This window comes from Lepidochelys olivacea (assembly GCF_965140295.1).
Source record: "Lepidochelys olivacea isolate rLepOli2 genome assembly, chromosome: 7".
Taxonomy (NCBI): Eukaryota; Metazoa; Chordata; order Testudines; family Cheloniidae; genus Lepidochelys; species Lepidochelys olivacea.
The window spans coordinates 24,043,360-24,162,509 of record NC_140417.1 but is presented as its reverse complement, the minus strand read 5'-3'; the positions used below and the strand labels follow the sequence as shown (position 1 = coordinate 24,162,509).

Here is a 119,150-nt window from a genome sequence, read left to right as displayed (position 1 = left end):
GCAGGAGTCTCTTGCTCCGTGTCCTGTCAGAGCACTTTGCACTTGTTTACCAGTAAAGGGAGACTCCACAGGACCCAAGGCTCAGATCCTGCTGCTTTAGCACCCACTGTACCGAAGGACCTGCCTGTCCTATGCAACCTCAACTCATTCTAGCAGCACTGGGCTCATTCTAGCAGCCACCATCTCCCTACTCCACTCCCGTGCTGGGCACAGCCCCCACTCAACAAAACCCAAACTAAACCGAAAATGTCTAAAAATAACCCATCTCTGCCCAGTGTGGCCTAGGGCGTGACTCTGGCTGCTGGATATCTGAGCCTGGCACACTTCCAGCCTGGCCTGGGCGAGAGCTGGCTCAGCAAGGGGTATCCCAATGCATGCGTCATTGCAATCCCATCAACTCAACTTCCAGTCAGCCTCTGAGTGGGGAGCCCTGGGCGCTGTTCAGTGGTCCCTAACACAGCCCGAAGCCTGCCAGGCCTAAGCCGCAGAACACGGTTATTAATAGCATCAAACAAAGACCCCCGTGTGCGTGTGGCAGGAGTAACTGGCCAGGCAAAGCAGATCCATTCATTCACAACTGGCTTTGTCCCATTGTGCATGAGTGTGACTGTGACTGATTGCTGTCAGCAGCCTCATCCCATAATTAGGGCCCTACCAAATTCATGGCCGTGAAAAATGCATCCTGGACAGTGAAATCTGGTCTCCCCATGAGATCTGGTCTTGTGTGTGTTTTTACGCTCTACGATACTGATTTCAGGAGGGAGGCCAGCATTTTTCAAACTAGGGTCCCAACCCAAAAAAACGATTGGTGGGGTGGCACGGTTATTGTGGGGGGGTCACGGTATTGCCACCCTTCCTACTGCGCTGCCTTCAGAGCTGGGTGGCCGGAGAGCAGTGGCTGCTGGCCAGGTGCTCAGCTCTGAAGGCGGCGCCCCACCAGTAGCCAGTCAGCAATACCATACCATGCCACCCTTATGCGCTGCTGCCTTCAGAGTTGGGTCAGGACCCCTCCCAGTTACAACAGCGTGAACGTTCAGATTTAAATATCTGAAATCATGAAATTTATGATTTTTAAAGTCCTATGACCCTGAATTTGGCCAAAATGGACTGTGAATTTGGTAGGGCCCTACCCATAATTGATGCCCTGGAGCTGGCTTCACCCTCTGCTGGGCTCCTGATGTGCTCAGTGTTCACTGGCTGACCTCAGCGGAGGCAGGGCTGCAGGCTGAAATAGGTTGGGGCCGGGGGGGATATGAATTTCTGCTGGTGGAGTGGATGGTGCTGGCTTGATGGCGATAGAGACTCATTCCCACGTATCAAAAGAATAGCTTACTTGCTTGGGCAGCAAAAAGGCAAACTTCCCCCATCTATCCCCACCACTGTGTGTGTGTCTCAGCTTGAACCTCAACAGGGCCCCCTCTAGTGGTGAGAGGGGAGTTCAGTCACACGGGCTCTTTGGGGGTCAGATGGCGGCTGAGCCTGCTAACAGAGGTGCCGGTTAATGCCAACTTGGTGGTGGTGGTGGTGATTCTGCAACACCAATTGACACTAGGCTGAAGACACACCAACTCATTTCACATAAGAAGCCAGGGGCTGGCATCCAGCCGCTTTCTATCCTTGCCAGACTGTGGTGGTATTGTTTGTAAAGTGCCCTCCTAAAGCTCATACAGTAACTGGCAGGGAGGATCCCAGTTGTCCGTTCCCCCATCCATAGTTCAGCAGTGAAAGAGGCTGATCTGAGCCTTCCTCCTCACTAAAGCTGATAAACAGAGCATTGCTTAGGGGGCTAACGAACTCACCTTGAACTTGGGCTGACCCAGAAGGCTGCCTAGGAATGCCAGGGCTTCAGCACGCAGACTCCTCCCCACTAGGCATAAGGACTAGATGAGGGCACATCATACCCAAGCTCTGTGATGGCTTCCAAGTCAATTTTGTGTCTGCTCCTAGCCCTTCTCTCTGAAGTCTTTCTGGGCTGTATCTTGACTCACAGACACCTCTCCCTACATATCCAACCGTGATTGCATTGGTCTCTGGGGATGATGTGTGGCTGACCAAGTGCAAGTCTCAATTCATGAGAGCTTGGCGTTTTTGGTAGAGGCCCTTGTCTGTGAAACTCTGCATCACCAATAATCAAGCTAAGCATGAGTCTTGCAACCTTCACAGACTCCTCTCTTTCAGAAGACTTCAGCCCAACAAATAAGCTGTGGAAGGGCCCCAGCAACACTGCTGCTGCAATTAACTATGCCAGCTGAATGGCTCAGGAGCCAGTAAGTGCAATCTGTGGAGAGGGGATAGGAATTTGAAGGCCCTGTTGTTCTAAACGTAGATAATGGTGCCTACATATTACAGTGATAGGTGTCTTAGAAATGTGCAAATAACCAGAGAAGAGCTAGAAAAGTCCTGTTGGGTTATCCAGTCCATCTCCTGCCCAGTGCAGTAATAATTTGACTTAATAATTATTAGACCAGGGAACTGGGGACTATGACTCCTGAGTCCTCATGCCCCACTCAGCAAGCCCTGTCACCTCTCTGGGCCTCAGTTTCCCCATCAACAAATGAAGATGAGACCCATGTAAGGGGGGTGGGGCATGTTGTGTGGGTAAATGGATTGTTTGTAAAGTGCTTTGAGATGCTATAGCCATGCAAAGTACTGTTACTTACAAGGGATAAGCACCCAGAGATGTGATATGCACCACTTGCCAGCATATCACAGTAACATCACTGCAGCCAGGAGGCTCCAGCCTGCTGGCTCCAAAGCAGCACATTTAAAAATCAGAAAACCTTTTACAGCATGATATATTTGATGTCTGAGAATGTCACTTATCCAGAAGCGTCACTGATACTTCCCTGAGGCTTTGGCATGTGTGTTTTTCCCCCGCCTCACATGATTAAACAAGGATGATAGGAGCAGGAGTGCTCAATTAAATGGAAAAATCATCTTGATAGTCAAACATGAAATAATTAATACTCCGCTGCATCACATTCCCAGAATACCCTGAAACACTCTCATTGTGCTGCTGGGGAGCCGGGGAAGGGGGCAAGCATGCCCCCCTTGCCCTTCTGAGATGATCTCATCTGTACTGAGGCAAAATTCTCATTAACACCGTCTTCACCCCATGTCATACCCAGCCTCAGGGCAGGAGGAGGAGGAGGAGGAGGAGACAGCACTGGGGTGACAATAAGAGCCCAGGAGTCTGGAGCTGAATGAAGAGAGTGTGCTGCCCTTACGCAGAGGCAGCACTTGCAAGAGGCTCCTAACTCAGCCATTCTCTCTGCTAACTTCAGTGGAGAGTGACTAGTTTGTTGACGTTGTACAAAGTTGTATTTGAACGGGAGACGGCTGGCAGGAGAAGGTTCTACTGGGAAAGGTGAGATTTCAAACTTTACAATAAATTAAGGGTCTAATTTAAGTGATAGAGTATAATCCTCTGGGAGAGAATATATGCTTTTAATTTGTGTCTCTGGCACCTGGCTCCTGCCATGTATTTAAAATGCTTAAGATTGAATTGAGAGAGAGATTATGAGAAATTGGTTTTACACAATCAGCAAATGTGATTTTTAGCTCCTTCTCCTGTTTCTTGGGCAAATGTACCCGTGAGACCATACAGAAAATGGAAATCTGACATCTAACCACTTGTTCGAACCTGTCCTGGGGATCTAGGAATTCTTAACAGTCGAGCAAGTCATCTAGCTTCAGTAAAACAGTGCTGGGATTTGAGTGTCTGACTGAACAGGATACATTGAGGGAACTCAATCTGCAAAACCAATTATGCAAAATGTGACAGAATTAAAGATACAAAAATGCCTGCAGGATTACAATCTAGCACAAGGGAGATTTAACCCCACTGACCCCCTGGTGCTAAAATGAAGAATAAAGAACTAGAGTTAAAAGAAGAACAAATGCAACCTGGATATTAGGGAAAGGTCTTGATGGGAAGGTCAGTCTGATAGGTGATCTTTCCCCAATGTGGTGCTTATAAGGCAATCACCTTTTTGGAATATTTCCTGATCCCATCACTTATACAATGATATGTGTGGCCATGGCTGCATCCATAGCACAAGGTCTCTTCAATTCTTTTTCAAACTTGGGGGACTGATACATGAGTTTGGGGATGTGTGGCAACTGCCATGGGTAGTTCTGGGCCAATGACTAGAGAAATTCAAGGTGAGGGTAGCTATGTTTGTGGAGGATCAATTTAAGCTCTTTCTTGTGAGATACAAGTGACTAACTTGTATGGAGTGGGGTCTGGTGTTTAGAACAGAAGGGACTGGACATCAAGAGACAGGTTCTATACTTGGCTATACAAAACACTGTGATCAGTGGTTATAGCAGGTGCCTAGAAGACAGGACTTGAGTTCTATTCCCGCCACTGACTCGTATGATTTTACGTAAATTACTTAATCTCTTGTTGCCTTAGTTAACCAGTCTGTTAGGTTGTGCCCCAGAAAACATAGATGATTGCATCATAGGGAAATGGGTATCAAGAATAGATTGCATGAGGGTAAGGGAGCCTAAAAAAATCTTTAGATTTGCATTTTTAATTTCCAATTTAATGTTCAAAGGAAAGATCATAAGTTTTTAGTCATGGGAAATATCTAATAGCCCCTTCCGCTTGTTATTTTGCCACCCTGAGATAAATTCCCTAAACTGACATGATCCAATCTGAAAAGGTTTTTCAAGCTTATTTCCTTGGCTAATGGAATAGATAAAGGGCATGAAACCAAGAGGAAATTAACATTTTAATCAGGAAAAAAAAATGCAAAAATACCATGAAGATCAGCTAACAACATCACAAGGAAAAGGGATGGTAACTGGAATGTCCCAATCCATTGAAATGTTACCTTACTGTCCATTACCTCCCCAACCCGTTCATCCCAGAAGTCCTGCCCAGCCTAACTACATTCCTCAGCATTTAGGGCCCAAAGGTAAAGTTGTGGCATACACCTCACCAGCGAACCTTCCAATTCTCCCCTCTCTAATGCTGCCAAAAAATCAAGCTTCGAACCCTCTTTGGCTAGAAATTCCCAGGAGGGTCTCTGTGAAATTGCTGATGGGAGGAGGCCACAAAGGGCTGGAGGCAGACTGGGCTAAATAGCACCTTGCACGCTAACTACAAATTAAAATGTCAACTGTGGGGGAAGGGGAGAGGGTGTTCCGTGGCTGGGGGAAAGTGTGGGCGGGTACAGAGCATTTACAATGAGGTGGCAGTTTGGAAGTGAGGAGGGATTTCTCTGCCTTTCCCCCTAGAAATAAATCATTGCAGATAACTTTGGCAAATTCTCGGAGGCTGCCTAGGAAAAAGACTTTCCAAAGGTCTGTTTGGGGGTGGGGGGAGGGATGTTCTCTGCATTCTGGGGTTTGTCAGAAGAGGAAGCATCAGTAATGGGCAAAGGAACTAACTGCCTAAACAACATACGTAAAAACAATAGGGAACTGTCTCCTCCATTAACAAGCCAATAACCTTTAAAAAGATTGTGGTGAAAATAAAAGTTGTAAAATAAGTGTTAAATGGGCAAAATGTTTGCCCTTTGGAGCTGGGGGAGGTGATGGACTAGTCCCCCATAAGATTTGTGTTTAAGGGGATAGTCCCAGATTATGTCACTTTTGGCCTAGGCCATGAACAGACTAAATCCCAGATGTGAGCATACCTGGTATGTTTGCCAGCATAGTAGAAGTGTTTTACTTGGATGTTCCTGGTACACTGGGCAGGACAGTATGTGTGTTCTATCTGGGATGCACCTATCATGTCTGGAAGCAAAGCAGGGGCATTTTGCCTGGATGTACCTAGAACAGTGGTGAGCAACTCCCATGCAGACAGACCTAGGCATTGCTAGCATTCCCACCTGGAAAGGAAGATCAGTGCATTCCCAGTGACCATACATTAAACAGACAGGCTAATTCCTGCCTCCTAGACGGCAGCAAACTGAAAGGGATTTGCCTCCACCCTATCAGTGTCCCTCAAACTCCCTTGAAATGCTAGGCAAGCTTTCGGCAGAGATGAACTCAATCAAACATCTTGGTACAAAAACGGCAAATCTTTATTTTGAAGAAAGACTTGAAATAATATATTTTTAAAACCCCAGCCACTTACCCAAAGGTATCCCTCAAACTCTGAGGATTTGCAACCCATTGACGCAGGGTGCCCGGCACTTCTCACTAGCTCTAAGGACTCATTTGCAGCCCTAAATATGTTGGGCTTTGTCATTCTCAAAACATGATTTTTTGGCCCTCCATTTGTCTAAGGTGCTTTTCGCCCCTTTCTCCATACTATACGAGAAGCAATGTAAGTTGTAGGTAATGGGCCAGATCCTTGGCTCCAGCTGCTTTGCACTGGTGAAGCAACACAAAATAGCCACAGAGCTGCTTTGAAGAGCACCTTCCCCCAAGATTTCCCCCATAACAGACAGGAATCCGCACATGTAGAGATGGAGCAGGGGCCTTGTCTCAACCACATCCTTGGCTTTCTATATCTTTCTTACCTGCATGGTATTTTACATTGCTCTAGTGCCTTTATTCCTGAGGTCCCAATGCACTTTACAAAGCGATATACAAAACACACACAAATCACTTCACTCACCACTAACAAGTAGGCATCTGTTGAGGCACAACCAGACAGTATGCACCTGCCAGCTGCATGCAGATAGAATGTGACTGCTCTGCTGCTAAACATTTTGGGTGCAGCTGGCAGCAAAACAAGTTAATGTCAGTTAAAAGAAAATCCCCCTTTTGCAGAATGTTACATGGCTGATACGGGACAAGGATTTGCAGCTATAACATGTGTAAAGACACTTTCTTTCTGTACACAGCCTGTTGATTTTCCATGGAATGGCCCCTGCTCATTACTGAAAGTGCACTGCATGTTCATTTGCAGATTTCCTAGATGATGCCCTGCCACAGAATCTTAGTGTTACTGAGCTTCCTGATTCTGTCCTGGGCTCCAGCAAGAGCCTCTAAGAAAATGGGGCGTGAGATGCTTCAGAATATCTATGATGCTGAAACAAACTTTCACCAAACTGGCCCTGAGAAGAGAGACAACCCGGTGAGCAGAGAAACCATGGAAAACAGCAAGATCCTGAACCTGCTTGGTGCTAAGGGCCTCTCAGTAGCAAATGGAAGTCGCCATAGTAGTGGTGACGAGGCTGGGTCTAGCCACAAGGAAACACGTTGGGCATTACTGGAGGAGTCAGCCAAGAGGACGCTTTCCTTGCTGCCTTCACTCAGCCACAAGAAAGCCATGATCGTCAAAAAGAGCAGCCCTGGGACCAAGTTCTCCCTATCACTTGATGTCCCCACCCATATCCTGAAAATCCTGATAGACCTAGCCAAAGCTAAGCAGATGCGGGCCAAAGCAGCAGCCAACGCAGAGCTCATGGCACAAATTGGACGCAGAAAATAAATCTCGTTCCAATTCAGAAAAGCTACAGCAGTCAGATTCAGCTGAATTTGGAAATCTCTGTAGCACAGATGTGGTCTAGCACAAGGATTCTCCCATTGTGATCTGTGGTTCACAGAAAGCTGGCTATTCACATGGAGCCAGCACCACCTCTTTTTGTTCAGCCGCTTCTACAGATGCCCAGGCTCTTTGTTGCACAGCTTAGTTACGTCTACTAGCAGCCACTACTATGGAGGAGGAGGAACATGCAAGGAAATGGGAGTCACTTTCAAGAACTGAAGCCACAAGCAGGACTCTTAAACATACATAAATACTTTCCTAATTTTACTTGTCCATGCAAGCAATTGCCATTAACTCACTGTGTGACATTGGTCAAGTCATGTCCCTTCTCTGCCTCAGTTCCACATCTGTAATACGGGGATAAAGATGCTGACCCACTTTTATAAATGCTGCGCTGATATACGGATGAAACCCAGTTTGTAATTGTGTATTATTAATGTGCAAAATACTGAGGCTTTTATTCTGTCCTTGTTCAGGAAAACCCAGTAAAAACTGTGTAAGGGTCTCAGAATTTGACTTGTTATTAATTTAGTGATGGCATTTTGTTGAACTGAGCGAGTTGGCATCTAAGTTAGGTGTATCCAGAGGAAGAATGGTCTTGTTATTGAGGCTCTGCACTGGAATTCAGGAGACCTCCTGTCTATTCCCAGCTGTTCTACAGACTCCCTCCATAGCAACCTTGGAAAAGACCCTTAGTCCCTTTCTTTGTGTGTCAATTTCAATAATAATATTTCCCTACCTCACAGGGTGTTGTGAGGATAACATTATTAATATCTGATATGTTCAGATGCTACAATGATGGAGCCCCAAGAAAAAGCTAGAAATAAAAAAGTGAGGAACTGGGTCTCTGGAGTAGTTAGTGTTTTACAGAGCATTTTTCAAATCCAACGGCTCCTGCAGGTATTTCTTCTGTGTGATTATCTTGGCTTCTGTCAGAACATGACACATGTGGGATGCATCAGTGTTACTAGACAATGCAGAACAGGCAAAGAGGTAACATTAAATAAATAGTACCCCTCTGTTCCTTATAGTCAACATAACCATAGTTTCATGTGTAAAAAGATCACTAGCAGGTAGTTTGGTCCCCCTACCAAAAAAATTATGAATTTCACACAACTTAGTATACAGAGAAATTTCCTGATCTCTTCATTTCAATGAGAACAAGTTATTTTTATATTTAAACATTCTCCCCTGTAGTTTTGGAAACACAAACTCAAGCCATCCACACTAGTGCAGGAGTGTGAAGAATCAGAAAGTGAAACTGCCTGGGAGAGTTTTACTGTGCCAATCTGAGTGAAAGGCTAAAAGTTAGTAAACAGAAACAATGGAATTATTTGTTTTAATAATCTTTGGTGTTGTTAGGACCATGGAGGGAAAAGTGTTTGTTTTTAAATAGAGGAGGTCTGATTTTTCTCTTGTTATTATATCGGGGTATCGCCATTAACTTCAGAGGAGTCACTCCTGATTTACATCAGTGTTCTATCAGAAATAGGCCCATTGCTTTTTTCTCTTTACAGTGAACCCTTAAGCTGCAGGTGTAGCGTAGTTTCATGTGACTCAACTACAGCTGAGCTTTTTCTAGACAATACAGCAAACTGCTGATAAGTTTTAAAGATAACATCTTCAAGAAATTTGAAATGAAACTTCTTGAATATATTTCCCTCTCCATTTGTGTCTGTGTTAAAGACCATTTTTTTCTTTAAATAAAGCTTTATTTACCACCCTGAACAATTCTGCAGAGAATGTACAGACAGACGTGTGATATGTACAGTAAAAAGTGGCATTTTCAAATCCGATCTGATTTCTTTACAACACTTTGGACTATCCTGTCACTCCACATCTTGCTACATCTTTAATAGGCCGGAAGACCCTTACACCCTAAGGGGTCATGCATTTCTATAGTCACTTAGTACAAGCACGTCAAATCTTACAAACACAGAACACCTTACCATGTATAGAACCCTAAGAAAATGAAGTTGTCCCAAGGTCACCCCTGAAGTCAACCATCTGGAGAGGGAAATGGGCCTTGGTGTTTTACTGATGGACCGGGGTGAGATGAGAGAGGAAGAGGGGTAGGAGTTCCTAAGGTTACTGCAGTACCCCATGGAGTTTGTTTTAGTTCCACATGGATAAAATGTGCTAAGCCCTTGAACCACTGCTCCCTGGCTGACCCAGGTACAGCACTGATGAGCTTTAGAAGCAGCTGTGCCCAGCCTTCCTTGACCAAATTCAGGGGTCAGTGTACAGAAATAAAAATGAAAGGCAGGGTAATTCACAGAGAGGGATCATCTCAAAAAATGAGACAACACTGGTCCATTGAAAGAAATGAAGTTACACCAGTTTACATCAGCAATGGATCGGACTCCCTGCCTCTGATGTCTTGTCTGGGTCCCCACACCAGCAAGAGATCTAGCAGAATTGCTGGCTTTTACAAGTGATGAATGCAACTGTGTGTAACTGTGAAGTGTCCGGTTTCCCTGTTGGACCCTGACTCCAACTTCTTCAGTGAGGTTTTGAGATAACAGCACAGAGCTGGGGCTGACACACTGGTACAAAGTACACAGGCCATTTACACAGAACAAGTAAAGGACAGACCAGAAAGAGAAACTGTACTCAAACTAGCTGGAGTTTATCCCAGACATTGCCATGTTCTCTGAGGACTACTTACTCTACAGTAAGTACATTTCTTATTACATATTTTCTCAGCAGGCATTAAAGCAGAGCTACGGTGTCAGGCTACATGCCCTTGAACAGACTTCCTATGCACTTCTTGATTTAGGGGATCAGGGAGGTGAACAAAACAGTATGCCATTGGGAGGCAACTTCAGGTAAAACACCGCTAACTTTGACAATAAGATCTGTAGGTAGATTCATAACATACCAGGCTTCTTTTTGAAAGCACTTTGAATCCAAGTTGGGATAACTGCAGAAGATGATGAAGCAATCCACAGCTCAGGGTGGCTGACCACCCCATTTGTTTAAAGGACTAAATGATCCCACCCAGCACTGTCTGACTTATAGCCATATCAGCTGGTGCTGTGACCCAGTCAAATCTTGAATCTCACAAGTTAAGAAGGGCTGGGCTGGATCAGAACTAGTCCTTGATGACTCACCTGCAAAGGTAGTGTAAAGTTTCAGTGGTTCGGTAAGTAATGCCCTTCTCTCTGAGTCAGCACTGAACAAATGTGCCAACATGATAGGAGGTGCTGTGCTGTATGGCTGGTGCCATCTGTTAGAATGAGATGTACAAATTAAGTCATGATTTCGTTTGGTCATTAACAATCCCATGGTGTTTTTTTACAAGAGCCAGTCTGCTAACCGCAGTGTCTTGGCCAAATTCGACTTAATTCCATTCTGCTTTCCTTAATTTCCCCTGTAGTTTACATAGGATATAGTATGTTTTTTCATATTCCTACATTGTTTAGTATTACTGTGCTCTCTTCAACAGCTGTCATGTTGCACCTTAGTGGTGGATGAGATAATCCCAGTACATAACCTAGTAAACTGCTTTGGGGGAAAGGAGCAATATAAACAAACTGTGAGGTATTACTAGTTAGTCCTTGCTTGCCTGCAACAATCCTGACACAATCCAGAAGACTGTTAGAGCTATTCAAGAGGTCGATAAGAGGAGCAAAGTCATCTGTGGGATGCATTACTGCTATTTTGGGGGTGTGCCGTAGATGGGTTCATGATGCCAGGAAACAGTAGTGGTATTTCTTGGGCAAGGCAGGAATGGAAAAGCTCTTGGGGTTGAACTAGAGCCTGGTTTTTAGAAAGACATCCAGTTCTGATTAAAAGATTTCAAATGATGGAGAATCCACCACATCCCCTGATACATTCTTCCAATAGTTAATAACTCATCACTTTTAAAAATTTGCGTTTTATTTCCAGTTTGGAGTGTCTAGCTAAAATATTCCAACTATGAGCACCACCACCTGTCTTAGTTGAGTATTCTATTTTTCTATATTATACTCAGACAGTTATGGTGAGCTCTGTGAGACAGGAACGCTTTACTGCTTTGGTGTGGCTCATGCACTGGACTACAACTTTCAACATGAGGGAAGGGATTCATTTTAAAAAAAATACATCAACAGTGTGAAACATTCATATTTCCTCCTTTAAGCTTTGAATGGGAATGCAAGCTTTACTCAGAGGGGAACTGCACCCCCTGAAATGAAGCCTTTAAAAATAACCATGTGAAATCAGCAGCTGGCTTTTAAGCCTAGAATAACAGAACCGTGTATGATTGTAAAGAAAACTCAGGCTGTCCCAATGGCCTATACAGAAAGAAAATAGGAAATGGCCACAATGGGACTGCAGAAATGACTCCAGCAGCCACTCTGTCCTCAGTGATAGCTCATATGTGGCAGCAGGTGTATTACTGCAGAAGGGAACGTGAGCCAAGACCCCTTCAATAACCCCATCAGATTCTCAAAGAACATCCTGTGATCTTTAATACTCTCCTCCAACAGACCCCTCTAGATATGGGCAGAAAGGATTTGGTTTAACATTTCACAAAAGTCTTAGGTTCAATATACACCTTAAAGGTCTCTCACATCCTTCACTATAGGCTGGAAATGCCACCCACTTTTGAGCCCGGTTGCCAGTGAAAGGCCCCAGGAAACTGGTGGGGCAGGACCACTATGCAGTAGATAAAGGAGATGACTTGGCACAACCCTATCAATTATATGTTGTCAGGTCCCACAGTTGGCAGGAGTTATTCTCCCTCTAATAGCACTGAGCTTCCCCAGGAAATAGTATTCCTGTGTCCCAAACCCGCTGCACAGAGGGGCAGGAGATTAACAAATACAGCATGTGAAATAACCTAGGTCCAGAGAAACTTTTAACTACCCAGGTCATTGCCCCATAGGCTCTGTGATCCCCTCAGTTTACTCCCCACAGGCTCTGGGCCCCCCTCAGCTGCCGCCCCGCCCCCCCGTCACCACCCCCAGGCTCTGGGCCCCCCTCAGCCACTGCCCCGCCCCCCCGTCACTGCCCCCAGGCTCTGGGCCCCCCTCAACCACTGCCCCGCTCCGAGGCTCTGGGCCCCCCTCAGCCACCGCCCCAGGCTCTGGGCCCCCCTCAGCCACCGCCCCGCCGTCATTGCCCCCAGGCTCTGGGCCTCCCTCAGCCGCCGCCCCGCCCCCTGTCAGCGCCCCCAGGCTCTGGGCCCCCCTCAGCCACCGCCCCGCCCCCCCCATCACTGCCCCCAGGCTCTGGGCCCCCCTCAGCCACCGCCCCGCTGTCAGCGCCCCCAGGCTCTGGGCCCCCCTCAGCTGCCGCCCCGCCCCCCGTCACCACCCCCAGGCTCTGGGCCCCCCTCAGCCACTGCCCCGCCCCCCCGTCACTGCCCCCAGGCTCTGGGCCCTCCTCAACCACTGCCCCGCTCCGACGCTCTGGGCCCCCCTCAGCCACCGCCCCGCCGTCATTGCCCCCAGGCTCTGGGCCTCCCTCAGCCGCCGCCCTGCCCCCCCCATCACTGCCCCCAGGCTCTGGGCCCCCCTCAGCCACCGCCCTGTCATTGCCCCCAGGCTCTGGACCCCCCTCAGCCACCGCCCCGCCGCCCCCGTCAGCGCCCCCAGGCTCTGGGTCCCCCTCAGCCACCGCCCCGCCGTCAGCGCCCCCAGGCTCTGGGTCCCCCTCAGCCGCCGCCCCCGTCACCGCCCCCAGGCTCTGGGCCCCCCTCAGCCACCGCCCCGCCGTCAGCGCCCCCAGGCTCTGGGTCCCCCTCAGCCGCCGCCCCGCCGCCCCCGTCACCGCCCCCAGGCTCTGGGCCCCCCTCAGCCACCGCCCCGCCGTCAGCGCCCCCAGGCTCTGGGCCCCCCTCAGCCGCCGCCCCGCCCTCCCGTCAGCGCCCCCAGGCTCTGGGTCCCCCTCAGCCGCCGCCCCGCCCCCCCATCACTGCCCCCAGGCTCTGGGCCCCCCTCAGCCGCCGCCCCGCCCCCCGTCAGCGCCCCCAGGCTCTGGGTCCCCCTCAGCCGCCGCCCCGCCCCCCTGTCACCGCCCCCAGGCTCTGGGCCCCCCTCAGCCACCGCCCCGCCGTCATTGCCCCCAGGCTCTGGGCCCCCCTCAGCCGCCGCCCCGCCCCCCGTCAGCGCCCCCAGGCTCTGGGTCCCCCTCAGCCGCCGCCCCGCCCCCCGTCAGCGCCCCCAGGCTCTGGGTCCCCCTCAGCCGCCGCCCCGCCCCCCCGTCAGCGCCCCCAGGCTCTGGGCTCCCCCTCAGCCACCGCCCCGACCCCCGTCAGCGCCCCCAGGCTCTGGGCCCCCCTTGCCACCGCCCCGACCCCCGTCAGCGCCCCCAGGCTCTGGGCTCCCCCTCAGCCGCCGCCCCGCCCCCCGTCAGCGCCCCCAGGCTCTGGGCTCCCCCTCAGCCGCCGCCCCGCCCCGCCCCGCCCCGCAGGCTCATTGGATCCCGCAGTCACTGCCCCGCCCCCCCGCGCCCAGCGCGATCGCCCAGCACCACCAGCCACGTCACCCCGAGCAGCCTCCAGCCCGGCATGCGCATGCGCGGCGCTGCCCGGCGGAGCTGTCCCAGTGACAGGCTGGCAGGAAGCGGCGCCGCGGCCGGAAGTGGAGGTGCTGGGCTGGAGACCCCCGCGCGCCCCCAGCCCCGGGCAGGATGCTGAAGAAGTTTGACAAGAAGGATGAGGAGGCCGGTGAGCGTGTGACGGGCCCGTCCCGGGGGGCTGTGCCGACGTGGGACCCTCTGTCTGCCCCCTGACCCGACCGCGCTGCCCGGGGCCAGCTCCCCGCCGGCTGGCGTCCCGAGCTGGCCTCCGTGCCCGGCCTCGCGGCCCCACGGGTGGGCGCTGCTTTTCAGCGTCCGCCCAGCCCTTTGCTCCGGGTCTCGGCTTGTGAGGTGTCCCCGGCTAGTGACCTTTCCAGGCGTTCTCCTTAACTCTGCCCGCAACGCCCCCCCGGGGCTCTGGCTGCCCGTGCGAACTTTGCCCACCCAGTTAAGGACGCCAGATGAAGTTGTGGGGGCCTTTATTTTCTGGCCTGCTCACCTCACCTTGCGCCCCACGGATTTATAGGAGTCCTGATTTACCCATTGCTCTGCGGTGATGTCCCAAAGCCAGCTGCACAGTGAGGGGCAGGTGATTAAGGAGGATGCCCCTGAAATGACATCTAGAGAAACCCTAACTACCCCGTCCCCTCATGCTCTGCCTCCTCTTCTCTCCTTTGCCTGTCTCCTGGCTCTCTGTCGCCCAAAGCAGTCACTGGCCCGCCTGGCTTCTGTGTTGGTAGCTTTTAAAAATGTATGGTTGATATTCTGATGTACCAATTGCAAGTTTATAAAGCAACCTCTGTGTCCTTTTAGTGGCAGCATCTTTGCCTAGAGCCACATTTGCTTTATTTGTGTGTAGATTGCTGTTCAAGATGTTTTATGTAAATGTAAAGCTGGTGATTTTTTTTCAGGAGACCGTGTTTGCCATAGTGTAAAATATTGATCTCCTGATAATTGCCGTAGAGTAAAATATTGATGAACTGATACAAAAGTTGGGGTTGGAACTCAGATGGCATGGAGATGAGCACAATATAAACAGAAAGGTGGGGTTGGGTAAGCATTGTGGAAATGATTATTGGGCAAACTTGATCTATATCATTTACATAGTATTTGAGTGTCACACAGCATAGGAGACTGGACCATAGCATCTGGAAATGGAAAATCTTTATTAGGTTCTCATTGGTCCATGCCAGCGCAGGATGATGAAGTAGTCCAGGGAGCTGCACCACCTTCACTTGACACAGCAACCTGAGCTGTTCTGCACATTAATACATGACTCACAGTCAGAAACATGTATATGAGAAAAATTCTCCTGATTGTCAAACCAAGCGTTAAAGCAGCCTAGAAACTGGCTTATAGTCTCTCCAGTAGTGTTTGTGTCACGCATGTTGTCTCTTTTTAGCAAGATGACTGCTGCAGCAGTGACTCTGAAATGCTCAAAGTGACTTTAAAATATTGTCTTCAAAATTGTGTTGCAGGACCTTTCATAACATTGTACTGAGTAGCACAGGTGCAGCTTCTAGGTATTTTGGAGCAGCTCTGCCAAATCATTCATTGCTTGCTTCTCCATCTGCTGCTCTTTAACAGAGGAGCAGTGTCTGGATAAAAGGAGAAGGCTGTATCATATTTGCTGCATGATCCACATAGAATCAGTGCTGGATATGACAGTGCTGGACAGAAGGCCTGTCCAGATAGGTGTTTGAGTTTTCGCTTGTACCTCATGGTGTCTTCTTCAAGTTCACGTGAAACTCTCTTTCTTCTAGGCCATTCATGTAATATAACTTGCTCCTTTTGTAATTTTAGTAATTTAATTCTAAAATAATCTGAGTGATTGGTCTCAGGGATGTATCTCTGCATATGTGTGGCTTCCAGGAATGTCTTTACTTTTTTATTTTAATGTATGTTTAAACCCTTTGCTCAGGTTTCGGCTTTATCCCAGGCTTCCTTTGCATCTTTTCTTCATCTCAGTACTTGATAAGGTATGATCATTTAGGAGGGAATCTGTTTTTGGCCACCTTTTCAGGGACGTCTCCTTAACTGCATCCTCAACATTTGTAAGTGCATCTGGTTGCCCATGCAAACTTTGCAAACGCAGCTGAGGTCAGTCGAAGATGTGGTCCTTTATTTCCTCGCCTTGGCTCTACCACCTCATTTTGCTTCCCACTGATTAATAGAAGCCCTTGTTTACCCAACCATCTTTACTACTTGGACAATTTCAAAGGCCTTCTAAATTATTTTGTTGTTCTTCTTTGTGGTCATTTCCCCTTCCCTTTTTCTGTGTTAAATGAAGATTTCTAGCATCCCTGCACACTTCTTCCTCCATCCAGGTTACCTACACGTGCACAAGGTGACAGTCCAAAAGCTAATCGTTGTGATGCTCCACTGAGCACATTGAAAATGGCAAGAGTACAGGATAGAACAATCTTAAGTGCAGTAGCTCATCCCTTGATTTACTGACCCGGTAGATTAATATTTTATGTGGAATCCTGAAATCCCAAAAAAGATGTTCTTGTGATTCACGCCTGGGGCTGGGAGTCAGGGTGTTTGGGTTCTATCCCAATGTGTTCTACAGACTTCTTATGTAGTCTTGGTCAAGTGACTTAAGGACATATTTTCAAAAGTGGACTCTAATTTTGGGTGCCCAACTTTAGACCTGTAATATTTCTGAGCATATCAAGTTGGTCACGCAAAAACAGAGGCCATGTTTGGAAGTGTAGCCCTTAACTTCTCTGTGCCTCAGTTTTCACCATCTCTAAAATAGGGATAATTGTTTAGATCAAAATATGTAAAGTGCTTTGAGATGCTTAGATGAAAGGTGCTAGAGAAGGGTGAAGTAATCTATGGTGATGTTGTTAATGGCAGATTTTAGAATCACAAATAGAGGAGGTCAGAGTGGCTGTCAGGATGCAGAATTAGTTGTATGTAGTTGCCAGTAAAATTACCAGGAGTGCTTTTTCAAATCTCTCTTTGGAACATGTGCACATGTACACACTGGAATTTTTTGCTAACCTTCTCACTCCTCATTCTTCTTTTCCCACTCCAACATGTAAGTGTCCAAGCTTTGGTACAGGGTACTGTCTTTGTAACTTATTCTGAGCCTAATTGCTGCATCTTATTTACATAAGAATTAGCAGAATGCAATGCTCTATTATGATCTGAACTTGAAACTCACAAACTCGGACCAGTAGTCTTTGTAAGAATCATCCCTATAATAATGCATTTTATGTTACTTTGAGCATTTTGGAGCCATTGCTGCACGCAAACACCGCAGGAACCTTGTCTTTAGGGATGATTCTTACAAAGACTACTGAGCCCAGCATGTGATGTTTCAAGTCCAGATCATTGCATGCCAGGACCTCTACTCTTTCCAGGCAGCATCTCTGTATTAAACATGACCTGGCCATAGGCTGCAGTGTGGAGTTTCATGGGCTGTATATAGCCTGTGGGCCACACTGAGGTTAGGCACTAATGAAATTTGCTTATCAATAGCTATCAGCTTATGAAAGGCTGCAGTTCACTAACAAACACTTAATGAGGACTAGATACTAATCATAATTGTAGTTCTTGCCTTCTGATCATTCCAGACCCATTTTTTGCTGTTTTTCGTTAGAAAGTAGCATGCAGTCTACTAAACAGAATGATTAAATACACTTTTTCCAAGCTCTCCAGTTCACTGCCTTGGGGTTTTTTTAATTAGCTGTATAGCCAAAAATATAGTTTACTGATGAATTCTCTGATTGTTTTATAATGCAAAGTATAAAGTATTCCAGATTCGCACAGTCTGGTGTTTTGGTGTTTTCTATGGCAGTTGCTACACTGGGTTTAATTTCTGGGCCTGATCATTTGCTCCCATAGGTGGCAGTCCTCTGAGACCTGGGGACTGAAAGTGGGAGCTCTTTATATTCAACAACCTCCTCTGGCCCATTTAGGAGTAACATTGATTAGCTCTGAAGAAAGTCTCATACAGTTTTTCTTAACTGATGGATAATTGCTGCAAGGTGGGGAGAACTTATAGGAAGTCCCAATTGAGGAGGGGATAAGGTTGACCAGTTTGTAATGCCAAGAAGAACAACAACAATCACTTCATGTTTTAGGAAAATTCTCTGAAAAGTGAGTTCATGTTTAAGCTATTTTAAGTTGTAGGCGTAAAAGAAAGGTATGATCAGAAGGGAGGCTTTCTAGTGTCTTTTCACATAGCACAATTCCTGGGATCACTCTTGTTAATTATCTTATTTTACAGGTGGAGGTTCCAACCCATTCCAGCACCTGGAGAAAAGTGCAGTGTTGCAAGAGGTAAATTCTAAAAATCCTATGTCTTCTATGAACATCCTCAGTGGTATAGTCTCCTCTCTGGGGTAGGAAGTTAGAGCTCTTTAGAAATTAACTGCACTTTTGTCCCAATCCTGCTGGCATTGAAATAAATAGTAAAGCAGAAGTTCCCATTGATTTTTTTTTTTTTGGAGGGGACACAATTGGATCCTGTTTGTATAACAATTAAAAGAGTTAGTAAACTGTAAATGGATGTATTTTTGTCCGTAGGAAGAACAGATTTTCCCAGTTTTTCCCAATCCTTCTTACTAAGGGGGAATCTGCCTTGGGTGCCCTAAAATTCTAATAGGATAGGGAAATTAAAAAACAGGATGTGGTTGGTTATTGGACAATCTTTGCCTTTAAAGGGTGGTTCTGCTCTGACAAATGACCTTTTTTTTTTTTTGGTTAAAGGCCTCTTTTTTCGTCCGCAGACCTGCTCCTTGCAATTCAGAGTTATATCTATTCACTTCAGTGATAGAAATAACATTTTTAGTACTGTTTGCTCTTGTTAGCCCTGCAGAAACAGCTCCGCTCTGAGAGAGGGAGCTGGATTCTATTCTGGTTTGTGCATCGGCACCAGAATTGTTCCTCTTAAAATGGGGTTGCATGAGTGTAGCTGAGATTGAAATTTGGCCTATAGAACCTTTATCATCACAGTGTGGCTTTCAGATCCCATGGTGAGTCAGTAGGGATGGTTGTTAGGAAGGTGGGGGCATCTCTTTTGTCCCAAACTGAGAAAGTCTGATCGGAAGTCATTGAAAGAATAATAAAATATCCAGTCTGTAACTTGCATCAGTGGCTCAGTTCACACACTGTGTTAGATAAACCACAGAGACTGTCTTCTGGGCTCTTATTCATGCTTTTGTTTGTTTCTAGGCTCGGGTGTTTAATGAGACGCCCATAAACCCTCGGAAATGTGCTCACATCCTCACCAAGATTCTGTACCTCATAAACCAGGTAATGGAGAGAACGTGAGCTAGGAGTTCTTTAGATTTTAAACATTTTTCTTTTATAAACTAGTCTTGCCTGCTAATTTTAACTAGTGCCTTATGAAATGTTATTTAAACAGCTGTTCCAGTAAGTTATCACTTTCTCAAGGCCCAAAGAGTTCTGGAGTGATCGAATGGGCAATTTGAAAAACCAAATGCACAGATTGGTAGCAACTGGAAGTTATTGTCTTATAGCTGTTTGATGACCAACTTGGTTCTAAATCCAATTCCTAGTGGTCAGGTATCCACATAGCAGTGGTTGGTATTTAGGCACCTAAAGAAGCAGGTAGGCGCCTAGTGGGATTTTGTAAATCACATTCAATGTCTAATCTGCATCTTTAGGTACCTGACTACTTTAAAAAATCTGGACCTAACTGGCCCCTTATTAGCCATCTCAGCTGAGATGGAGTATTGAATGGGCTATGTAGTCTGAACTCCCCTCTCATCCTTCGGGACATTGGCTTGTTGCTGACAGTTGTTGTCATGCTTCTGTCACAGTGCTGAGTAAGGTTTTCTTCCACCTACACCAGCAATTAAACCACTTTCAGCGCCACATCAGGGGGCCACGCAGGCCAATTTCTAGTGTCGATGGGTAGGGCCCTACCAAATTCATGGTCCATTTTGGCTAATTTCAGGGTCATAGGATTTTTTAAATCATAAATTTCATAATTTCAGATATTTAAATCTGACATTTCACGCTGTTGTAACTGGGGGGGGTCCTAACCCAACTCTGAAGGCAGCAGCGCATAAGGGTGGCATGGTATGGTATTGCTGTCTGGCTACTGGTGGGGCGCCGCCTTCAGAGCTGAGCACCTGGCCAGCAGCCACCGTTCTCTGGCCACCCAGCTCTGAAGGCAGTGCAGTAGGAAGGGTGGCAACACTCCGACCCCCCCACAATAACCGTGCAACGACCTCCCCCCCAATCCTTTTTTCGGCCTGGACCCCAGTTTGAGAAATGCTGGTCTCCCCCATGAAATCTGGTCTTTTGTATGCTTTTACCCTATACGATACAGATTTCATGGAGGAGACTAGATTTCGTGGTCCATGACGCATTTTTCACAGCCGTGAATTTGATAGGGCCCTATTGATGGGCATTGAAGGTGGTTCCTCCCTGCCTGTGTTGAGGCACACTGGGGGGGAACTCACCTTGTCATGACCCAAGCTGTACCTGTTCTGTGGATAAATAGTCTGTTGTCCTGGAACCTTTAACCTGTACAAAAACTGCTTTTTTGTAAATAAGAATTTCTGTCCCTATTTTGCCCATTCTAGGGGGAACACCTGGGTGTGATGGAAGCTACGGAATCCTTCTTTGCCATGACCAAGCTGTTCCAGTCCAATGATGTAAGTCCTATACTTACACATTTTGTGTGTACATTTGTCTAGCAGGATATGATGCTGGTGAGAGCGTCACATTCATCCCTGAGCTATCTCTTTTTGTGACATGCTGCTCTCCCCTGGGTAGATCCACTTGATCCATGCCCCCCACATGCACATGATTATTATGAAGTGCATCTGTTTCTAGTTACTGACATCTTAGTAGTGCCTCATTTTTCCCTGTTGCTCGTTGGTGACTTAGTGCTTGTCTACATGAAGACTTTGTGCGCGGCAAGATGGGGTGTGAATCTAGAGCACCTTAGCTTGCCACGTACTGCCCTGTGGATCCTGCTGCTGCACATTAAAAGTTCCATAGTGTGCTTTGACTTCCGTAAAGTCTGTGTGTAGAGAATTGCTTCTTTGGGAGATTCCTACAGGGGGCGAGAACCTGAACAAAGGTTCTGAAGCTGAATATCAAGGTAGATAGCACTTCAGCTAATGCTAATACAACCTACAGACAAATATATTGAAGGGAAAAGGTGACTCCATTTCCTGGCTGGGAACCTTCCCATTCAAAAATAAAAGGCAAATGAACTTTTTAATGGCTAGTGCTATCACATAAAGTATTCAGAGAGTCACCAAGTGCAAATGGCTTTCTTGACCATCCCTTCATTCCCAGCTCTTCCAAATGTGTGCTTTCTGCGTAACCAAACCATCTGAATGAGAGACTCTCATCAGGCTTCACCATCCATCTGGGCTCTTCCATTTTAACTGCCTTTATTATTTAACATTTATACTGTGGGAGTCCCTGAAAGTTATGTCCAGTTTGGGCCCCCTTGTGCTAAGCACTGTACTAATATGTAATAGATGATGGTCTGCCTTGCTGTGTGCCCCATGATAAAGTGACCTTCCTCCCTGTTGAGGTAGCTCAGCCCATAGCAGTACCTGAAGGAGGCAAAGAACTAGCACCACACCAGTAGCTTACTAGAAAGGGTGCTGCAGTTCTGAACAGTCCTGCAGCAAACACGCTGTTGGTGACTCCCTACAGGGTATAATGAGCAGCAGAGTACCCAGTATTTCCAGTCACGTGTTCAAAAATCATGAGTTGGGCCTCAAAATCCTGAAATTGGCTTAAAAATCTGATGATTTTTTTAAAAAAAAAGTCTGGTTCTTGTTATTGGCCTTCCTGTTTCTGAGCCTTGAGAGTTCCCTCAGGTCACACTTTCAAGCTTTTCTCTGTAACCACGAGCACCACAAAGAACAAAATTTCCATTGATGTCAACGGGGGCAGGATTTCACCCTTCGTTTTATTTTTATTTTTTAAATGAAAGCTGAGATTCTCACAATCGCTTGGCTCCAGGAGCTGGGATTTAAAGGGAAATGACAAATATCATCAGATTTTCAATAAAATCATGAGAGTTGGCAACTCTCTCTGCCCTGCCAGGGTTGGCGTGCTGCCAGTTAATGCTCATGTTGCCTGTTTTACCTGCCAGCCGACTCTTCGCAGGATGTGTTACCTGACCATCAAAGAGATGTCCTCCATCTCTGAGGATGTCATCATTGTGACCAGTAGGTGAGTCCTCGCTGAGGTGCCCCCTTCCTTTCACCGCTATTTGCATGTTCCTTCCAACAAGTCTTCTCTAGCCATCTAGAGATAGCTATGATCCCTGAAGGGAGGTATGAAGCTGAGGAAATGCTCTTGTTTAAAGGGGGCCATTGAAATATAGGCACTGAAATCCTAACAATATATGTGAACTGACAGTGCAGCAAATGCCATATGCCAGGCCCTTGTGTATTTGGTTTGTCTCTCTGGGTTCCCATGCTGTGCCCACACCGTGGTATCTGACCACCTTCTTTTGTAAAGGGCTATTTTTTAACTCTTGCTTTTCTGTCTGAGCCCTTCGACGTTTCTCAGGGTCTTGAAGTGTTCTCTGGGGGATACGTTGCCAAATAGGTAGGTAGGGATTTGGCCATATGACTTCTATTGTTCTAACCTCATTGGGCGCTGCTTAACGTACCCCATGACTTGGGCCCAAGCCTTGTCTGACACATCATCTCTGGACCACTGATTTCCCAATGGGAAGTCCTGACCTAAAAGGAAGCTGCTGCAGTGGGAGACAGTAATGACAGAGTTGATGGGAATTGCAAAGGTACATCCCCCATGCAGCATTTAGAAATCAGCCCGCACGTATAGGGACTGTCAGTCCCCTCCCCCACATGTAGTTTTGCACCAAACACAGCCTGTTGCCTTGGGCAAGGGCAGGATGTTCAGGAAAGGAGTCCAGATGCTTCGTTACTCTAGCCTTTAACTCTAAGTAGCTGCATTGGTGTTTTGGTCTCTTGAGGTGATCTGAATGGCATAAGGGCTCCTGTCATTCCTCTTGTGACCAAACTTTCCCTACCAGAGCAGGACTAGGCTGAAGGCAGCATTGTCGTATCCTCTTACCCTCCTATTGTGGATTTTGGCTGTGAAATCCAGTGCCCATGTGTTGGTATGTGCAACGCTGCATGTGTGCTTTTTATAGCACTAGTGGGTAAATTACGCAATACTAAAAAACTTCCTTCACGTTTATACAGTTTAACCAAAGATATGACTGGGAAGGACGACAATTACCGAGGCCCTGCTGTGAGAGCACTCTGCCAAATCACTGATGTAAGTGCCAGCTGCCACTCAGGCGACTGCGTGTTGCTGGGCCCTTATCTTCTTGGTCCTGAATGCCTGGCCCTCCTAACTCTGCCCTTGCATCCTATATCTGGCCTTGCTTTTCCTTTTTCTTCCCCTCTCTCTGTCCCCCTTGCAGTCTTGTCAGCTTTCCTTGTAACTCCTCAAAGGAGTTGGTTCTTATTTTCCCTCTCTGCAGAGTACCATGCTGCAGGCCATTGAGCGCTACATGAAGCAGGCGATTGTGGACAAGGTGCCCAGTGTGTCCAGCTCTGCCCTGGTGTCGTCATTGGTACGTATGCACCTACAGGGATTTGTGTGAGGGCCATTTAAACCAGGAAACAAATTTCTGTGTTGGGAGCTGAGCAGCACGTTCTCCAGTGTCTAGTATTTTCACATGTTAAAATATGAGCCATCTTTTCAGTATAGAAATTTTTTCTTTAAATATGAAGTACGATTGATTAGGACACACTTGACAACACTGAGTCATAGCCCCTGTGGGCCTGCATTGGTCCATTTGGGAAATAGGCATAACAGGAGGAGGAAGCTTACAGGGCCTACTCATGCTGCACTAGCTTTTTGACCCATGTTCCTTTGTAATGCTCACATCTCCCATGGATAGCATTTACCCTGAATGTCAGTCTGCAGAATTTGGTCTCAGATTTAAAACTGGACTTGGATCAGAACCCGATGAGACATAGCATTTGTGCAGGAACAGCCTGGCAGCCAGGAAATCTCCCATTTGTGGTCACTCTGGCAGGAAGCTTACATGGTGCTTTGTGGAGGTGTCATGACATCAGACACAGCACCTCTCCTCCATTGTGGTGTGTATATTTCTTCCTCTCATTAATGAGAGCTGTGAGACTGGAGCCAGGGGAAAGCAGAAATCCCTGGTGATTTGTGTTTCTGTAAAGTAGATTTGAAATTGCTTAACTGAGACAATATTGGAATTAGGTGGCAAACTCTTCTGAGCAGGGACTGAGGCTTTATGTGCGGGGGTGAGGGGCATGTTGGTCACCCAGCACAGTGGGGCTTCAATCCTGATTGGGGCCTCAGGGAATTACTGGAATATAAATACATCATTATCAAGATTCTCCCTTTGTCCTCCGTGTGCTAATGTCGATGAATAGTGCTCACAACACCCCTTCAAGGTAGGACTGTATCATTGTCTCTCCAGAACCCAAGCTGGCGAAGATGGGGGTTGTTGCTGTTTTTGTGATTTGCTGATTCAAATTAGTTTATCCTGGACCTTGATGGACTCTTTTCTTGTGCGTTATTCTGTGCCCACAGCATCTGCTGAAGACCAGCTTCGACGTGGTAAAACGTTGGGTGAATGAAGCTCAGGAAGCAGCTTCCAGTGACAATATCATGGTGCAGGTAAGAAACCCTAGGGTGCATGCAGCAGATCAGGGGTTTTGGTATTCTCCAAGCTCAGTTGTACATCTCTGGGCCATAGATGAGTAAATGCATAAATAACATAGCATGTGGTTTGTGAATCCCTTTCTTTTCTCCTTTGCTAATATGCGCAGTATCATGCCCTCGGCTTACTCTACCACGTGCGTAAGAATGACCGTCTGGCAGTCAACAAGATGCTCAGCAAGTTCATGCGTCATGGCCTGAAGTCGCCCTTTGCCTACTGTATGATGATCCGAGTGGCCAGCAAATTGCTGGAGGAAGAGGCGGGAAGGTGAGGAAGTTGTGTTGCCATATTGGAAGACTTAAAAAATGGGATCTGAGGAATCTCCTCTTACAGGCTTGTCCTGTTATCTGGTTTTGTTTAAACCTTTAAGAAATAACATATAACATGATGCAACCCCTTTCCTTTTATTAATAGTTAAAACATAGTACAGAAAAGGGAGTGGGAGGTGATTCCCTGTCACTTTTATTTTGTAACTGGACAATCTGTGTCTAATCCAGGTGTTTGGTGATCTGACACTTTGCTTCCATGTTTATGCTATCCCCTTGTGTATGGTTCTCACACTTCATTGAAATCTTTCATTTGATTTTCCATATCATATTGTAATTAAGTGGCTAGTGTGTATGTATCATTGCCCTCTGCTGGATAGCACCAGAACTGCACTATTGATTGTCATGAGCCCTATATGTCTAACCGCTAATGGAAATTCCCCTTTAGTTCATCAGGGAGGGGTCTATGCTTTTGGAGTAGGAGGGTCTCAGTTCTATCCTTGCAATGCAAATTAGTGCAGCACAGTGACAACTACAGAGCCTTAGCTGAACACAGACTGATTACAGTCATATTTCTTTTTCATAAAATGCAACTTCTAGTAGCTCCGAGAGCCATTCCTTCTCTGCCAGCCCATTCTGTCCTCCCAGTGCTTAAGGCTCTTTTTAATTTCTTGACTTTGTCTCCTAGCCATGACAGCCCCTTGTTTGATTTCATTGAGAACTGCTTAAGAAACAAACACGAGATGGTGGTCTATGAAGCTGCTTCTGCCATTGTTAACTTGCCTAGCTGCAATGCCAAGGAGCTGGCACCTGCCGTGTCTGGTAATTCTAGTGCTATTTAAGGGTGTAACTGGGGGATTGTGGGCCTATGACAATTGCATTTGCTGGCTACTCTGTGATGTAAGGCCTTTATCAGTACTCAAGCTTGTTGAGATGTCATTATTGCCTATATATATCTTTGCTGATGTTAGAAAGTGTTTGCCTGCTGCATTCAGTGTGGATTGTTCTAGGGTCTGTGTCTCTACAATGCAGGCTCATTGTAATTAGCAACAACAACAAAAATCCTTTTACCTTGTGACATGCCAGCAGCTCTGTGAGAGACCTGGATTCTGAAGCAACCTGGGAGCTCTAGCTTCCCAGCCCCATGGAGTTCAGATGCTCACTGAGATGGTGCATTTGGGCTCTGGGGAAGGTGTGTGTAGGAGATCTGCATCTGCAATAACCGTGTTCTTTGTTGGCCAACAACACATGGAATAGAATGGGATTTAAATTGTAACAAGAAAAAATGGGTTTAAGTAGCAGTTGAAATAAAGGTTCAATGGGAAGATCGACTAGGGAATGGAGATAGAAATTTCTGAATCATGGCTTGATGAACACCTTTTAGTGATGTTAAGGAATGGAGGGAGACGGACTAGCTCAGTGATTTTCAATTTCAAATGGAAACATGATCCCCTTTGGAAATCTTAGACATAGTCAGTGGATCACATGTAGAAAACCACTGTTCTATGGTAATGACAACCTTTCGCAGACCCCTTAGGTGTTGCCTGTGGGCCCCCAAGTGTCTGCGGCCCATACGTTGAAAACCACTGGACTAGCTAACCTTCCATGGGTCCCTATGTTTCTGAGAGAGTAAATCCAGGGAGCTTCCAATTATTTCCTGCTCACTGTTGCTCTAACAGTGAATCAGAATCTTTTTGTGCGGGGTGTGGGGCACTCCTGGTTCATCGATTTCTCAATGTCTACATTTGATGCTGTTTCAGTGTTACAGTTGTTCTGCAGCTCCCCGAAAGCAGCTCTTAGATATGCAGCTGTCCGCACCCTCAACAAGGTAAGATTCAGTGTTCTAGGAGTTTGAATATCTTTCACCTCCCCTGGATGGTGAGGTCCAGACCCCTCCCCCCGCCCAGGTCCAGGGTCCAAAGAAGAAAAAGGGGGCCAGGCTATGTAAAGATTGGATTTCTATCATTCTTACTCTCCACCCTTCCTGTCCCACACACAGTTCCCAAGTATTTAGAAATCAGGAAACCAGAGTTTCTATTTCGTTGCTTTCTGTGCAAAATAAAAACATCCAGGAACACATCAGACAAGAAAAACAAATCACACTGACTAGTGGTCTCTAGTGACAGCGAATCTCAGGTGTTGTGCAGTACTGCATTTCCCTCAACGCCTCCAAGTCTCTCCTTAGGATGAAGCAGCTCCTTGTTAAGCGACTGGGACCAAATCCTTACACTCCTCCTCACCCTGTCCTCATAGCAACTTTTGTTCTAGTGCAAGGGCTGGAGCAGCCTTTCATAGCCTTTACTTTGCTCCCTTCAATTCCAAAGGGAAGAGCTACAGAGTCTGTGTAGTGGCTGGTCTGAGCCTGGCTCCAAAGACTGTACAGAGCTGAGGTCCCTGGAGAACTGAAGTTCAGAGCCCCTGCAGGGACTTCTGGCTTCCTGTGTGGCAATGGATAGAGCCTGAGCCTTAATAAATGGAGAGCAGGAAAATGGACACACAGCATTTAAAGGCCATGCTACCAGTGTCTGTCTTTCAGCAGGGTGGCATATTTCTTTGGGAGAACAGAGCTGATAACTTTGCCCTCAGGTGAGTTACTGATCTGGGATGGCTTCTTAGAACCTGTTATATTTGGTTTGGTAGACAGGCTTGAGTGCTGTATAGGGTCTGTATAGCATTTGGTTCTGTCAGCTGGGCCCTTTCCATGTAGTCAGTTAATTCCATTGTTTCTCCTCACTAGGTTGCCATGAAGCACCCATCTGCTGTGACTGCCTGTAACCTGGACCTGGAGAACCTCGTGACCGATTCCAACCGCAGCATCGCTACGCTGGCTATCACCACGCTGCTGAAAACAGGCAGTGAGAGCAGCATTGACCGGCTCATGAAGCAGATCTCCTCCTTCATGTCAGAAATCTCAGATGAGTTCAAGGTATGGAAGGTGTCCCACAGTGAGAATTGTACTGGGCCTTTGTCTTTCTCTGTGTACGCTTGCCTTCTGAAATCTGGGTCAGGTTATACCACTCTTTCACTTCCAGAGACTGGACTTCAGATCTGCTGGAGACTTGAGTGCAAGGGGATGATGGTATTGACCTATCCCCAAAGTATCCCACAGTCTCTGTAACTTGCTGCCATTAGTAGGCTCTGTTCTGGAGACTACCCATAGTAATTAAATCCCTATTCCAATGGGCCCTATTACCAGCCTTCTCCAGGGACTAACTAGTGCATGGAGAGAGGAGTCCCCTCTCATCCCTGTGGCTTCATCTTGTAGATGAAGAGAGAGCTATGGTCTCCTGGGCTTCACAGTCCAGCTTAAAATTCATATGGAGGGGAGAAAAAAACAAATTGAAATAAGACAGAATTCTCCTTGTTAAATGCACTGTTTCTAAACCTGGTCAGGTTGTGGTGGTGCAGGCTATCAGTGCCTTGTGTCAGAAGTACCCACGTAAGCATGCAGTCCTCATGAATTTCCTCTTCACTATGCTCCGGGAAGAGGTAAGGCTACTGGCCAGCTACTTTGTGTTATTATTTATTTGTATTGCAGTAGCACCTAGAGGCCCCCTTCAGAATGAGGCCCTGTCGTATTCAGTGCCATATGGCAAGTGCTATGTAGCAGGTGAAAAGCTTGCAATCCCAATGTAAGCATGGTTAGTAGAAATGGCCAGCTTGATATGTGACAATTGTCTGCAAAGTGACATCAAAAACTATTTATCAATGTTTCCATGATCTGATTTGAAGCATGAGTGGGATTCTGCTGCTGGGCTTTATTAACTTTCAGAGCAAATGCATGTAACAGGAGATCCACTGGCATTACATGTCTGCATAACATTGAACCAGCTTCTGTTGTTGCCCATTTTATTTTGACATTACATTCTAAGAAGCCTTGTCTTGTGTCAAAAATCCATTATCAGATGACCTAAAACTATTTTAGTTCTGCTCCCCCTGCTGTTGCAATGAGGGATCATACCTGAAGCCATTCAGATACAGAATTTCATAAAGGCACTGTTAGAGATTTTCTGAAACCCTTTCTAAATAATCTCCTATAGCACTCAGGACTCCACATATGCCTGCTACCCAGCTGGCATTAACACTGTCAGTTATGATGATCATGTTCTGCCTATTAAAACTTCCCATTTTGGATCATACCAAGACCTCTTATCTTGTACTTTGAAAATAGAATATTCCATTTGTGCAGATTGTGCCTGGGTGGCTGGTATAATTTTGAAATATGGTTTCAAAGTTCAGACCACTCAATTTTATGGCTCTTTTATCCAATGTAGCTCCTAATATATTCAGAGCACCCACAATTATGCATGTAAATTATAAGAGGACATCACTCTGTTTAATCCCCTGTTGTTCAGAATGAACATGAGTAAGTAACATCTAAAGGTAATCTTATGTGTATTTAGTAGCTAGTTGCAGGGTATGCCAGGGGAGATACTGATCTTTCATCCCCCCCCCCCCAATGTATTGTATTTGATTGGCCCTGCAGTGGTTGATTTGATACCTAATGTATTGCCTTTGTGATTCATACTTGGTTGTCTGGTGTGGGAAGAGGGATTATTTTCCCCCCCATATGGTTGTTTTATGTAATGTTTCTAGCAGCAGAGTGGCTCAAAATGGGACTTTTCTTAAAAGGGATGTAAACCCTTCAGCTGCAGCCCCTTCTTTAAGGCTTGCTTTTTTAATTGGAGTGTTTGTAATTGTTTTCTAATTGGAGTGAGCTGCACAGAGACCTTGAATATTAGCAGCTCCTAAGTAAGCACAGAAGTAACTCCAAAGTCCCATTGAAAAACTAAGGGCTGTGATGTGCTTCCAATTCTCATCATGTTTATAAGAGCTGGACCCAGTATGGTTCTGGCAGTGCAATTTTTTTGAGGTGCAGTACACACGTGGAAGTAGCTGGAAGTGGCCCAGTGCACTGAGCAGACCTAACAGAGTGGGGCAGTGTTGCTACCCAGTTCCTTTCAAACACAGCAGTCGCGGATGTCTCTGTCTAACTAAATCCTTCCCTGGCTGGTTAACATTCCCAGTTAGAACTTCTGGCCTCCTTTGAATTTTCTCACTGGCCTTTGCTGCATAGGGCGGTTTTGAGTACAAGCGAGCCATTGTGGACTGCATCATCAGCATCATTGAGGAAAACTCTGAGAGCAAAGAGACTGGCCTGTCTCACCTGTGCGAGTTCATTGAGGACTGCGAGTTCACTGTCCTGGCCACCCGTATCCTCCACCTGCTGGGGCAGGAAGGGCCCAAGACCAATAACCCTTCAAAATACATTCGCTTCATCTACAACAGGGTCGTCTTGGAGCATGAGGAGGTCCGTGCAGGTAAGGTGCAGGCGTAGAAAGATACATGTCCTTCAAGGTTGAGTAAATTTCTGTGACTGAACTTCAAGTAAATTTCTGTGACTGAACTTCAAGTCTCAGTGGGCTAATCCACTTGCTTTTTACCTTCTGTGGAATGAGTTCAAATACAGTTTGGCACTTGGCTTAGTCCCTAACAACCCTTTGTCCATAGTAAGAAAACTCCAACATCCCTTAGCAGGAGTGCTGGTCTCCATGTAGAAGAATACACAGTGGGCAGGTTTTGATGTTTTGGTTGAGATGGGTGGAGGAAGATTTGCCAGCACTTTGCTGCACTATGCCTGGCTCTGTGTTCTACATAAGAATGGCCACAGTGGGTCAGAGCAATGGTCTATCTAGCCCAGTATCCTGTGTTACAACAGTGGCTGGTGCCAGATGCTTCAGCGGGAGTGAATAGAACAGGGCAGTTTATCGAGTGATCCGTCCCAGTCCCAGCTTCTAGTAGTTAGGGGCTTAGGGACACCCAAAGCATGGGGTTGCATCCCTGAACATCTTGGTTAGTAACCATTGATAGACCTATCCTCCATGAACTTATCTAATTCTTTTTTTAACCCTGTTATACTTTTGGCTTATACAACATTCCCTGGCAACAGGTTGTTTGTGCACTGTGTGAAAAACTACTTCCTTATGTTTGTTAAAACTGCTGCCTATTACTTTCATTGGGTGACTACCAGTTATTGTTACATGAAGGGGTAAATAACACTTCCCCATTCACTTTCTCCACATCATTCATGATTTTATAGACCTCTATCATGTCCCTCCTCAGTCAACTCTTTTGCAAGCTGAACAGTCTTAGTCTTTTTAATCTCTCCTCACAGAGTCATTTTTGTTGCCCTTCTCTATACTTTTTCTAATTCTAATGCATCTTTTTTGAGATGGATAGACCAGAACTGCATGCAGTATTCAAGGTGTGGGTATAGCATGGATTTATATAGTGGCATTATGGTATTTTCTCTCTTATGAGCCATTAGGAAAGGGATAGATAATAACATTAGCTTTTTTTATTGCTGCTGCACACTGAGCAGATGTTTTCAGAGAACTATCCATGATGACTCCGAGATCTTTCCTGAGTGATAACAGCTAATTTAGATCCCATAATTTTGTATGTATAGTTGGTATTATGATTTCCAATGTGCATTACTTTGCATTTATCACCATTGCATTTCATCTGCCATTTTGTTGCCCTCACCCAGTTTTGTGAGATCCCTTTGTAACTCTTCACAGTCTGCTTTGGACTTAACTATCTTGAGTAATTTGTATCGTCTGATTGTTTTGGAAGGCTTCCTGCTTCTGATTAACTTAAAAAAAAAATTTGCTGTTCGTTTTGTCTTTTGTCTGTAAAACTGTTGCATTAAAGTGAGATCACAAAACAGAGGGAACTTCCAGTTGCTAACTTTGCCAGCTGATCCTGTTTTCCTTGCTGTTGCTACAGGTGCAGTAAGTGCGCTGGCTAAATTTGGAGCCCAGAATGAGGATGTGTTACCCAGCATCTTAGTGTTATTGAAAAGGTGAGCTACATAGTCTGCGCTCTGTCCCAGCAGACATTTCAGAGATTCTGCCAAAGAATTTAAATGTTTGGACAAACCTGGGATTTTCTTGACATATTGGAGCTCCTGACCCACTTGAGAGAACGTAATCAGACTTGTGGACTGGCACAGTATTTTGGGTGCAGAGTCCTAGAGCCACTATCGGGTATATAGAACACTGCCTCCCATGGCAGGTTCTAATATTGCTGTTGCATTCAGTGCCACAAAATTAATCTGAGAAGCCCAGAATGGCTGTCGGAAGGAGGTGAACTATTTATTTATTTATTGCCGTATTAGTATGATCACCAGTGCCACAACTAACTCTATTCTACAGTGCATATTTTCAGTTTCTTTAGGCCACCACCAAGGTAGATCAGTCCTCTGCATACATTCACAGTGCTCACAGCTGGGTGTTGGCTTGCCTTCAGGTGCGTGATGGATGATGATAATGAAGTGAGAGACAGAGCCACGTTCTACCTAAATGTCCTGGAGCAGAAGCAGAAAGCTCTCAATGCTGGCTACATCCTGAATGGTAATGTGGAGGCTTTTCAGAATAAAGCTGCATGTTTTTTACCCAAGGTCCCTAGGGAACAGACTGGTTCCAGGGAGCTTGAACATCCTTCAGACTGTCATAAATCTGTCAATTGTCCAGTAATTGCATGAATGGTAAGGGCAGGTAAAGACATTTGGTAGGTTACCTCTTGATGTGAAGGACACATGCATTTCAGCTATCCTTTCCAAATCTGCTCGTATGAATGCCGTAGGGTGGCTGACTTCTCAGGCTGTAGTGCAGTGATGGCTGTGCATCAGAGACCCAGATTCAGGCCCTGAGGAATGTGGTTACAATAGAATTGCCAAAAGCATTCCAGATGTTTGTAGTGTACAGGTTTGCTCTGGGGATGATAATCATTTGCATAAATGTCCTCATAGTATTTTCAGAAATACTGGATTCAGTGTGTCCAGTGCATGAACACTGGGTATGTATGCTTTCTACAGCACTAGCCAATTAAGAAGAGCAGAGATAGAGATTTTAGTTGGACTCTGACTCAATGGCTCACAGAGTTGGTGTTTGCTTTAACTTCAGTGATTTCCCTTCTTTCCTCAGGCTTGACAGTATCTATTCCTGGCCTGGAGAGGGCACTGCAGCAGTATACCCTGGAACCCTCTGAGAAACCCTTTGACCTGAAATCTGTTCCTTTGGCAACTGCTCTCATCACAGAACAAAGAACAGGTACCCACGGAATAACAGGGGGCGGTCCTCTCCAGTATTAAAGCTGATTGCTTCCAACATCCCCTCAGGAGATGGACTGGATGGGACCTCATGGGCGTCTTTCTCTCCAGCTTGTGTGATGCTATGAATTGTTAAGATCCATCTTGTTTGAATTTTGGGGTGTTTATTTTCTGTAAAGTCCATGCTGTAAATTCAGTTGCTCCCAGATTAGGATTCTGTTGTAATCCTCCTGCTAATAATAGTAACTGCTCATAATCCTCACTGAAGCTACTGTTGTTCCAAAGCTATTTTGGAAGTGAAGGTTAGGACTTTGAGTACCATAGGATGCATTACTTGGGGGTGAGACTAACGGAGTCTGTAGCAAGACAAAAAATGGGCTTCCTTCATATTCTATAGGAGTCCCAATCAAGATGTTTTCTGCATGTGAGCTTGTGATCTTCTCAATTCATTTCTCTATCCTGTTTTGCTTCTGTCCCTGCAGAAAGTATTCCTATCACTGTGGTCAAACAGCCAGAGAAAGTGGCAGCAACAAGGCAAGAAATATTCCAAGGTAAGCAGAATGTGGGACATCTCTCATTAACCTTGTGTAGGGGGAAGAGATGCGGACGTAGCGGTCATGTGATTTGTTGAGCCTGCCTAAATCCTGTAGTCTTTCACCATCTGAGTTGACCCTCATGAAAGGGAAATAGACCGTTGTGCTTCAAGCAACTTCTAACGAGTGGTGTTATGGTTAGGGGATCTTCTCCTGAGGGCAGGTTATCTCACATGTGCCCACAGCAGTTTTTCTTGCATATCTGCTGACGTTTCTGATACTAGCCACTGATAGGATATGGGACTAGATGCGCCACTACGCTTAACCAATATGGCAATTCCTATGCCCCTCATCTGGAGGGGATTCCAAACTTGAAGGGCCAAGAATACTTCTGATTTTGCAGGTTATAAATGCAGCAGGAATGGTGAATGTGTGCACTCAAAAACCGATCAATACCAGGCCTGGGAGATTGGCTGATCTAAGCCCCTAATTCCTGTATGTGTGTGGTGTTTTGCTTTCTTTCATGTTCCCCCTGCTCATGCACACCTTGGGACCAGGTTTGGGGCCCTTCACTGCTCCTGTCAGAGTGGTCACATTCACCCTGAATCTATACCTTTGCACAGTATTGGATCAGTGATTTTATTACAGAGATGAGCAGGAGTTAATTGAGCTTTGAAATCTCTCTAAGTTCTGGGCACTTTCACTCGTATGATATTTGGGATCCAGCTCTACCTTCAGGGCATGCTCGTGTCTGGCTTCTACTTAGGTGAATGGGTGGCATGTCCAAAGAAATAATTTGGTGCTAGATTTTAATGCCCTAATTAATATATTTAGTTGCTGGTAGCTCTTTGCTAAAACACTTTCAGGTGACTTAATAGGTGCTTCTTAGAGCCTCTGAATGAGACCTGCTATCTGACACCTGGGAGTTCGGAAAAAGAAAAGTTTCTTTCTGTTAACTCTGTTTTAGAGCAACTGGCAGCTATCCCAGAGTTCAAAGGGCTGGGCCCGCTCTTCAAGTCCTCTCCAGAGCCTGTGGCTCTTACAGAATCTGAGACTGAGTACGTGATCCGTTGCACCAAGCATACATTTGTCAACCACATGGTGTTCCAGGTGTGTAGGATGCTGCTACAGGGTTGTGAAAATAATCTCCTAATTGTTAATTACCCACTGGGCTGTTTCTTCCCAGTGGTGTGTCTTGTTTAGTTCATAATATGTAGCAGAGGTAAATGGTATTGAGACCGCTTCTTCCATACTCTGGGCCCAAGTAATCTGAATTTAACCTAAGCATGTATGCATATTGTATATCTAAACCAGGGGTGGGCAAACTTTTTGGCCCAAGGGCCACATTGGGATACAAAACTGTATGGAGGGCAGGGTAGGGAAGGCTGTGCCTCCCCAAACAGCCTGGCCCCTGCCCCCTATCCAGCCCCCCGCCTCCCCCCCCCGCTCCTTGTCCCCTGACCGCCCCCTTCCGGGACTACCGCCTGGGACCCCCTTCATGTAACCTCCCCCCATTCCCTGTCCTCTGCCCCATCCAACCGCTCCCTGTCCCCTGACTGCTCCCCGGGATCCCCTGCCCCTTACCCACCCCTTTACCATGCTGCTCAGAGCAGCATGTCTGGCAGCTGCGCCGCCCAGCTGGAGCTAGAAATGCTGCCGCTCTGCGCTGCAGGAGCACACAGCCCTGCTGCCCACGCGGCGGCGTGGCTGCAGGGGAGGGGTGAGGGGTAAGCCTCCCCGGCAGGGAGTTCAGGAGTTGGGCAGGACGGTCCCGCGGGTCAGATGTGGCCCGCGGGCCATAGTTTGCCCACCTCTGATCTAAAGTGTGTACGCAGTCACTAGGTGGTGCTGTTCTCATTCATAGTGTGTATGTGGACTGTGGAGGGCTACTTTGTTTATGGGGTGGGAGGGAAATGTTCCTCAACCAGAGGCCTCAGAGTCAGGGTCAAGAAAGGGTGGAGCTTCCTTAATTTGACAGTGTGAAAAGGTTACAACAGAAAGACAGGTCAAGAGGAGAGAGGACTTATACTCATTTAAGCCATGAATAATATATATACTCGGTCTGTATTGCTTGGCTATGCCCTAGGCATGTTCCTGCTATGTCTGAGGCATTCTTTATGATGCATGTGCAACTTTTCACCTGGGCATCTGAGACTCCAAGTGGCCCAGGGCATGTGGAGTTTTGCAGCTAGTTAGTTTATGAAGAGTATGAATATTTTATGCTTACCTAACTCCTTTTACAGAGGCTCTCGAAATTCTTTACAGAGACACATGCATTATCTACATCCATTTTACACCCACGTAAACACACAGAGAGGTGAAGTGACTTGCCTGAGGTCACATAATGAGTCAGTGGCAGAGCCTAAATAGAAGCCAGGTGTCCTGATTTCCCCCTCCTCTGCTCTAGCCATTAGAAGGGCTACCTCCAGCTCAGCTCTGAAATACTGCACTTGTAATAAATTTTGAGGAAGGAAAATGTAGGCTATATATATGTCAATCTAACCTTCCTTATGGTGAAGAGCTTAGAATACTTTCCCTGGGGAAGTGATGGAAAGCTGTCTTTCTGGAGACATTTAAAATTGCCCTGCACAAAGCACTAAGATACAATACTGTACTGAAAGAGACGAACTACCCTCTGATTCCTCTCAGGCAGAAGGCTAAGATCGAGCCACTAGGCCAGTGTGTTTTTATTTTAAATTTCTTTTCCTATTAAATGTTTACAGAGGTTTCTGCATCCATTGGGGGTTTTTAACTTTTCAGCTGAATAAGTAGAAATGCCAGCTTCTCTACGTGGTACATGTCTAAATAAACCTTCACAGGAAGGTCCTTTGACTTCACAAGTCAACATCCAGTAGAACAGAGTTTGTATTTAGGTAGCAGATATTGCAAAAGGCGGTCAGTGTTAAAATTCATACTGAGCAAGTCCTCTGCCTGAATCACTATCTCCTATTATGTCCATCATTAATGGCTTCAAGCTGTTGCTTCCCTTTCTTTCCCTGTGTAGTTTGATTGTACAAATACACTGAATGATCAGATCCTGGAGAACGTCACGGTACAGATGGAGCCGACAGAGGGGTATGAGGTCATTGGCTACATACCTGCCAAAAGCCTATTGTATAACCAGCCTGGTATCTGCTACACGCTTGTGGTGCTGCCTGAAGAGGACCCCACAGCAGGTAAGCAGCTTGTCCTCATAGATTGCCATTCCCCTTAAATAACCCATACTGTGTTCCCCACACCCTCTGCCCCATGTACAAGCCATTTACTATAGCTGGTAAGTGAGCACACCATCCAACAGCACTGAGTACTGTTTCTTTTCACCACTCTGTGCGATACAGCCTTTCAAGGCTCCCCTCCTGGAAGAATTCTTCCCACTTCTTCTCCTAGGTTAACTTGCTTCAGAGCATTTCAGAGTGAGGCTGTGCACAGCCCTTTGTCTCCCTTCTTCTCAGACACTAGGAAGACTGCTTGGCGTGAACGTAACAATTAATGTGATGCTGGCTACTGACGAGGTCTGTGGGAGCTACATTTGGAGGGTCCCACACTAACAGAGCCTAAATTCCTTCCTTGCCTAATCTAATTTCTTAAAAGTAGTTGTCTTTCCCCTGCAGCATAGGCCTGGGACACCCGTTGCACTGGAAATGCCCTTACCACTACCCTTAATGGATATTATGACTGAAAGATGAGATTGCTCAGGCAACTTCTAAAGAAAGGAAGGATGGTCTGGTGGTGAGGGCACTAGCCTGGGACTCAGAAGACTGGGATTTAGTTCCCTGCTCTGCCACAGATATCACTTAGTGTCTCTGTGCTTTAGTTCTCCATGTGTGAAACTGGGATAATAATACTGCTCTATCTCCCTGGGATGTTATAAGATGTTTGTAGTGCACTCAGACACTATGGGAACGGGGGCCACATAGGTACCTACAGTAGGTAGATAGAAGTTGGAATGCCTTCTAGAATGGGTACGGCTGAGTCTCCAGCTCACTTATGCCCTCACCAATCAGAAAGTGAAATGGCCTCTCTCCACGCTTCAGTCTCATTTGGTTTTCTTTGTAGTAACACAACTGATGACTGCTATACCTCTTTTTTTGTTCACTGGGTAGTTTGTTTCATCTGGGATGGTTCATCACTACCTGTCTTAATTTGTAAAGAAGTATTAATCAGCTGTTGTGTTGCAATGCAGAGGTGACAGCATTTCAGTGGTAGTTGAAGTGACTCCTAGATAAAATATCTTGAGTATCTCACAGGGGCAGTGAGGCTTATTTAATGAGCATTCCTAAAGTTATTTGAGATCCTCCCATGAAGAATAATACAACTTAATCTAAGGATCTCAGTGTTTTACAAACAATTCTCTCAGCCCACTGTATCTATAATCATTTACTAAATCTAAATAGATAGAATGTATACATTTCACATTTGGGAAACTGAAGCACAAAGAGGGGAAGTTCTTCACAGCAACTCAGGTTCACACAGCAACCAAGTTCACACAGCAACTCAGTGGCAGAACTGAGGATAGAACCCAGGACTCTTCCGGTCCCCTATTTTGAACACTGCACCACGCTCCCGCCCATGAAGAGAAATGCATGTCAGATGGTAACGTGAGCCTTTCCTTTGCCACCCCGCTCCCCAGTGGCCTGTACATTCAGCTGCATGATGAAATTCACCGTCAAGGATTGTGACCTAAACACTGGCGAAGCTGACGATGAAGGCTATGAGGATGAGTACGTGGTAAGGATCTGACACCTGGAGCTTCAGTAGGTCCAGGGGCTTTTGTTTCCCTTGAATTTTCTGTGCACCAATAGCCTGTTCCTCTGAAATGTAATCTGGCCACAGAAGCTTTGGGCACTTCCTGTAAAGAGGGGTGTGGGGTTCCTCCCATGGAGAGATGGAAGTTCCTTGTCATGAGTTTCCCCAGTCTCTGCAGCTGCTCTTCTGATTGTTGGGACCAAGACACAAATTTAATGAAGCTCTGAGTTTCATAAGCTGTAAAATCTTAGCATGGACAGGTGGTTTACTCTACCTAACCTGGAGTACCTTCCTATGAGTACTCTTCATGCACATACATGGATACACTGGACATCTGTCTTCATAGAGGCTGTGGTGTCTCCCTCAGGTTGGGTTGCCCTAGGTTAGCATGCTGTGTCACGTGTCAGGAATGAAGGGTGTTGTCAAAGCTGTGTGGAATAGCTGGCATGGTTCCTACTCATGCCTTGGGCAGCATGGGCAGCCCTCCTGTGAACTAGAACTCTCTGTTGGAGGGTAAATAAAGCTCCTTCTGTTCTTGAACAAGTGCTTTTGACTTTAAAAATAACCTGTCAATGCTCAGAACAGGACAGTGGGCTCCACCAACACAGTAGCTGCTTTAATGAATGGAGGCTGTTTGGCCAGCTCTTGCACTGAATGCGTTGCACTTCATAGGCCAGAGTCTGACTCTGGTACCAGGAAAATTCCATTGCTGGCTCTTGAGCCTGGAAGGGAACCTTGGTTCCTTCCTTTTGGCAGTGAGACAAAGGCTGTATTAGGGTTCTGTGTAAGGGCTTCTGTCTGAGCCACTGCTATATCCAGACAGCTTTTGAGCACAAAACCAATCTTTGTGCCGAGGTCTCTGTTGCTCATTGGGAGCTAAAAGTTTTCTTGAGCTTAGCCAACAGATTTGGTCGCTTCACACAGGGTGACTTTGTTTGCCTTTTGGAGTAGAAGATGTGATGTGTCTGAACCTTAACCTGTTCTGTTGGCTCCTGTATTTCCCTGCCCCTTCCTCACCAGACACTGTTGAGTATCTGATTGTAGCAACTACTGGGCAGTAAGTCAGCATGAGCTGTAGTGAGAGCTGGTGGAGCTTTGTCCAAGCAGAGGGAACAGAGAGGATTTTCCAAAGGACGCTGCGCAGCTAGACCCTACTCTGTGCCAGGTTATACGAGACACTCATCCCTCTCTGCTACGGCACTTGAGCAATTTTAAATAGCAACCAGAGTCCATCCATTAATTAAACTAGAATTATGAGGGGATCTTGATCATACCCCTGCAGAGGAGTGTTTCCAGGTGTATATGCACTGGAGAGATGGGCTTATCTGATGAGGCAAGTTCCACCTCCCATAAATGTGGCCACACCAACAGCTCAGCTCACCTAATGTTCAGTGGTGGATTGTATCAGATATGATACTTCCTGAGAAGGTCTCAAATGCAGGCATGTACCCTTCTCCATTATGGACTCTGCGGTCAGTTCTTCTTGGACATGAGGTTCTCACTGTGCGTTACTGATCTCAGAAATGATGAGCTGGGATGCAAAATATAGAGAAGTTTCTCAGTATTCCAGAAATGTAAACCTTGCATTAGTCCAAGCACCTGCCTCTATTTGGTTAAATTTTATTTGTGTGTGGTCCCTTCTTTTGGATCTTTCTCAAACATTTTGATCTTTGGCAGGTTGAGAGCTGTGCTTGGAATGGGAAGTCCCATCATAAAACCATGGGCATGGAAGAGCTGAAAGCTCTTCCAACTCCAATACCCAATCAAAACAGATTGTACCAAAATATCATTGCTCAAATAAATCAGAAGGGAGACAGGAAGCTAATTTCTGAGAAAATCCGTGATCAAAAGTAAATGTCACAGTCTTTACTTGATTGCAGTGAGCCAAGTCTATAGCTTTCCCCCAACAAGAACTATCTTATTTCTGTCAAACTTTCTTTCTCTATCAGCTTGAAGACATTGAGGTAACGGTAGCTGATCACATCCAGAGGGTTCTGAAGCCAAACTTTGGAGCAGCCTGGGACGAGGTGGGTGATGACTTTGAAAAGGAAGAGACCTTCACTTTATCCACCATTAAAACATTGGAAGGTAAGGAAGTCTCTGAGCCCCACAGAACTCCTAGCATTTCCCTGCTTGCAAGAGGCAGTCTGAACTCTGGCCTTTTAGAGTATGTCTGCACTGCAGCAGGGAGATGTGATTCCCAGCACAGGTAGACAGACTCCGCACTAGCTCAGCTCAAGTTAGCATGCTAAAACTAGCAGCGTGGATGTTGCAGCACTGGTGGTGGCTTGGGCTAGCTGCCCAAGTCCAGGCCCCCCTACCCCCCTGGGTCTGAGCTTGAGAGGCTAGCCTAAGCCATGGCCACTGCTGCAACATCCATACTGCTATTTTTTGCGCACTAGCTTGAGCTGAGCTAGCCAAAGTCAGGCTGCCTATGCAGAAATCACACCTCCCAGCTGCAATATAGATATACCCTTAGAGCTGTGGCTCCCTTTGGTCTGCTGGAGGCTCCTTTGGGCGTCTAGTTCTACACCCTGAAATTGGAGTCGTAGTTCAGGTCTAAGGTCCAATACAGACCTCTTTCTGAGTAAGATTGTGATGGGCCAAATTCATCTCTGGTGTAGGTTCATAGAATTGGATGTGTCCTGTTGTGCACAGTATTGGCCTTTCATGACAAAAAGCTGCTTTTAATTTCAAAAGAAACCATGTTGGTTTGGTCATTGTTGTGATGGAAACACATCCTACATTCTGAGTATCCTGAGCCTTTGGGGACTGGGAATGGCGTATGAGGAAGGAAGGGAGCACCTCACACTGGTCTTGAGCAACACCCTTTTCAAGAAGCTGGAACATGGTTCAGCCTTAACTCTAGCCGTCCTTGCACAGGAGGAGTTAGGCTGCACCTTAGGGCCCAGAAGTAGGAAGGAGGAGTAAACCATAGATGTAATATGAAGCTGAGGAGGAGGGATCCTGAAATGACCTCTCTTGTTCTCATCCTCACACTCAGTTTATTAATTTTAAAGACTCTATCTGGGCCTCTTCCAAAGCCCATTGAAGTCTGTTGGGGTGACAGCTTCTGGGGGTACTTTTATATTGGGCCTTCATCATGCAGTTTTGTGTTGCTCCCTTTAATCGTCACTGCCTGATGGGGATTAATCCTTAATTTGCTGTCCATTGTCTCTTTGGCTATTTCTGTGCTGTCTTCCCTGTCACCTCATGCACGGAATACCCTCCCTGAACTGGTACTCAAAGCTACAACGCTCTCTTATTTTAAATCCCTCCTGAAGACCCATGTCTCCTGCAAGGCCTGAAAGAAGCTCATTGTCTCCTCCTTCATTTTATCCACTTTTATCTCCTCAAATAATTTCTACCACTGCTGTGCACTGTCCTTGCTGAGTTACTGTGCAGTCATCTTGATGCTGTCATTATCCTCCTTCCTGCTCACCTTTGTTACCCATGCACCCTTGCTGTGTCATGTACAAAATTATTATTTATGATTTGTATTGCATTAGTATCCAAAGATCTCTCTCAAGATCAGGGCCCCACTGAGCTGGGCCCTGTACTAACACATATGGAGGCTCTCTCTGCTGTGAAGAGCTACTTTCTAAGCCCCTTCGGGCAGAGACCACATCTCTTCTCTGTATTGGGAGTAGGGCCTTGCTATACCTTTGGACACGTTAAAATAGTGATGTTAAATAAACCCATGAAACTGACGCTCTGTTGTTTCTTTTAACAGAGGCAGTCAGTAATATTGTGAAGTTCCTGGGGATGCAGCCGTGTGAGCGATCGGATAAAGTGCCAGACAACAAGAACTCTCACACATTGTACCTGGCAGGTAAGCTGTTGGGATTCTCCTTTGGGATCTCTGCCCCACCTTATGTGGCACTCTTGGCGACCCCGGGGATACACAGGGATTTGTCTGTTTTGAGACTGAACAGTAGTGTTCAGGATGTTAGCCCAGCTAGTACACAGCCTATCGCCCAGTTGCTACAGCCTCATATAACACTCATTGACCTGTTCTGTTGTGCTCCTCATCCCTTCAAATTCAGGCAGCTGATAATGTTGGGATCAGAAGAATTACTTGGGGATAGGGATTGGGGACAAGCCCAATCCCTTGGGATGGTTTGAATTGAGTTCAGAACTGCCCTGCATGATCTTCAGGAAGCTGTTACCCCCATCTTTGTGGGAGTCCCTGGATTTCCAGAATGAGGTGAACTGAGGTATCCTATGGGAGATGCAAGGAGGACTTGAGCAATAAATTGAATGTAATTCTAGATGTTAAACTAAAATGCATACTGGGTGAGAAACTGATGGTGCTATCAGAAATGTCTTGATCTTCTCCCCATTTGAGTCTAAAATATAAATGTAATTTGTGTTTCTGTCGGGTTTTGAAAGATTTATACTAGTGACTAACTCATCCGGGTACTGTAATGTGCTACTGTGGGGTTTTTAACTATCCAGCTGCATTGGGGATTTTTTGGACTATGTTCTGCTGATGCTCTTTGGAGAGTGGACCTTGCTCCAGCCACATGAGTATCCTTAGAATTTGATGGATGAGCGAGTGGCATTCAAGCACTTTATTCTCTTCCCTCTTCTCTTCTCTGTTTCCAGGTGTGTTTCGGGGTGGCCATGACCTCTTGGTGCGTTCTCGTCTTGTCCTAACAGACATTGTAACAATGCAGGTCACAGCCCGCAGTGGAGAAGAGCTTCCTGTGGACGTAATCATGGCCTCGGTTGGCTAAACTGTCTTTCTGAGACTGCACTCTGACATAAAGGGAGAATGCTCTTGGTTTTCTTGGTTCCCCTCTGTTCTGGACACTGAATTGGAATCACATTCACTACAGCAGCTTTTTATCATTAGTAAAACTAGGATAGTTATTTGGGTTTTTCTAAATAAAATTGTGGTGTTTTTATGCCCTGATAGGAGGTTTTAGGAAGCATTCAGTTTCACTTAAATCTATAAACCCCTCTGAAGAATCAGCCCATTTAGTACCAAGTTGCTGGACTCTGCAGTCTGGAGGTCCTGTGTTTCCAATGAAGCCTTTTTTAACCATTCCTATCATGGTAATGCTGTATCAAACCCATTAAGTCACTTGGAATCTGAAATTAGTGAGCTTTTAATTATCACTAATTTTGCTAGTATATTTGTCTTTAAAAGACCCTTAAAAACAGGACACCGTAAATAAATAAAATAATACTATTCCCTCTCCCGCAGGCTATAGAACTTGGCTGCCTTCCGCTATCATCTTCATGGAAAATGACAGGTTGATCTTCTCCCAGGGTACTTACCCCTCAACACAGTGGGTTGGGATTGGCTGGCTTGCAATTATATTCAGTCAAAGAATGGGAAATAAGTGCCTAGCTCTAGTTTTGCATAACCCTGTCAGAAGGAAATAGTCTCTATAAAGTGTAAATCAATTGAACATGCTGTCTGTGTATAACTGGTTTGGCTGTTCACATTCCCGTAGTTATCAGTAACTGGTTTTTCAGTTGTTCTTAGATCTAACACTGAAAGCCTACTGTATCAGTGGTAGAGGATTGTGTGATTTTTGGTGTGCTGTAAGTATCCTGAGGAAATGTGACCAGTTAGATTTTTGAATATGAAAGAAGCAATATGGTGATGTGTAACATCAAACAGCGTGTAATATATCAACCAGAGCTGTTGTCATTCCTCTCTGGAGTCATCATTTTGGTTAACTTGTGAGTTAAGGGGAAAACAGGAGAGATGTCTGCTTCTAGCATGTGTAATTGATCTTTGTTCTACTCTGCCTGTGTTTTTTTATGCAAAGTGTCACCATATAATGTAACATTAAACAAAGTATTAAAAGATCCTGATGGAATTTACATAATTTATTATTGGCCTAAAGGTGTAGCCAAAGGCATTGCACCAACTCATTCCTGCAAGACTGACAAGGCATGTGCGACTGGTAGGGAGATTGTCATAGACAATGCCGGTCTTGCATGCTTTAACAGAGTGATTATCTAGGGTAGCACCTATTTTTGTCATTGCCTCTTCTGTTCACTTCTCCCACCGCCCTATTGGAGGGGCTCACCATATCCTGTGCTAATACTCAAGGAGTTCTCCTTACTCATCACCTTCTGCATGAGCCTCCCACTTTTGTGTTTTTGTTTTAAGCAAACCTTTGTCTCTCCTGGTCCTGAGGCTTTGGCCACTATAGGGCAACACATGCACCTGTGCAACCCACAGTGCTAGCCCTGAGGCTTCTGCAGTAGTCTGTCAGCTAGGAGAATGAACTCTGTGTCTCCTCTTACTAGAGTGGTCCTATTTCCCGTCTTGCAGCACTAGGGGAATTGCAGCAAAACACAAGGCTGAGTGGGCAGCTGACGACGCGTCCTGCGGACACAGACCCTGGCCATGAGCGGAGGCCATGGTTTGGTTGGGAAGGGTCTTTGCCAGAGATGTGCAGCTGACAGAAGGGCAGGGAGCCAGGAACACTCATTCCGCCAGCTCGGGCGGTTGATGATATGGCCTCACCAGCTCGGCCTGACTGAGGGGGTTACATGGTCCTTTGCACAGGGTGCCTGTGCAGAGCACTACTGGGGGCAGGTGTGTGACTGTCAAGTGCATCCGGGCTGTGCCCAGAGCCCCGCAGCAGAGCAGAGCTGGGGGCCTAGAGCTGGAGAGAGAGAAGGCAGGTAGAGGTGCCTGTGCCCGTTTTCCCTCCCCGCCCTGGACAGCCCCCAAACGCGGCCCTTCCTCCAGCCGTAGGGTGACCAGATGTCCCGATTTTATAGGGACAGTCCCAATATTTGGGTATTTTTCTTATATAGGCTCCTATTAGCCCCCCTCCTCCCGATTTTTCACCTTTTGCCGTCTAGTTCCCCCCTACCCGGCCCGGCAAAGCCCCAGCCCTCTCTGCGGCGGGTCCCGGCCCCGGGGAGCTGGAGCTGGGGCTGGGCCCGGGCCCGGGGCCCGGGCCCGGGGGCAGGGAGAAGCCTGGCTGCGGCGGGGCTGCGCCCGCGCTCACCCCCTGGCGAGCGGAGCCAGCCGGGACCAGAGGCGCGCGCGCGCCCCGCTCCCTCGCCAGTCCGTGGAGCAGGCCGCGTGCCCGGGGCAGAGCCTGGCGGGGGCCGGCAGCACCCCCGTCACGTGCCCATCGCCGCCCACTCACAGACGGTGGCTGGGACCCGCCCCCGCCCGGGCTGTTGGCGGCTGCAGCGGGCGGGCTGAGGTGTCGGTAACGGCCGGGTGAGTGGGAGCGGGAGCGGGACCCACCCTGGGCTGGGCGACGGAGCGGGCCCAATAGAAACCCACCATGGGGCTAGCATACCCCTGAGCAGCCCCCCTCCCCGCAGTCAGTCTCCCTCAGTCCCTGGGCGGGAAACCCCTCCTCCCGACAGCCCCTCACCAGAGACCCCCTCAGTCCCTGGGCGGGAACCGCCCCCCCTCCCGACAGCCCCTCACCGGAGACCCCCCTCAGTCCCTGGGCGGGAACCCCCTCCTCCCGACAGCCCCTCACCAGAGACCCCCTCAGTCCCTGGGCGGGAACCCCCCCCACAGCCCCTCACCGGAGACCCCCTCAGTCCCTGAGCGGGAACCCCCTCCTCCCGACAACCCCTCACCGGAGATCCCCTCAGTCCCTGAGCGGGAACCCCCCCCACCCCCAACAACCCCTCACCGGAGACCCCTGCAGCCTCCCTCCCCCGGAAGGGAGCTCTTCCAGCCCCTTTTCCCCCCACCAGGAAGCCCCACAGCTCCCAGGCAAGGAGCGCTGCAGCCCCCTTCCCAGCCAGGACCCCCCTTACAATTCCCCCTCCCCACACCAGCAACCCCTCTCAGTCCCCTGACCACCTCCCTCTGGGCAGCGGTCCCCAAATCCCTCTCTCTCTGGGCAGGGGACCCCCTTTTCCATGTTCCACCAGGCAGGCCCTCAAATCACTCTTACAGTGAGAGACCCCAGTCCAACAACCAGTGACCCAGAGTAGAGATTCCCACTCCCCCTTTCCCAGAGCTGTGCTGCCTGGGGCCTCCCCTGACTTACTGGTTCCTGTAGATTTAGATGTATGGTTAAAGTAAATACAGGGGAACAAAGGGCTTCCCCCAGCCTGTGTCCAGGGGTCTGTTTCAGTGGATATAGTGGGCAGCAACACCAATCTGTCTTGTTTTTTTTTCCAGGGCACCTATTTCTTCTATCTAAGCACCATGTAACAATTAAAGATAACTTTGAGCATGCGTCTTCCCAGCCTCCCTTGCTCCACTGAATATTACTCAACTGCAATCCTTAGTCATCCCACTGAAAGAAGTGTTAACATCATAGATGGGGGGAAAGGTATGGGGGAATGCCCATTGAACTACGTGGTGTGCATTAAATATGATACTTCAATCACTCGCTTCTTGTTCTCTCATCTGTTCATTGTATGCTTACTTAGATTATTTAAGTCTTAGTGGCTTTTTTTACAATATCCAGCACACTTTTGGGCTCTGTAAATAATAAAGCCCTGACACTTTGCCATAGAGTGGACAAGGGGTTGAGTGGTAGGGGAAGACGTGCATGTAGTAAATAGCTCCTTTTGTGTCCAGTGTGAAGGTGAAATGTGTTCATGCTTTGTCACCTGAAATCAGATTTGAGGCCATTGTTCCACAGCATATAATGTCCTCTTCTTTTAGGAAACTTGTGAAGAATGTGTGGGCGCACGGCCTGTGCTCTGGGAGCAGATCGCATCCGCCGGGCCTGTGTGTACCGTGATAACCATGGTAGAACAAGACAACCTGAATGGAGAGATGCTGATAAATACAGCCCCTCCTACAACAAGAATCCCCAGTCCAACAGCCCTGTTCTGGTTTCCCGACGACACTTCGAGAAGGTAACCTTCAAGCAAAACAAAATACTTAGCACACATTATGGTGCATCCTATACAATGACTTGTAGTTTGAAGGGGGGTAACTGTATATTTCACAACTGTACTTGACCAGTTTGATATAAATATCTTTATATTTTGGAGCATTACAGTTTTCGGTCTCTCCAAGCCTTAGTAGTTTAATTCTAGTTCTGTATTTCCAGACTCCTACTGCTAGTATGTGCTTTGCAGGAATTCATACTGACACTTCAGGCTTTTCAGTACACATGATTGCTGTATTAGTAGTGCTGTATGTGTTCCTACTTCTACAGTAAAAAGGTATTTTAAGTTCTGCTGAAATGTCAGGAATTAGATATTTGTTACAACTACTTAGATTTGTAGAACCAGAAATGTTTAAAGGTGAAAATTAAAAATATTAACACTGTATCATTCTAACCCAATACACCTGCACAGCATTTGAAAACTACTTCCTCATTTACTTTTCTGCTTAAATACTATACTTAAAATTCCACAATTCTCCTGCAATAGCTGATGAGATCACAAAGCAGAAAAAGATGGTGCTTGAAACATATCTATTTATTATTTGTATTACTGTAGTGCTTAGGAGCCCCATTTATGGACCAGGACCCCATTATGCTAGGTGCTATACAAACATAGAACAAGAAAAGATGGTCCCTGTCCCAAGGAACTTACAATCAGTGTGTAAGACCAGAGACAACAGATGGGCGTAGGCAGACTGATGGAGGAGTACAAGGAAACAATGAGATGGTATTGGCCAGTATGATAGGTAGTGGTCTCAAGCGTACCAGAGGCCTAACTATGAGCACAAGCAAACATCTGATCATACAGTTGTCTTTATTAAACTACTTTCCATGCTTATTCACTATTTGGGAACAGTGTGACACACTTTATTTACAATGTTGAAGCGGAAACAATTGGATTTGTGCTTTTCTTTGCTGCTTTCTATTCTGCTTGTAGGCCTGAAAGGTTTTACAAAACTCAAGGCCAATAGAAATGTTTCTGTGTAGTTTTGTTCATTGGGAACTTTTTTTTAACAAACCATTTTCCTGTGGTATTAGCCACCCAAACATTGCAGCTTTTGGCTGGCACCTGAGAATCAGAAAGTGAATTTGACTAGAAGCAGAAGTGAAACCCACAGTCTGTTTCCATTGTCCAAACTGAGAAAAAATGCAAAAATGTGAACAGTGAAAGTAAGTTAGACTTTAAAAATGATCAGATTATTAAAACAAAGTTATTGTTTGTAACATTTGTAAGAATTTTTTTTTTAAATAAAAAAGATTAAGGAACCTAACAATGTCCTTTTATAATTATTCATTACATTGGGGAAGGCCCTAAGATGATGATGTTGCTGGGACTTTTTTTGGTAGGACAGAATGTATAATATGCTTAGAGTGGAAGATCTCTGATTAGTATTAGTGAAGTAAAAATTGCAAATTTACTATTATACGCAAATATTGTATTATATAGTGAATATTCCTTATAACCAGTGGTGTTTATATTTATTTTTGAAAAATAGCCATATTGCATATTGCTGGGTCTGAAAATTAATCCCTTGCATATTTTCAATGACTTTCTCATAGGAGTAATAATTACTGATTACTTTTGAATCATTTTTTGGTTGCAGTCACGTATCAGCACTGAGTATATTCTCACACCCATACAAAACAGAAGTGATAGAATTGCCAAGAAAAGTAACTAGCAGAACAGCAACTAAAAGTTTCTTTCTTGTCAGAAAGTAACCTTTCTTCTTAAAATGTAAGATATTACTTTAATAAGTTATCTGTAAGCTTCTCTTTTCTTGTTAGGCTCTCTGCCACTAGTTGTAGTGAGTGAGTTTGCTGTGATCTGTTGTAGTCTCCACTATATAATGGAGAAGGCAGAGAGCTACAATATGCTCTGATTACTTTGTAATTTGCTGTCTGCTCCTGTCTTGTGTACTGGCATGAGGTGCTTTTCTATTTTATGTGAAAGGATGCTGATTCTTCTGAGCGTGTCCTTGCGGCTATGCGCTGGGGACTGGTCCCAGCCTGGTTTAGAGAAGCTGACCCTTCCAAAATGCAGTATAAAACCTCCAACTGTTGCAGCGAAACCATGATGGAGAAACCCTCCTACAAGGTAAGTTTACAATATTATTGCATTTAATGAGTCTTGAGAGAGGGAAGATTTTATAATCATCAGCTCCTAGCAGTGCTATTAATGACTTGTAAACCAGAGATCTAAGCCTCTTCCTAACAAGAATTGACCACCACCACCCTGTTGCACAGAAAATAAATCCTTCTGAGTGACACAATGTAAAACCTAGCATCTCAGTTTCATTGAAACAGAAGAACCCAACAAACGATAGCTTTTCGCATGCTGTATTTGACCAGGTGGCCTTAAGATAACGTGCTATTTGGTTCAAGTACAGTTCAGGCTGGAGAAAACAAAGACATTGGTTCTATAGAAAGAAAGCTTTGGGAATAAAATACTATTTAAAATTAATAGAAAGCTTGTCTGTTAAGCCAATTGAGCAGCAGCACAAGGAGCTCCATAGGTAGACTTATCCTGCCCCCCTCAGCCGGTAGGTGGGTGTACTGTTTGGTGGGAGTCTATAAGAGGGGGTTCTGTCACGCTCTAAATTATGGAAGGTGAGAACATGAAGGATTATTTTGTCTTACTGCTCATAACCTTCAGTGAATTAGAGACTCTCAGAATTACCCTGAGTATTACTTGCAGAACACCTCCAACTTAATTTTGGTGTGTGGTGGGTAGTTAGGTGCCTATCTCCCATTGATATTAATGAAAGGGAGTAGACAGAGTGCCAATTACTACAGTGACATATTTAAAACTAAATCAGACTTCCTGAATGGAGTGGAATAGAATGACTAGATTTCCATCTTGTGCTAGTGTGGAGTTCTCATGCTGCCACTACCATGTATTAATGTATTTTAATTCTTAGGTGGTTATGGGACACTATCAGATTACTATGTATAAAACACATATACAGGAATTATCTACATAATAAGGCTCTAACTTCATCAAGAGCTTTTAATGGTGGCATAAACCCTGATAGCAGAGCATAGGTTTATGTGAACAGAACCCCAGTGTGGACCTACAGCTTTAATGTCTATGCATTTGAGGATCAGTTATAGAATACAAAAAGTGTTATAAAGAAATGTGTTCCCTATACTTCAACCATGGCCTTATCCTCCCCTCCTTCTCCCACCCCAACAACCCTTTTATTTTAATACCTTCCAAGCTGCCATCTGCTTTGATTTGTGACGTGGTCAAATCTTCTCTTCCCAAAGGGACCTCTGGTAAAGGGCAGGCGCTGTGTAGTGCTGGCAGATGGATTCTATGAATGGCAGCAGCACAATGGAAAGAAGCAGCCCTATTTCATTTACTTCCCACAGCCCAAGCAAGAAATGGTACTGGATTCCCAGCAACAATGTTGTTTTAATACTCAGCAATGAGATATAGCACTTTCTGATTTGAAAAGGCTTTAGAAATATTAATTAGTTGTCACTTATCCTGAAGAAAAACATGTTTATTTTATAAATTCCTGCTCACTCCAGCTGTGTTCGTGATTGAGGTTCAGGCATAGGATATTGGAAGCAGTGCAGCTTAAATGTGTGGTGAGGCCTAACTTCCAGGCAGGTGGAAAGAGGGCTTTGGCAGTGATGGAAGATGTCCCGCTGTCACGTAGTCATCCCCTGTATATTAAAGCCCTGAAATGCAGAAAGATTAGCTTCTCTTATGTTTGGAACTGTTGCTGTAATATGTGATGGTACACCCAAAGCTGCAGTCTGTGCATGGCCTTTTGATCTACAGTGTGCTTCCCATCACTCTTCTGACGGAAGGCTTGATCCTTAGAAGTGCTGAGCACAAAGAGCTCCCATTGAAGTCAATGGCCCTTGGTAAAATTTCACAGAACAGAGTTCTGAATAATCTCAGAAACTCTTTTCGGCCTGTTGTGCTTTCGTTATTTATTTTTTCATGGAAATGTAATCTGTTACATCGAAGATCTTATCTGCTACTGTTGCTTATCCTTTCTCATCTCCTGTGACCTCACGATCATTTCCAAAGTAACAGTGTACAATGCACAGGTGGAGAATATGACTTTGAGAGGGGGGAAAAGTATCAATGCAAGATGAAGTTCCTAATAAAGTTTTTGTGTAAACAGCCCTAGAAATAGGGAAGAGTAATTAAAATAGCAGATGAGGCATGGGTAGCTGAACTACACTGGTTTTGTGTGTTTTCTGTGAGGCATCAGATAGCCTTTAAATATCTTTGTATTGAAATTACATAATATAGGAAGGAGATTAGGAAAGACTGTGATCATTCTGTATCTTTATTTTCCAGGCAGATGGGAAGGATGATGATGAAGAGTGGAAAGGCTGGAGGTTACTCACCATGGCTGGGATTTTCGATTGCTGGGAGCCCCCTGATGGAGGGGATGCATTATACACCTACACCATCATCACAGTAGATGCGTCTAAAGGCTTAAGTGATATCCATAACAGGCAAGTGAGAATGACTGGCTGTGGATTGTAGAGTTTAGGGGGGCAGAGATTAGTGGCGAGTGTGTGGCAGAAAACCTTCCTTTTACTTCTGTGCTGTGTGGAGCAGGTAGTGTGACTGTATTCCCCTACATACATAGCCTTGGTGGCCAAGAACATACAGGCCAGAAATTCTTCCATGCTCTTTCTACCTGATCCCCCTAGAGAAGTACATTAGAACATTACTGACTTGTTTCAGGTCACTGAATCTTGCCCTTGCCATAAATCACTGTATTTGGCTCCTTGCTGGTAGCAATAAGAATTAAATTGCTCATAGGCCTGCCTAGTGATTGACAGACCCTTTGCCTCCTCTGGGGAAGCAGGCTGCTTTGGTGAAGTTAGTACACTGTTTGCCTCAAAGAAAAACATTGTATTGCTTAGTCCTTTCCTCACGTCTTCAGAAATTAGGTCTGTGTGCCTTCAAGCCAGTTGTTAATGTACTAATAGTTATTGCCAACACAGTGTATCCCCAGATAGCTGGAATCTGGATTATGTTAATTCTGGATCTTAGTTTGGCTTTCACCCAAATCACTCAGTCCTGCCACGTGGCGGATAAGTTGTGTGTCTCTATGTGGACTTAAGATTTCTGCATCTCCTCCCATGTTTAGGATGCCAGCTATCCTGGATGGGGATGAGGCCGTCAGGAAATGGTTGGACTTTACAGAGGTATCAACACAGGAAGCCCTTAGGCTCATCCACTCCACAGAGAACATTGCTTTCCACCCGGTTTCCACTATAGTAAACAACTCCAGAAACAATACACCAGAATGCCTCGCTCCCATTGGGTTGGGACCAAAGACGGTGAGATCTGGTGGTTGACACAAATCACACTTCCCTCCATAATACTATTTAATAATAATAAAAAATAGAATAGTACTTTGTCCTCTGTCTAACTTTGTAGCTGAGGGTTTTGCTGCTCTTTACAAACATTAATGAATTAATCCTGCCCGCGAGGTAGATAATTTATACCCATTTTCATAGATGCATAGATTGTTCAGCCTGGAAGGGCCTTTTACAGAGGAGAAAATGGAGGCTGTAGACTCAGGGCCAGATTTAGGGGCAGGTGACTCAGGCGACCCCCTGGGGTGCCAGGCTTAGAGGGCACCAGGCTCGGGGGTGCTGTTTTTGTTGTTAGTGACAAAAGGGAAAATAGAATGTTTGAAGTAAAATGTAAATACAGATTGCAGATCCTAGCATGCAAATTTATTATCTTATATGACAGGATGAATCATGCATGCGAATCATGCATGCAAATCATGCATCAAAGTTGTGAAATGGGCTACAAATGCAATAAAAAATAAGGTAGTCAAAAGTTTAACAAATGGGGTGGGTCATGCCACAGAATATAAGAGAATAAATCACATGTTTTGTTTAGCTGTTTATTAGGGGCTGGCAGCTCACTCAGTGCCTGAGGATGAGAGGTAGATTATGCCATGTAAGATTCTTGATCTACCCCTTCTAACTGATTCAGGATGGCTCTGAGAGACTCCCAAATAAGGGAGTGTTATGTACTCCTGATAACACAAGAACTAGGGGTCACCAAATGAAATTAATAGGCAGCAGGTTTAGAACAAATAAAAGGAAGTATTTTTTCACACAACACACAGTCAACCTGTGGAACTCCTTGCCAGAGAATGTTGTGAATGCCAAGTCTATAACACGGTTCAAAAAAAACCTAGATAAGTTCATGGAGGATAGGTCCATCAATGGCTATTAGCCAGGATGGACAGGGATGATGTTCCTAGCCTCTGTTTGTTAGAAGTTGGGAATGGGTGACAGGGGACGGATCACCCGTTCTGTTCATTCCCTCTGTGGCACCTGGCATTGGCCACTGTCAGAAGACAGGATACTGGGCTAGATGGATCTATGATCTGACCCGGTATGGCTGTTCTTATGTTCCCAAAGGCAGCCATCCATCCTCAGTTGGAGAGAGGGTCACTGCAGTGAAGGCCCCTCAAGGATTCCCATTCCTTTTCCTGCTCTTCCAGAAATAAACCATGATGTATAGTGTCGGGATCACTCTGCTTAATATGGTATATTCTTTCCTGAATGGCATTTAGGATTAATCCGACTGGGACTTCCACGGGAACTTTCTGCAAGGCTGTGTAACTGTAGGGAGTGATGCTGCTGCTGCATCTTCCCCATTCTGAAACTGGACCCAGCTCATTGACTTGGTACCCATGTGGGCATTTTCTGATGTGCCTTGCATATATGACCAGCTATTTCTGTGGTTCTTATTTTTCTTATTGTAATTTGTCCTCACAGGAAACCAAAGTCAGCACTAGCAGCAAAATGATGTTGGATTGGGTGAAAAACAAGTCTCCCAAGAAAGAGGAAGGTGATTTGCCCAGATGGTCCAGCCAGTTCATTCAAATTGCTGCACCCAAGAGAACCAGTGCAGGCTTAATGCACCAGTGGCTGAAGAAGGAAGAGGGGGATCCTTGTGCAAAGAAGCCCAAAACTCAGTGAACTGACTTTCAGTTCTGAGTTCCTAAGCAGATGCAGCGTGTTAGCTTGTTAGATTCTGCAGACTGGTACTGAGACTCCTGTGACCTGTTGCATTGAGCATTTTAACGTGATCTCTTTAGCACTGATGTGATTTTGTAGCTTGTTGCCCTTCTTGTGCTGATGGTTTACTGATTCAGGAGAGCAGTGTTTGGTTTTTAAAACTTTCTTTCTTGTCTTCCACTAGCAGGGACATAGATTTAATGTGCAATGCTCACCTCCCACCAACTTTTTCACTGCAACCCAGTGGTTGGCACTGACCTGCCTTGGGAATGTCTATGGATCAAATACATGTGAGAGAGGCACTTAAATGCAATCCATGCTCTTCCCATTGGGTGAGGAACAGAAAAACTGCATGGAATTCTTTCCTGTCATTGTATTCAGCTGGTTCTCCTGTGTGTTAATTCTCCTAGATAGTCTGTTCTATACAGATTATTTTGGACACTTTTGATGCTTGAGAACTTCTGCAGCTGAAAAATGAAAAAAAGAACCTATGTTAAACTAGAATTTAAATCAGAGACAGAGACCCATTCCCAAGGCCAGGAAATTCTGGGCTAACACTGCCTTGCTTTGTGTCGGCACAGCAACATGTATGGGCCTCTGCATAAGGGTTCCAGAACAGTGGGATCCTGATGTCATATGCGGAAAGGAGGATGTTCAGGATCCTGGAAGCAAGTGCCATGGGTACAGGTGCCTTTTAAAACTGAGGAAGCATTCTATTGTGGAAATGGGGAGGGGTGTGAGTAAGAGAGAAATGCCTTGTTAAGTCAGTTTTGCTGGTGAAAGCTAAAAGTGGCCTTACCTTTAAATTCTTTTCCATGCTCATTGTCTGTCCCATTTCTGACAGGCTGACCTGCCTTTAAGGAGTCTGTGTGCTATTGTCAAGGGCTGCTTTGAAAACCATTCCCCAGTGGTATTATAATATTATGGAAGCCACTAGAAATATCCCCTCAAATTTCCCACTGTTACAATGTAGTTATAATGTAGGCATGAATCAGTATTTTAACCAGTGTTGTCTAACCCTGCTCAGAGCAGGGTTAGATGACACAATGGTAAAAATGGCAGCATATTGTCTACACCAGACCTCACACTGGCAGTAGCAACACTGGTAAATTTAAAGAGAAAGTCCTGATATTCAGAAGTGCTGAGTGCCCACAGCTCCAAATGAAGTCAATAGAAGCTGCAGGTACTCAGTACTACTGAAAAACAAGCTTTAATGTGTTGGCATGACCTTAGAGAGCAGGTTCCTGGGAATTACTGGGTTTAATCTGTCTTCTGTGGCAGCCATAACTCTTAGCTTTATTATTTTTTGTGGGGAGTGGTGTGGGAAAACTTGTCTTGGCCATAGTGTTTGTGCAATCTTTTTGTTAATAGGATTTTAAGATTTAGAGAGTATTTTCTGAATCCTTGATCCAGAGAGGGAACAATCACTCTTTTGAGTAGGTAGATCACTGGACTGTCACTAAAGTACAAAAGTATTTTTTTGTCTTTGGTCTGGGACTTGAACAAACAGTGAGAGTCAAATGTTAGAGCAAAGACCTTAGCATGTGGGTGCTCTCTGGAGAGCATCACTTATTTGTGTTTGAAATAGTAGTTTGTAGAAAATAAAAAGCGATCAGTTGGCTTGTTGTGATGTGTCCTTGTGTGTATCTGTCTCTCTATACTTGTTATCAATCCATAATCATCCACTCCACAAGCAATGTGAATAATGTGTCTTCCTCACCCTTGCAAAAAGAGACTTCATAGAGTACAGTGAGCTGTAAGACTTTTGGCTGGCTAAAGTTCCTGAAGAGGTAAGAGTTTATTTACAAATTAAAATATTCTCAGAAGGCAGATTGATGGCTCCACTCAGAAATGATTTGTTCTAAGGGAGCTCCATAGATGCTTCTTAGCTGCTGTGGAGAGTTTTGAGGGATGGGCGGTTGAGCAGCAGCCTTTGGCGTGTCAAACAGGAGTATGGTAAGATACCATTAAATGGGGGAGAACCAAATCCATACGGCAAGGAAATGAGTTCTTTTAAAGATATCAAACTGTATCCCAAGATATATCAGAACCTTACGGTAACCCGTTACATTACATTCATTGGGAAATGCTCCATTGAGCCCCATTTCTGACACCTTGGAGGAGCTAGGGAATGTCTCCTGCTAGCTGATCGGTAGTTTGGGTGGATTTAGGGTTTCCCCTTGTCTATGCTTAATGTAAACTAGCCAGAAACAGTTTTGCAGTCTATTTCTCTATCACTGCCATCATTAACCTTTCAAGACAAAATAATGTATTATCTAATTTCAGTCCCATTCCAGACTCTGGAAGAATCAGAGGGCTGGATTTGTGGTCCCTGAAACTCTTGTCTCAGCACCATCTATGTGCTTCAGCAAGCAACATGCAGAAAGTGAGAAATAGATTTCTTCCTCTGCCAAGTCATTTCTTCTCTCGGCAGAATGATTTTGCTGCCCCTCTTCAGTGTATTGCCTGTAGACAGCAACCATTACAGAACAGACTCTACAAAAAGTCACAAGCATGCATTTAATTGTTGTAAAACTCACTGTTGCTACTATGGAGGGAGGCATGAGGTGAATATAGACCTGGCAATCAGGAATACCTGAATTCTAATCCTCTTCCTAATACTCACTCTTTTATTGCCTTGGGCCACTCATAATCCCTCTCTGCCTCAATTTTCCCATCTGTAAAATGCGGAATAATCCTTCCCCCTAACACTCATAAGGGCTGATTATGTGTAGAGCATTTTGCAGGTAGAAAGCGCTGGAAGTGTTATCACTAAATAACTATCTTTATATTTATATACTGTTCTCTCTAAATAACACCTTTAAACTTATATCTATTTCCAAATCAAATGTGTCTCCATTCAGAAACTGTTAAAAAAAATTTTTTAATGAACATACTTGGTACCATAATCTCATCCTGAAGCTCATCAAATGCACCAAATGAAGCCCTTCTGTTGAAAGCCAAATGCCAGTTCTGCAGGCCCTAATCCCCCCCCTCCCAGTTATGCCAACAGCTGTGTCAGTAACCTCAGAAAACAAGTGTATCGTTTTTCTTAGTGTTGGTCTCTCAGGAATGAGGAATTTTTCTTTTTACATGCGAGTATAAAACCTAGCACTAAAACCAGGGGCTTGCAAACCCATTGCCAATAGCCAGGGAAATTTATTAGTTTTGGGAAAGGAAAAGGCCCATCCTGTTACGGTAGCAGGAGACTGAAATGAAATGAGATTTTCCTTAGGTGTTTGCACGGTGAGACAATAGGCCTTTTTCTAGAAGGGCAGCTAGTGGCATTATCGGTTTGATCAAAGACGGACAATGTGGCCATGTCTCCACTAGCCCTTTCTCTGAAAAGTTTCACATTCCCTCACAGGTGGTAGCAAAATGGGAGCCCTAATATAGAAAAAGTTGGTAGAAGCAGTGGCAACTAGGGTTTTAACCACCGTGTCATGTAGATTTATATGATGATGCAGCTGCTGTACACTAGGGCTCCCAGTGATGGAATTACACCAGTATTAGAAATGGTGGGATTTATTTGCAGGAAAAAGGGCTAATGTAAACACAGCTTAAGGATTATTGGATAGCAGATCTGCCCTACCAATATTGGGATCTCCAACAAGAGAACTGGGATCCCCTGTATTTTGCTGATTGTCCTTGATTTTATTGAGAATATTTGAGAAGGTAAGAGACTGCTTGCTCCTCTGTGGCACTCCCCTAGGGGAAATACAGCTTGCTCAAGTAGGAAGACAGTGATCTACTGGCTGCCCTTCTATTTGTGGTCTACAGTGTCACTATATTGGCACACCTTTAAAAAAACACTCAATTTCAGAGTCCTGCTGCTTTGTAGGCAGAAGCTCTTCATCCCTGAGCAGGAGCAGGACAGGTACCAGTGGTGGTACTTACAGCTGTTAAAACTGGTAATCTACACATTCCTCTTTTTACCGTAATATAGGCACCTGGTGGCGGGTTGCTTCCCCTTCCATTGGGTGTGCTTCAACCCACGTTAGCACTTGTATTGATCATGAGCATAAGCCTGGAGTTTGGAGCAACCCAAAATTGATGGTGGGTCGGAATAGCACAGTTGAACGGGGGCCAGAGTCTGGATCATACAGCCAGGTTTGTGTCTGATGTTTATTCCTAGTAGAGCATTTAACACTGATACAGCCCTTCCAAATGTTTTATAAACATTTAATTCACAGTTAAGTGGTCCACAAGTATATGTGGGCCTTATGTCCATAAATACCCTTCATAGCAGCCCTGGGGAAAGTCTTAAAGCTGTGGAAGCTGATGCTCAGAGAGGTAAAGTGGTGCCAAAGGCTAGAGTGAGGCAGTATTAGATTTGCAATTAGAATTTGAGGCTTCCTCTTTCTTAGTTCCATGCTTACACAGCTAGGGTGCCCTGTTCTGGGAGACAGGAGCAGTAGTCATTTGCCCTGGCACAAAAGCTACCTGCCCACATTTGTCATAACAATGAGGGGGGGGAGATATTTTTCTTGCCTGTGACACCCCTGCTGCCCGAATCCAATACCCAAGTGACACGGGCAAGACGAGAGGGGAATATTGTACAGAGAGAGAGAGGGGCTCAGCCGTGAGCCCCAGAGCTATTGGGGCGCAGTGCAGTGCAAGGTACTGGTGTTTACAGCGGGACTGGAAGGTGAATTCAAGCGTGGAGCCTGCTATGGAGCCGATCAGGGGCCAAAGAGGACGAGCGACACGTGACTGCTTAAAGCGCTACAGCCGAAGCAGGGGAAGAAATATCCTTCCCCTGGTGCGTCGCTTTGTGAGGCAGTCAAAGATCCCGTCTCCTTGTAGCTGCTGTTGCTGCACATTAATATGCTTCACCACCAGCTGCCTTTGCGGACGGCCCAGCCAGCGTCTCGACTGCCACTCCACCCTCGTCCGAATCCGAGCATAGGGCGTTGCGAGCCCTATGCAAATCAGGGATCGGAATATCCGCCAATGGGAGCCTGGTCGACTCCCACGGCCGCCAATGGGAAGCGGCCGGCCGCCTGGGCTTGGATTTATATCCGCTCGCGGCTACGAGCGTTATTGTCATTGCAGCTGCGGGCGTCTGGCAGGGCGGATCGGGCTCAGTGTGGCGGTGAGGGCCAGGGCTCTGCCTTGGGGCTCAGTGTGGCGGTGAGGGCCAGGGCTCTGCCTTGGGTTTCAGCCTCCGTAGGGTTTATTTTCATAGCGTGCGCATGGCTGCTGCGCGGGCGGTTCGCGGGGGGCTGCAGGCGGGGGCAGGTCACGGGCTGGGAGCAGGTCGGCGGCCCCGCCGGGCCTCTCGGCGCTGCAGCCCGGGCACGTTGTAGCCCTGGCGAGCGGCTCCCGGGGCGGGTCGTGCCCCGCGGCCTGCGCGTTGTAACGCTGTTGTGTCTCCCCCCCCCCCCCAGGCCCTGGGACCGGCGCGGCGCCTCTCCTCCTCCCGGCCGGCAGCCGCCGGGATCGGCCCCTGCTCCCCGTGCGCCGCGTCCCCCCCGCCATGTCCGGCCGAGGGAAATCCGGCGGCAAAGCGCGAGCCAAGGCCAAGTCGCGCTCCTCCCGGGCCGGCCTGCAGTTCCCGGTGGGCCGCGTGCACCGGCTCCTGAGGAAGGGCAACTACGCGGAGCGGGTCGGGGCCGGGGCACCCGTCTACTTGGCCGCCGTGCTCGAGTACCTGTCGGCCGAAATCCTGGAGCTGGCCGGCAACGCCGCCCGGGACAACAAGAAGACCCGGATCATCCCCCGGCACCTGCAGCTCGCCATCCGCAACGACGAGGAGCTCAACAAGCTGCTGGGCGGGGTGACCATCGCCCAGGGCGGCGTCTTGCCCAACATCCAGGCCGTGCTGCTGCCCAAGAAGACCCAGAGCTCCAAGAAATGAGCCCCGAGCCACCCGCATGCCCAGGAAGTCAATCGATCCGCGATGCGGTGCAGCCAACCTTGGCGTTCCCCTCGTGTCCTCTCCGTGTGCCCGCTCTCCCACCCCCCGACCCCCCCCATTGCTGCCGGGGGGCACTGCCCTCCTGCCCCCCATGTGCTAGCTTTGCCGTCCGGCAGCAGGGGAGGTCGTAGCTCTTATTACAGAATGATAATGAGCCTGTGATTCTTTCTCTTCCTCTCCAACCCCCAGCAAGGAGGGAGGTATGAAACGAAGGAAGGAAGCCGTTTGAATTTGAAATAGTAATAATAAGAATAAAAAAGCTCTTGCCCAGGTGCCAGCACCCTGCCTGGTACTTCTAGGTTGCTTTCTGGACTGTTCGGCTGCAAAGCTATCCTTCCAGGGTTGCTGGTCAACAACTCTGTTCTCAGAGCAGCATCTGTGGGGTTGGTGGCTTGCTGTTCTGGACCTGCTCACATTCCGTGGGAAGAAGTGTTTGGGAGAAGGAAGAATTGATTCTCTCTCTCTCTTCCCCCCCCCCCCTTCTTTTTTCTTTTTCCCTTTGGGAAGGTGTAACTAACTGCAAGGGAAAATATTTTGCACAGTGAAAGCTCCAGCCTGGAGCAGGAAGAGACTGGGCTTGGTCAATGCTCTTTATATTTATGTTGTGTTTGTGGATGTAACTGAAGATACCATGTGTTTCCTTTGTATTCTACCTGGATATTGTTTGGGGGTGGGAGAGTCATGGAGGGTGATCTCTCCCTATTGCTTAACTTTTGCACGAATGATCTACTTTACTTTCTCACCTTGCTCCACGCAGGAGGTAGGGAAGTTGAGGAGGGTGATAATTTTACCTGCTGTTGCTGCACATCCCCATAAATGTGATCAGAAATGGACTTAGTAAGTACAAGGAGGGTGGTGAGGCCAGGAGACTTTCCAAATGTGAAAAAAAGTATGTTTCTGGGAGGAACTAGTCTTGTTTTGCCAAGTCTACCAAGTCTTGTTTTGTCCAGTGGTATAAGCGAAAATGTCATCAATTGTAAAGGAGCCCTAACTTGGGTCTCCGGTTACGTTTTGAATCCCTTCTTGCAAAGTCACCTTATTGTAGCTGTTTGGCTGAGTTCATGCACTCAGTGGACTAGTAGGATTAGTTATTTCTCATTAGTGTGGTCCTGTATGGTTTGGGGGAAAGGGTGCACTTGAAAATACTCTAAAAGAGCATTACAAGGTCATGAGTTGACCATTGGCAGGGAATGGAAGCTGCCATTGGTCCCCCCCCCCCTTTTTTTTTCTTGATCCGATTAATAGCTTTATGTTGCAGAACCTCTTATTTTTATTGAGAACTTAGCACTTGTACCCTAATTGCACTTTATAATGACATGCAGTGTTTTTGTTCATCACTACTTCTGGTTCTTAAAATGAAGTGCTAGTTATATATCTGTTAACTGTAGTCCTCCTTAATGGATTAATGTTTCTTTTTTTAAAAACCTATAATTTACATAAAGCAAATATATAGTTAATGTGGTGGTTATTAAATGGCTATTTGGATAATGTATGAGCATGAAAGTCAGCCTAGCAGTCCCTGTGACGCATAGTAGCTGTGATCTTATAGAAATTGGTATGAAGAGCAATCTTGTTCCTTATTGTGAGGGCAGCTTGTTTATGTGGAAGGTTGATAGAATCATGTGCATGTAGCAGTGTCTAGGCTGTTGGACAGTAGAACTTCATAATCTTCTTAAAGTGCAATGGACAACTGTCTGTGCTGTAAGTAGCATGTGTTCCACCTATCAAATCAGCTCTTAATTTTGTAGATGAAGTAACTTGCTCTGATTCAGTTAAATTCCCTAGAATAGATGAGTTTGGATGCCTGTAAGTGGTTTTATGAAGAGGTTTTTCACTCCATTGTAGAATGTGGAAAAGGTATGTTACTAGAGTATTGATTTAGTGATAATGGAGACGTAAACTTGATATGACACTGGCTGTCTGGGATATTCTGTGGTTTCACCCCTCCTCAGGCCTGGGGGAAACGGTTTTGTTTCTGGGCAGCTGTATCTTACTGCTGTTGCATGGGACCAACTTGGATTTTTTCCTTCTGTAAACTGAGCGTTAGGCCATACTGGGGTGGATGAGGGAGAGAACTAGGTATTTTTCTTTTGATACAAATCACTGTTTAGAGAATGGAGATTCTAAAATGTCTCTCTCTTAGTGTCTTGTTCTTTTGTTTCTCTAGGACCAGCATTCTGTACGACTCAAAGGAGGTTGCTTTGTATTTCTTAGAAAATGCAGAACTTGTGATACTGAAAAAAAGAACAATGCAAACCCAAAATCTGATTAAACTGGTTCAGTATTGAATGTATGTCAAATTCGCTGTCTGTTATCACCACATCACCTAACTTTTGCTTGCATTGGAATTGTCATATCTGAGGAAACAGGCTGATATTTTTATGTCAGTAACTTTTTGTATTTGGATTCTGTCTTCCTGGGAGGGATGGGGAAAGAGATCTGATTTAGTCCAGCAATCCCAGTCCGTTGCCATAGACGTTATGTTTACTTTTTTCACTCCAGATTGATCCCCTCGCCTGTCTGTGTGAACAAACATAATAGTCATCCTCCAAATTTTTCTCCCCGCTGCTGGTAATGTAGAGTCACTTGATGACCCAGCCAATGAGGCAAATGCAAAGAAACTTGAATCTCCCTCAGAAGGTGTCACCTGCAAGGAAAAGCAAAGCTGGACTGGAACACTTACTCAGCTGGCTGATGATAAGCTTGAGACACTGCACAGGAGCTAAATTTCTAGTGTAGACTTAAGTTTCATGTACCCTTTTCCACTTGTACTTAGGTGGAGAGCTCACAATATATATGCCAGGAGACATCTAGGATGTGATTCTGCAAAGACTTGTATTCCTGATTTTCTCTTCCATGGATGGGGAGGAAATTGAAAAAGGAGGGGGGGGGGTGGAGAAGGGTGCAGGAGGAGAGGACCATAAGCCAGGGGGTGCAGCACCTGAAGTGGTTTTCATCCTATGCAGTGTTTACAGTTTGGTTCAATGGCTCTCAGCACCCCCACTGTACAAATTGTTCCAGCGCCCCTGGAGAGGATGCAGGCAAGCTGGGGGGGGGGGAAACAGTGGTTGTCTTTTAAAGAGCCTGTAAATAGAAGATATTGAGGAACTTAATTATTTTTATGCCACTAGCACCAGTAAGGATTGGGGCCCCTTCGCTCTGAGCACTAGACAAACACAAATAAGGTTGTCTCCGCTGTAAAGAGTGTACAGTTTAGGATAGGATGCCACATGTGTGTAACAAACAATTGAAGGAATGGGGGTTAGAAACCTGGCAATGGAGGAAGAAAGGCAGTAATGAAAACATTACCCACTACTGGGTCTTCTGTCAAATTCTAGGTAAGTGTCAGAAGTGCATGACTAGCCATCTATTTGGCTATTTCAATTTAGGAAAGAGTTTTAGTTTCTCTTGTGCCCTGCATCCAGTGGAAGCCAGGCTGATGTGTTCTTAACAGATATATTTATTATAGTTGATTTTTGTTTTTTTATTAGCTGGGGTTTGGCTTTAGCATAGGTAGGTACACTTTACTTGTGGGTATTTAAACTCCATCCCAGTCCGCACTAGTCCAAATAACAATACTGTGCAAGGTTTGGAATCCAAACCTACTTTAAAAACTTCTATTTTTTTTTTAACTGTCAGATTTTTATAGTATTGTGACTTCAACTGGTAGCCTGCCATGAGATCTTCTTTATTGCTCAAAGAGGGGAGAGAATGTTTTCCTCAATTTCCTTTAGTCTGCCTTGGGCATTTGGCAGCGTTTTATGCAGTTACCCATAAATACATGCAGGAAGCTATTTTGCATAGCAACATGGGAGAAAAAAAGTTCTATTAACAGGAAAAATACAAATTATCGGAAGGGAATTGGAGAGGTCTGGCAACTGAAACTGCTTCTAACTCTTAAACTGATTAGATTTCAAATTAATAATGTCCTTTTAATTCTGCAAAAAGTTGTGTTGTCATCTGGGCCCAGATTAGGGTTGGGCAAGTCAAATATTTGAAAGCACTAATTTATTAAAACAGTAAGACTTCATGGTCTCCGATAACTTACTAGGCATAACTATTTAAGGATAAACCCAAATTATTTTAACTCGGGGGGGGGGGGGGGGAAATGCAAAACAGTCTAAAAGGTAGTCTGGTGCCTATACCAGGGCATTCTTGCTGGAATACTTGACCATATTTGACTATAGTCAAATAATTGGTGGACCATTGACTGCCTGGTTGAGATCCTCAAAGGTATTTAGGTGCCTAGTTCCCATTGTGTTCAGGCACCCAACTGCCACTGTAATCCTTTGAGGATTTGGGCCCTAGTGACTAAGGAAACTACCCCAGACCTGCTTCTAAATGTGGTGCTTTTATAGCACCACAATAACCTTGCCAGATGGTAATAAAAGTGAAAGCTGCATTAGTAGACTGGACTGAAGAGACTGACTTAACCTAGCAAATCTCTTGTGTGTTAACTTCTCCGTGACTGCAGGTTTATATCCACTAGCCCTGCAACTCCACCTGGGATTTGAAAATCAAGCTGTGTTCTTCTGCATGTCAATTACAAATATTCTGTAATCAGAATTTAGCTGATAGCTTTGTTGATAGAATAGAATTCACACACACACCCCTTCTGTGTAGTTGCTCCACAAGGAACATGAGTTGTGACTGTAAATCAGAGGGCTCTGACATAAGGGGAGTAGCTACACTGAGTTAGGAAGGGTGATTTTCACCTAGTCACTTTCTTGGCCTCTGTGCTCCAATAGTGTAGCAGACTGCAGTTCTGTCTGCCCACAGATTGTATACACCATGGCCAGTGATGGTGCAAGTTTTGTATAGTTTCTTTGTGCTTCCCCTGTCTGTCTCCAGCTGCTGTCTCTTGTCTTTATACAGTAAACTCTTTGTTCTGTTGGTACAAGGCCTAGCACAATGGAGTTCTGGCCCATGACTTGGGTTTCCATGTGTAACTGCAGTAACTGTCTTCTCTGTGCAGTCCTATCAATGGGCCTGCCCTTGCCTGGAGGAACCACTGCTACAGGTGGGGGGGAGTGCAGCCTCTGCTGAGGATTGCTCCTGTGAGGTAAGCGCCTAGGCCTTTTCCCAATGCTTGCTGATGCCTAGCGGGGGTGGTGCGTGTGGGTGTTTTTCTACTGATTTCCTATATGGCTTTAATCAGGGGCCCTTAGTCATTATGACACTAGGGAAACTGGCAGGGTCGTTAAGTGAAGGAGAAACTGGAAAGGAATTAATGCTGTACATCCAGCGAGCTCTGCTTTTCTGTTGACGGCCCAGAACTTCAAGTCTTTTTAGATTATAAGTTCTTTGGAGCAAGGGCTGTCGCACACACATTGCCTAGAACTGTGGGGTTCCAGTCAGGAACACAAATAAAACTATGAACTGGACTGAAAGTACTAACTCTGAGCTTATTTCCAAGGGCTCATTGGTCTGTTATCAGATGACCTTTTTTCTACAACTACTACTAACCTTGGCTAGATTTAAAACAGTGATGTAGAGATGAAATGAGTGCCTAGTCAGGAAGCCATCCAGTCCTTTTTATGACACACTTGCCTGCTAGGGCTTTTTGGCAGAAAAGAGTGATGACTAAGTTCACAAAGATGAATCACACAGGTTTTATTTTTGTTTTTTAAACTGGGTTTGCATTGCCTCTTTGGCTTTTTCCCTTCTATATATTATACAGAAATGGCCTGACAGGTGGGCTGGGAGGGGAGTTGGAGTGGCTTGTCTTTAAATTATTGCTGCTTTCTCATGTGGCTTTCTAGGTGTACATGGGGAAGCTGTAGCAGCATAACCTAATATGTGAATTTTAAACCAGTGTAAACCTCTCTGTGGACATGCTTATTTTGGTGTAAGAGTGACTTCTTTTGATTTGTAGTTAGTCTGTTAAGTTTAAAGTGCAATAAGCCACTCTCAAACAAGACTAAGTGAACATGTAGAGGTTTGTATTGGCTTAACTACACTGGTTAAAAATGTTTAAAGTTGAACTGGTGCAACTTTCCCCTGTACACTAGCCCTTAAATATCAGGAATATCTCATCTGGTTCCCCTGGTTTTGAGGAAAAACATCTTGGGTGAATATTGTGAGCTCCCTACCTCTTACTTGACCAGGAATAGGGTTGCTGAATCCTTAATATGTTTTCTCCAAAATTTTGATCAAAAGAATTAAACAGGCCTAAATAAAAATAAACTCAAATCACAGAACTTTCAGTGGTCTACCTAAAAATCCCTCTTGTAATGTTGCTCGGCCTCTGGTCACTATAGTTTTCCAGGTTAGAAAGGAGATGAATTTCTAATGAAAAATTTCTGCCCTTATCACTCATAATCAAAAGAAGGGTGTGCTACTAATTTCCAGGAACACTTGGCTGCAGGAGCTGGCCTCTGAAGATTTTTATCCCACAGTCTTTCCTAAACCAGATTCTAGTAGGATCCTTAGATCCTGAAAGCTTGTTACACTCAAACAAGTTCTGACTACTGACACAAACACTGTGCTTCCCTTCACTTAATGATTACTGGCTCCCTTTTTGCCTGGAGCTTATAGCAAGGGAAGACACTTATTTACAGGAGACCATAGATACCCATTTGAAGTGCTAGAGGTAAGAGACTTTTCTTCTGCTAGCCACACTACGAGGCCTTTTCATTTTTGCTTTCTCGCACTCCTTTCCTAGACCAGTCTGTCCTGACTAGAACCTACTTTTGTATACAAGTGTATATTCTACAGTAATAGTGCACAGCTGTCCCTCTTACAGCATGCAAGGTGGTTGCTTGTTGCAGTATATTCTTGATGTGGTAGAGGTCATGTAACCCCAAATTTTATGAGTTGGACATAAGATTTGGGGTAGGTGTCCTGCACTCATCTTTTGTTTCCTAGATATCTCCCACCCACTTTTTATTTTTCTGCATTTTATTACAGCTTCTGTAGACTGCTGCTCAGAAAGGATCTGGGATAAAAGGGCTAGAATGAAATCTTCCCGGGTGCCATGATTAAAAACCCAAGTAGATAGGAGGAGGAGGAGGCAGCAGTGCTATAGCAAGAGATGAGTGCAGTTCTTCCTGTGCATCAATTCTTCTGCCTTGTTATAGTATAGGAAGGGAGACGCTTAAAGCTTGCTACTTATGCTCTCTAGCTTTCCCTCTTTAGGTGCTCTGGCCCTGCTCCTGAAGGGAGAGGTTGAAGCAATTGGCTTATATCTCTGAAAATGTCACATTTAAACAACCTTACTGGTGTTGGGTGTAAATGGCCAGCTGTAGACTAAATGTCAAGCTGCCTGTACCTTACCAAAAGAAAAATGCATAGAAAAACCATTCTGTGTTGTTCCTGGGCTCCAAACTAAGAAACTCTGCATGGATGTCCTTGATGTTTTATGAGGAATAATGAGTCTGTTACGCTGAACCATTAATCAGTGAAGTGCAAAAGTACTGAGTAAGATGCATAGGCTAAGTCTTAAAACATAGCCTGTGAAGACACAACTATAGAGGTAGTGAAGTCAAGCTACAATCCATTCCACTCAATTTGATGGGGACCATGTAGGCAAATACTGTACATGTATGGTAGTGTAGAGGACAAAGCCAAATGTTGCCATATTGGCTGTTACAGTTGTAAAGTCTTTCTTAAAAGTAAAAAGAGAGAGTACTTGTGGCACCTTAGAGACTAACCAATTTATTTGAGCATAAGCTTTCGTGAGCTACAGCTCACTTCATCAGATGAGCTGTAGCTCACGAAAGCTTATGCTCAAATAAATTGGTTAGTCTCTAAGGTGCCACAAGTACTCCTTTTCTTTTTGTGAATACAGACTAACACGGCTGTTACTCTGAAACCTGCTTAAAAGTAATGAGGAAAGGGCATCAGGCCCCACTTTACTGTGTGGCTGCTGGGTGAACTCTTTACAAGGATAAGAAGTTATGCTTACTGTGACCTCTGCTAAGCCTAGGGGCAGACTATGATGCTGCTGTGGGAAGGGAGCATGGGTGTGAATCTAAGCCCTAGTTTTTTAAAGATTATTCCCAGGTATACAAAGCTGTGCTTAGAACTTATATAAAGGCATACAGTTTACTGAGCTGAAGATGGCGGTAGTGGGGCTGCTGCATTATCCAGCAGTCAAGTCAGCTTGGGCTTTACCTCTCTTTAATTGAATTAAAGGTGAATGTGAACAACCTTCTGTGTAGTAGCCTTTGTTTTACATTGTTCAGCCATGCTGCATTTATGCCCCTGCTGTGCCACAAATTTTGGTGTAGATAAGGGGCTGGAGATTTGGGATTCTGTGCAGGTACCTGGTGGGAGTGGGGGTTGGCACCAGGAGGAGGATATTCTCTTCCTACCTGTCCCACCTGGGAGCAGAGCTGCAAGAACTAAAGTGTCACTAAACTTGACCTACTCCCCTCTCAGGCAATGGTGTTGTCCTACTTTACAGTGAGTAAAGGGCTGGAAGCATGTGGGCTCTTTCTGACCATTGAGCCTAGGCCCTCTTTTCAGTTGTTTGTAGTTGAGATAAACGTGGCACAAGTAAGGGCCTAACGATCTGTGCTGTACAGGCACCTATGCCAAAGAGCAGCTTTGCCTCAGACCCAGCCATCCTTTTGAGGCTTTAGCGCTGCAGTTCTCAAACTGGAGTCTGAGAGGAGGTCTGAGAGTCATGGCTGGGGCCTTTGGCCCTGCTGCTCAACTCTTCCCCCTCCCTTCCAGTACCTCCTGCAGCCTTGGAACAGTTATTCAGCTGTGTGCAGGAAGTGCTAGGAGGGAGGGGGAGGAGCAGGCATGGGGGGGTGCTTGGAAAGAAAAAGGATGGGGATGGAGCCTTGGGGGAAGGGGTTGGCTGTGTGTAATTACAGGTTTCAGAGTAGCAGCTGTGTTAGTCTGTATTCACAAAAAGAAAAGGAGTACTTGTGGCACCTTATGCTTTGTGCCCCTACTCTACTTACGCTACACTGATGACATCTTCATCAGCTGGACCCATGGAAAAGAAGCCCTTAAGGAATTCCACCATGATTTCCATCCCACCATCAACCTCAGCCTGGAACAGTCCACACAAGAGATCCACTTCCTGGATGCTACAGTGCTATAGTCTCAAGGTGCCACAAGTACTCCTTTTTTCTTCTTGTGTAATTAAAGAGTGTGCAAACACCCTTGCCCTGTCTCTCTCCCTCCCACCCCCTCACTCACTTTCAGTGGGGTAGGGGAGTGGGATGCAGGCACTGGCTGGGCAGTGCTTACTGTGGGTGGCCCCTCTTAGAGATGCAGCGGAGCTAAGGCAGGCTCCCTGCCTGCCCTAGCCCTACACTACTCCCAGAAGTGGTTGGCACAGCTCCCATTGGCCAAAGTTCCCAGCCAATGGGAGCTGCAGAGTTGATGCTCAGGGTGGGGGTAGTGCCCTGACTCATCTCCCCCACCCCTAGGGGCTGCAGAGCTGTACTAGCCGCTTCCAGGAGCGGTGCCAGGGCGGGCAGGCAGGCAGGGAGCCTCTGCGCCCTGCTGTGCCACTGGAATTTTAGTGGCCTAAAGTTTTGGCTTCAGTAGCCTCCGGCTGATGGAGCCTGATTCTGGGAGCCTCCCACTGAACACGGGAGTGTTGGCAACCATCACCCCTAGGGAAAAAGTAGTGGGGGGGAGGGAGAGAAAGAGCATGTGTTGTTTTTCTTCTCTGCTCAAGTAGGAGATACCTGTGAAATAATATAAACATTAAAAACAAACAAACAGCTAAGCCTATGGCTGAAACTCAGGCCTGCTGCTGTCGCCCTTACTCCCCTGTCCGGCCAGTGAGAGGAGCATAGTGTAGGCGAGTGCCCTACTCTTACACTCCCTGAGAGCAAACAGCTCAAATGACAGTGGGAGGGGTGGAGAGCTGAACCCACAGCCCAGGCCACAGCCACTGCAAGGTGCTCACAGCTGACAGCAGCTGCCCACCCAGGACCCAAAAGCCCCTGGCACCAGCCAGCTGCTCCAGGCCTAGCTGGACAGGGTAGGGGGCAGAGCAGGGTCACTCGTTTCTATCGTAGGGGGAGCTCCTGCGTCGGAGAGAAGGGGACGGGACCCGACCCAGGGGAAGAAATGGTCCGGCAGGCAGGGCAGAGATTTAAACCGGTTCACACCAGCCTCGAGCTAGCTGGGACAGGACGCTCAAGCAGGAGCCGTAGGGGGACAAGCTCCGCACCCCAGGAGAGGGGGGCACCAGAGGAGGAGAGCTCGAACCTGGACCGTGACACAGACAGCCCCTGCCTCCCCCCGCCTGGCCAGAACATAGGGAGGGGCAGGGCCCACCCCCCACCCGAGGCTGTTTTCCCCATGCTCGGCGTACAGAGCGGGGCTGCTGGCCCCACACATGCAGCCGCCTTCTCCCCACCCCACCCCACCGACAGTCTCCCCTGCAGCGCTGGGGCGCGCCAAGTGCATCAACCCGCTCCCGCCAAATTTCCCAGAGCCCCCGCAGCTAAGCGCCGGTTCGCTCCCCGAGCCCTTTCCCCCCCCCGCTAAGCGCCGGTTCGCTCCCCGAGCCCTTTCCCCCCCCCCCGCTAAGCGCCGGTTCGCTCCCCGAGCCCTTCCCCCCCCCGCTAAGCGCCGGTTCGCTCCCCGAGCCCCCCCCGTCAAGCGCCGGTTCGCTCCCCGAGCCCTTCCCCCCCCCGCTAAGCGCCGGTTCGCTCCCCGAGCCCTTCCCCCCCCCGCTAAGCGCCGGTTCGCTCCCCGAGCCCATTTCCCGCCGCCCCCGCTAAGCCTCAGTACGGCCCCCCGCTCCCATTCCCCCGCAGCTAAGCAGCGGTCCGCTCCCCGAGCCCGTCCCCTCCCCCCCCCGCACAGACGGAGAAAACAAATCAAAGGTTTGAACAATTTATTGACCAACAACAAAAAAGGCCATTGACTCTGAATCCCGAACACGTGGTGCACCGCGTGGGGGCGGAGGGCCGCAATGGGCAAGGCCGCCACGCGCACAACCAGCGTCACCCCGCAACATGGGTCCAAGGCTGCGACAGCCCCGCTGCTGGGGCAGCTCCTCGCCACGCTTGGCTCCGCACAGGCACTGCCCGCACGCCGTGATGCGGCTCAGCGAACGGGGGGGCAGGTGCCCTTTAAGAGCTACCCAGGCGCCATTATAGCGAACGGGCGCCTAACTGGCCGTTTCCATGGCGCCAGGGCGAGAACCAATAGAGGGCGTGGTCACTGTTCGAAAAATTCTGAAGTAGGCCAAAAGACCACCCCCGCCCCCCCCCCGCAACAGGGCAGCGGTGCCGGGACCCGGGGGGACCCACGTGGCATCGCCCCCTAGCGGGGGTGGCGCAGGGAACATAAAAGCGAGGGCGCTCATGAAAAATAGCTGCTATGGAAACTGGGGAGGGGGGGCGGGACCTAGCCCTGTAAATAGGGGGCTGCGGCGAGCAGAAACCTTCGCGGCTGGGGGGGTGCCAAGTAAGGAAACAAGAGTGACGGGCTGCGAGGCTGGGGCAGCCCTAACCCCCGTTTCCCTGCCCGCGGCGACGGCTACAGAGCGAGGCCGGCAATACAAATACAACGCGGATAACCTGGGTCTGTCCTCACATCAGAGTCTGTCTTGGGGCTCAAAGCCCTGGGGAGCTGGAGGGGGGGGGTGAAGGGTGGGGAAATGTTCTCTCCCCGCCCCAGCGTGGTGGGGCGATGGGGGCGCCCTGCCCCCCCCCTATGCCTTCCTGCTCTTCAGCGCCTTGGGCTTTGCAGACTTCTTGACCTTTTTGCCCCCCGGGGAGGCGGCTTTCTTGGCAGCCTTCTTGGCTTTGCCCTTGTCTTTCCTGGCGGCTGCGCCGCTGGCTCCTTTCTTGTGAGATTTCTTCTCGGGCTTCTTGCTCTTGGGGGCCGGTTTCTTGTCCGCCCTCCGGGAGGTGGAGGCTGCAGCCTTCTTGTGGGACTTGGGGGCGCTGCTGCCAGCGCTCCCCTCGCTGCCCCCTTCCAGCTTCTTCCTGTTGAGCTTGAAGGAGCCGTTGGCGCCGGTGCCCTTGACCTGGAGCAGGGTGTCGTTCTGCACCAGCGCCTTGATGGAGTATTTCAGGTAGGTCCGCCCGTTCTGCTGGTCGAACCAGGACACCTTCTTGGCCTCATTGTAGATCTTGGCTAGCGAGGAGCCGTTGCGCTCGCCCAGCTTGCGGATCGTCTCCACCACCAGCTGGCTGTACTTGCCCGGCTGGTTCTTCTTCTTGTTGTTTTTCTTCTTTTTGGAGGGAGACAGGGACGAGCCCCCGCCCTTCGCTTTTTTGGCGCCACCTTTCTTCTCCGGGGCCAGGGGCGCTTCCTCCGCCTCAGTGAGAGGCAGGTCGGCTTCTTCCAGCTCCACCGACATGCTGGCTGGGACTGCTCAGATTGCAGGGAAGACGCCGATCGATGCCGCAGCTAATCAGTGCACGGACTCGCGGCCGCTGCTTGGGACCGCCCCGGCCGAGCTGGCTGGTTGCTCGCTAGCGCAGGCGTCAGTGGGGAAGCACCAGGGGCCGGCCGCTCGCTCCGCTCCGCTCCAGCTCAGAGCTGCAATCCGCCTGGCTGCCTGGGCGGGCTCCGAGGCAGCCCTTTATATGCACAATGAGCGGACCACGTTGAGAACAACAACAGCCTGGGCCAGGGCCAGCTCCAACTTGTGCTTCTTGCAGCCCCTTTGCGGGGCTCTAGCTCCCAGGTCCTACACCCCAGCGCTGAGGCGGCCCCACAAAACCCTGCTCCTGACGGTGCCTGACCCCGCTGCCCTGCAGCCGGGGCTCCCTGGGCCCGAGAAAGGTCCCCGAGAAGCGATTTAAAGAGCACACCCTATGCTGGGGAGAGACAGAGGAGGGGGGCGCCCCGAATAGGGGGGTCTGGGCCTCCCAGGAGGACTTATCCAGCCGCACTATCCCACAGGTCGGGTAGCGAAGAGGGGGGTCTTGGGCTGGGTCCCCTCTGCGGGCGGCGGGGATCCCTGGCGGCTTTTCTGTCCCGGGGATAATTTGTTGTAACTAACACACTGGACGCCCTCACGTGGTCGGCAGCAGCAACACGGAGCAAGCGAGACGCTTCCAGGGGGGTCCCCGCCCGATATGGAGGGGCCGAGGTTCTGAGACGCCAGGGATCTCCGCGGCCAGGACCCCGCTGCTAGAGGGACCCCACCGGGCGGTTGAGCGGTGTCACCCAATTTGTGTCTGGGGTGGTTAGATTCCCCCCCCCCCGGCAGGCGCTGCTTAGACCTATATTAAAATACAGGGGTTCGGGGAGGCAGGAGCCCTCGATCATTGCTATAGGGCGGGCTGCGTGTGCAGGGCCGGGGGCTGCGTCCCAGGTAATCTCGGGGAGGGGGGGTGCAGCGAAGGGTTTTATCGTTGGGGACTTGCGGAAAGAGGGGGAGCTCTCAGGCGTGTCGCTCTGGAAAGAGGGGTTAACCCCCCATACACACATCGCGCCCCTCGCACGGGTGTCTGTGCATACTGCTGCCCCATGCCCACTGGAAGGGGCGACATACATGCCCCCCGGCAGCCCGGAGCGTGTCTGCGGGATCCCCGATGGCGCTGCAGTGGCAAGGGGGATGGCGCAGGAAAAGATCGCGCCCCTCCCGTCCCCGGCGGCTCCCCGTGGGGGGGCGGCTGGATTTCCCCCGCCATTCCCATCCCAAAATTTCATCACAATTCATGCCCCTTCTTCCACCCACCAAAAAAAATATTTTAAGAAACAAACTCTGGCGGGCGGAGCTGAGCCCTTTGTGTCAGCGTGGGGCAGGGGATGGTGGGCGGGCAATGTCCAAATCTCCCCGCCAGATCGCTGCCTCCTGGGTCACCTTGGGAGGGGGCGACGCCCCCTCGTCTGTCCTGGGGAGCGGGTCACTGACCCTGCGTATCCAGCAGCAGCCAATCCCCCGCCGGGGGGATCAGGCCCTGGGGCACCTCCGCCTCTGTCCGGGTCAGGATGGGGCGCAGGGCCGGGGTGATGTAGAGGGCTAGGGCCGCGGGAGGGCAGAACATCACTGGCACTGTCCACCGCCTCCCCCGCAGGAAGGGGCGTGTGTGCAGCGGGGCGGGCGGCTCTTTGCCGGCTGCCCGCATCCGCCGCCCAAGCCCGCCCCCGAGCCACCTGGGCAGGGGACGATGCGGTGACCAGAATCCGGAGCGGGCCGCTGAGCGATGCCCCCATGCCACGAGGGGGGGACCAGTGGTGGCGGGGGCTGCAGCTCTGTTCCCCGCCCGCCGCCCCTGCAGGTGGGCGTCAGTCGGTGCGCGGGGCAGGGCGGTGCGGAGTTACAGCGGCTCAGAGTCTTGTCTGGGGAAAGCGGCGATTCCCCTCCGCTGCTGCCAAAACTGGGGGAGGTCCCGCCGGAACGCCCGTCTTGTCAGCCCCACTTCTGGTCTGGAAAGGGGGGGGCAAGGGAAACCTGCGTCCCTCGCTCCTCAGCTGCACACACCCCCCCAGAACCCCCTGTACATGGGAGGAGGAGCGTCCCGTCCCCCAAAGCCCACCACTCACTCCAGCAGCGGGACAAATACTGATAATTCTTGGAGCCCCCCCCCGCCTCTCCCCACTCCCTTCCTATCTACCCCCCACACCATCGCCCCACTCCCTTCCCTTCCACCCCCGCCCCTGCCTTTCTGCCCCACCATCTCCCCCATCTCCCTTTCCCATTCCCATCTGCCCCCAACACCCTCTCCCTTCCACTCCCGCTTCCTGTCTGCCCCCTTCCTCTCTCCCCACTTCCCATCTGCCCCCCATTGCCTCCCTTCCCTCTTCCCCACTACCTCCTCCATGCCCTTGCCCCATCCCCTCTCCCCCACATCCTCTCCCTTTAACCCCACCCTTCCTGTCAGCCCCTCACACTGCCTCCACCACTGCCTTATGTCTCTGTCATGTTTGCCCCCCACACACAACCATTCCCATCTGCCCCACCGCCTTCCCCACTCCCTTCCCATCTGTGCCCTCCTCCCCCCTCCACACACCTCCCCTGCCTCCCCCACCACCGATCTCTGCTCCCTTCTCTGCTGTCAGGGGACAGCCACCCACCACCTGCCTCACCTCCGCTCCACTCTCCTCTGCACATAGAAACACCCCCCCCCGCCAAAAAAAAATCTTTTCCCTTACACCCAGCCTTCTTTCCTGTAGTTCCCATTGCACTTTCCCCCTCTCTCTTTCCATAGCAAATTCTCTGATGGACTCAGCTATCTCAGGCTTGGTCTGCTGTACCTGCTGCCCTCCTACCTTTGTTCTTGCTGTGATTGAATGCAGCACACTACTGTATGAGGCATCAGATCTCAGATGATGCCCCATCATACACAGACTGGTACTGTCCAAAAGTGAAGCAGGAGAGCAGCCAGGCCCAGCCACTGCCCCTGCTGGCCTCCCTATCCCCCCTCCCCTTACTTGTCTCCAGATAAAGTGAAGCTTTGTTGAGCCCTGCATCCCACAACAGGTTAGGGATAAATGGATCTGTGCTTAGTCTGACGGAGCTTGTGGGGGACAGCCTGTGAGTTTGTGTGTGAGAGCTGAGGTCCCTTTCTCCCGTATGTCGGAGATGTGTATGCCTTAAGGGCAGGGGCATTAGAGAAGGGCCCCCCTCACAGCCCGTGCCCTTGGCACCAGAGCTTCTTAGGCCCTGTTTCAGCCATGGCTGAAGAAATATGGGGCCGAAGAGGCAAAAGTAAGCTGGTGGGAAATGTCCCTAAGATATCTGTTGCTGGGCTAATAATGCTAAATACATTCTCTAGCCAATCAGTGCAGGATCACTTCCTTTACAAATACTAATGAATTAAGCCTGGTAGCATCCCTGGGAACTGGTGAACATCAGTAAAGCTCTTGTATATCAAGTTCCAACCCTGACAGCGTTTATTTAGCTGTCATATCCCTCTGAAAAATTATGGGGTCAAAACACACACACACACTCTCTCTCTCTCTCTCTTCAAAGCAGCCATTAATTTTGCGTGCCTTGATTTCCAGGTACTCAACTTGTATCTAAGAAGCTGCAGCTTCCATTGACTCCATTTGGAGCTGTGGTGCTCACAGTCTCTGAAAAGCTGATCCTTAACCTCCATCCCTCAGTTTCCCTGTTTGTACACTACAGATTAAAAATAGTTCATTGGTGGTTGAAGTCATACACACAAGGGAGGCAGCATGGACAGCATACGGAGCTGGGATTCAGAACACCTCTGCAACTGGTTTGTTGGGCGACCTTGGTCAAGCCATTTCACCACCTTTTGCCTTACTTTCCCTATCTGTAAAATGGGGATAAGGATGTAAAGCACTTGGCGCTCTAGTCATGAAAACTACTATGTAGGAGTTAAATATTATTATTACATGTTCGTGACATACTTTGACAGTTCCTAGTGGGGGGGCCACTAAAGAACAGCAAAGTATTACTAATAACTGAGCTCTGATTACGACCATAGCTTGTCAGAATAGTGTTACATTACAATCACAGAGCAAATTATAGAATCATAGGCTATCAGGGTTGGAAGGGACCTCAGGAGGGCATCTAGTCCAACCCCCTGCTCAAAGCAGGACCAATCCCCAACGACCTCACTGCAAATCTGGGAGAAATGACATTTCCCATGATCTGTGCCCCAACCTTCAACTCCTGACAATCCGGGGGGCGGTGACAGCTGATTGTTCTGACATTTGACATGGCTATTTTCAACCTCATCCTGTGTGAATGCACTCAGCTCTTATTAGCCACTGCCCCCCGGTCCTGCGTGCATTGAAGTAAATGGGCTCTGCATCCTGCAGGATTGGGTGCATTATCTGTGACTGTGGCAGAAACCAGGCATCTACAGAGACCAGCATCTCTGGCTCCATGCCTTGCATGTGTGAAGATTTTTCAGAGAGGCCAGGAAAATGGGTCGTGACGTACCAAGACTCTGTAATTTCCCTTCCCAGATTCTAGTGCTCCCTCTGACTCAGCCTCCTGAGCTATCAATCCGTTTCTTTCATGTACAGTGAAAATGCGTATTTAATAAGCTCTCCTCCACCACAGCCCAGCAGAGATGGAGCCACTTAAAAATGGGCATGTGCCAAAACCCACAATTATCAGCTGAAGGCAGCACAGCTATATCCTATATACACACCCAGACTTCTCTACTAAGTCCCCTCAATTGCCCTTTGAGCCCAGCTAGAAAGTGGGAAATAAATGCCTTATCAGGCCGTAAACCCAGCTCCCACTTCAGTGCTCCCAAACAAAAGCAGTTAGCACAGACTCTCAATAACAATGGAATTGACTATGGGGAATCTTAGCAACTCAATTTAGATTTAGATTTGTCCTTAATTATGCAGTTATCCAAGTGAAGAGACAGTCCCAGGCACCTGTGGACCACAAGGCCTGGCTGAACAGCATTTATCATCCTGTTATCTGGATGTACCCTGTGCCAGTTAGAGGACATGGAAGTAAAAATGCCAGAGGCTGGGGGTCTGCTAACACTGCCCACTGTTCATGGCAGTAGCAGGAGGGACAGAGAAGAAAATGGGGACAATCCAGTACTGCTAGGGTTTGCTCAGCAGACATTCTGTATGGGCAATAGTAACCTGAGATGGGAGCCAGAACTGAAATGATTAGCAGATCCTTGCTCACTCTGTCCATGTTGCATCAACAATAATAAGTAATCAAAAGCCTAAAGAGAAGAATGATGGGTTTGCAGTTAAGGCTTTAGACTGGGATTAAGTTTTGGGTTCAATTCCTGACTCAGGCCCCTTTGTCCCTTTGTGGATCTGGGCTTGATTAACTTGCATTCAGCAGGTCGGTGGCAAAGTTCCTGTTTTAGGCACTACTGCACTCCACAAACCCCCACATGGCCGACACGGAGGCCTATAGGCACCTACCTTTCCGATGAATTGAGCTGTAGCTCACGAAAGCTTATGCTCAAATAAATTGGTTAGTCTCTAAGGTGCCACGAGTACTCCTTTTCTTTTTACCTTTCCACTGTAAAAGTTCTCTCAGCACATATCTTTCTGCACCTGGGGATGTGCACTGCTGCCTCCCTTGAGGCATCTGGATGCCTCGCTCCTCCCTGAGGCCCACAAATCGGGGAAGATTGTTAGAGGAGCACCTAGCTTGCCTGTGGGGCCTGAGCCAGTAGGCATGCTCAGAGGCCACCTAATTCCACGCAAAACAGCCATGTTTGTGGGGAGACAAGGCAATGACCTCCCTTATAACTTGTACACCAGTGGTTTGGGCCCACCCAAACCCAGTTTGTGGGAGATCCCCAGTTCAAGTCCCACTCTGCCAGGTGAGAAGAGGTTTGAATGGGGATCTGCCAGATTTCAGGTGAGTACCCTAGCGCCTGGGCTATGGAATGGTCTGATGTGTCTCCCTCTATCTCTACAATTGAAGTTGTTCCACTTTAATTAAATAAACTAACTGAATAATTAAATATTAATTGGGCCAGAGAAAGAGTGAGAATCCCTCTGTAGTCCAGGTGGGAGATCCATTCTCATCAGGCAGCAGGGGAATCTGAACTGAGGGTTTCCCACATCGCATGTGAATACCCTAATCACTGAGATAAATTATAAGGATGATCCTCCTCCCCCTGCCACTTTGTGTGGCATGAGAGCAAGGGTGCTGCACCAATTTGTACAGTGGGGGTGCTGAGAGCCATTGAACCAAACTGTAAACCCTGTGAATGATAGAAACCACTTTAACCTGTAAAACCAATATATGATTGAAACCACTTCAAGCCAGGGGGGTGCAGCACCATCCCCTAGTTCCAGCACCTATGAATGAGAGAGGAGCCTCACTCATTTTCGTAACAAATGGCTAAGGTACCTCAGCCCTCTGACGCTGTGATTCACAAGCAAAAACAGGCACCTCCCTGCAGCCTGGACTTGACTTAAGGGCAGAAGAGAAGACCCTGTGAGGGACAGAGTTTAGGACACACCCCTCTCATCAACATCTCCCAGTGGCTAATTTAGGCAGCCCCCTCTAGCATGCTGGTTGCCTGGCTCACCTTCTAAGCTGCTTGACTCTTCCCATTCATTGTATAGGGAGCCCAGGTGCCTAACTCAGGGTTTGTGGAGCCCATTGTTGTACCAGTGATTTGTTAGTTGCCTAAAAGTTAGGCATCGCAACACTTAGTTAGTGTTGCGATGCCTAAGTATGTCATTTTGTAGATCTGGACCTTCTCTAAACTTCAGTTTCCCCCCATCATAATCCTTCCTTTTTCCAGCTTGTCTGCTGAGATAGTTAGCTCTTTCGGGCAGGGATTGTAGCTATGTGTGTGTGTGTGTGCAGTGCCTAACACAATAGGGCCCTGATCTCAGCTGGGGCATCTAGGCACTACTGCAATACAAATAATTGGCTGGCTAGCAGGACAGTACCCTAAACGATATCTGGCAGCAGCTCAAGTATCTGCTTCATGCCAAAGAAAAGGATAGAGGAGAAAAGCTAATTGGGAGGGGCTGGCTGAAATGTTTACATCAAAGTCTCAGACTGAAAGCGCTAGTCACACTGGATTCCATCAGACTGAACCCAGACATGGAGTTTGAGTCCCACAGACATGGCAATAGGATGCTGCCTGCAAGAAAAGCCTGCAGTCCTGGTGCACAGGATGGAAATATGCAAAAAGAAAAGGAGGACTTGTGGCACCTTAGAGACTAACCAATTTATTAGAGCATAAGCTTTCGAGAGCTACAGCTCACTTCATCAGATGCATATCGTGGAAACTGCTGCAGACTTTATATATACAGAGAGAATATGAACCAATACCTCCTCCCACCCCACTGTCCTGCTGGTAATAGCTTATCTAAAGTGATCATCAGGTGGCCACAAGTACTCCTGGCACTAAGGTGCCACAAGTACTCCTTTTCTTTTTGTGAATACAGACTAGCACGGCTGTTACTCTGAAACCTGTCAGGATGGAAATATGTGAGTCTCTCTCCGCCCTGCACTCTAGGAATGGGTTCCCAGAGCAAAGGGCTCTTTTGAGCTGGCTACTTCACCAGGTGGCTGACCCCTTCCTGTTACTGCTACTCAGGTGATGGAGTTCAGGAGCACTAGCTTCCAATCCCTGCACCACGGATGTTGTGATGCAGGCTGAGAGTTGAGTTCAGTGTGAACTTCTTGGGATTCACCCACCCACAGTATCAAACGGTAGCACCCAGAGGAAGAGGTGCAGCCATCATCAACTGGCAATGGTCTAGTTGTTAGAGCGGGGGCCTGGGAGTCAGGACTGCTCAGTTATAGTTCTGTTGCTGACTAACTCTGCGTGGGCAAGTCACTCAACCTCTCTGTGCCTCAAGTTCCCCATCTGGAAAATGGGGCTATAATATCTACCCACCTCCCGGGAGGCCACGAGACATAAATAGCTGTTTGAAAATCCCTTTAAGCGGGTAGAAATATTATCTAGTGCCCTCCCTACAGATTAACATAACCGGCAAAAGCTATGCATCTCAGGCAGGATTCTCCCTTCCCGCCCTGGGAGCTGCTAAAAACTCCCTTCTCCAGATACCCAGTGGCTGAGCTGGGGAACAGGCCTGTGGCTGCGCCCAGACCCAGCCGGGTGTTCCTCTGCCCCTCCGCTGACACTCAAACCACCGAGGAGGCTGGAAGGTTGTGCATTGGCCACCTGGGTCCCCAGGCATTGTGACGTCACCGTCTCCATGGCGGTGGAACACTGGCTCGTGAGTACGCGTGAGGCGGTGCGGGAGCTGGGAAGCCCCGAAGCAGAGGACCGGGGGGAGCAGCGGCAGCAGGCGGGATGCGAACGCGGCAGCTCACCACAGTGGGCTTAAAGGGCAGGAACGCTACCCCCGTGGCGCCGGCGCGCCTCCACCCCGCCGCCTCAGGGAGGGAGCAGTGGGAAGCTGTGCCGGGGCTGCGATCCGGCATCGGCTCACCGGTCTATCTCCAGAGCAGCATCGCCCGTGGCCGGAGCCCTGCTCTCTCATGCCCTTAGGGCAGCGTGTGCGTAGTTTTATAGCTAAAGGGTCAAGCTGCAATTCCTGGCGCGCCCCCATCCGCAGGCCCAGGAGCAGCAATTCCACTTCCCTCCCCCAGAGCTGCACTGACCTGCCTGGGGGACAGGGGCTCTCAGGGGTTTCCTTTCTCCCAGGACCCTTTGGCTTCTCCTTTTGCTCTAGCCCCTTCCTGCCCCTGCTCCCCCTCAGGGCTTCCTGCTGCTAGGCCTGCACTTTCCTCACAGCCTTTCCAAATCCTCCTTGCACAAGCCAAGCTGTTACTGCTTCTATGCCTTGCCCTTTAGCAGCATCTGAACGTGGCAGGCAGGGAGACAGGCCTTTGGATTTCCTGAGACTTCCCCTCCCATTGCCTGCAAGCCACTAAGGGCCTGTCCACACAGCGGTGATGCTGGCATAGAGCCCTGGAGTTTGGTTTGGATTGGATTGAGATCCCCAGAATCCCAGCCTACTGGTGGAGTCAGATCTCTGTGTTTGAGTCATGAAGGGAGGGAGTCCGAGCACTGGTTAGCATAATATAGTAATCTTCAAAGCACTTCACTGCCATCAATGAATTCACCTGGACAGCCTGTTGTGGGGTAATAGTGCCATGCCACAGAGGAGGACACTGAAGCACAGAGACTTACCCTGCTAGGAATAACATCCCTGTCTCCTGGCTCCCCGTCCGCTGTGCAGGCCCCATGGTGCATATGAGAGCAGATGGATGATGGAGTCTTGCCTGCCCCCTCCCAGTACTGAGCCTTTTCCTTTATCTGCTCGTGTCAGCCAGAAGCTGGTAAATGACTAGAAAAAGTGACTTGGCATAGCAGCCTGCTATTTGCCCAGGCCTTCTCAGCCTAGCCAACAGGCCAAGCCAAGCAGTGTCAGCCCCACTTCCTGTGCCACAGTTGTGGGACCAGGACCTGGGCCACCTCTGATATTTGAAGCATCAGGTTTTAGCTGCATTTGGCTAATCCACTCACTCAGTGTTTGTATCTTTAGAGGGCCACGACAGGACATGTTCAGCCACCTTGGGGGATACCATGATACGATAGGGAAGGGCCACCACTGCCCAGCTCAGTCTAATGACTACCTTCTACAGCCCTGTCTGGCCTAGGGAAACAATTGTGTGTTTTTGTTTTCCAATAGAGTTAGCTCAACTGAGCTAGCTTAACTCTCCTGAAAACCTCCTTTAACACCAGTGTGGCAACACACTGGCACCCTGCACACCACAGGTGCTTAAAGGGTAGGGACGCCTACCCCCATAGTCCATCGCCAGATCACCCAGCCACTGGGATACACTTGAGTCACATTTCTAGGCTTGCCCTCACAACCATGAGGGTTAGAAACGTGGTCTTGCAATGTAAGAGATTCTCACATTAACTGCATCACTCCGGACCTAAGGCTTTAAGAAAAACTCTATTGCAAGACTTTTGTGAAACCACAAGAATGGCAGCCCTAGCAGCAAACACCAGCACAGTAAGATTTACGGAGTTGCTCTTTTATAAGCAAAGGAAGCTCAGAGTGTTAGGGACCAAATGCAGCCCATTCAACCCATCAGCTGGTCACAAAAACTTCTCCAGCTGGCATACTCATGGGCAGTGAATAGTACAAAGTCTGGCATACACAAACTCTCAGGCTATGTCTACACTGCACTGAGAAGTGAGCCTCCCAGCCTGGGTACACAGACTAGCTCAGCTCAAGTTATCACACTAGAAATAGTAGCATGGATGTTGTGGTTCAGGAAGCAGCTCAGGCTTGCTAGCCCACCGGACCCTGTGGGTCGAAGATCAGGTGACTAACCCAAGTCTCTGCTGGACCTACAGGGTCCACACACTGCTATTATTAATGTGCTAGCTCAAGCCAAACCAGTGCAAGTCTGTTGACATGGGCTAAGAGGCTCACTTCCAGCTGCAGTGTAAACATACCCTTATAGGCCCTGTCCTCAGCCAGCCAGCCAAACTGGATTGAAACTATTGCTGGGCCATTTGTGGATTGGCACTTTAGGATTCACACTACAGCTGAAAATCTCTTAGACACAGCTTCACTGACCTTTATGGTCCTGGATTGTGTTTAAAGCATAACACAGCTATACTACAGAAACTGTGCTAGATGGCTGCTAACAGCTGTTCTTACAAAACTTCGGGGCTAGCATAGAGACAACTGTTCTGTAGATGGCAGCTTAATGGAGAGTAACTTTGTCTCCCATATTACAGCTGAGATCAGAATCATTTTCCTCCTCACCAATCCTCTTCTTCAGAAAACCTAATTACATGTACCTGTCCTCAAACCAAACTCCCCCCCCCCCCAACAACTCAGAAGCATTGCTTCCTTCTAGGCTGGCACACATGAGTGATGACCCCTAGAAATTCTCTCATATATTTGTTGGACGTTGGAGCTTTCCACACGTTCCGATTCTCCTCAGTGTTGGTTTCTAATTCAAGGCCACCAGCAAATCACAGCAGCACTGGGCAAATAAAGTAGAGATTGTTGCTCCAGATCTATAAATCATTCACTCCACCTAATGTATGTCACTGTTGCACAGGTTGCTCACAAATGAAGCAGCCCTGGGAGGTCTGGCTATTGATCAACTCCACCCATGACCCAACATTTAAGAGTGCTTCCCCATCCAAACATGGCACTAAATCAAATGTTAAACTGTACATGGTAAAATAGGTGTCCTGAGTGCAGATCTGAACTTTGGTTTATTAAGGACTGAGGCATCAGGAACTAGAATAGAGGAAGGTAGCCGTTTCGGTGTGCCAATTGCTGCCCTTTTCTCCACACTAGCAGAACTACAGAAGAGGCTTGTTTCTTTAGACTAGAAGCAGTATCAAATACTATTCAAGTGCTTGAGAGGGGCTGAATGAGCTAATCCCTGTCCCGAGCAGCATGGGAGCAAAGTCTTCCTATATTTGTACAGCACTTAGCACAATGAAACCCTGATACAAACAGGCTAGCAGATGCTATTACAATACAAGTAATAAATCAAACAGTGAAGCATTATTGAAAAGCTCTCTTTGGTGCCTTCTGGACTTAAATCTATGACCAACCACAGTGTACAATGTGGTTCAGGGAGGTTGAAATGCCCTTGGCATTCAAATGAGACAGCAGAATCTAATTTGAGACTAAGGAGAGACCCACATAAGAGGGCTCCTGAGTTATTTGAAAAATAACTCAATTGAGGTAGTTTTAACTTCAGTGTCATCTATTAGTAACTGAAAGGACATGCAGCTGCTCATTCCAAGCAAGCCTTATCACTTGCATCCCTTAGCCCCTTTCTCCAGGCCCAGCCCAGGGTTGGAGGCCATGGCCCAACAGCACTTCTGCTATTTGTGCGCATGAACAGCTGCACATGCCCTTCCCATTGCTGATCAGCAATTACATTTCAATAGACTAGGCAAGTGTCTAACACTGTATTGCAGGCAGTCAGAAGCCCCACAAGTATTCAAAAACATTTGCTGGGCTGCACAACCTACTGAGCGCATCTCATGGTTACGTTCCCACTCATTGGGCAAAAAGTCTTGCTTTTTTCAGGGCAGAGAAATTAGCCTAGCCAGAAGCTGACTTACCTAGCACCCACAGAGTCTAGATTATGCAAAGCAATGTAAATATTGGAGACTAAATTAAAGCAAAGGTAGTACTGAGAGGAAAGACATTGAGACAGAGATGGTTTGAAGTGGGATTTGGAGAGATGCAGGAAGGCTGGGCTTGGCAGAACATGCCTGAGACCAGGGAAGATTTTAGAAAGGAACATGTGGCAGTCAGCAGGACTGTTTAATAGTTACTTTGACTTAACAGCAGTAGCTCTTGCCCATGAAGGGCCTGTATTTTGAAAGTCCTCAGACCAGCCTAAAGCCTTTGCAACATATTTGTTGTTGTAACGCTGGGCTGCCGCCATCAGCCAGGCCATAAGGTGCTGAGAGAAGAGACTCGCTTCATTCTTCTGCCTTTTGACTCTATGAAACAAGTTGCATCCTGAGCCCAGGACACCTTGGTCCACGTGAAGGCTCTTTAGCACATAAGGTGCCTGCTGTAGAGGACATAGAACAGATGGCCCTTGTATGTAGCCAGTGCAGTCTACACTACCAAGTAAAGTATCAAAGAGGTAGCATGTTAGCCTGTACCCTTCTCTTCGTGTGCCAGTATATTTACACCTGCATCTGTCATTTTCACACCACACATCTGAAATGGGTTTTTTAAACCCAAAGGCTTATGCCCAAATAAATGTGAGTCTTTTAGGTGCCACCAGAATCCTTGTTGTTCTACCAAGTAAGGTGGGCACGGGTGCTGCCACTGCAGCACTCAGCACTATGGAAAAGAGCAGCAGGAGAGAGCCGTGCACCATCACAGGCTCTCAGAGAATTTAAGTACTGTAATGGATTAAGAGGAATTGTGGAGTGGCCTGTAGCACTACGGAGCCATCCTAGAAAGGAGAAGATGCTTAGAGTTCTGAAGGAGTCCCTCAGTCTCCAAGTTAAAAATAGTGCACCAGCAGGCAAAGTTGTGGAGGGGGGATGCTGTCTCACTGTGCAGATGAGTTGGATGTAGGGTTAAGAGGCTTCCTACACCAGAAGTGAGCTCCAGCCAGCAGCTTTGCTTTAAATGCTGCTAGCTACAGGAGGCAGGGGTGTGCTCTGGTCTGTTTAGGATTAACTAAGGGTGCCTTGACACTGGCCTCTCTCCTCACCACACAGAGTTTTATTTGGTCCAGACTTTATCTGTAAAGCAGGGGGAAAAGGGATATAGCCTTCCCTCTCCCCAACAAAAAGAGTTCTTCCACCACACTACATTTGCTTGCTATATTAAGCCATAGTCCTCCCTCTGCAACTTGAGAATTGTGACCAGCTGCCAAAGCTTAGAACGTTCACTTTAACCCTAGTGTGGGTTCTCTTATTAGTCAGTGTAAAAAGCCAATGGTGGCATTTGAGACCTTGTAGATATTGAAGCAGAGAAAAGTCAGTTGGAGCTGGTAGTAGATCTGGGTTGCCCTTCCCTATTCCCCCCCACTCCGAAGACCTTGACTTGGGTCATCTGTCTTTAACAGTAGGCTAGTACTGTGGTTAACAGTCCATGCAAAGATGGCAGGAGAGGGGAGTGTCAAGGAGATTCCACAGCACTGAAGTGTAGTGCAACACTTCTTCCTGCAGACAGAAAAGTGCCTGGGTGTAGCAGTTAGACACCACTTGCTCTGCAGAGCACCACCATCATGCAGGGATTGCATATCAGCCAATCATGTTATGTTAATGCAAACATGATCTTACAGGAACTGCCTAGGGCTCCAAGAGGACTGGACACCAGGGGTACAATGAAGTGAACTCTGCTTCATCTGCTGTACAGCAAGTGGACAATTAGAGCTGGAGCTTCCCTGTAACCTGTTCCATCATTTGCTGAAGTCTCTAGACAACAGCGCCTCTCAAGCCTTTTCTAGGAGTTTTATCAAGCAGTTAGAAGGCCTGCTCATTTCCATTATTTAAGAGTTTAAAGCTACAGAGATCACTGCTGGATTTTTCTTCTCTATAGAGGAAATAAAGGGTGGGAGACAAGGCCCTTCATTTAGGAAGGGCTCACTTTAATTTAGTTCCATGAGTTCCCATTACAGAGCATGGGAGACAGTTTAATAGGGAAGATAATCAGAAACTGGGAGGAAAACCACCACCAAGTTTTGTTCTTGTTAAGTTTATTGGCATCATGTTTGTCACAACCGCTTAGCCTACGTACTAGAATGTAGACCTCTGGAAAACGGGTAGAAGAAGTGTTCCATTGAAGCAAGCTACAAATGCAAGAACAAAGACTAGGGAAAGAGGAGGAAATGGAGGGGACAACCAAGTTTTTCCCATACCAAAAATTCCAGATTAGTGGTTGGCACAAGGGGAGGAAAGATTTATATTCCAGGTCATTTGTCAAGGGATCACCACCTCAACCCAGGAAAGGGAAAGATGAGCTCCTTCCACAAAGGTGGGAGTTACTGGAACACCTCAGACTTTAATGTTCTGCAAAGAATGCAAAAAAGTTAGTGGACAGGGAAGGTGAACAAACAAGATGAACATTTGATAGCTGTATTTAATTTTTTGCATCCAATAATCCAGTATGCACATCCTCTGAAAATTTAGAGACAAGGAAGCCAGACAGATTTTCCAGGAGATGAAGCTTTTTTCTGCTCTCAAAGTCAATAAAAAGGTTTACATAATTCTTGCTTCTACTGTACAGAATACTGCCTCTATCTAGACTTTGTTGCTAGCACACTGCATTTCAGAGTCCTCCTCACTTTCTAGTGGATCTGTGTTTCAGTACTTAAACATGTAATTCAAGAATTTTACACTAATTTATACATTTTTAATTGGTTGCATATATTAACATGTACTATAAGATTTTTCCTAAAGAAGCATTACATAATACATGGATACTGTAAAAAGATCTGATTAGTTAAAAGTAACAAGCATTAACAGATACATACAAAACTCAACCTAATTAGACTGAGTGCTGAGCTTGCGATGAACTATGGGTAATCAGCCTTTCCAGTTGCAGCCTTCACAGGGGAACACAAGACAGTTAAAAATGTATGTCAATTGTTACACAGATTACCTGTAAACAGTCTTTCCATTGGACACCTGAATTAGCTTACGTTCCAAACTTACATAAGAATTTCCATTTTAAACTAAGAGAAAGGCCTGTTACCATGAAGTGATGTGGAAGGATGTAGGGACATGGATGAGTTCTGTGTAAGGGAATGGGCTTACAGTTGCTCATGGTAGATGGGGAGGATTTTGGCAGCTGGAGATGGGAGTTTATTTCATTTGTTTTTACACAGAAGAGGGGCTGTGTGTTTGAAGGCCTAAGTGTGATCTGTTTGTGAAGGACTGTGCTCAACCCCTCCATCTCCATCTCAGCAGCTGCAGGACTCTGCAGTGGCCTTTGCTCGGTCATTCTTGTCTAGTTTGATGGGTTCAGGGAATTCGTTGTAAAGCTCCACCTCCGTTTCCTAAGAAGAGAGAGAAGAGAGTCACTAGTTATAGATTTTACTTGTTCTCAGCTAGGTCTGCACCACTGAGGGAAGCGGGTAGTGTACAGTGTTACAGACTGCTATTGGGGAAGGAAGCTTTCTGCTGGGAAGAGGATTGCCCAAAGGAGGAGTAGGGAAAGGACACCAAGTCTGGAAGACATCAAAGATGGCAAGTGCTGGCTTGGCACACTCCTTTGGGAAGGGGCAGATACTGATGCAGAGAAGTCAAATTCAGCACATCTCCTGCAAGTGTCATTAGCTTAAATGCAACATGACCAGCTTAGATTCTGGTTGCAGAGTTGACTGGAAAGCCACTAGAGGGTGCTAGATATTTCTTCATATCATACCTGTTTAAGTGCATTTCGTGCAATTGTCTGGAAAGCTTGTTCCACGTTAATGGCCTCCTTGGCACTGGTTTCAAAGTAAGGGATGTTATTTTTGCTGTAGCACCAGGCCTGTGCTCGTTTTGTGGTAACCTGTATGAGGAACAGGGAACAATCACCACCTTCATCTATGGCAGGGTGGCCAACCTGTGGCTCCAAGGCCACACGCGGCTCTTCACAAGTTAATGCGGCTCCTTGTATGGGCGCCGACTCTGGGGCTGGACCTACAGGTGCCAACGGGCGCTCACTGCTCAACCCTTGGCTCTGCCAAAGGCCCTGCCCCCACTCCACCCCTTCCCCGAGGCTGCCATGCCCTTGCTACTCCCCCCAAGCCTCCTGCACACCACGAAACAGATGCTCAGGAGGGGCGGGGGGGGGGGGGAGAGCTGATGGGGTGCTGCTAACATATTACTGTCTCTGGCAATGTCCATTGGTAAATTCTGGCTCCTTCTCAGGCTGGCCACCCCTGATCTATGCAAAGAGCACTCTGCCAGTGTTGGTCCTCAAGTGGAGAATTTTTTTTTTAAATTAAGAAAACACCTACCACATGTATGGACAGAAAGCTAGCATCCAGTTTGATCAGCTAAAGTTGCTGCCTTAGGTGGAAGGCGAACATGGTACAGTTTGAATCCTAACTGCAGTAAGATTTTGCTACAGCTGGAGCAAGTGAGATATTTTGTCTAGAATGCAGCTAGATTAACTCCACTGTCTAGCACTTTGGCATCAGTTCTCCAAGAACTATGGAGTCATCTGCATAGTCCAACTGCCCCCAACCCTTGGGACTCAAAGAGTCAGGTATATGCTGGATGTTACAATGTACGTCCTAACTGTCACTGCATGGGCAACATACAAGAGAACTGCTTTAGAAAACCCAGTGAGTTGCTTGATAATGGCTGGGATTTTAGTGCAGAGATTGAACTTTTGCTTGAGGTATTCTGAAGGATGTTTGCCCATCCCCTCCTGCCCCAGATTCCTCAGAGGAAGCCTCCGCTTTAGGTATGTTATGAACCCTACAGTCACAATGGACACCCCTTTCCTCCACACAGCACGCAAGACAGACCAGCAACATTTTCACCAAGCCAGAGGTGACCAGGAACTGCATGGAGTAAGTCTTTGAGATGGCTTGGCGCAGCTAAATAAGACTCAACTAGCATCTGTGCTGCACTTCTTGAACCACTGCCTCATGTTTCCTCTAATGTTATGCCCCTTCTCTCCAAGGGAATGTATGCATGGCTCTGTAGAGGACAGATGGGTAGCCCTCTTCACAAGGGCCCAGCTTAAACAGTGTTAGCGGTGACTCTCTAAGCTGCCCTGATGCTTTGGACAAGACTAAGCTGCCTCTTAGAATTATCCCGACAAGCTCTCTGATACAGTGGCCTTTCTTGAAAGCTACTGAGACTTACTTGTCTGTTTTCTAGGTCAATCTTGTTTCCCAACACAACAAAAGGGAAGTTCTCAGGATCTCTTGGACTGGCCTGAATGAGAAACTCGTCCCTCCAGCTGTCTAGGGTTTTAAATGTATTTGGAGCTGTCACATCGAATACCAGCACGCAGCAGTCTGCTCCTCTGTAGAAGGCCACCCCCAGAGACTGAAACCGTTCCTGTCCTGCTGTATCCCATATCTATAGAAAAAGCAGAGGGACAAGTTAGTACAGAAGTTACTTACTGGACTTGACATGGGTCTTGGGGGCAGCTCTAGTGCCATTTAAATTGAGGGATCTAGCATATTTGTTTATCCAATGCCCCTTGGAATTCTGCAGTCCTCAACACTGCCATGAGGCTGGTTGAGAGAAATTAGGGACTTTCCCTTACATCTCCTGCACATATGGCATGTGCAAGAAGTCACTATAAGCTGAGCAAAACTGGCCCTTCCTAAAGGCCCTTAGCTCCTTGTAGGAGGCAAGACTACTGCAGTTTCAGAATTGTATCAAACTTCTGAATCCTGTCAAATTTAGACCAGTGCATCAAGAAAGTTTAAAATAAGTGACACTTTGGGATTGGATAGTCAAGAGATTATACATATCCTGGCTTTCAAAAGCCATCTGTATCACACTGTTACAAGAGATACAGGAGTAGGCAGCCACAGTGAGTCTAGATCTGAGCAACATTGAATCCTATTTGGAAGACAAGTTTCCCCTGAGGCTTTTCAGACAGATGTGTTAGGTTTGAGAATGCAGTAGTGCTTTCATATGTTCATGTATATCTTTTACAAGTTTCACCATGTACCTCAACCCTACCAATAGGTAAGCAACCAGCAAAAAACAAGCTAAGACAACTCTACAAGCTAGTAGTTTCCCTACAAGCCAATGTGATGTGGTCAGGAATTCTATGCACTAATATCCTACCATTCAATTCCTCCCCCCCTGCTCCCAGAGTGATTTCCAGTCAGACTCAATCAATTTCTTGTTTCCCCAAGACAGCTGGAAGTTCTGATCATTTAGAATTCCTGTCTGCAGCTGGTTTGAGTTTAATTGCAAGCTGAAGTTCAACAGCAGTTTGTTAAAGTGAGTCCTGGGAAGTCTCTTCCCTGCCCCACTCCCTTTTGTGTAAGAAGCAGAGCAAAATCTGCAGCAAAGTTGGGAAAAGTCAAGCATGATGGCAGTTCTGTGCTTTAGCCCATTTGAAGTTGGGTGGCCAGGTTGTCCACAGCAGAGCAGCCATACTAGAGGGCTACCCCCTGGAGTATTTCAACAGAACACTAGAGTTTCCAGTAGATATTTCCCTTTGATAGCTCTTTAGATCTGAAGAAGAGATTAGAATTGGAGAAGCTTACCCAAAGTCAATAAAAATCATCAGAATAGGAAGTTGAGGGGTACAAGTCTTCATGCTTCAGAGTGTAAGCCAATCACTAGCTGACACTAGGGAAGGCCTTCCCCTCAGCAAAAGGGTGGGGGGGGATTTACTGAATCTTCCTACAGAAGATCCAGTTTAGTTACCAGTATTAGAGACTGGACTAGTGACCTAGCAATTCTGTTACCAGATATCAATATTCCTGATCAGTGGGTATGGGAATAGTTAAGCCAGTTGTGTTCTAGTCTAGAAGATAGTCCACCCATCACCCCGATTGGTTCAAAATCTACTGCACACTCCCTCTTAGCCCCCACCCCCTGTCAGGGGCCCAGGTCAATAATCCTCAAACTGTGGGGGTAGGCCTCCTTAGGGAGGTGCAGAGGAACATTTGGAAGACAGGAAGCAGGGCCTGGGCCAACCTTCACAGGGAGTGGGGAGGGAGTGCCAGGCTTCTAGTCATGCTTCACCTCCAGTCTTGCTCCTCCCCCATCCCCAGCTCTGCCTTCAACCCAAGCTCTGCTGCTGAGGAAGCCTTGGCTGTGCAGTAGTGGAGGAGGGGTACAGACAGATTCTGTTAATGGTGGTGGTGGTACAGGGGGAGGGGGAGAAGGAAGACTGGAAAAGTTTGTGCACCACTGGCCTAGGTTGTGTGTATGAAAAAAGCAAACATGTCATGGCCAGTCACTCTGACCACAGTAGTGTTCTAGCCTAGAACATTAAGGGTCTGCATACACTAGAAGGCTAGACATGCTATCCTATTCTTGGGGCATCCTTGTATTAGTGTGTTTAAGGAACCAAGTGGATAGTGTTCCAGCCCAGGACCTGGTGGTAATACTACCCAACAGCTCTATAAGTGTCCCAGACACAAATAAAGCAGTGTTTGAACACCCAAAGCAACTAAGCACTGGTGTTATTAGGCTGCATAGATAGTCCTGCTTACACTGCTCCATGTAGGATGGGAAGCTATTTTGGCTTGAACTGCTGGTAAATAAGTCTCCTCAATTTACTTTCTAGGCCACTGAAGACAGGGCCTTACAATCAGAAGGTTAGACTTGTGACTAATCTGCAGTCTGCTAGAGAAAGGAGTAATTCCTTCAAAGGGCCTTTCATGCCTGGCTCTACAAGTACTCTGCCTTCTCCTCCCTCCCATGAGGGAAAGATTTATTAATTGATAACTGGATAAGTTGGATACCTCCCATTTAAGAGGGCTAACTGTATCTTGAACTAAAGTTCTTGGATCTTAGCCCAGGATAGTGCCTTCTTCATGCCACCCTTGTACTCTGCTTGGCCACTAAGCCTTCTGTTTTGGCTGGCTGTAGCCAGCCTTCAGAACTCCCCACCATGTGAAGGCCTCAGCTTGAGGCCTTCCCCTGGTTTGTACTTTCTCAAGGGACAAGATGTAGAGAAAGGCTTCTCCCTCTGTCCCTTAAACGCAACTGAGGAGCTGCATTTAATATCTGAGGTGGTTAGAAACTGATGGCCAAAGGGAGAAGAGTAGCTAAGAAATGCAAAGATCCAAGGAGCCAGCATAGATATTTGTAGGATTATGGTTAAGGGTCACCTGCAGTTAATTCAATCCTGAGCCAACATGCAGGGAATTACTGTGAAGTTGGGCACAGAAATGCTGGACCTCAGCTGCTTATATTTGGCATGAATGTGTACTTCTGCCCACTCCTGAGCACTTTACATCTGAGCTGTGAAAGCCTCTTAAAATAGGCAAGTAAACAAGAGATGAGATGCTAGCAGCTCAGTCGCTATCCTTACCTGCATTGTGACTAATCTATCATCCACCATCACCTCCTTTGTCAGGAAGTCCGCTCCTATTGTAGCTTTGTATTGGTTACTGAATTTCTTGTTCACATACTGGTTCATGAGTGAGGTTTTCCCCACCCTGTAGGAAGAGAAAATGAGGCAAGACTAATCAAGAAGTAATTTCTGCAGACAGCATTTTGATACCCATAAGCGATTCAGTCCAAGCGTTTTTGCTTTATTTAATATCAGGATTAAGGCACCAGGACCTTCACTCTGAAGTATGTTGACCAAATGCCTGATCACAGTGAGCAGGACATTTAGAAGACACTTGCATTATTGTGGATGGGAGAAGTGACTATGAAGCTCCTTGAGCTAGAGAGATGTTCTCAGGCTGTGTAAGCTCAACCAGCCCATTTGGTTCTGATGAGGAAAGGGAATAATTGCAAGCACTTTTGGAAGTGTTCCTTTCGGACAGGTTTCAGAGTAACAGCCGTGTTAGTCTGTCTTTGCAAAAAGAAAAAGGAGTACTTGTGGCACCTTAGAGACTAACCAATTTATTTGAGCATGAGCTTTCGTGAGCTACAGCTCACTTCATCAGATGCACACTGTGGAAACTGCAGTAGACATTATATACACACAGACCATGAAATAATACCAGCAGGACAGTGGGGTGGGAGGGGGTATTGTTTCATGGTCTGTGTGTATATGTCTACTGCAGTTTCCACGGTATGCATCCGATAAAGTGAGCTGTAGCTCACGAAAGCTCATGCTCAAATAAATTGGTTAGTCTCTAAGGTGCCACAAGTACTCCTTTTCTTTCCTTTAGGACAGACACTGCTAAACTTTTGCTGCATCATCCCCTCCCTTCACAGGGAAAGTTTTCCCAGGGACAGAGAAACACTGGGGAGTGGTAGCTCATGCCTGGAGCAGCAGCAGCAGGACTTGGCTGGTGCCCATCCCCAAAGAACCACTTGGGGCAGACCAGGGCTCTTTAGCCCCATGCAGCAGAATGGAAATATTCAGAGCTGTGACCACAGGTGTCCAAGTGAGGGCAGCAGCAGGGAGTGTATGTATGAAATCTAGCAGACTGCAACTGGAGCAGGGCAGTTGTCCCATCCGTGTCCACTGGAGACTCCTGTGGATTCTGCCGCCCTGGCCCAGACAGCCCCATGCTGCAGCCACCCCCCATAGGCTTGTTGTACCTCTCCCCTGCCCTGGGAAGGTGTGCCAGTTTGAAGATTCTATTCTTCAGAAAGGAGTGCACTGGATGTTGAGATAGTACCCAGCACAAAGGGACCCCCCCAGACATGATTTTAGGCCTTCAGACAAGGGGCAGGGATTGGCTTTCAATAGAAATTAGCTATACTGCTCTCACACCTCAAGTCCCTTCAGGTTATGAAGTGAAAACAGCTAATGGAATCTAACATGATGAACAAAGCAGTTTGAATGGTATTGCTACAGTAGCCAAATAACTTCATCATGTCCAGTGGAGACATAAGACCTTAACATACTTTGCATAGTGAAGTAGCCTGGGAGTGGAGATTCTGCTAGATATACCAGCTTAGAGGTTACCACCACTCCCTCAAGGCTACCAAGTGCTCTCTGTTCAGCAACTTGCTGTATGTGGTGGCATGACAGATTTGTTTATCTGATGAGACTCAGGGTTGAATTACTGTTTGTGCAGTAAATCCAAGAACAAAGAAGCATCTGCTTCACTGATTAACAGGAAGCTGAAGTTAACATCTTTGCTCAAGGTATCACTTGTGTATTGTTCATTACTCCCAGATAACAAGCGAGTGGCTAGCACAGTATATTTAGTATTAATTGTTTTAGGACCCAATTCCTCATTGTCCAATGAGATGGTAAAAGCTTTAGGAGACTCCCAGGAATAAGACTTCAAATTTCTAAATGCAGATTTAGAAGATTTTTACCAAGTTGAGTCACCATAGAAACTTTGGCAATACGGTAGATTGCCAGTATTTCTAAATATGGAATTGGGGACAAACACTGGGAACAAGGGGCTGTCAAGTGTCCTTAAAGCCATAAAGGCAGTATAGTAGTCAGCTGCTTTCCACAACTCAAATTTCCATCTCACTCTAATACTTCACTGGTCCAACCTAGGGAAGGACAAGCATTTGCAAGCCACATTATGGGACACTTCAGCTGGACACAAGTTGTTTACATTAAGTTAATAAAGGCTCCTCCACTTACCCAGAGTCTCCAAGGATAATGACTTTCAGTAACACTTTCTTCCTAGAAGTCATCTTTCAAACTAAAAAGGAAAGAGAAGAGTTCTCATCATTCTGATGAGGAAATGACTGCACATTGTTATCAAACTAAGTCAAGTAGTTAACCTGGAATTGAAACTCTCCAAGCTTAAACATCCTATATCCCTGAAAGTTTTAAATGCAACCAGAGACTTCTGGAGCTTTAGAGTACAATTAATACTTGGCCACCAAGTTACTAATTAGTGGTTGCTCATTGGTTTAGGCCTCTTTGATTGCCATAAACTTTGTATAAATGGTGAGGCATAGACCATCTGCCCACCTCTGCTAGTAGCCTGAGCTACAGCCCCCACTATGTTTTATAAGACTATCCAGTCTGGCTTCTTTTGGACATGTTGGCCCAAACTGACTCACCTGGTAGTACTGAGCTTAGCTAGTGTAGCCTAATGGCACCAGTTAGAGGGGGGCTTCTTGTCCCTGTCAAGTCTCCTTGAGAGACCACAGACAGTACAGATTAGAGTTCTATTTCTAGGTAAGTCATGCAAAGAGGGAAGTATTAGGTGTTTGGAGTAAGGTTAGAGGACACACGCAATAGCAAGAGAACTGAGATGGTGAACTTTCCAGTTGACCATCCTGATAGAAATAGTACTAGTAGTCTAGATCACTAGGATGTGTGGGGCACTGAGCAATGGAACTCAATAGGAGCAGCCTATGCTAAGGCTAGGAAAAGTGGTTACAAACCGCTCTGCAAAAAACCAAAACACACCCATCCCCTCACCCACAATGAGAATCCAATGCAATTAAAAACCAAATCCTACCATGCAAGAATGTTTCAATTTCATTTAAAATATGTTTAAAAAAGTTTTAGCAAAAATGGTTGCTAAGGGTCAATTTACTGAAAGGGACTCCCCCCCCCACACTGTAAGCTTCTTAGAAGAGTCAGCTGTGGCATCATGTTTTTAATACACTATAGTGTACTTGGAGAACTGACTGTTGAGCTGAACAGTTGATAGAATTTCTGCTTCTGAGGTCCTCTTCACTAGGCTAGAAGAAGTTTGAGGACCCAAGTTTAGATACTGCTCTAGCTCCACTGCTCTCATTGGTTGGCCAGCATTGGTTCATTTGGTTGCCCAGTATCGATGGGATTGTACTATATATTTAGTATAGGGGCCTTAATGGCATTTTTAATGTTGCTCTCAGCACAGCACAGATGGGGGCATGCTCACTGTCGCCATTTTGAGCTTGTCTGTATACCACAGTTCCTTGTGCTCCCCATCTGTCTACATCCACCTGTTTTCTCATCTAGATTATAGGCTTAGTAGGGCCTAGCACAATATAAAGAAGTCTGGGTTAAACCAGTTTAAGCAGATTCAGTACTGCTTTGTGTTTATAGAAAGTCTAACTGCTGCAGAACAATCACATGTTTATTGGTCCCACAAAGCCAGAGGGCACCCCATAATTCACCATTTCAGCATTCTGCCAAGGCCTATACATTTCTCAAAAGGTTTTCTAGAGAGGGAAAAAAAGGAGTACTTTAAGCTAAACTTTAAAGTTACTCATCTTCATGTTTCATCCAGTTTTAGAGCTCCTTTCCCCCTCATCCAATTATGCCCTTTTCAGGGCAAGGATGCTCTGTTGGGGTTAACTGCTTGCATTGAATCAATCATTCTAGTAAGTGTCACAGCAGATTCTGATCCAGTCTTAATCAGAGTTCTCAATGTAGGGAACAGGTCATGGTATAATTCATTAGAGACAAATGTGGGATGGACCTGAGATTTGGACTCCTCACAAGTGACAGGAGTGATTTTTAGAGTTTATTTGGAAGAAGAGTTTGAAGAGCAGTCATTGATGTCATTTGCCATTGACCAGCAGTCAACTGCTTAATACTCTTAGCAAGAGAGGGGTACACAGACGTTTACTCTTGTTGACACCACTCAGCAGCACTATGCAAACAGACTTGTGTGCCTTACAATCAAGGCCCTGTGTAAGTAACAATTTCATGGACTGCAAGAAAATGTTAGCCCAATACTGTCATTTCCTCCGTGCCCAGCAAGGAGACAAGCAGGCATTCCTGCTTCCACCTCCCCATGAGGCCCCAGCTACTTGTGGGGTGGGGGCCAGTCATGGATTTGGTTGGTCCAATCCTGAGGGAGAAAGGGGCTGCAGGCCAGGGGGTACCTCACTATACAGCGCTGTCCAGTAGCCCTGACAGTGTGACTGTTAGGAGTTGCTGCCCCTACCCCTGGTCACACCCAGGAAGACACTGCTACAACAGCTGGCAAGGAGTTAAGACCAGGAGCCATCCCCCATGACACCTACTTATGTTACAAATGGCAGTGGTGCTTGCTATTGCGCAGACTAGTAACAATGGAGCTCAGGCTCAGCTCCTGTGGTGTCTTTGGGTCTCATGGGTGCTGCTGCGTGGCACCATTCCCAGCCCCCCCCCCCCCACCCCCTGCTGGCTTGACAGCAGCCGCTGGGCTGGAGCTAAACATTGAGTGAGCTAGGACTTGATCCCTTGCCCAAACGAGGTCAGACAAGTCAGCCTGGAGATTAATTATTGCTCCACCCCAAGGATAGGGCTGGCTGCTGTGCCCCCCAAAACAGCCGCATCAGGGAGGTGGAAGCCAGCATCCCAGCTTCCACCTCCCTTCATTGGAAAACTGCAGCAGTTGGCAGCCATGTGAAATCTGAACTTTCAGTCATGATACTGATTTTTAAATTTGATTTTTCAAGCCTTATAGTCCACCCAACTTTCTTCACCTCAGAATGGTGACAGTACCCTGAAGTACCAGCTTGCAGACAACCAACTGTATGGCACAGTTTAGGCTAAAGCCAATTTTGGTTTCTAAAGGCACTTTAATCTCTGTAAAGATTCATGTACAAAGTAGTCTTACTGGTGTGCTCTCAATTACTGTTGAGTCTCACTTCTCTAGGAAAAGTAAAGAGTTTTCAAAAAATTGAAAGTAAATTCTACAAGTAAACAAATTTATACAGTTAGTTTCACTCCTACTGGAAAGTTCAGCATCACTGCCAATACACTTTTTCCTGGCATTTAGAGGCAGCTTTTGCCACTTCAAATGTATTAGTTTGTAGAGCTCCCAGTAACTTAGAAAGTTATGTATACACTCTAGCTGTAGAGTGACTTGACTTACTGCTCCATTAGGAGCCCTCCAGTTCTGCTATTGAAGATGTTATGAATTGCTTCGGACAACATAGGAACTGCTAGGCTGACACCTCACCTTCAGAAATTAAGTACTAGTCAGGATTGGCATTTCAATGATCAGGAGGCTGTATTGCTCAAAGTGGCAATGTGAAGTTCTGATGCAAAGTGTTTTAATATCAACTGCCAAACTGAAATTGACATTTTAAGGGACTGACCATCTAGAATGCTAGACTCAACAGGGTATCAAGTTTAGTTGCATATTCTAGAATGTTTCCATTCAAACTTCATCTACACCAGTCTGAAGTAACTGCTGAGTATTATGGCTCTGGTGCCCAGGAAGGTAGCAAGCTATATGGAACAGTGAGTTTTGAGATCTGTAGCACTGAGTTTCACAACTGACAAATCCCTCTTGCTTGGTGGGAGAAAAAAAAAGATTAAGATGTGCTTCATCTTTCTAAGAAAATGACAGTTCTGAGTACCCTGTGCATGGACACAGTCCTGCTATATTCTGATCAGGACATTAAGCCAGTCTCCATTCTTTGAAGACTGCACTCATCATTGCTACTTGTGCCTGAGCAGCTGGGTCCTTTATTCATAAACATGAACTGACAGCTTTAGAAAGCTATAGCTAAGCCATACAAAACCCATCTGAACTCAGATGTAGTCAGTGCCTGGTGCACTGAATTTCAGCCTTTGACCAGGTTTGGTGTTTGATTGCTACAAGCAGGCCAGGAGAGCACGATGAGGGTACAGAACTGTGGCTTTATTGCCTTGATCATCAAAATTCCTGTGCTCCATTTATTGTTCATGGCAGTAACAGGTGGCTCTACCTTATTTGGGTTACACCAGATTTGCTTTGCAGTTTCTACAGAATGATTGGTGGAGCTGCCATGGTGTATGAAAGGAGATTTTAAATACTGGTGTAGATGATCTTGACAGCCCCTCCCAACTGTGCTGTCTTCCTCAGTCTGTTTCTCCCCTTGCTTGGGCCACAGCCTAATGGGGATACAATTCACTTGGAACAGACACCTGTCTATGCCCAAGACTGAAGAGGCATAGCTTCTAGAAACTTCACCCTTCTGCACCTTAGGAGGAAGTTCTCTTGTCTTTGGGGATACCTGTGAGACTGTTAATACAATAATCCTTGTTTCAGTTCCACTTTAAACATCTGAATTTAAACTTAAGATGACTTCTGGCTTAGCCCAGAGAAAGTGTGACTAGCTTAGATCTCTTGAAAGCAAGGCCCTCAGGTTAGACAGCCTGCTGTCTAGGGAGCAACTTTTTCTGCTGCCCTGATCTCTTATCAGCAACCTTTGTTTCCAGGCCGGTGTCCATTGATCCAGAACTACTATCCCTACTTTCCAAGCTAATTACAAAAGCCTTTTTTCAGTAGGCTAAACTGAGCTCATGCTGCCTTTCACAAGCCATCTGGCTGATTGAATCTAGTTTGTGAAGCCTCTTAAGCCAGAGGTGGCTAACCTGCGACTCCAGATCCACATATAGTTCAGAAGTTAATATGCAGCTCCTTGTCTAGGCACCAACTTTCCATTGTGCTGAGGGGTGCTCACTGCTCAACCCCTGGCTTGGCTACATGCCCTACCCCCCTTCCCATGAGCCTGGTGTTCCCTCCCTCCTCCCCCAAGAGCCTCCTGCACACCATGCAACAGCTGATTGGGAAGTGTGGGGAGGGAGCAGGGAGGTGCTGATCAGCAGGGCTGCTGATTTATTATGGTGGCTCTTTGGCAATGTACATTGGTAAATCCTGGCTCCTTCTCAGGCTGGCCACCCTGCCTTAAGCAGTTTGTGGGCAGGTCAGTAGAGACCCTTGGTCTATGAGGGATGCTCCCTTGTATCCTGTGGTGTTGGGTAAGTATGGGCTAGTTTGTTTTATTACAAGGGAATGTTGTAGAATTAATGCATAGGACCAAGTTCTATTTACTGGCTCTGCTACAGACTTCTTGTACAATACTGGGCAATTAACCTCAATTCTCTTCTCCAGTTGTGGTTTCACAAATTTACTGAGTTTGTCCCATTGCAAGACATCCTCATATGGAAGGAGTTGCATGCTTAAGCAGATTCTCATACTATGCTATTATGGAAAGCCTTCTATGGGACATTCATTCTTCCAAAACGTTTGAGAGATTTTACAAAGGCTATTCCAAGCTAAATTTGATATTGTGCCTTTAGTATTAACATAGGCTTTAGGATATTTGTGTTATCTTTTAAATCTGTGGCAGACTGTGAAGGTGCAGCTTCTTAAACTACCTTCACTTTAGTGAAACATGCATTCAAATAGACTTTCACCATCAATCATTAATCTACTCAAAGCTATGGAGAGCCTCAGAACCAAAGCTTTTTTGTTAAAGCACTTCAAGCAGCAAAGTGCCCCTCCACCCAAGGACAACCAAAACCCAAAAAACAGTGCAGTCTCTCCCACTGGGTAGGTCTACACTACACAGCTTTTAGCGACATGGTTGTGCTGCTACAAGTCAGGAAGTGTAGCTGCTGTTTGCCAGCTCTCCTGCCAGAGCTGACAAACAACCCCCCCCACAACAAGCAGGGTGTGTTGTCAGTAGGAGCATGCTCCTGATAAGTGCCAATGTGAACAGTGCATTATCAAAATGTCTTTTGGGGTGGGGGAAGAGAAGAGGTTTAGCACCTCTTAAAGAGGAGAGGTTGTTCAATTGCCAGTGTAGAAATAGCCTCAAAGACAAGTAGGTTTTTTGTATTCAAAAATGCAGGAAGGTTGAGGGTATTGTCAAGAGCATGTTCATTTGGAGAGTAGTTTTGCAGACTTGCTCTAGTTTAGGCCTTGTCTAGGCTTAGTTTTGCTGGTCTAGCAGGTGTGGTGTGGGGAGGGGGAAGAGAAGGAGAGTGCACTTACTAGTGAAGAGCCACCCCACAGATATAACTATGTTGGGAAGAGCCCTGATGGAGACTCAGTTATACTAGCATAAGCACTCTTGCTGGTAGAAGCTTTTGTTGTTTGGGGAACTGGTATAATCTACACCACTAAAAGCCAGCATAAGCTGCATCTGTGCAAGGAGAGAGTGCCAATTCAGCTATAGTGGCAAATCCTTAGGGATTCTCTTCCTCTCCAGAAGATCATCTCAGCCTGTGCTCCATGTTGGTCAGCCAGTTACCCAAATCAGATGAATTGGTGTTTGTTTAGTCAAAGCAAAGGTAAGCATAGTATGAACTAGTCCCTTTACTAAAGGGAACCTGTTAAACCTAAACCAGTTCAGATTAGGTGTACCACTATGTAAGATTGGTAAAACAAGTCTCTAAAGTCTACCTTTAGAGAACTAGAGCATACAAGAGACAGTCTGCTGTATGTTTCTAGTAGAAATGGAAGAACTATCAATTGCTATTCTAAAGCAGCTTCCTGAAAACTTTGTCTGCAAGTCTTGTTCTATAAGATGACTGCTGGCCAGATAAGCAAGTTAGTTTCAGAATAGCTATGCAGGCCAAAGAAGAGAGATTCTTATATTGGGCAATTGGACTATTTATCCAGTCTAGATAACATTTCTAGCTTGATAGTTGTGAAAAGTTGAATACCAATTGTTTTATACCAAATGTGTAGACCCTCCTAGTGAGGAATTAGAGCTAAATGACTCATTAGAAGAAAGTCTAATAGTGTTACTATCTTGTAGGAGAGCATATTCACATTTCTTGCACTGGCTCCAGCCAGCCATTCTTGGAGACCATCTGAAAACTCCTGTCAGTCACTAAACCAGTCAGCAGCATTCCTTTCTGGTGGCTTAATCTTTGCTAGGGAAACTAGGTACTCTCTAAACAAGAGTCCTTTGCCTTATTCATGACTTAGGAAGTTCTCCCTCCTCCCAAGAGCACAGGTTGATCCAGCAGCCTTGGAGGCTAAATCTAAAAACCACACTGAAATGTGCATAATCCAGGCATCTACATTCTCAGTCTCCCAGTGCTCCCTCTTCAAAAAACAAAACCCCATAGCTCAAACCTACTAGCCAGGCAAGGAGCAGAGCTGTGTCTTTACCAGTTCTGATTTCAGAAAAGCCAGATGAGCTTTATAGCTAAAACTGTTGGATAGTTCCCAAGAAGAGTCAGAAGTTACCTAGGAAGTTGTGTTCTTCCAACTCCAATCAGTATATACCATTCTGTAGTAATAGTCATTAGAGGAAATATAAGTGCTTATTTAAAGTGCAACTTATTAGAAATTCTTCTGCAATTGTCAAGAGGCAGCATGAGACGATACCATTGTGACTATGCCCTTTTGTTTCCAGTCCTCAGGGACAGGACCAGCTGTTTAAACATGCATCTCTACAAATTAAAAAGATGCCCTAGAGATGCTCACAACCTCTCTAACTTTCACTTAACACTCTTAAGTTACTTGATAATCAACTGGATGGATGCACAAGCTGAGACATGGCAGTGCCCCAAAACATCCAAATCAGTTACCTTTACAGTAGTCTACTGTCAAACAGGTGTAGTGCACACTGATGTTTGATGAGTCTGCCTTGTACTACTGTGAGGAGGCTGTTTCCCCCAGAACAGTGGTTCTCACCAAGAGGTATGTATACACTCGGGGGTAAGCAGAAGTCTTCCAGATGGTACATCAACTCATCTAGGTATTTGTCTAGTTTTAGAACAGGCTACTTAAAAAGCACTAGTGAAGTCAGTGCAAACTAAAATTTCATACAATTACTTTGTTGATTCTGCTGCACACAATATTTATATTCAAGTTGATTCTATGATAAAAATGAGAGCAATTTTTCAGTAATAGTGTGCTGTAACACTTTCATATTTTTATAAGCAACTAGTTTAAGTGAGGTGAAACTTGGGGTATGTAAGACAGACTTCTGAAAGGGGTCCAGTAATCTGGAATGGTTGAGAGCCTCAGCCCTAGAATATGAGGGAGCTTGAAAAGTTCATCTTCAGGGCAAGGAATAAGCACTCTCCTGGGAAAGCTATCAGCTCCAGCCAAGTCTAAGCTTTCAATTGGGACCTGTGTAAGTAATGCACTGCTGTTGTCTTAAGGTCTGAAAAGAGTCCCAGGGATTTTGTTGCTTGTAGTGTTGCCAACCTGCAAAGTTACCAGTTTGTCAGTTTTCCACTCCAAGCAGTAGAAGTGTGGAGAAACTGAAAATACTGCCAAGAACAGCCCAAAAATGGAGGGCAGGGTAGCAGGGACATTCATGACAATAGCTAGGAAGCTCTGAGGTTGAAAGTGGGACAGTGCTTGTCCCTTCTGCAGAGTGTGGAAAAGATAGCCTTGGGCATTACTAGTAGAGATGATCATACAAGGGTGAGAACCAGAGCAGTTTGAACCCTTACCTCCCCCTGCCAGCCAACAGAAAGAGGGAAGGTAGTTGCTCCCCAACTATATCTTCAGTGGTGGCAAAGAGCATTTAAGCCATCTGACTATGAATCTTCTGGTAAATTTTAAGTTCTAGGTGTGTGGCTAGGATGCACAAAATAGTGGGTGAGCAAGTGTTAAACAGCAGAGGAAAAAAGGACCATCATAATGTGTGGGGCAGATGGAACAGTACAAGTGTTCTTTGATACCTCTGAATAAAATGGACAGAGTTAAGAGGAAACTAGTGTAATAGGTAGTCACTATTTAATTAGTGCTGTTAGCTAGGAAGCACAGCAGTACAGGTATTCATCCTGGCTGATGTGGCCAGAACAGCCCAGCAGAACACCTCTGCTCTTGTAGAGGAATACTATGGGATCTTTGACCCAGCAGATATCCTGGTAGCAGAGTAATTGGGAATTATGCCAGGTTATTTGAAGTTAGTATTTCAGTAAGTGATCCAATAAAACCTCACAAGCAAATGTTTGCAGTCAAGGCTTATACTGAAACTCTTCCACTCCAGGGCTAGTGTAGGGAAATGTCTTTGTTTTCCCTCTCAGAAGTTGAGCTAAACATTTAGAGGATGGTATCCACTTCAAGAGATTTCTATTACTCACCAGTCATGACATTCTGCATGAAGGAAAGTAGTTTAAGAGAAATTAAAGTGGAAAGAGTACATATGGATTTTGTGAATAAAAGATCTAAGTTAAGTAGACACCCATTGTCCTGAAGCATTCTTTCAGCTTGAAATGTGACAACTTCCCACTACTCCATCCTAGAAGTGGCAAGATATCCAGAGGCCTGGTCACCTCCCCCCATGAAAGAGGTCTATTTATAATACTTCAAGAGAACAGCATAACTTTGCTGCTAACTGGGTAGCTAAGAAAGCAATTTCTCAGGAATTTAATACTTCTACTTGGTGGGTTAACTGAAGTGCCTTTTTCTATTCTGAAATGTGCTGTCGGAAGTGAAGTCCACCATGGGTTCAACATATACCAACCAATGCAAATTGTGACCTTTTGGTGAATAAAAATTACATCTGAAGTTCAGATGCTCATTTGACACTAGATATCAGAACTAGACTTGATGGTAGCTGTTCAGTCAAAGGACAAACCTTTACCACCACACATTGTTGCCGCAGAATTTAACCATGTTAGGTGGTTAGTGTGACTTAAACCAGACAAGGTTTAGAGATGAAGCAAATTTAGTGATTGAACTAATTAACTGGTTGTTTGTTAAGAAGACAGCAGCTAGTCTGACCCATGCATTTAGAGGTTTTGGGGAGGATGTGGTATCCATTATGATCAATCCAGTTTTGATGCCATTAAGTGGAGAGCCCAATACAAGAAATCTAACTGAATGAGCAGATCCACATGACATGATTTGATGCAGTAAGGGATGCAGTTAATTGGCAGCCCAGAATAGCATGTCATAGTTAAGCATTAGGTACAGCCTTGCTTATTCTGTTATGACTCAGGCATTAGAGATCTCTGGCCAGGCAAACATTCCTTGACCCTATTGAGTCACTGTGCATACAGAGTACTTTTAAATGGATTATAAGCTACCTTGAGAACGTTGTCCAGAGGTCCACAGAGCAAAACACACTTCTTGCAGGCATGTTAAGGAAATGCCTTCTGTTCATCTGCAAGTACCCTTCAGGCATCATTTACAACAGTTAGACTTAGTTTCCCTTATGGAACAAGTTATGCCATTACAATTACACATTTAACTAAAGCCAAAAGATAGAGCTTTCTTTCGGAGGCTCCTGAGTTTACATTTAAGTCAGTTAACAACAGCTACTGTTTGGATGCAGAAGTGCTCCTTAAACTTAAACAAGCAAAGTGTTTACTATGTCATGGTTACCACAAAACTACTTCACTTTGAGCTTTTCTTCAAACACTTAAGTATTTAGTACCATCCTTGAGGAACTCACTATGCTTGTACAGCACCTCAGATGGTGCCTATGCATTCAGATGTATCTGTATAGTAGCAGTAACAGATGGCAGCTTCCTGTCAGATGTATATGAAAGTAATTAAGTCTCCCAAATTACAGGAAGTGTTAATGGCATTTTAAGTGGACTGTGTGTTTCTGTAGAATTGAGTGTCCTTTTGCCAGTTAGGACTTCAAAGATAGACCTCTTGATGAGCAGGAGCACAAAAATATGAATCAAGCATGTTTTGAGAAAGCTGATAATTTGAGAAGCTTCACCAAGTTGGGTTTAAGATTTGATATGGGCCACATTTTAATTCAGTGTTTCAAAGACTACCTCCCCTCAAATATTACTACCCATCTGTTTTGTTCCCTTTAGTGTGCTCTTCCCCCCCTGCCCATTGGTAGCTGGCAGCTCCAGTCCCAAAAAGAGGAAATTGGAAACGAGCAGCCAGCCTCTTTGCAGATTAGACACCCATAGATACAGCTGAAAATGAGCAGCTAGCACCATGTGACCAGTCAGCTCCTCCTCATGGGTCAACAAGTGATCAGTGGACTTGTTTTGGGAGAAAGGTTAAAATTACTGCAATTTTCAGTTAGTCTAGAGCCTCAGTTTCCTATCAGCTTTTGAAATGCTGATAGCAAGACATGCTGCTGGAGTGCTTTGTTTTACAGAGGGTAAAACATCCTTCAGGGTTCCACCAACCAGGTTTCAGAAGCCAATACTCAGAAAAGATGCAGCAATGAAGCCATTGTAACTTATGATTCAGCCACACTATCTTAAGTCAATCCAGTGGCCAGTTTCTTGTGGACATTTAAAGGAATGTCATCTTAGTCAATGTGGGTGAGCTGATACTTCTGTGAGTGGAAGGGACAAGTTTTCAACATGGCTACAACATTACTTTAAGATGTTATTTCTCAGTAGATTATATCCTGAAGAGATCATGGAGTCCAGTAGTTAGAGGCCAGGATGGGAGCCAGGACTAGGTTTTTCACTTTGGACAACTACTTGTGTCAGTTTGTCTGTACATCATGGGTAAGGCATGCTAAAGCGTAGCTTTTTCAAGGGTCCCAAGAGAATTACTTGCAAGTATCTAGTAAGTTCCTTGAGGCAGGGTGTCTTATCTAGTACTCAACACATTTAACTTTAATTTCCTGCTTTACTAGGAAGAGACTTGATTCACTATTCTGTTTTGATAGTTATTTGCCAGATACCAAATATCAAGTACTGATGTTTGTGTACAAGTTAGAGATACATAGCAGTTCCATCTAATACCAAATATACAAATAGTATTCATAAAATTACATTTAGACTTTCCCATACAAACATTAAACTAGCTTAATGGGGGAAGGGGGTGGGACAGGGGACTGACAGAAAAAGGCAAGCATGACAACACAATAGTGATAGAAAAATCAACTTACACTGGGGGGAGCTACAGGACAATGGCTTAACTTCCAGGCTCCAGTCAGAAGCTGCAAGGCTGCTTTGCCAGGCCAGGAGACTAGAGATCAAGAGGACAAAGCAGTCAAAGCACCATCTCAGGAGGAGACAGATGGCATAGGTTGTGGGGAGAGACACAAACCTGACTTTAGACTGGGGTGGGCAAACTATGGCCTGCAGTCCAGATCTGGCCCCTCAGAGCTTTGGATCTGCCTCACGGGATTGCCCCCCCCATGCTGCCACAGGCCTCCTGCTGCTCTCAGAAGTGGCTGGCACCATGGGGGGGGGGGGGGAGAACCAGAGGTCTTAGTGCATTGCCCTTGCCTCCAGGCACCACCCCTGCAGCTCCTACTGGCCAGGAATGGGGAACCATGGCCAATGGGAGCTTTGGGGGAGGTACTTAGGCATGGCAAGGGCAGCACATGGAGCCCTGTGCCCCTTCCTCCCCCAGGGGCCACGCAGGGACATGATGCCGGCTACTTCTGAGAGTGGTGCTGCTGCTGCCACCCTGGAGCTGCTTTAGGTAAGTGGTGACAGGCTGGAGCCTGAACCCCTCCTGCACATTCCCTGCCCTGAGCTCCCTCCTGCAGTCTGCACCCCAACCTCCTGAGCCCCCTGCTGCACCCCCTCCCACACCCCACACTCCCCTGCCCTGGCCCTGCATACAATTTCCCCACCCAGATGTGGCCCTCAGCCCAAGAAGTTTGCCCACCTCTGCTTTAGGCTGTTGGCCTATCAGGTGACCATCAAGGAGTGGTCAACAGTAAGTAGATAAAGTAGCCCTGCATACAGGCTGACTTAAGATCCACTTTCTCCAAAATGCTTTGCTTCTAAATACTATGCTTTAAGAAGTCCGTTTCATTACTACACACCACTGTCACAGGGGACTAGAATCCTAGGTCCTAGACACAAGTCAGACCTGCCAAGATAAAAATCATTGATGCATAGGGGACTGCAGCTGCAGCCTGGTGTGGAAATCAGGTGACTACATATCGAGAGACTTCAGTGTGAGGCCCCAGGGGGATGTACTTGAAGAAACCAGAAGAGAAGAGGTGCAGTTAACCCTGTAACTGACACCCAGGATTTGAAGGTTACAGAATTCTTGAGGACGTGGCACCTGTGATTAGTCTCAAAGTTGTGAAAGTTTAGAAACAAAATTATATCATGGCTCAATTATACTTTCTGCTGCCCTCCAAATACAGTGTGGGTGGGGGGTCAATATTAGCTGTGCACAAAAGTCTGAGTTATTTTAGAGTCAAATATAAAACTGCACCACAGAGCATGTTTGTTAAAATTGTGGATTAAGGATAAGATTATGTCTGAGGTCATGGACTGTGTCTTCAGAGATCTCCATGACATTTTCTGTGCCCAGCCACTGAGGGTGCTGGGAATTGTGCCCCCCTTCTGCTTGGGCTTTAGTCATTCCTCCCCGCAAAAAAAATCAGCTGTGCCCCCTCTCATTATTTTTAGTAAAAGTCAGACAGATCATGGGCTTCTGTGAACCTCTGGTTATTGCCTGTGACTTACTAAAAAAAGTGACAAAATCATAACCTTATGGATTATGGACAAGTGTAAAAGTGAAAGCTTGAATGAAGCATTTGGCAGTTTTAGGGACATTAAATCTAAAATTGAGCCTAAAGGCTCAAGTCCAATAAGAGTGTTTGCAATCCAAAAGGACAGGGGGAAAAAAAACTGGAGATACTGTAAACATTTCAACATTGAACCTGGAAGTGAAATTGACTAGACAGACTTGTCCAACCCAAAAAACTAAATCTTGAGACATTAGATTAAAAAAACAAAAACTGAGTTAAACAGGGAAATTTGCTGGTTTACAGGATAATGTAAGTTGGTGTCCCTTTGTCAGATTGGTTTCTGTACATGTTGACTCAGATCGCCAATTACATTTTTATTTCCTCCTGGCCTTGTGTTTTCCCCTACTGCCATTGCTCCCTCTCTTTGGTGTCCATAGAAGCAGTACTTGTCTCAGGCTGTTGCACAGCCTGAAATTACAGCATCATGTGTGGGCTCAGCATGTTTAATCACCTGAAACTCCCTCGCTGTGAAAGCAAATGCTGTAAGTCAGCCTTGCCTGATATCCAAAAAATTTACAACTGCTATCCTTAGGTTTGTTAATACCAATAAAAGCTACTCCTTTTGAAGAAAGCCACCATATAAGATTTTCTTCAGCAAGGGATGTCTAACAGCACAACTTTTACAGGGGGTTTTCAAACAAGATTTCAAAGGTCTCAGTCAATGAGATGGAATATGCCAGAGGCAAAAAGATAGAGTACTTCTACACTGCAGTAAGAGACCCATTGCCCAGGTCAGCTGACTCAGACTTCCAGGGATAAACATTGCAGCGTGGAGGTTTGGACTTGGTCTGGAGCCCAGACTCTGAGACCCCACAAGGGGGGGGGGGGGGGAGAAGGGAAGAGAAGAGAGAAGGGTCTCAAGCCTGGATCCAGCCTAAGCCCAAATGTTTACACTGCAATTTTTAGCCCTGCAGCCTTAGCCCAAGCCAGCTGATCTTGGCTCCAAGCCTCAGTGCTTTTTTTTTTTTTTTCCCCCAATTGCAGCGTAGACATTCCCTGATGGGAGAAGAATCTTACAAGGGTGAGGGAGAGTCTTTGCAATTTTAGGATGGGTACACAGAATGAGCAATTTTAGCAAGGCTACGCACAAACTCTGATATTAGATAAGGGTTGCCATACCCCATCCCCACCCTTGCCTCTCCCTATGAGGAACACCCAATGAGAAGCCTAGCCCCAGCTGCTTAGAAGGAAAAGGTGCTAGGATTCCACCCCCTCCTCCAATGTTATTCCTAGTCCTTGATAGCGCCTTCTCCTGGATTACCTCTAGTGAGAAGAGATTATCTTCCCCATTCTCCAGGTCCTTGAACTAGTGGGGAAGCTAATTTTAAATAAGTCCCCATCCCTATCCTTGTTCCCAGAATAAACTGCTAGGAAGTTTTAGGTTAAGTGTCAGCCTCACCAGCAGTGTTCTTGCTCAGTACATTGCCATGCCACCAGGTGGTGGTATTTTTCTCCTCCTCCTGCAGAACGCTTAAAGAGATCAGGTGCCAGTGGAATCTTCCATTCACAATGCACCCAATACCTGCTTTTTGCTTCAATGGGTATTCTACAAAACCCCTCACCTTAGTACCTGAGGTGACTCCACTTCCCACAAGTCTTCTCCCACATCTTGTAAAAGTGTTTCCTGAATGCATTTCTGGATCTTGAGACCAAGCAGTGAGTCAAGTTTACTGCTAATGGTGTTCTCTATGCAGGAAGATTTACCAGCATCACTCCCATGTGGGCACTTATTCTAGTACAAGAGTGGCCTTTTTTGGTTCAGCTTAAACACCTTCCCCAGAGACAAAAAAGTCATACTGGAATAAGTACTTACATGAGAATTATGCAGGTAAAGCTATATTGGTTTAAATTCACACCTTAGCATATTCTAATATCACTTGCCCAGATGGACAAGCCCTAAGGAAGGCCGAATCAGGACCAAACACTAAAATGACTGAGACTGAGCCCCTATCCATCCTTAAGGCTAGATTAGAGTTGTCCTCAGAGCATCACTAGGGTCTTGCCTATACCAGTTGGTATTACCACCATGGAAAATAGGATATCCCTTTCTAGATTAGACAAGGCTGCAGGAGTGCCAACATGAGGGTTAAAACCTGGTGTTTAGGTGGCGTTAGACAATAGAGTGTTCACCACCACCTGCCATGTCAACACTAGTTTCTTCACTAGAAGAAATTAACTGGTAGCATCAGTGGGAAAGTTTTATGAGTTGAAGGCTCACACTACAGAGAATTAAAGTTGCTGAGATGTTTAACAGGTGTTTATCTATTGCAAAGGAATTGGATTTCTTTCCAGTTTAGCCTCTAGATTTCCAACACTGCATAGTACCTTAAGAGTGGAAGTATGACAGAAGAAATTTCTATTTAACCTCTATGCTACAAAGGAGGCCCTAGAGGGTCTTAAAACTGTGCTGGCCTGCCTACCAATGACATGCATGGGTTGTCTACCTCTATCTTAAAGACTAGAATCCAACTAAGAAGTGAAACCTGACTGGAGAGAGAAATAAAGGTGATTCCTTCCATTTATGACTCAGGCCTTTGAGTTAAGCAAGCTATTGTTAGCAAAGGCATATCCAATGAGTCTTCAAGGGAAGAGACGGCTGCAAATACATATGAGTATTTCAAGAAAGCCTCAAAGATAGCATTACAAAACACTGAGGTTTCTAATGGTAGGAAATAGAAGATCTGATCAGTGTTTCCAAAGCAAATAAGGTACTCAGATCCACAGTGATGAGCATGGTACACCTAGACAAAAGTGAGGGCACTGACTCCTCTTCACATCACCTTCAAGTTACTCACTGTTCTCCCCTCCCTCTAACCCTTTTTAATTAGAAGAGGAAGGAGTTTGTCTGGGAAACAAATGTATAATTAAGCAGCAGTGGCTTTTTTTACTTGGGTGTCTACCTCTCATTCTACCAGTCTGTGGAGTAAGATACCACACCCTGATATTAAATGGTCTACCCTTGCTGCATTGTGTATATTCTAGAGAAGCCCTGCTCTGGGTCACTTGAACCAGGGGAGTTACTGCAGTATGAAGCCACAGAGGAAGACATGGACACTATATTTATTCAGAAGAGTGATCTTGTATCCTTCAAGGGATCTGGAGGCCAGCTATACAGAACTGAACCTGCAGCTACACCAGAAGAGTTACTACACTGACAGTTAAGGTTATTTGTCCTACTTATTTTTCCTGAAAGTAGTCAGGTTTGGAGCAAGCCACGGCAACTTAATGTGAAATGGTCCAGTGACATAAGATTAACATATCAGAACAAGGACAGCTGTAACTTCTTACTGAAAAGAAATCTTTAGCTTCAGAGTCATTTACTTTGTAAATCAATTTAATTCTATGCAGCTTTACTAATCTCACCCCACTAGCTCAGGTGCAGCAGAAGTGTGCTCCAATGCAAGACACTGGCAAAAAGCCAAAACCAAGCATTCAATTTAGCTAAATGAGAATGATTGAGACCCAGCCATAACAGAAGGCATCTTGTTCTTAGGTAACTAGCAGCTACCCATTTCTTCATTTGATTTTTTTCCTTCTAAGTCAAACAGTACTAAGATATATTTATTAACTGCATCTAAGAACTTGTACAATAAAAAATAAGAATGGAAATATTGTTATCCGGTCCCTTCCAAAGCCAAATAAACCAGCCTGTCTAAAGCCTAGTACACAAGTATAAAATGTACTGCTTAAAAATTGTAAGATATTCTGTAACAGAACCTTCATTAACACTTTCTGCTATATAACACAGACTACCAGGAATGCTTATTTTAAACTAGCCAAATTAAGCCTTGGTGTTTGTCAGTTCAGTTTCTTACTGCTTATATTTACAGGCCCAAATCAGCTCCCTCAAGCTTAATCACTCAAATCTGGTACCACAAGGAATTTGTAATGTTTTCCTAGGAAAACAGCCACCATTTGTCAGTAATGTTAAAAAACCTCACAAAAAACATGCATGCCCATCTCAAATCAGATGAATATTTCAGCTATTAGTATTAATAGCTAATTAAATATGGGTCATATAACCCAAACCCTAGAGAAAGCTACAAGTGTAGCTACATAAAATATTGTATTAGTCACTCCAAAGGATCTTTTGCATGGAGACTTGCAGATGCTCCAAGACCACCGGGCTGACTAAGCTCTGGTTCAAACACATTTGCAAGAAGGACTTGAAAACTTTCAAGCAGCATGGGCAGATGCCACTATCGGGCTACATGGAGGGCTGCACTCCATCAGGGAGTCCGAGAGGCTGAAGACAGGTAGTGTGCGCACACAAAGTGCAGTGCTAGTAGCGTGCCAGTTTCATCTTCTGGCCCTGTGGCTCCATTATCCATGGTGAGGCCTGTTACTTGAAACTTGGCCTGTAGCTACTCAAACTGCTGCAGTGAGACAGGAACTCAACTGCTTTGATCCCTACATCGTCTTTGAGGCAAACTGTTGCCATAAAGAGGTAATCAATGTAAAAACATCCCTTATAAAAATGTACGGAAAAAAGACCTCATTTACCATCCCCAAATAGTTTGTAGGGGGGGATTTATGTTGTAGTTTTGTACAAGGTTTACTTTAATCTTGTCTCACCGAAAGCTGCATTTATGAAGATTATACTGAGAGAATAGCTAGTGCTCCCTAAGAAAAGGTTCCCCAGTGACAAAACCCAAGGTCATGAGATTAGCTATAAACTGACATTTCTGTAGCCTTGACAAAGTCTTGCTTTCCTCACCATCACTGCAAGTATGCATTAGCAAAAGCACTGTTTGAGAAACAGCTTGCCTCATGTATAGAACTTTTCATTCCTGGCTGTAGAAGCGATAGAGCAGTCTCACAGGAACACTAGGCTAACAGCAACAATGACATCACTGAGGCAGATCTGTGCTGAGCAGAAAATGTAGCAGCAAAGTGAACCTTAAGAGCTGCTTGCTCAAAAAAGCACAAGATCAGCAAGGATGTCTGAATTAGGGAACATCAGGGAAGAAAATCCAACATGTGACAAAAACATGCTGTCTGTATTTCTTAGAAACCTACTGGTTCCTGTGCTTGTATGTTGTCTTGACTAGGTTTTCTTAGCCAGAGTTTAGAAATGTACTTGTTCCTCTATGACAGGTTTCAGCTTCCAATAAGTCATGCTTCCAACTGTTTAAAGATGCCCTATTCCAGCATTTAGCTGCAAGATAGTAGTATTTTATCAACTGTCAGTTTTAACTATGCAATTAACAGGACCAGACAGAAAATCTTTAAGTTGACCAGGCTAAATTTAAAATGGCTATTCTCTAAACAGGAAAAAATTAAGTTTAGCCTTGACAATAGAGGCAGGTGGCTAAGAGATCATTGTTTTAGAAGACCACAGATGGAAAGAAAGCACTAAACAATAGTTGACAGTAGTGATTACCAATATATTGTTGTGTTTGAAGTCAATGTTTTTACAAGTAGTGTATTCTTCATATGCCAAGTGCCTGTTCCTCAGGAAGCTTTGCCATTGGATAGCAGATTAGGGCACAGTTTTTAACTGTAAAGCCAGCGCCGGAAGATCACTACTACCACCACCACCAAAATGCATGCTAGGTTGTTTATTGTGCACAGCCATTAATGCTCTATGGCTTCTGCCAGTCATGTCAATTCAGAGTCTTGTACCTGAACTGCAACTGCTCCAGTGTTTGTCTGCACCATGCTTTCCTTGGTACAGGCTACTGAATTTAAGCTGCACTTGATGTTTCCTACTTTGGCTGCATAATGAAAACAAGCTTTTTAGGGAGAGGTGGGAAGAGTGTTACTTTCTGCAAGTCACAGCCCTGAGCTTTTTGACCTAGGAAAGAATTCTACCACTGGTAATGGGACCCAGTGATAAACACAAAGTTTTGGCAAAAAAGCCTGAGCTAGACCAGAGTCTATATACTGTAGGTTATAGACTAAAAGTTATGTCTGTACTACAGACACTATGCCAGTATAGACTGTCTATATTACGGCAGCATAGCTATCTATGCTGACTGAAGGGAGGTTTTCCAGTTGGTGTAAAAACACCATCCTTGAGCAAAAGTAGTTAGGTTAGTGGAGGCATTCTTATCGGTCTCTACCCTGGAGGTTAGATCAGCATAGCTCTATCAGCCAGGGGTATGACTGGGTAGGAGGAAATAACCAGCATAGCTATGTTGGACTTTAACATTGAGTGTAAACTTCACCTTTTAACAACAGATTCCAAAATAGTTTAATTAAACTGATGCACTTTTGTATAGTTTGGGCTTTGACTATAGGCTAAAGTTTCTTGGCATCCTGCTACACAGTAATCCACCACCATTCTAGAGGATCAGTAGTTTTTTTTTCCTTGCATCTTAGTAGTATGGTGGCATCCTTTGCCTTATTCCTTAATCTTTAGTTTTAGACCAGGCTTTGTAGGCCACCTACATCAAAACAATTTGGGTCTGTCAGAACAACTGCTTCCAATAGCAGTTAAGTAGGCAGTCTTGTGTACACCCCACTTAATTGCATCTTACAGTGTCTTACCTTTGGACTGGTAAAGTTTCACAGCATGACATTTGCAAATATTCTGCAACTTAATTTTCTAGGAAGAGACATTCTCCTCTACCCCAGGAGGAGAGATAGAGTCTAATACAAGTTAGAAACTGAAGCTATCTATATCGTGTCACACAACAATGGGCTCTCCCCAAAGAAGTTTTGTCCATAAATTTGTTCCCGACAGGTAGTCACATGAGACGTCCACACAAGACGATGTAATAAAAATTGCTACTGAAGTTCAGAGTCCAAAAGCACTCTTGTCCTTGGACATTTGAGTATGGTCCAAAAGCAAATAGGCATTGAGCTACAGAACCCACTTTGACTTACCAAAGAAACACACCAAAAACCCCAACAGCTGTGGAGAATCTAGTTAGATTTATTTCAGAGCTGTTCCAGTGTGACCAGTTACATTAGTGTATTTTTAAGCCATGCTTCACAATATCTAGTGTTCTGCCTTAAGCATCTTTGTAGATTAGTACTCTAGAAATAACAATCTGTTATATTGTACTTTAAGAATTTGAGAAGTGTTTCTTGATCATCCTAATTGATTACAATTTCTGAAGATCTTCATATATTAGATTCCGCAGTTGCAGTAGATTACTTGTTGACAAAGCTAAAGACTGTTGTATGGCTTTACAACTTAATCCAATCTTGTACCTTTCTGAACTAGAAGCCTGGAATGGCATTAGACTATAACAGTGCATGTGGAAGAGAAGTTTGGGATTACATTTTAAGTGCTTAAGCATTATACTTTATTAGGAAAAGTTCAGAATGCAAAGTATCCACCAAATCTAGACAAAGTATTATTAGTTTGTTGATAGCAAGTCATGTGTTTAGTCAGCTGCTGAAGTCACAAGGGAAAGACAGAATATGCGTTCTTCCTATGAGGGCATGGCAGAACTACTGATTTAAACAGTGAATACACAGTAGCCTACCTACTTTAACCAAACTTCACTCCAACAGATTATAAACAAGAGTTAGTACACTCCAGACAGCCATGCTTAAAGTGCACAGGCCAAGCTGAGATGTAAAGCATTTAAATCAAATACTAGCTGTCTTGGCTGTAAACAAGAGTTCTATGTTAAGTATCAGGGGTAGCCGTGTTAGTCTGTATCCACAAAAACACCAAGGAGTCTGGTGGCACCTTAAAGACTCCTAGTTCTAAAATTACTTAAAGCCATAACCTGACAAATGAATTCAGATACTCTAGTAGAGCGGGTTGGGTTATGTACTTTTTTTATTACCCCATCTACATTTCTTTATCAAGTAAGAGATTGAGTTGCAATTTGCATAGCACAGAAGAGTTGTTAGTGTTTGGTAGCAGTTCACTATAGACACATTATGGCAATAGAGTTGTTAGTGACATAAAAACGGATATTTCAGTCTTATTTAAGTCTTTAACCCTTATAATTCTCATACAAAAAGCTTCCTTCTTGTTCGGGAGGAATTTGTGACACCTTGTTTTCAGTTGACATGTTTGCACACAGTCCCTTATGTTATAGCAGCTTTGTTCCACCAGGAAAAGTTTTCAAAAAGTTATGCAAGGGAGACAGTTAAACATGCTGGCCTTTGTTTGACTCAAGTTTTTATGTCTTACCAAGGCACTTTGTCTTAAGGAGTTTTAGACATGTGTGTGTGTATACACACACTCCAACTAACTAGCCTTGAGCTAAAAAGCTAGTAACAAGTCAGTATGATCAGAATTTGTTTTAAGATACAGCTAAACCAATACATTATGCTAGTAGTTAGGTATTCATTCATATTTAAGTCCCTCATTAACTTAACTTCTATATATTTTAAAAAGTTTAGCATTGCATCATGCTTAATTTACCCCCATAAGATACTATTGCAGTCTACAGCACTTTAGCATCTAGTTTAATTCTTTCTATCATTGGATCAGTCTTTACACATGCAAAGAAGTTACTTGCACAATAACTGCCAGCCTATTCAGCTATCTGTGTTGTCCTGTTATTAATTATACTAAGGGCAGTCTGCTAGTAAGATAATTATGTCCACTGAGTAATATTTCAAGCAAATTATAGTATTTCTTTATGAAGATCACATATTCTTAGCCTCTAGCTGTCCCCCTCTTCTCTCCAGAATCTTTGCAGGAATCTGATGACAAAATATGGTAGCTATGTGTGACCAAAGAGGGGGGAAAAAAACAAACACACCTTTCCTATCATAAATTTCATCCTGAATCCTAATTGAGCTCTTACTGATTTTCATGGAGACCACAATACACATGAACAATACAGACAGCTAGAAAGGCTGAAGGGATAGCCTCTTCCACAAAAAAGAACTAAACTTAGCTACAGCATCCATATTGATCAGGAAAGGTTTATATCCAAAACATCAGTTTTCTTATTAGTGATTCTGAAGCATTAAGAAAGCTTCATTGTTACACAGGAGGACTGAGAGAAAGAAATTCTTAAGCCTGTCTCAGTCCTCATACATGCCACTTCTGTCAGCCCCACAACGCCGAGCTCAGTGAGTTCTCAATCACGCAAATCCCAGTATCAGGGAAGAGCCCCTTCCTCTGGCACAGCATGAGACACAAAGGAATAAGCTTCCGGGTCCATCAACTCCCACCCATTAGTCCCCGCAGCTGGGAAGAGAAAGCCCCCCCTCACAGGCCCGCTCCCCCTCCTACTCCAACAAGGGAGGAGCCCCGCTGCCACCGCCTCCCAGAGCCCCTCCTCTCGCTTTAGAGCTAGATACCGGGACCTTCTGCCTCTCCGTCCTCAGAGAGAGTAGGGTGGAGCCGGCTGCCTTCCCCGAGGCTGAGAAGACTTGGGGGGAGGGAAGGGGGGGAAGGGGGAGAGAGCAGCTGCCCCCCCCCGCCCGCTCCGATTCGGGGAGCGAGCTCCGCTACCTCCTTCGCTCGCAGCGCCGGGCCGACGCTCCCGGCGCCAGCAACACACTGCCCCCAACACAAACCCCGGCGAGAGCCCGCTGCCTCTGCCCAGTCACAGCCTCCCCGCCAGCCCCTCCCAAGAGGGCCCCCTCCAGCCTCCGTCGTCCCCCCGCACAAAGCCCCAGTGCGAGCGAGGGGGGAAGCAGCCCGTAGGCCACGGTCCTAGGCCCACCTCCCTGCCCCGGAGGGAAGAGAGCCCCACAGCCCTGCCAACTCGGCCACTCACCGCACTCAATAGCCCCGCGACACCTGCTCCAAGCCTCGCTTCCTCCTCCGCTCCCTTCGGCTCCGCTTTAATGGGGCCAACAGCCTCTCCGCTTTCACTTCCGCCTCTCCCTGGCCAGCTTCCGGTCACGGGACCATCCAGCGCTGCGACGTCAGCACGCACGGGATAGGGCGTGGGGCAGTCGCCCGCTGGACCCGCGTCACATGTCCAAGCACGGTCGTCTTGGCGTCACCTGGGTGGCCATCTTGGATTCCAGGCCCTTGAGTGGAGCGTCGGAGTCAGCCCCGCCTTCTCCGTGTCACGTGCACATCCTGGGGCCTGGGCCCTCGGCGAGAGGCACGTGGGTTCCCGCGGTGCCCTGGAGCCGCCCGCCCGAGGGCATGGTCCCGGCCCAGTGCCCCGCACGGCTCAGCCCGCTGTGGCAGGCCTGCCCGGCACGGGGTTCCTCGTCCCTTCTCCGGCGGTGGGGGGGTTTGGCCCTCCGGGAAGAGCAACCACTGCAGCTTTTGCAAGGGCCTGGGGGAAGTTGAGGGCCCAGCTACAGGGGTGCAGTCGCACCACCATAGCTATAGTGGTATCCCTGCCCACGTGGATGCACCCCGAAATGTGTCCGCCCAGGGGTAGTTACACTGCATAACTAGGGCAGTACCAGCATGCTGGTGAATTTCCCTCTGTCACCAAGCCTTTAGTCATTGGGGTTAAGGGCACACTAGAAATACCAGGGTTTAGGCTCCTATTACTCCCCACCCCGTCTCGATTTTCTACACTTGCTGTCTGGTCATCCTACCATGGATAGATGAGTGACCAGGCAGATTAGTGGGATAGAAAAGATGGATAAGGACAGATATGATGGATAAAATAGATACATCCACACTGTTAATTAGCTGATGTTTATACAGTCCTTTGAAAGTCTCATGTATGCATCAGCAATACAATTATATT

General features: G+C 46.5%; 5 protein-coding genes across 9 annotated transcripts; 3 read left to right on the top strand and 2 right to left on the bottom strand.

The window, feature by feature from the left end:
- The first annotated feature begins 10,035 nt into the window (after nucleotides 1–10,035).
- COPG1 (COPI coat complex subunit gamma 1) lies at nucleotides 10,036–44,141 on the top strand. Of its 2 annotated transcripts, none has more exons than XM_084632861.1 (24): nucleotides 10,036–10,127; nucleotides 18,201–18,253; nucleotides 19,148–19,228; nucleotides 20,530–20,601; nucleotides 22,068–22,147; nucleotides 23,152–23,227; nucleotides 23,436–23,528; nucleotides 24,527–24,613; nucleotides 24,766–24,923; nucleotides 25,611–25,744; nucleotides 26,683–26,750; nucleotides 27,660–27,848; nucleotides 28,316–28,411; nucleotides 30,000–30,243; nucleotides 31,712–31,787; nucleotides 32,234–32,337; nucleotides 32,911–33,036; nucleotides 33,518–33,586; nucleotides 34,536–34,678; nucleotides 36,573–36,744; nucleotides 38,199–38,296; nucleotides 40,264–40,402; nucleotides 42,048–42,146; nucleotides 42,923–44,141. In XM_084632861.1, exons 1-24 carry the CDS (start codon nucleotides 10,100–10,102, stop codon nucleotides 43,051–43,053), a joined length of 2,616 nt encoding a protein of 871 aa, XP_084488987.1. In that variant the 5' UTR covers nucleotides 10,036–10,099; the 3' UTR covers nucleotides 43,054–44,141. The 2 variants fall into 2 exon arrangements, with proteins under 2 accessions (XP_084488987.1, XP_084488986.1); XM_084632860.1 differs by lacking the exon at nucleotides 10,036–10,127 and adding an exon at nucleotides 13,954–14,108.
- Nucleotides 44,142–45,363: 1,222 nt separating this feature from the next.
- HMCES (5-hydroxymethylcytosine binding, ES cell specific) lies at nucleotides 45,364–55,824 on the top strand. Of its 2 annotated transcripts, XM_084632859.1 has the most exons (8): nucleotides 45,378–45,521; nucleotides 46,449–46,602; nucleotides 46,941–47,137; nucleotides 49,124–49,267; nucleotides 50,440–50,559; nucleotides 51,494–51,654; nucleotides 52,299–52,491; nucleotides 53,956–55,824. In XM_084632859.1, the coding sequence occupies exons 3-8, from the start codon at nucleotides 46,955–46,957 to the stop codon at nucleotides 54,157–54,159; spliced, it is 1,005 nt and encodes a 334-aa protein (XP_084488985.1). In that variant the 5' UTR covers nucleotides 45,378–45,521; nucleotides 46,449–46,602; nucleotides 46,941–46,954; the 3' UTR covers nucleotides 54,160–55,824. The 2 variants fall into 2 exon arrangements, with proteins under 2 accessions (XP_084488984.1, XP_084488985.1); XM_084632858.1 differs by lacking the exon at nucleotides 46,449–46,602 and having other exon boundaries at nucleotides 45,364–45,521.
- Nucleotides 55,825–59,232: 3,408 nt separating this feature from the next.
- On the top strand, nucleotides 59,233–68,269 carry LOC311524429 (histone H2A type 2-B). 2 transcript variants are annotated; one of them, XM_084635519.1, is made up of 2 exons: nucleotides 59,233–59,293; nucleotides 59,589–68,269. In XM_084635519.1, the coding sequence occupies exon 2, from the start codon at nucleotides 59,678–59,680 to the stop codon at nucleotides 60,056–60,058; it is 381 nt and encodes a 126-aa protein (XP_084491645.1). In that variant the 5' UTR covers nucleotides 59,233–59,293; nucleotides 59,589–59,677; the 3' UTR covers nucleotides 60,059–68,269. The 2 variants fall into 2 exon arrangements, with proteins under 2 accessions (XP_084491645.1, XP_084491644.1); XM_084635518.1 differs by having other exon boundaries at nucleotides 59,240–59,331.
- A 2,650-nt stretch (nucleotides 68,270–70,919) lies between these two features.
- H1-10 (H1.10 linker histone) lies at nucleotides 70,920–72,626 on the bottom strand. Its single transcript, XM_084634967.1, has one exon. The coding sequence runs from the start codon at nucleotides 72,408–72,410 to the stop codon at nucleotides 71,757–71,759; it is 654 nt and encodes a 217-aa protein (XP_084491093.1). The 5' UTR covers nucleotides 72,411–72,626; the 3' UTR covers nucleotides 70,920–71,756.
- A 13,987-nt stretch (nucleotides 72,627–86,613) lies between these two features.
- On the bottom strand, nucleotides 86,614–118,356 carry RAB7A (RAB7A, member RAS oncogene family). 2 transcript variants are annotated; one of them, XM_084634435.1, is made up of 7 exons: nucleotides 118,209–118,343; nucleotides 106,951–107,030; nucleotides 95,090–95,150; nucleotides 92,891–93,017; nucleotides 89,740–89,958; nucleotides 88,301–88,429; nucleotides 86,614–87,932 (listed from the first exon to the last, which is right to left on the bottom strand). In XM_084634435.1, the coding sequence occupies exons 3-7, from the start codon at nucleotides 95,140–95,142 to the stop codon at nucleotides 87,837–87,839; spliced, it is 624 nt and encodes a 207-aa protein (XP_084490561.1). In that variant the 5' UTR covers nucleotides 95,143–95,150; nucleotides 106,951–107,030; nucleotides 118,209–118,343; the 3' UTR covers nucleotides 86,614–87,836. The 2 variants fall into 2 exon arrangements, with proteins under 2 accessions (XP_084490561.1, XP_084490560.1); XM_084634434.1 differs by lacking the exon at nucleotides 106,951–107,030 and having other exon boundaries at nucleotides 118,209–118,356.
- Nucleotides 118,357–119,150: the final 794 nt, after the last annotated feature.

Coding starts and splice junctions, on each gene's coding strand:
- LOC311524429 (XM_084635519.1), top strand. CDS start 59,678: ATGTCCGGCCGAGGGAAATCCGGCGGCAAAGCGCGAGCCAAGGCCAAG.
- H1-10 (XM_084634967.1), bottom strand. CDS start 72,410: ATGTCGGTGGAGCTGGAAGAAGCCGACCTGCCTCTCACTGAGGCGGAG.
- RAB7A (XM_084634434.1), bottom strand. CDS start 95,142: ATGACTTCTAGGAAGAAAGTGTTACTGAAAGTCATTATCCTTGGAGAC. Junction 93,018..95,089: donor ATTATCCTTGGAGACTCTGG/GTAAGTGGAGGA, acceptor CTCTTCCTACAG/GGTGGGGAAAACCTCACTCA. Junction 87,933..88,300: donor CACGAAATGCACTTAAACAG/GTATGATATGAA, acceptor CTCTCTTCTTAG/GAAACGGAGGTGGAGCTTTA.
- HMCES (XM_084632858.1), top strand. CDS start 46,955: ATGTGTGGGCGCACGGCCTGTGCTCTGGGAGCAGATCGCATCCGCCGG. Junction 47,138..49,123: donor CCCGACGACACTTCGAGAAG/GTAACCTTCAAG, acceptor TTTATGTGAAAG/GATGCTGATTCTTCTGAGCG. Junction 52,492..53,955: donor TTGGGTTGGGACCAAAGACG/GTGAGATCTGGT, acceptor TTGTCCTCACAG/GAAACCAAAGTCAGCACTAG.
- COPG1 (XM_084632860.1), top strand. CDS start 14,072: ATGCTGAAGAAGTTTGACAAGAAGGATGAGGAGGCCG. Junction 24,924..25,610: donor CTGGAGGAAGAGGCGGGAAG/GTGAGGAAGTTG, acceptor TTTGTCTCCTAG/CCATGACAGCCCCTTGTTTG. Junction 36,745..38,198: donor TGAAGAGGACCCCACAGCAG/GTAAGCAGCTTG, acceptor CCCGCTCCCCAG/TGGCCTGTACATTCAGCTGC.